The following is a 144,179-nucleotide window of genomic DNA, read 5'->3' on the forward strand; positions in this document are numbered from 1 at the left end:
GCCAGCGGGAACTGAGGCTGAGGGAGCCCCAGGCAGCTCCTCTTAAAGGGCCCGCACACACACTTACTTGGACTCGCTCCTTCTGGGCTCCAGCATTGGGGTGGCAGTTTGAAAGGCACCAGAGACATACGGGGAATAACTGAGCTGTTTGGCATCGGGGCCTAAGGATATTTTTCCACTGATTATTTAGAGAGAGCGGAAGGGTAGGAGGGAGAGGGAGAAAGAGAGAGAGACCAAAGTGAGAAAGACACATCAATTGGTTGCCTCCAACACATTCTCGACCAGAGCTGGAGAATGAACCTGCAACCTAGGTACATGATCTTGACCGGGAATCAAACCTATGACCCTTTGGTGCACTGGCTGACATTCTAAACACTGAGTCACACCAGCCAGGGCTACAGTTATTTTTAATAAAATGGTGTGTTAATGTAAAATTTTTTTTTTACATAAAGAGATATTTTAATGTTCTCACTTTTAACATCTAATATTGTAAGTATCAATAAATATAACCCATGTAAACAAATACTCTTTGGGTGTCTTAAAAAATTTTTAAGAGTGTAAAAATGTCCTGAAACCAAAGAAAACTAAGAACTGTTGTTTTATGGGAATTGTTTTGTTTAACTCTTCTATCTTTACAATGGACAATTTTGTGAAATTGTAAATTAAGGATTTTATGTTTATCTTCAAGTCTGTTCACCAAGAGTTGTGCAAAATAGTCTTATTTTAAAATGTTTATTGTTTCCAGTAGTTATTTGGCTCCTGTCATTTAATGTATGCATTTTGCATTCCTCTCTTTTCTTCACTAGGTGAACTAGTGGTGTGTATATTTTGTTTATTTTTTTTCAGAGAGTCAGTGTTTGGATATGTTTACTCTCTCTTCTGTTTTCCTATTTCTTTGACACATTAACTTCTGCTTTAATAGCTCCACTTTCAGCATGTCAGACTAAGCCCATTGCAGCCTGTTTGGACTATTAAAAGTAGTTTTCAATCACATGAGTCTGTCAGTAGTACACAGCTATGGTCTTAGCCCAGAGCTATGTGTCCTCCCCCATCTTCTGTTATAAAAGAATCCAAAGGGACCTGGATAAGCTGGACATCCTTCAGGAGATCACTCTAGTCCTTTATTTATTTATTTACTTATTTATTTATTTTAAATCCTCACCCAAGGATATTTTTCCATTTATCTTCAGATAGAGTGGGAGGGAGAGAGAGAGAGAGAGAAACATTGATGTGAGAGAGACACATCGATTGGTTTCCTCCTGTATGACCCTAACCAGGGCTGGGGACCAAACTGTAACCGAGGTACATGCCCTTGACCAGAATCGAACCCGCGACTCTTTGGTCCATAGGCCAACACTCTAACAACTGAGCCAAACCAGCCAGGGCTCTAGTCCTTTATTTTTATAACATTATGCTAATAAGACTAGATGAGAAATAACTGTGTTGGAGGTGAGAGATTACACTTAATAGAGTTTCAGGGGCTGCCACATTCATGAATTGATAAGGATCCAGTGGTCTGGGGCCTGCCAGGACTTTCTCTCCAAAGTAACAGACACATCATTGTACTTTGTATCACCCACCACCAAAAAGGAAGCAGAACACTTGCTTGCCCTCTTTGGGTTCTGGAGGCAGCATATTGATTTACCCTTGGGATGCTGCTCTGACCCATCTATTAAGTGATACAGAAGGCTGCCAGCCCTGAGCGAGGTACACTGGAAAAGACTCTACTGGAGGTCCAGGCTGTGGTGCAAGCAACCAGCTGCTTGGGCCATGGGACGCAGAAGACCCTGTGGTCCTAGAGCGGTTTATGGAAGGAGAAGATGCTGTGGAAGACTTCTTACTAAAAACACAAGTTCTGGAACAAGCCATGATGAACTGTATGCCACATGAAAAATAGCCAGGTCCTGGCAGAGACAAAAACTCTGATCTTGCTGACTGACCATGGACTGTCAAGTGACTATATGGCCAGAGATGCTGTATTATATTTCTATTGCTCTGTAACAAATTACCACAAATGTAACGGCTTAAAGAAACAAATTTTCTAGCCAGCAGTTATAGGTCAGAAGTCCGGAATGGCTCAACAGGTTCTCTGCTAGGGTCTCACACGGCCAACATCAAAGTGTTGGATCCGGCCGAGTTCTCGTCTGGAAGCTCTAGGTAGGAGTCTACCTACAACCTCATTCAGGTCATTGGCAAATTCAGTTCCTTGTAGTTGTAGAACTGAATTCTCTGTTTCCTTTTTGGCTGTCAACTGAGGGCCTTCCTCAGCAACTCCAGGCTGTGCATTCCTTTTCACGTGGCCCCACCATCCTCAAGCCAACAGCAGTCTCGAATCCCCTCACACGTCATATCTCTCTGATTTCCTCTTTTGCTACCAACCAGAGACAACTCTTCACTTTGAGAGTCTCTCATGATTAGATCAGGTCCACCTGAGTAATCTTATCTTAAGGTCAAATGTGCCATATAACATAACAGAATCACAGGAGGGGGCGATCTCAGTATAATCACAAGTTCTGGGGAGTAAGATAGAGCATTTTGAGGGCCACTTTGGAAATGGCCCCTACCACAGCTGCTCATCATGGACTGTTGTGTATCAGGAAGGCCCATCAGCAATCCATTGCAAGATGAAAGTTGTACATTGGGTTTAGGCATGAGCAAGTCCAGAGCATACAAGCAAGCTGCGCTAGCAGGTGGCTGAGAACCCACTGTCATCCATCATGGTTGCGCCAGGGCCTCTCCTTCAGCTCGTGTCTATGTTCACGAGGGCAGCTCCTTCGTGACCAGCTGATGGAGGTGGGAAAGGCCTCATGTGGGTCATGTGGTGCAGGGAGCCCAAATGCACTGCTGCTGCATGCTCCTCCTCGCTGGTGGAGCATGAGAGTGGTGACAGGAAGTCCTCCCGGTGGGAGAACTTCGAGGGCTACACTTGGTCATCACTTTGTGTGGAAAAAGGAGCCCAAGATAAGAATATGCAATGACTCATGGGCACCAGTGAGTGACGTAGCTGATTGGACGGGGCCTGGGGAAGAGAAAGATTGGAATATCGGGCACAGGAAGTCTCAGGTAGAGGCACGTGGGTGGACCTGCGGAAGTGAAGATCATTTCTCACACATAAGTGCTCACCAGAAAGCATTCACCGTGGAAAAGACACTGAACAGCCAAGCATGCAGTCACCTGGCCAGTTGACATCAGTAACTTCTGGCATCAGCCACCCCTGTACTGTCACAGTGAGCATGTCAATGAAATATCTAAACTACCAAGAATGGAGGCCATTTATGAAGTCAACAGCACAGGCTCCCGACCATTAAGGCTGAACTAGCCTCTGCACTGCTGAATATCCAATCTGCCAACAACAGAGACCAAAGCTGAGTCCCCGAAAGAGCAGCATCCCTCAAAGAGAACAATCACTTGTAGGCAAGTCTCAGCTGCAGCTTTAAAACAAGTTCCAGCTGCGGGGGCTGTAATCTGTCTCACTAACCTTTCTCTTGTAAGTTGCCTCCAGAAGAAACCACCAGCATCTTGGAGGAGCTATTTCATAAAGGGATAAGTTTATTATACTTATTCTTATATTGGAACTGACCGATGCAAGGGAACTTAAGGTTGCTGTGGTAACCACCCAGGTCTCCCTTTCAGGACCAAAGCATGCATTCCTTCCGGCACCAGAGGTGTTGGCTCTGAACACTCACAACTGATTTTCTTTCTGGAAATTGCCCTCAACTAAGAGAGTGTCCTCCCCTGGAGAATCCCTATCAATCCACGAGTATAGAGTCCTGGCCCCCTGGACTGAGGGTGGGACATCTCTGAAGGGCTACCCAAGGGCCATCCGGAGCTTCCAATGGCTCAGGAGGATGAGGCTTCTGGGGCAACAACACTACAACCCAACTGTCCCTGTGCACAACCCTGCACCCCTCTCACAGGCCTTCCCGGGAGGGCTCCTCCTAACTCTCCTGCGCGCGGATCTGTCTTAGTCTGCTCCCTGGGAAACCCAACGGGAGGCGTCTGCCTCTGGTTTTCGTAGGAGGTACATAGAAAAACACAGCCATGAGAAATCATCTTCTGCTGTTCCAAAAAAGTTACTGAGGATATTATTCTTCACATAAATTAGTGCCATCATAAAATTACTACTTTTCTAAATTAATTCCAGTAGCAGAAAAATTATGCACTGTATCTCCATAAGAATAGCTTTGCAACGGACATGCCTCCGTTTTACCACGGCTGCCAGGAAGCTGAGCCTATATACTGAGCAATCACTACGATAGTTAGCGCGCTGGCTTTACTTCCCACTCAACTGGACCTATTTTCAAGCCACATGGTAACCCTTTTACTGTAACCGACCTCAAGTCACTTATCAAGAGGGGCAGGGTATATATAAATTAAACACAATAACTGACCACCAGCACTTTTAAGGTAAAACCAGTTCGTAATTCACACTGCTCTTAACAGTCTAAAACGGTATAGCACTTTTGGCTATGGTTCCTTCTGTTTTTTAGGGGGCTGAGCTTGAGCAAGTTACCTAACCTCTCTGGTTTGTCTCTGACCTGAGAAAATGAAGATGACAATACCTTCGAGGGCTGTTGTGAAGATCAATGAAATAAGATTTATAAAGTGAGCATGGAACCCTGGCTGGTTTGGCTCAGCAGTTAGAGCATCGGCCTGCGGACCAAAGAGTTGTGGGTTTGATTCCCGTCAAGGGCACATACCTTGGTTGCGATTCATCCCCGGCCCTGGTTGGAGTTATGCGGGAGGCAGCCAGTTAATGTGTCCCTCTCACATCGATATTTCTCTCTCTCTCCTTCCCTCCCACTCTATCTGAAGATAAATAGAAAAATATGCTCAAGTGAGGATTAACAAAATAAATAAATAAAGTGAGCATAGAAATGCTCAGTTAGTGGAAGCTGTCAAAACCAGCACCAGCATCATTGTCATTATCATCATTTCCACAAGGACAATAGAGGCATGAACACTGAATAGAGCATGAGCATGACTGTCTTAGGCCCTTTGACAAGGTTACCATGGAATGAAAATAGTTTGGACTCCAAATCTTAAAGTAGCTGAGCCCTGGAGCCCTGAATTCCCAAGTTCCATCACAGGGCCATGGGGGACTCATGTTTGACGGCCATCATTGATTTTGCAGATGGGAAACTGGTGGCCATTCAACGGATTCTAGTCTTCTGGGAGTGACGGTCCTTGGCCTTAATTAGCAGCTGTTCTGACATTGCTGGGCGGTTTGGGCTCCCTGCTCTGTGCTCCCACAGCGTCAAGGACCCCCACCCCCACCCCATCACTGCCTAGTAATTGCTTCTTCTTCTAGGAGGTCGTGAGCTGCTCAGTGAGGACAAAGTGCTATTGCCTTATGCACCATTGTATCCCCTAACGCACCACCTGACAACTGAGGCACTATGAAAAATTTGTTCAATAAATGAATGAACAATGCCCCCAGCTCTTCCAAACATCATATTTAACAAGAGAAAAGGAATTAAGTGAATTAGACATCTTTAGCATGTAGCAATTAAAAATGAAGACCATGAATGTTATGTGGAAATAGAAAAATAATTTTGTGAGGATGTTAAGTGATGGACAAGTTAAAGTTCTCTTGACCACACCTAGAAAATGAGGCTATTAACACTACTGTGTTGATTTGTTGTGATGATTAAATGGGTAAAATGTTTAGCCTAGTGCCTGCTATGAATGGTAATCATTTTGCTGTTATCAATATTATTTAGACTAATAGTAAATAAAAATAAAAAACAGAATCAAAATAATTCCTTAGGCTGAGTATGACTAATAAAACAATAGACTTTAACCATTTCTTTTATTATGGCTAAGTAATGTTAGTTTATCTATAATTTCAAAATTTTTGTGATGAACTGACCTGGGTTTTTTACCCGCTCTCTGGACCTCATTAATAAAGTTGGAAAAAAGTATTATGCCCTACTTTCTTTATAGGGTTTCAGTGAATTAAATGAATTTCCAATGTGACAGAGACTTGAACGTAGTCACCTACCTTTTCCAGTTCTCTTTCTCTCTTGCCTTAATTTCCCCCTCTGGTGTCCTTGTGCAAGGTGTACTGGCCACGAGGGAGACCCTGGACAACAAGGGAGAGTCAGTAACTCAAGTGAAAATCTGGGGGTCTGGCCATGACTTCAGGAGGCGCCAGGGCTGGAGGGGAACCCATGGAAAAGGACCTTGGAATGACTGGGAAATGGAGACAAATCCACAGCTCCAGCTCCCCACCTCTTGCACCTGAGCCTCCAATGCCTGCCCCGCCCCACTATTACTCCTGGCTGTTTGGATCTGAATGACAGGAGCCTGTGAGTCCGCCTCCCCCGCAGGCTGAGAGACATAGTCCTTTGGAAAACTGTTGCAGGGTAGAGACCCCAGCAGCTGATGGGCACCAGGAAGGTTGGTCCTGCTACTGAGTTTGTCACTTTCTGCCTCCAGAAATACACCCATTCCAGCCTCTGTGTGTTCTGCTCACTCCCTCGGAGAACACAGGGATAGAAATTGGATTAAGACCACTCACACTTAATGTAAACAGTCTCATGTATTTGGAGTCCTTTTCTTTTAAAAGTCCAGCAGCCTCCTTTGCACCTGTTGACAGAATATCAACTTTCTCTGTTTCATTCATGCTACATGGAGGGGGTAGTCAATTATAGTTTCAATTACAAAGTCAACAACATTTGGGAAGCCCCACCGGGCACTTTCACTTAATCTTCACAAAAACTCTGCAAGGTAGGTGTCACTATGCCCATTTTTTGGACAAGAGAACTGGGACTCAGAGGAGTTCGGAAACCTGAACAAGATCGCACAGCAGAGCTAGGATTCAAGACGAAGCCTCTGGCCTGCAGGGAGGCTGGTGTTTCGAGTACAGACAGAGTGCTAGACTTCAAAGATTCTCTGTAAATTCACGCCTTGGCCGGTTTGGCTCAGCGGTTAGAGCAACAGCCTGCGGTCCAGAGAGACCCGGGTTCGGTTCCCACTAAGGTCTTGTACCTCGGTTGCAGTTTGTCTCCGGCCCTGGTTGGTCGTGCGGGTGGCAGCCACTCGATGTGTCCCTTTCATGTCGATGTTACTCTCTCTCTCTGTTCCTCTCCCTCCCTTCCACTCTATCTGAACAAAAAATGGAAAAATGTCCTCAGGGGAGGAAAAAAAAAATAGATTCTCTGTAAATTCATACTTTAAGGCACTACTGCTGCTCCAAGCACAGAAGAACAATAAATCAAATACTTAAAAAATTAATCTTGGCTCTAAAGCACAATGAACATTTCCATAGACTACTCAGAATGAGCCAGAAAACCAAAATTCTTAAGCACATGAAGAAATCTAACCCTAAGAGGGGAAGCTAATAAAATCAAACAACAGGAAGGAAAATGTCATACACATTAAGTTAAACCAATAGGGTGGTCTAACCACAGATTTTAAGTGATAGGTTTAGATTCCATGTTTCCCATTGCATCTTATTAAGGGGTGCACGGTTTCAGTGTGTCCCGTTAACAACGATGTTCATTTTGGCCACTTGATTAAGATGGCACCTGCCGGGCTTCTCCACTGTAGAGTCACCCTTCCCCTTTGTAACTAAGAAGAATGGGGGTGGGGAGGGAGGCATGAGAATGCTCTCGCATTGTGCAAACTGCAGTCAACGGTATGTTCAACTGGGGTCATGGCAAAGGAGGGGGCGTATTTCATAAGACTCAGGAAATAAGAGCCACAAGCGGTGGTAGCTGTTTGGATGTGAGGAGCGAGAGGCGGGTGGAAAGCTCGTGATGACGTCAAGCGTTCTGGCGGTGGAAGTGAGCTATGGCGCCCCGGAGTGAGCAGTCAGGGGAGGTGGAAGATTCAGTCTGTGGGTAGGTTCTCACGCCCACACTGAGAGCCATCAGTACTTTTATCTTGAATTTATTTACAATTCAATATTTAGATAGGGAACATGTTTATGTGGCATGACAATATTAAAAGTATATGGGATATTTCATTTGGAAATTAAACAATATACTTCTAAATAATCCATGGGTCAGAGTAGAAATCACAAGGGAAATTAGAACATATTTGGAGCTGAATGAAAATAAAAGCACCACATATTCTCATTTGTGGGATGCAGTTAACGTGGTGGTTAGAGGAATTTATAGCTTTAAATGCTCACACTAGGAAAAAAGAAAGATCTAAAATCAATGATCTAAGCTTTCATCTTAGGAACCTACTAAAAGAAGAGCAGATGAAATTTAAGGCAAATAAAGAGAAGAAAAGAAATAACTAGAAGGCAGAAATCCAAGAAATAAGAAATGGACAGCCCAGCCTGTGTGGCTCAGTGGTTGAGTGCTGACCCATGCACCAAGAGGTCACGGGTTCCATTCCCAGTCAGGGCACATGCCCAGGTTGTGGGCCAAATCCCTAGTGGGGGGCATGCAAGAGGTGGCCAATCAATGTTCTCTCTCATCCATGTTTCTATCTCTCTCTCCCTCTCGCTTCCTCTCTCTCTAAAATCAATAAAGAAAATAAAAATTAAGAATAAAAACCTTTTATTTAAAGACAGAAAGAAAGAAGAAATGGACAAATGGATAAAAATCAATTAAATCAAAAGCTACTACTTCAAAAGAATCAATAAAATTGATAAAAATCTAGCAGGAATAATAAATTAGATAGCTAGATAATAGATACATATATACATACATACATACATACATACATACATACATACATAGAACACATAATGAAGGCACAGGTGAATTCCAGAAACATTGCGTTGAATAATTGAAGCCAGACACAGAAGAATGCATGAAGTATCATTCTGTTTATTTGAAATTCTAGAAAAGGCAAATCTAGTTTATAGTGACAGAAAGGTGATTATTGGTTTCCTGGGACCAGGGTTTGGAGGATTGGCTACAAGGGATATGAGAGAACTCCGGGGATGATAAAATGTACTCATTTTGCTGAGGTTTATAGCTTTGAGTAGAATGGCTAATCATAGGATGGTTTATGTTTAGTTTTATGAGACCATCAGACCTTTTCCAGAGTGATTATACCAGTTACATTCTCATCAGCAATATAAGAGAATCTCAGGTGCTCTCCATCCTCACCAACACTGGGTATGGTGAATCTTTTCCATCTTAGTTGTAGGGGTAGGGGGTGTAGTGATAACTCCTTAACCAATTTTAATTTACATTCTCTGAAGACTTTTCAGTGTGTATTGGCTTTTGTGAAGTGCCTGTTAAAGTCTTTTGCTCATTTTTTTTTTTTTTTTATCCTCACCCGAGGAAATTTTTCCATTTTTTGTTCAGATAGAGCGGGAGGGAGAGAGAGGAAGAGAGAGAGAGAGAGAAACATCGATGTGAAGGGACATATCGAGTGGCTGCCACCCGCACGACCAACCAGGGCCGGGGACAAACTGCAACGAGGTACGTGCCCTTAGCGGGAACCGAACCCGGGTCTCTCTGTACCGCAGGCTGACTCTCCAACCGCTGAGCCAAACCGGCCAGGGCTCTTTTGCTCATATTTAAATGAAAACTGGCTTGTCTTTTTCTGATTATTTTGTAGGATTTCTCTGTATATTGAAATTGAGTTATTGTACATAAATGTCAGCATATCTTAAATTTGGTTTATTCTTTTTGTAAGTGAGGTTGAGCATCTTCTCATATGCTTACGATCTATTTATGCTTCCTTTTCTGAGAACAGTTTTCATCTTTTGCCCATTTTAAAATTAGATGTTGGTCTTTTTCTTATAAATGACTAGGAACTCTTTATATACTATGGAGATTAACCTTTGCCCTTAATATTAGTAGCATTTTCCCCCCTAGCTTGTCATGTATCTGGCTTTGTTTAGGGTATATATTTTTTTGATCATGTGGGGTTTTTGGTTATTGTTGGTGGTGGGGTGTGTGTGTGAGAATGCAATTGGATTTACCAATCTTTTATTTATCATATATGGTCATTTTTAAGTCCAATTTCCCCCATTAGACGCCAGAAAGAGATGATTTCAGACAAGATCCAGCAGCACTGGACTGAGCCAGGGAAGGGATGGCGATCTAGGTCTTTTCTCTGCTACTCACCATCCCTGGGTCCTTGGGCAAGTTACCTCACCTGGCCTGGGCTCAGTCAATGTCCTTCCAGCAAAATAGGGACGAGGCCCGGCATAGAACTGTTGTCAGAATTAAGTGCCTGACATATGCTTGGCCCAGAGTACAGACCCTCCATACAAGGCACTCTTCCTAGCCCTCCACACGATGTATGTACAGGTGTGTGTAACAGGTGTGAATGTGTGTGTGAGTGGGAGGAGACAGGGCCAGCTGTGGGGTACAGCGCACAGTTGGCTCAGTTACTCATGGCCTCAAAATAAAAAGTTGCCCCAAGCATTACAGGCTCCAGGATGATGATAAATCCCACAGCCCTGGCCCCAGGCCAGACCACTCTTTGCCCACCCTCCCCCACCTCCTCCGCTGGTGGCCAGGGCCCTGCTGTCTCACTCTCGCCCTGGCTGGTCTGGCCCATGAATGCCTAGGTCCCGGGAGGCCATCAGAGGAGAACATCAGAGGGTCCAGGGTGGTGCTGAAGGGTCCTGAGCACAGGCCAGGCCCCCAGTAGTCTGCCGGGCTTTTTGGACACCTCGACTAGACTGTTTGCCTGCTCTGAGACCTCTCCAAGCCACACCGATCAGTCCAGAACCAGTGAGTGGGGAGATGCACACCTGTCCCAGCTACGGGAGCCAATCCCCAGTCCCTCCCACCCTGCAGCTCACAGAGCAGGTGGGTAGAGCAGGTGGTGCACTTGAGGCCTCAGCTTTTCTGTACACCCTTTCCTGTTGTGCTCTGGGAGACCTGGCAATTTAAAGGACACCTGCTGTGAATCTGTCTCTAAATAGACCAGCCACCTCCTCCCTGCTGAGCTTCGTAAAGCTGTTGTCCTGCGACTTTGCTAAAGGCGAGAGGCCCACTGACACCTCTGGAGAGTCAGTGTGAATCCAGGAGGCTTCTCAGTTTCCCCAGAGTCCCAGTTAGCCTCAAGGGTTGGGGGCTGGGGGTTGATCCTGGGGCAAGAGTCCCTAGGCAGCAAGTCCAACCTCCTCCTAATCCCACTGACCAGGAAAGTGGGGTGCTGCCCAGGGACAGGACTTTCCTGAGGTCACCCACATTAGAAACAGGTCCAGGCTGAGGTCTTGTCTCTCTGTGTTCCCAGCACCAGATCTAAGGCCTCGAGAGATGCCTTAACAGAGGCTCAAAGTGAGGCTGAGCTGGACTCAAACCCACGTCTCTTTCAACTCCCGCAAGATGCACTGAAGAAGTTCTGAACAAAAACATACTTTGGCCCTGGCTGGGTAGCTCAGATGGTTGGAGCACTGTCCCAAAGCACCAGGTTGTGGGTTTGATCCCCAGTTGGGCCCATACGAGAATCAACCAATGGGTACACGAATGAGTGGGACAGCAGGTCAATGTCTCTCTCTCTCTCTCTTTCTCAAATCAATGAATACATTTTTTTTAAAAAGAAACAGTTCGTAAGATTCTACTTGAGGGTGACTGTCATAGATTAAAGATGGCTACAAACTCTTAGCTCTTCCTCCCATTGAGAGGTGGGGCCCCGTTCTTGTCGATTTGGAAGAATGGGCTTTGTGACTTGCTTGACAAATGGAATAATGTGAAACTGATGCCTGGGACCCTCACAGTGGTTTCCGCTAATGTCATACCAGGTGTGGGAATGACTCGATCCGCCCTCCAGTCAGCCCTGCTGCCGGAACCCCACTTACCTGACCACCCTCAATGCCACGTGGAGCAGCTCACCATCCGTCTGAGCCCTGCCCAAATTCTTGACCCACAAAGTCATGAGATATAATACACTGGTAGTGGTTGTCTTAGTCTACTGAGTTTTGGTGTTATTTGTTACATGATAATAGATAACTGTACAGTAACTGTTCATCTTGAACACACCAGAGAACTGTTGAGTCCGTTCCAAAGCGAGTGCACACACTCCTGAATTTTATACACCTTGTTTGCGTGAATTCCTTTCAAACTTCTCTTAAATCTATTCCTGGCCCCAAATATTACAAATGTGACGTGGATGCCAACTGGCACACTAACCCTAATTCTTATGGAGCAACCACGGTACACAAACCACTCTGTTTTCATTTCATTCTAGGACCACCTTTTAAGATAGTTGCATGTGGTGTCTCCACTTTACAGAAGAAATAAAAACAGAGGTTAACAAACTTGCCCCAAACCACACCACTAGTGAAAGGAAGGGCTGGGATTCCAAACCCCGGCTTTTCTCTCCATGCACCACCCCCTCGGTGGATGGAGCGTCCCTGCAGCCCTCCCCACATACGAGAAAACACACTGGGCAGGATGTGTTGGTATCACCAGGGACTCTGGGGTAGGCACTGGGTGAGGGTCTCAACGTCCCAGGAGAGCTGCCTCCAGGATGATGAATGAGCACAAACCCCAGGCCCAGCCTTCCTCCACCTGCCCAAGCCCCTTCCTCAGGCCCCTGCCACAGCTGTCACCATCACAGCCTCTGATCCGGTTACAGACCCCAGAGCCCCGACTGCCTCCTCCTCCTCCTCCTCGGGCACAGGAAGGCAGAGACCCATCCTGCCTGGGAACAACGCTGAAGCTAGAGGACAAATCTATCAAAGGCACTGCCAGCTGCCATCATCCCTGTGGCCCCCACCTTCTGAGCTCATTCCCTAGGGTCTCAGGCGGCTGGTGCTGAAGAGGGACAGGAATGAGGGCCCTGCGGTGGGGCTGTGTGGAATCTTGCAGTTGGCTCTGTTTAGATGTGGAATACCGCACAGGCCTGGGCTCTGCACCTGCTGCAGGAGGAAGTCACCTCCTCCTCCCACCCAGAGCACATGCATGTGCACATGGACTCGTGCACACACATGCACACACTGGGGGAAGTCAACTCTACCTCCCACCCAGCGGCTTCCCAACACACTATTGGCTCAGGATACCTAGGCCTGGATTAACTCTGGACTTCACCGTTTATTAATCTGGTGACTCTGGACCTGCTCCTAATTTAACCTTCAGTTTCCTCATCTGTACACTGGGTTCATCATAGCACCTGACTCATGGGTCTTTATATCTCAAATCCTCACCAAATGCTTGTTGAATAAAACCAGAGTCACCCCCAATCTATCCATTCATCCTCTATGGTACAGGTCCCTGACCCCCACTCTCCCCCACACCTCCCCTTCTTCCCTCCACCCCCACACCTACCCAGCTGAGCTTGACCTGAGTTGCTCATTAGGCCTCCCCCTCCCAACCCTGAGAGCTCCTGTCTCCATGCGTCTAGGGCTGGAGTGGGTGGTCAGAACGCTTAGGTGTTTAGAAAATGAATCCAATACTTGGAAATAAGGCAACAAGCCTACTGGATGCTCCTTTAAAACCACACTAGAGCACTGTCCACAGGCCCCTACAGGTCATCTGAGTCTCTAAGGAAAGGCCATTGTGTTTGATCCACTATTTTCTACTAACTGGGGCTCAGATTCTGTAAACTTAAATGTTAACTTCAAAGAAACAGAAGATTGAGAAGTTGGAAGTGATTCATAGAGTCTAGAAAGATAACCCCAGAGGTTATGGTTTTATTGACCTGTAGAATGTTTGTCATCCTGCCGGCCCCCTCATTAATGACATAGACGAATCTCTGGTACGTGCTCACTATATTGTGTATGAGAGGCGACTGCTCAACTTTTCGGAAAGTATGCTGCAGCCCAGATGTCATGTTTTGGAATGAGGCCAGAGTTGGGGTGGGAAGACCCCTGAGGGTGGGAATCGGCAGGAAGAAGGTTGAAGCCACTATTAGTGATGACAGGCAGCAGGATGGAGAGGAAGGCTGAGCTTACGGTGGGGACGTGCACCTGCGCCCCGAGAAGACGGGGACCTTCGGAGGCTGGTGGTAATGCTTGTGTGTTGCGGGGGAATAGCTGAGGGGGTGATGGTGGTGAAGCCCAGGGCAACAGGGAGCCAGGAGCTCATTGGTCCCTCCTCCTAAACCCGAGAGGAGGCAGATGAGAAAAAGTGGTCTCCATCAAAAACGGTCTCAGGGATGAGAGAATTCACAGGAAAACCTCAGCGGGATTAAAGGGAGGTTTCAGGTGTTGAGATTGAGGCTGAAGGTTCCAGAAGGCTCAGAGATGTGAGGTTTGGGGAGGAGGTGAGGCAAGAACAGAAGACAGCAGGCTGCAAGACCCTCTCCTCTGGTCTAGGAACGAGAGCAACAGCAGGCAGGAAGCCGGCAGGAAGGGGAGCTGAGTGACGAGGCCCGTGACCAGCGAGGCAGGCCCAGGGCTTCCGGCCAGAACAGGGCCTGGTGCAGATTCGGAGTCAGGGATGCCTAAGGTCAGCCTTCCGGCCGCGGGGCAAGAGCCACTGGGGGTTTCCTGGTGGCCAGACTCACTGGCGGGGCTAGAGGAGATGACCACTGAGTTGGTCACACTCATTTTGGCTCTTGGCTTTCAACAGAGGATCCCTAGAAACCACAGGTGTACAAGGAAGGTACTGAGTGCAGGCAGCAGGCGTCAGGCCCTCCAGCTGCAGACACTGGGGGCCAGGGCTGCCTATGCCCCGAATCCCTCTCCAGAACTGCCGGCAGGCATGGGCCCTCGGCGGGGCTCCAGGTCCCTTCTGTTGAGGAAGGCTGAGAGTCAAGCTGGGAGGTTTAAAGAGACTCACCCTCAAGACAGGAATGTGTTTCAAGCCCCCACATCCTGGCGCACTTCCGTGGCCGGCCAGGATGGAGGCGACTGGTTGGTCATCTCTGTTAACCCAGCCCTCCAACTCCAAGCCCTTTCTGTCTCAAGTTCTGCCATTCCCGCCCCGGGCCCCGGGCCCCAGCCCCGGGCCGCCCCGCACCCAGCTGCTGCCCACTGTTCACCTTCGTTCAGATGGAAGTTTCACTTTCTCTTCGGATAAAAGAAAAACCCCAGAGCCTGGTGCTTTCCTTTGCGCAGATGCCTCAGAAGGGATTTCTCCCAGGTTCACCATATTTTGTTCTGTAGGTCAAAGGGTTCAGCAGACATGACCTCACTCTTTGAGGCCAGTCGATTTTCCTGGTTAATAGGTATTGTATGTGGCCCTGCTGGGCCCTGACCTGCTGATTTAGAACCTCCAGGGGGAACGGCTGGAGCAATTGTATTTCCAACAACCACTGCAAGGGAACTTGATGACGAGACGAGGCCCGGGAAATGTAGGTGTAGATGAGAACCCCCGGCTTGCTAATGAGATAGTCCGTGGGGTCCTGCATCCATTTCCAAAGTTCTGGCTAAACTATTCCAGACTTTTACTATGTTCAGTCCTGGGGTGCGACCGAGGGGGCCCCCTGCAGAGAGCAGCTTCTCTCCAGCAGCACCCGCTCCCCCTTCTCTCTGGGGAGAACCAAGTCAGAGAGAACCAAGGCCAAGGCACCAAGAATCCGTGTGGGAGGAGTCACTGAGGGGCGAGGCGGCTGGGGTGGCACCGGAGACGCCCACTAGGGGGCGGAAGGCGCACCCATGGGGAGGCGCCACGTCGCTGCGGACCTTCGGGGAGGACAGGCCTGCGCCGGAGCCTGGCAGCCACCACTCAGAGGTGCGTGGCCGTGGGTGGGTGAATAGCCTCTTTGAGACTCAGTGTCTTTCCCTGGAAAATGAGAACAGCTCCTGTCAGCGCTGCTGGGAGGCTTGTCTGCCATAGGAAACATCAACCACTCAGCACAGGCCTGGCACATGGTAAGTGTCAGCTGCCGTTATCCATCATTCATTCAACAAACACTCACTGGATAAAAACGGCAAAAACAAACAACAAAACCAAAAGTACACAGACAAGTCCCTGTGCTCCCGGTGCTGACAGGGTAGAGTGTCTTCAAGGTAAAGAAAAGAAGACAGAGGTTTTTGTTTTTAAAGTGGCAGAGGAAATACACTGCAGGAGGAACAGAGGTTGGAGGCAAAAGAGGAGAGCCCCTGCCCCGGCCCCGGCCCCGGCCCTGGCCCCGGCCCCTGCCCCTGCTTCAGTCGGCTGGAGCAACAATAGACTGTAGAGGTCTCAGGAAAGGGGGGGTGACTTACTGACACCTCAGAGACTTCAACCTGTAGGATAGATAAAATTGTCACCCCTCCCTCTGAACTCTAATAGCATGGTGACCTGGAACTATTCTTAGTTCTATCAACTACCATATCCTTCTCTACCTCAAATGTCTCAAGTTACTACTTAAAAACCCTCCTACACCTGCAAACTACAAAGTGGAGAAGAGTGAAATGAGTTTGAGGGCCCAAGGAGGAAAGGGACAGTGGGGGATGGGCACAGAATCACAGCCCCGCTCTCAGCTGGGGGGGGGGGGGGGTGAGAACCGAGCCCAGGCTCTCCTCTGGGAAAGCTGAGCTCTGTCCGCTGGTGCACCATGTGCAACCTTTGCCCTTTTAAAAATAGGGAGCAGGGAATAGGGCTGGGGGAGGTGAGAGGAGCTGAAGGTTAACCGCTAGAAAATTCCAGACCCAAAAGCACTCAGCCAGCACCCTGCTCCGCAAGGATGCATGTGGTTCATACAAGGAGGGAACAAGGGGCTCCTGGGTCTGGATTTGCAACTTCTTCTCGGGCACCCTCCGAGAGAGGCTGCATAATCCAGGATCTGGTTACGACAGAGCCTTCTGCTCTGGTGGCCTGGCATCCCTGGGGCTGGCGTGGGGTGATGAGGCTGCAGGACAGAACACAGCTCCACACACACCTCCGGTTTCTAGACAGCTCTGGAGCCAGTTGGGCAGAGGTGCCTTCACCCTGCATTGTGGCTGGTGGATCTGCAAGTGTTGGCACCAACTTCGTTTGACTGCAAAAGGCAGCCAGAGAGGTCTGGCGAAGCCGGAGAGACCAGGGTTCTCTCTGCCTCCACCACTTTCTCACAAAGTTGTAGGCAAGTTACTTCCCCCTCATGGAGGCTGGAGATTTCCTCTTTTGCAGACTGGGGTTAACACCACCCACCTCCAACGTGTTGCCTTGAAGTGAGTGAGATGATTAAAAGGCCTGTTGGGTACTTGGTAGGTAATGAATAGCTATTAAGTCGCTTACACGAGGTTGAGCTGTTTAAATCAGGCGCATGCAATAAAAGCTACTGCTCTGAAGAGAAGCAAGCAGTGCGGTTGCAGGAAAGGGCTGCCGTTTCCTTAACAAGATGCCTTTAAACAGCTGCTGCAAGTACTGGGCACCTTGGCTAACAGCATCCGGTGTCCAGCTGAGCTGCGAGGAGTTAACACTTCACTCATGAACTTCTGCAGCAGAGAAATCTCGACTATCACACGGCCAATGCTCCTGGAACTCCACTAAGTGAGGACCTAGAGAGGAAACTACTTGGAAAACTAGACTGAAAAAAATGAAGGGTTGGCATGTGTCAAGGGCCCCCTCTAGCGGCGCCGGAAATAAAGTGCTGGAATGAGATCTAGGATATTGGAGAAAAAATAGCGGCATAGACAAAGCTGAAGAAAGCGTCGACCTTACCAACCTTTGCAGTCATCATTTCTAATTCTGAGGTGGTATGATAGACTTCTGTTTGAAAACCTCTTCTAGCAAAGGTCTGTGCCTTAGAAGTGGCATGGTTCTTGACTGTGTTACCCATTAACTGCCTCTGGGGCCTTAGTTCCAAATGATTTGTCTTTATACCCATGTCCTTCAAGTTCAATTTTCTACTGTGGTGTTTTTTCTGTCTCACATATATATACTTTCACGTTTCCAGTCTTTATAACCATTGTTATTTTATTATTATTATTGATCTTAGAGGAAGAAAGAGAAAGAGATGAAAGAAACATCAGCTAGCCTCCCACACACGTCCCGACTAGAGATCAAACCCACAACCTGGGTATATGCCCGGACTGGGAATTGAACACACCTTCCAGTGCATGGGACGACGCTCCAAGCAACTGAGCCAGGACTTTATAACCATTATTATTATTATTATTTTTATTCTCACCTGAGGACATTTTTGCATTTATCTTCAGATAGAGCAGGATGAAGAGAGGGTGGAAGAGAGAGAGAGAGAGAGAGAGAGAGAGAGAGAGAGAGAGAGACATCGACGTGAGAGACACATCGATTGGTTGCCACCCACACGACTCCAGTCGGGGCCGGGGACAAACTGCAACCAAGGTACATGCCCTTAGCGGGAACCGAACCCAGCCTCTCTGGTCCGCAGGCCAATGCTCTAACCACGGAGCCAAACCGGCCAGGGTATAACCATTATTTTTAATGGCTAAATAACTTCAGACTTAGTTCATGAGGCTAGAGCAGGACTTGGTATCACTGTACACTTGAATGTTTTATATAATGTACATGCCAGGCACTGGTCTGAACCACACAGAATCCATAAAAGATAGCATTCAAATGCTGATGTTCTTTGCAGTGGCCTTATCTCCACTGATGCAATGACTTGAGAGAGTAAATATATCCATGTTCTCCCTGAAAACCTAATCTCTATGCTGCCTCATCCCCCTGTGCAGTTACTGGCTGCCACAAGGGCTCTTACACCCAGGAGACTCTCTGTCTCTAGGAAGGGGAGACCGAGTGTCACACGGTGGCAGATTTATGGAGCAACCCTGGCATCTTCCAGGCAGAAGACTGGCAGCCAGTCCCCCTAGGACATTGAGACAAGTGATCAGGGTGTACCGAAATAGGTGAGGTCTAAAGAAAAGGGGGGGGAGGGTGTGGAGGGGAAAGGTAAAGAAAACGAAAGATGGTGACTCCCCCATAAAATCTGTTTCTCTAGCAGATGCTTGACCAACACGGTACAAACCTAACACAGCACCCTTCCCATTGTCATAGTTAACCAGGGAGAATAAAGAGCTAATACGTTGGGAAGTCAGCTCTATGGAGGCAGGAAAGCCCAGGTTGGTTTGTTTGTTTGTTTTTGGTACGTGCCCCTAGCGGGAACCGAACCCGGGCCTCTCTGGTCCGCAGGCCAACACTCCAACCGCTGAGCCAAACCAGCCAGGGCTGGAATGCCCAGGTTTCAAACGTTCTGGTTTTGCTGGTTACTAAGCTGTGTGTGCTCACTTAGTCATTTTGGGTCGATTAGCTGGTCAATAACCTGGGTTTCAAATTTCCTCAACTATAAAAGTATGAAACTAAAAATATCTTCTATCTCTGGGTCCTATGTGTAATTTAGCTTAGAGTGTGTTGACCAAAGTTGCATTTAAAAAGAGGAAATGCTTTACAAAATCTGAGTTCCTGCCAAACTATGATGCCTTCTAGAACTGTAACCGAAATCAGCCCACTTTGTCAAGAATTACTTAAATGAGATCACAATAAAAGCCATACCACACCTCTAGGCAATGGACCACTGAAATAGATTCTATCATTCTTTGCAGAGGAAAAGAAAGGGCTACCTGTTTCTACCAAAAGAAGTATAAAACTTAGGGAACAAAGGTATCACTATTGTTTAATCTTCACACAAAAGTAGAGGGTAATTTCTACCTAATCACATATGATTTAAAAAGAAAAAACTCTCAAGTAAGGAAGAAAAGACATTCCTAGGCTCTTGGTAGTAGCTTAATACCTTGCCATCACCAGTTTTAATGGCATCCAACGTGCATCTGTTTTCCAGTTACCCTTCCCCTGCTGAATATGCAAACTTGGATTACTGCTTCATGTTCCAGGTAAGGAGATACGCCTGAGTGAAAGGTGGAGAGGATGAAGAATGAATACCATTGCTACTATAAAAAATCTGTGACAGTGAATGCTTTCTGCATCTCTCTGGCAAGCACCCCAAGCAGCATGATACTGCTCCCAGTGTAAGGTGACCATTTGCTGGGTGACAGTGAAATCTCAATCTGTTTTCTCCCTTTGTGGGAAACTGCATGAAAGTGCTAGTCAGAAGTGATGGGGACTTCTCTTCCTGGTACTGGAACCCAGAACTGGGGGGCCTGGTGTGGGACAGGGACTCCTCACTCCTCGGGGAGGCCCTTCAGAGCCGAGGTATCCCTCCTGATTTTTATCCGCCACACGTGGGTGTGGGATGAGCGGTCCGCACCTCTGCCCTTCCTACCAGTATCGATGTGGCCGCTCCTTTAATTTCTTAGTTGTAGGACTCCCATTCAGCTCGATTTCAGGCAGTTCTGAGTGATAGTTGTTCTGTAGTTTAGTTGTAATTTTGATGTAGTTGTGGGAGGGAGTACCACATTTACCTACCCTGCCATCTGGACTGGAAGTCTTAGAACATTTCGCCAACTGTCTCTTTGGGAAGATCAGTTATATTATGAAAAAACTGTAAATAATATTCTGAACACTAGAGATTCAGCTAAAGGAAAACTCAATTCAAAGTCACAATATTCTATCCTATTTTTTTTTTATCCTCACTCAAGGACATTTTCCCAGTTTTTGTTCAGATAGAGTGGAAGGGGGAGAGAGAGGGAGAGAGAGAAACATCGACGTGAAAGGTACACATCAAGTGGCTGCCACCCGCATGACCCAAGCAGGGCCGGGGACAAACTGCAACAGAGGTATGCGCCCTTAGCGGGAACCGAACCCGGGTCTCTCTGGACTGAAGGTTGACGCTCTAACCACTGAACCAAACTGGCCAAGGCTCTATCCTCATTTTAAAAGTGCCTCTTGAGGAATTTCTGGCTTCCACTCATGAAGGAGTAGTAGTTCCTAAGAAACTAACTCTCCTGTAGATGACTACAAACTCCAGGGGTAGGGGTGGGGAATCAACCAGAAAAATAAAAGGTCTATATGTTGGAAAAGAAGAAATAAAATGTCTCTGTTTGCCTATGACATGATTGCCCATGGGGAAAATCCCAAAGAATCTACAAACAAATGTCTACTAGAATAAAGTTTTTGAGTCACCGGAGAATCCCCGTGGTGGCTGTACTTAGTCACTTGCTTCCAAAGAACAGAGTCAAAGGGGAAAAAAGTGTAACTTGACAGTAAGGATACTTGGCAAACAATCTTTGGCAGCCAACCAATGTAAACAATGCATGTTAATAACATATCATTTAATATGATGTGATAAGGACACATCACCCCTGTGTTTTATTTCACTCCAGGAACCATGCAAAAAATATTAGACAAACCCAAATAGGACCTTCTACATAACATTTGAAAAGTACTCCTCAAAACTGTCAAGGTATGAAAGATAGACTGAGAAACTGTCACAAACCAGAGAAGACATGACAACTAGTGTCTTCTGTGGGACCTGAGAAAAAAGGACATTAGTGGAAAAACTGGCAAGATCTGAATAATATCTGAAGTTCAGTTGATAAGCTACTAAATGTACCCATGTTGGGTGACAAATACACCATGGTAATTGCTAAGCAAATTGTGTCCCCCCCAAAAATTGTTTAAACCCCAAATCCCAATACCTCTAAATGTGACTGAACATAAGGCCTTTAAAGAGGTGATTAGTTAAAATGAGGCTGCAGACTGGGCCCTAATCCAATCTGACTGGTATCTTTATTAGGAGGAAATTGGACATGTAAGTTTATATTTTTTTAATGTTATGCTTCAAAAGATACCATTAAGTAAAAAAGAGCCCTGGCCAGTTTTGCTCAGTGGTTAGAGCGTCATCCTGTGGTCCAGAGAGACTCGGGTTCAGTTCCCGCTAAGGGTGTGTACCTCGGTTGCAGTTTGTCCCCAGCCCTGGTAAGGTTGTGCGGGTGGCAGCCACTCAATGTGTCCCTTTCACGTCGATGTTTCTCTCTCTCTCTTTACCTTTCTCTCCCTCCCACTCTATCTGAACAAAAAATGTAAAAATGTCCTCGGGTAAGGATAAAAGGAAAAAAAAGAAAGTAAAAAGGAGACTCACTGGCTGGGGGAAAGTATTAGCAAGTCATATACCTAACAAGGGACTTATCTCTTGAACATACAAAAAATGCTAACAACTTCTGTTATCTGTATTCTGTAAGAATACAAATAATAGCCCTGGAAGGTGGCTCAGTTGGTTGGAGCACTGTCCTATAAACTGAAAGGTTGTGGCTTTGATTCCGGGTCAGGGCACATGCCTGAGTTTCAGGTTCCATTCCAGGCTGGGGCGCACATGGGAGGCAGCAGATTGATGTTTCTTATGCGGCTGTTTCTCTCTTTCTCTTTCTTCCTTCCTCTCTGTCTAAAATCAATTTTTTAAAAAACATAAAAATACAAATAATAGAATTTAAACATGGGTAAAAGATATGAACAGCCATCTCACCAAATAAGATATACATATGACCAATAAGCACATAAAAAGATGCCTCAAATACATATTAAAACCACAATGAGATACCACTCAGAATGGCTATAATAATTTTAAAAAGACAACCAGTGTTGGTGAGAATGTGGAAAAATCATAAGCCTCATATATTACTGGTGGAAATGTAAAATGATGCAGCTTCTTTGGGAAAGTTTGACAGTTCCTCAAAATGTTAAACAGTTACCAAAGAACCAAACTATTCTAATCCTAGGTATGTGCCCCCACCAAATGAAAACATGTATCCACACAAAAACCTATTCATATTCATAGCAGCATTTTAAAGCATGTGCAACAAAAATTCAGCACTCTTTTTGGGTCACCAACCCTGTGTCCAGCCCCATTCTTTGGCCTGGGCACACCTACCAACTCCTCCAATGTAACAACAGAATGGCACAATTGCTTCTGTAAAGTGACATTTTTCAGATACTTGGGGGCTTTTTGGATATGCATTCCTTTGATGGCCTGGGCAGTTTCATGAGTGTTCTTAAAAGTGAACATGAAGATTGAACCTCCAATAATTTGCAGGATTTTTCAGGTTTGAATAGTGAACCATTTTTCAGAGGTCACTTCAGGCCACTTAGGGAAGAGAGCTCAATAGAGCAATTTTAAAACACAATAAACAAACAACAAAGACCTCATCTGACAAAAAAAGCAAAGCAAAACAAACAAAAAAATATTTCAATAACAATGTTTTCCCAAACTACTTATATATCCAGGAAAAAAAGGACATTTTATGGCTCAATTTTTTGGCTCTAGTGTTCCCAGTTACTCTTAAAACCACCTTCCCAAATTCTATGAACTACAATGTCATCTTAAATAAAAAATAATTTTTAAAGAACTGTTATACTTCCCTGGCCGGTTTGGCTCAGCAGTTAAGAGCATCGGCCCGCGGACCAGAAAGTCCCACTAGGTAGGGGTCATGTGGGTGGCAACCAGTCGTTGTGTCTCTCTTGTGTCAATGTTTTTCTCTCTTCCTCCCTCTCCTCCTCCTGCTCTATCTGAAGATAAATGCAAAAAAACAAAAACAAACACACAAAAACACTGTTATACTGAGTTTAAAGCAGAGGTTCTAACCCTCACTAAGAGGCAGAATCACCTGGGGAGAACTTTAGAATTAACAACGACCAGGATGCCACACCCCGATAGATTTTGGTCCAATTGGTATAGGGATAGACTCTGGCAGTGTTACATTTTTGAAAGTTTGACCCATGGATTTAAGTATACAGCCAAGATTGGGAACCACTGATGTAATTCAATAAAACATGAAACCATATTTTAAATAGCTTTTAGATCAGTGGTTCTCAACCTGTGGGTTGCGAGCCCTTTGGGGATCAAACAACCCTTTCACAGGGGTTGCCTAAGACATAACAGTAGCAAAATTACAGTTCTGAAGTAGTAATAAAAATAATTTTATGGTTGGGGGTCACCACAACATGAGGAACTGTATTAAAGGGTCGCGGCATTAGGAAGGTTGAGAGCCACTGTTTTAGATAAAGGCAGACCATTTTTTAGGCAAAATGAAATAGATATTTAAGAAAAATTGGTTTCTAATTATACAACTAGACAAGAACACAAAATTAGTCATAAAACTGATTATTTAATTGAAGCTATAAAAAAGAGGCAATATAATTGATAAAATAATTAGGAAACGATATTTAGCATGTTCCAAAAGATTTCAAACAGGAACAGGGACACTTTACAAAAAGTTGTGTGGGAAATAAAATTCTTAAACTATACATAAAAATGTAACATTACAGAGTATCTTATAAAATACAATGACAGAAATATAAAAAGACTGTGTGTGCTCTAAATCTGAAAACTATTCATAATGACCAGATATTTAGGTTTAAATTTACAGTGGCTGGGTATGAGAATCATAATACTATACACATCTTCCAAACCAGTGGGCAATAGCTTCCAATCAACCATGAGTGGTATCATCTTCTACAAAGTCTTTGGCCATCTCTGCTGTGATCACGTCGATATGACTAACCTAAAGAATAAATGTAAAAATAAAATCTGTTAAAATCTTTTTTTTTTTTTTTTTCCCTCACCCGAGGAACATTTTTCCATTTTTTGTATAGATAGAGTGGGAGGAAGAGAGAGGAAGAGAGAAAGAGAGAAAAACATCGATGTGAAAGGGACACATCGAGTGGCTGCCACCCGCACAACCAACCAGGGCCGGGGACAAACTGCAACCGAGGTACATGCCCTTAGCGGGAACCGAACCCGGGTCTCTCTGGACCGCAGGCCAACGCTCTAACCGCTGAGCCAAACTGGCCAGGGCAAAATCTGTTAAATCTTAAACATATCCGTCTTTCTACTGTATAGGGCAATAGGTAAAATATATAGCCTATCACCTATAAATTTTACAATATAATTGATATATCAAGTCAAATGATTCTAAAACACTGACTGATAAACCTTTATTTATGATGGTGTTTGTTCAATGTGTAAGTTTAAAAATATTCTGCCTTTTAAAACTCTGATGATATGGACAAGTACTTATACCTAAATATTATTTTGCTATTTCAAAGAACCTTGAAGCTTAAAACACCAGGAAAATCTGTGTGGGCCAGCCAAATATAAATCAATGTATGTAACTGTTAAAGACTTCATTAAATAAGCACTAAATACACTAAGGAAGATATTGTCTTGATGCCAATGAAAATAAAATCAGTACAATGAATGCCATAAAAAAACTGCTAAATCTCAGGCATTGGAAATCAAAGTTTTTTCTTTACAAAGGCATCATCGAATAAGCAACAACTTTCTAAATTTTCTTTCATGACTTAAGTAACATGAACTTAAATTTCATGTAAAAAAAAATTACCTTATTTCTGAACTTTACACCATAGAATTTGTCAGCTGATTCAAGCAGTTCAGGCCTAAAAGTAGTTGTAATAAATTGAGCATGCACAGCAAGTTCCATAATCATATCTGTAAAAAAAAAAATAGTAGTAAGATCCTTTTCTCAGTAGGTCTTACAATTTGAAAAGCTACTATCTTTACTCTAATTTAAAATTCAAAACAGCCTGTTACTATTTTTCATGCATACACCTTCAAAAATGATCACCTTAATTTATTAAATTAGAAATAAATCTTTAACCCCAATATCTTAAAGTTACAGAATATAAAGAAGTAGCAAGATAAGTTTTGTCACACAAAAACAAAAACACCTTTTCTCTGCTACCCAGTGCCAAAGATCTTTTTTTTAATTGATCTTAATGGTGTTTTTTTTAAATTTATTGATTTTTTTTAGAGAGAGAAGAAAGGAGAGAGGGTAAGAGAGAGCGCGCGAGAGAGAAACATTACTTTGTTGTTCCACTCATTCATGCATTCAGTGGTTGTCTCTTGTATGTGCCCTGACCAGTAATAGAGCCTGCAACCCTGAAGCATCAGGCTAACGCTCTAACCAGTAAGCTACCCAGTCAGGGCTTCCCCAGAGATCTTTTGAACTTACTAAAGATAAAATACAGATTCTTTAAAAACAGAATCAACACTGTTTATGACAGGAACTACTCAAACATTGAAATACAAGTTTTAAAATAAACTTCTACATAAAAGTTTAAAGGAGGATTTCATTCTTTTTCTTTTTACTGATTTTTACAGAGAGGGAGAGGAAGAGAGAGAGAGGGGGAAAGAGAAATATCAATCGGCTGCCTCCCACACAGCCTGGAGACGGGATCAAACCCACAACCTTTTGGTGTACAAGACCATGATCCAACCACTGAGCCACAGCGGCCAGGGTAATAGAATTTTCAACTGAGTTGAAGAATTACATCTTTCTCACAGAACTAAACTTTGCAAAGTAGTCTAATACTAATTTTTTAAAAACCTGTTAAAAGAGAACTTTTATTTACTAAATATACATCCTGTCTCGTAACTCCAAATGTCTTAGGCAACAAGAAATCACCATAAAAGAGGTAAACTATCATTTTAAAGCACATTCTCATTCTTAATATAAAAGCAAAACTGTACCTGACACAGCCTTTCTGTGCTGAGCATCCAGAGCTTGGTCAATCTCATCAAACAAGTAAAAAGGAGCTGGGTCACATTTCTGAATGGCAAAGATCAGAGCAAGAGCTACCAAGGATTTCTGTCCACCTGAAAGCTGCTGCATTTCTCTCATCTCACCTTGTTTCCCTGTAAATGATACCTAAGAAAACATGTGAGTCAATATCCTATAGGAGTAGTCACAATCCCCTCCTCAAATTAAACAGCATACACTGCATCAATTTAGATCTGTACAATATTCTACAAATTCTACTACGATAATCACTGAGGAAAACTGGATGTAAAGGTATTTACCCTAATTCCAACTCCAGTGAACTGGTCCACTGAGGGGACACTACTTTGTGACCCAGAACCCCTCTCACTTTCGCCACTGCCTTCTCCTTCATCCTGAGACTGACTGCCCTCCACATCTCCTTTCTTCATCACCAGAGTAGCTTTGCCACCAGGCACCAGCTTCTGGAATACTTCACTGAAGTTCTTGGAAACCTTTAAATAAATAAATAAATAAATAAACAAACAAACAAACAAACAAACAAATAAGGCTAGGTAGGTGTTCATTTGAATGTAAGTTTTGCTTAGACGGAATTATACATATTAATGCTCAAAACAAAGCCAAATATTTAAAAGCAATCAGAATTATGTTTAATATGTATTTTTAAATTAATTTTTTTGAGGTGGGGACAAAGATAGGGAGAGTAGGGGAGGGAGGGAGAGGGAAAGAGAAAGAGAGACATTGACCTGTCATTCTAACATGTTTCTGCATTCATTGGTTGATAACCTGGCATATCAGGATGATGATCTAACCAACTGAGCTACCTGGCCAGGGCCAAAAGTTTTTTTTTTTAAGAACAAGAATAACAGATTGGATCTTTTTTTTGGTACGTGCCCCTAGTGGGAACCGAACCCAAGACTCTCTGGTCCGAAGGCTGACGACGCTCCAACCACTGAGCCAAACCAGCCAGAGCAGATTGGACCCTTTTAATAACTGTGTAAAACATTCTAGTTACTATGTTAGCAACTTACACACTGGATTTATTCACATGTATTCGATCCAACTATCAGTGAGAAAAAAAAATCTTTAAAATCGTCATGAAGTGAATGATAGCTGAAGCTTTTGTCTCATGTGTGTATTACTACAAAAAGAAACATACCTGTTTGAAAGTTAACTGAATAGCTTCATATTTTCGAAGTTCAAGTACATTCATCAGTTCCATGATTGATTTGTACCCCCTATCCAATTCTTCTTGTCGCTTTATTAACTTTTCTTTTTGCTCAGAGAAATTTACAAACTGATCTAAAGCTTTTTTGTTAACATGGCTGTACTTCTTCAATTCTGTGTTGCACTGTTCAAGTTTTCGAAACAACTATAAGGAGGAAAAGATTGTATACATAAATAAATTCATATACAGAAAAATTTGCAGAGATTTCAAATTTAAAACCAACAAGATTTACCTGTTTGAGGCTCAGTGTTTGGTATTTTTCAAAAGCTTCTTGGGGAAGTGATCCAAGCTCTCGAATTTTCTTCATACACTCTTCCTTCTTCTTCAGTAGCATGCCTTGTCGATTTGTCATCTTTTCTAGTTCTTTAGTATCATGATTTATAGCATCCATGTGTTCTTTTTCCATATTTTTCCAGCGCTCCATACTCTTTTGAAGCTCCTTAATTCCAGCTTCTGTTTTATCGATGGAATTGTCCAAATCTAAAATGGGGTGAAAAACCAAATCAGACTATAATACCTATTTTACAGCCAGAGTGTTATTTGACCAAAGATTTTATTTTGATCGTTAAATCTATCAAAATAAATAGGCTTTTTCAAAGTTTGTTTAAATTTTACTGTGAAGATTAATAAAACTCTTAATTCAAGACAAAATTAGGGGTTTACATGAGAATCACAAGCATAGTTTTATTATTATTTAATGTTTATGTTTATAAAAAACTAAAATAGTTTTTTCTCAGTACCTAGGTGATAAGAAAGTTGATTCAGCTATTTCATACTTTTTTCAACAAAATTAGTAATTTACAGTCTCAAAATTGTCACACACATTTCAATAAGATAAAATTACTATTTATAAACAATACCCTAAATTCTGTTCAGTATATAGACTGTTTATGATGATGGAAAACACAAAATCATTACTTGATGCTTTTGTCTATTTGGATATTTCACTTTGTAGTAAACAATGTTATCAAATGAATAAGCTAAATTTAACTAAATACCTAAAAAATTTTACTAAATAATAATTCACCTTCTGATCGTGCCATAGTATCTTTCACTCTTTTATTGATGGCTTCAAGTTCTGAGGTTGTAGCAGTGAGAACAGTACCCCCTTCTGTCTCTCTCAGTTCATTCAGTTCCTACAACACAAAAGGAACGAACATTAAAACCAAAAAATATGAATTGTGTTAGTTTCAAAATGTTATGACTACTGACAGTTTCTATAGCAGTTATGTTTGAACAAATATTCAAGAAAACAAAAAATATACACACTTCACACAAATGCAAATACTTAAGTACCACTACAGGGGGGGAAAAGTAATGATATAATTACTAAATAATTTCTCAGTAAGCATCGGCCTACTACTAATAAAATATTAACTTTTACTGAGTACCTAGATTGTGCCAGGATAATCATACAAAACAGTATTACTGTTATGCTTTACTTTTACAAAGGAGGAAACTGAAATATTAAACGATTTATCCAAGATCATGCACCTGGTAGAAGTGCTAGGACTCACAACTCAAGACAGGTGGTCAGACTCCTACTCTTAGGGTCCCCAAAGTCCATGTTCTCAATCAGAGCACTTTCAAATGGTTATGGTTATCAAGGAACTGCCAAAAAAGAACATACCTGTTCTACTTGGTCCAGGCGTTTTCTCAAATTCTCATTGAGATAAGTCTCTACTCGAGTAATAATACCTTCTAATTTAATTCTTTCATTCAGCAACTGTCTGTTTTCCTAAAAGAAAAGAAAATGTGTCTACATAGGCATGTCAATTTCACACACAGGAATGCTATTGATTTGCTGTCACCTCCATTACTTGTGTTCAAATGAGGTGAAATGGAGTTTCATATCTTTTCAAAAAGCCTTGTATTTTCTTCATTTTCTCTCTTCAGAATGCTAAATTTTTGTGCCCGGTTTTTTTCATAAGCATGCTATCAAAAAAAATTATTTTTTTACCCCTGCTTTTCATTTTTTGGACTTAATGTTGTTTACATCTCTGTTTCAATAATAAAATGTTTCTAAAATATTTAATCAAAATAATATTAAATAGGTAAAAGTGGTCAGATCAATAACTATGGCAAAGCTAATAAGCCCAACCTTACTAATGATAAATGTGCACTAAATAAGATCAATTGTACTTGCCTGCTGAAGTTGACGAATTTCATCATTCAGTGCATCTACTCTCTTCTGATCTTCCAGACTAAGTTGAGAAAGCAAATCAGTTCCTAGTTCTGCTTTCAATGACTCTCTGGTGGACTCCATTGCATGCAAACTTGCCTCCAAACTTTGTAAGCTACGTTGCTATAACACAGATTATTCATTTATTAATAAAGGTATTAGTCACTGTACTGGTGACAATCTATATTTGATTTTAAAGTGAGCTAAACAATCATATCATTAACTATTAGGTATCCATTAAACTTGATAATCAGAACTATGTAACAATATTCATGATGCAATACTATGGGGTTGTGTGAATACCATACTCTACGATCAAACTATATAAAAACCTTTATACATATTCATAAGAACTAAAAATAGTTGCTAGGATGTGTTGGTGGAATAATTGTGGGCAATTTTTAGGAAAGTAACTTCGTTGTTCTAGTACTACTGATATTCCAAATTAATAGTTTTTGTCAAATGGCTTCACGTTTGTAAGACCAATATGTATTATCACTTGTAAAAGCAGTAAGTTTGCTTTCTACTCCTTTTAATACTCTGAACAAAATGCAATCAAATATTCAAATAACTCCATCAATAGTACTTTACAGACAAAAATGGTTACTGACAAATTAATTACTATCAGACAGTACTATTATGCCATAGTTCAAAATGTCTATTTGTTTAATGAAATTGGAAAGTCTGAATGTGGGCTACGAAAGGAGACGTTGGGTACCCTTAGGTATAATAAATGAAGATATCCAAAAAAGCATGGGACTAAACAAAAATGGAACACATGAAATCCAAGGATAACCTATATAACATGGTCCACCCAATTCTATATAATTAAAACACCTATAAGAAAAGGCATACTTACGAACCTTCGGCATAAAGGTTTTTTCTGACTGCTGCCTCTTCTCTTTTAGCATCTTCATTTCTGATAATATACTATCTCGAGATGCTTTAAATTTCCTTTGCTGGGTCTCTATCTGCTGCATTTGGTTCATCAACTGGTCAATTTCATTATTAATCCATATACAAGGCTAAGGAAAATTGTCTCCAAGTTGTAAATACATCTTATGTTTTACATTCTCTTCACTTTTTATAAACACATTTTATATCACCTTTCTTTTCTTTACCCTTAAGTAAAAGTTGTTTCCTCAAATATATGGACCTTAACAATGTTGAATTAAATGGTGCTCACCCCACCATTTCTCTTTCCAAATAACATGTATTATTTTACCTATAGCTATACCAATCAATTAATTAATATTCGTGAGAAACCAAGAAATATAACAGTATAACAATATTATTTGTTGAATGAAAGGATGTAAAAAAAAATATTTGTGTAATCTATTATGCTTAAAGCATTAATTAATGGAAGTTACGTATGAGGCCTTGCCCAATGTGGAAGAATAATTCTACCACACTGGATTATCAAAGAAGGTAGTTGGTGTCAATTTCCTCCTTTTTCTTAGTAGTATTTCACCATATTTTCTAAGTGCTAACACCTTACCAAATTCAGGCAGTTCTCAAAGTGAGCTATGCAGACCTCTGCAAAATCAAAACTAAGATATTTATTTATCTTTTTCTCTGAGCTGTTGCTTTCACTAATGGCATAGAAGCTATAAACTCAAATTTTTTTTTAAATGCCAGTTTCAATGAAAAATATCCTAATGAAGTAGTAAAAATGAACTATTTTCGCTGCTTGAGTACCTGTATTTTTAGTATTGTGTGACATAATGCAAAACACACATAAAGCACTTTTGCCTAATACTATGGCTGTTTTAAGAAAATGAAAAGGCACAACTACTCAGTTGTAAGCTGAACTAGTAGCTACCCTTTGTGTGTGTGTGTCTGATTTTGAGAATATGTTTATTAAAGCTGAGGGCAGTGAAACAAGGAAGGGCTTAAGATAGAAGCAACAGGAGAGAGCCTGGGCAGGGCTGCTTTGACTCTCTAGAAACGTTATAGGAAAGAGACACAGGCGGGACTGTATGGACTCACTGAGAAGTAAAAGTCACAGCGACAGGACTGAGCCAAGGTGGGGCTGCTGTTAGCTCATTGAAAAGTCAGAGAAAAGGGGGCCTTGGAGACAGGTTCAGGGGGTTAACCTGAAACAAGCTGCTGCTACCCACTGCTCCTCTGGTTTTTAGTCTCGTGGGGACCCTTAGACTTTAGGAGATGCACACCTGGCAGGTGTGGCTCAGTTGGTTGGGTGTCCTCCTGTGCACTGAAGGGTTGCCGATTTGATTCCCAATTAGGCCATGTGGCCACGTTTTGGGTTCAATCCTTGGTCAGGGTGCATACAGGAGACAATGAGTTGGTCGATGTTTCTCTCTTCCCCTTCCTCTCTAAAAATCAATAAAAATATATTAAAAAAACAAACAAAAAACAGCCCTGGCTGGTTTGGCTCAGCAGTTAGAGCATCAGCCTGTGGAAAGAGAGTCCCGGGTTCAGTTCCCACTAAGGGCACGTACCTCGGTTGCAGTTTGGCCCTGGCCCCGGTTGGGGTCATGTGGGTGGCAGCCAGACGATGTGTCTCTCACTTCGAGGTTTCTCTCTCTCTTCCTCCCTCTTTCCCCTCCCATTCTATCTGAAGATAAATGCACAAATGTCTTCAGGTGAGGATAAAAAAACAACAAAAAAACAGGAGAGGGAAGAAAGATGTGGGCGTGCTGGGGGGTGGGGAAAGAGAGCTGAACTGTCCACTCTTAATGAACCACCATTTTTATGGATTTTGACAGCCATTTTTCCCACTAATACTAAATTTGAATCAAATGACCTTGAGATACTGGTTTTCCTTCTATAATTTTCTGACTAATCCTCCTCAGTTCCCTTTCAACCTTAAATTTTAGTGTTCCTTGAGTTATTTTCTTTCACAAGTTGATTCACTACTAGCTACTCAACAGCAGATCAATGCTAAAATAGTTGTTAGTTTTTCCCTGTCTTCAGAAGTTAAATAGACAAAAAATATAAGCTTCTGGCTTAAATTAACAAAGTAGAACACATGGAATTTCCCCCCACTTTATATATGAGAAGACACACCTAACATGCAAAAGATTATATATTCTAACCAAGATGCAGTTATCTCTCCACAGTAGCACAAGACAAAAAGATATTTTCAATATTTCTACGCAGGTTTTCATTGAGCTTTGCTTCCAGCTCACCTAGTTCTTCTTCCGCTTTTCTAACATCTTTTTGTAATTCAAGTCTAGACTTCCTTGTATCATAGTAACCTCCAGTTAGAGCACCCCGATGACTAACTTGATCACCTATAAACAAAACATAAGAAAGGTAGTAATTCTTTATAACAACTTTACTCAATTCTATATTGACTTATAATCAAACAACTAATCTAAAGGCTTTACCTATTTAATAAGAATTAAAAAGAATTTAAGCGACTCTGAAAAAAAATTTGTTTTCCAATATTAAAAAATGTACCTTCTAGGTGAGCCCGAACCTTTGCCAAAAAAAGAAGTGCTAAAGACTAATGGAGACATGTGAACAGAACACAGAACTAGCTTGGAATTCCCACTGGCCATGTTTGGGAAAATTTAATAAAAAATAATAGTGACACTGTAGTAAAACACTGAATAAAAAAATAAATCCAAGAATCGAGTGATACTTTAAAAATAATAATGAAAGAAGAGGACTTTCTTTACGGATGAGTGACAGCTAATAAATAGAGAAGCAATACCAGTGTCACCATTTTGAACCCCCCAGTGTATTAACTGAGTCAGGCAAGGATCAACAAAGGATGGTAAATCATTGGTAAAAAAGCGGTGGGGGGACATGATATTCAGTATTCTTAACGGACAATCCCACATATAATTTATTGATTACAAAAGGGAAAAGGCACTTTTACAACTGAGGGATTTGCTAGTGGTGAAATTTACGTCACTAACAGTGGGACACCTTGTAATACAATATGTACATATCACTTACACCACGAATTTTTAACCTGAATCTAATGATGAGAAATCAAGAAGACAAATCCAGAGAATGGAACATTCTTTGAGAATGTCAATTTCTGGGGGTAGAAAGATACAGGAGAAATTGTCCTATATTGAAAGAATCTAAAGACAAGACTTTGCCTGCATTCTTGATTTGGTTTCTGGATAGAAAAATATTTTGAATGTGGTAATTACTTCATAAGGTCTATAAAATGTCAAATCACTATATTGTGCTCCTGAAACTATACTATATGTCAACTATAATTTAATTTAAAATTTTTTTTTAATATTTTGGGGCAATTGAGAGAATGTTAATGTAGATGCTATTTAGACTTTATTAGGTTAATATGAAATTTCTTAGGTGTAACAATAGTATGGTTATAAAGAAGAATGTCTTGTTCTTAGGAAATACATACTTAACTTTTAGAGATCCAGTGTCAATATTTTAAAACTCAGATGGCTCAAAACAACAAAAAATTGTACGTAGACAGAGACAAAGCTGGAGGGTGGTTTACCTTCTTTCATTAACACATAAATTATAAAGAGAAGGAAAAAACAAAAAAAAATGAAGGCAGGTAAACCTATGTATCAGAGGTTCTTAACCTGGAGTCCACAGATAAAATTCAGATCCCTGAGTTGAGTGGAAAAATATTTACATCTTTATTTTTATGCTAACCTCAAATAAAATTTAGTAATTTTTTCTTATAATGAATGAGACAAGAATCACAGTACTATTATTAGTACTTGTGACTTTGTTACTGAGAAATAACAGATGTTTTCTATCAGATAACAATTGTCACAAATCTCAAAATATTGTTTACATGCAGCAGTGCTTCAAAATTATGACATATCAGACCCACTGCTAAATCTGTTTTTTTAATACCTTAATTACTGTGTCATATTTTTTTAAAATGTTGCGATAACCATGCCGATATGCCAATATAATTGGTTACTTTTATGATCCACAGTATTTTAGTTTATGCATTTAAAAACACTGAATAAGGATCCACAGGTTTCATTCACCAAAGAGCCAAAGGAGTCCATGGTGCAAAAAAGGTTAAGAACCCCTACTAAAGGCTAAATGAGGGGCCTCGTTAGCACAGTAGGTAGCGCATCAGTCTCATAAAGGCTAAATGATTATACTTAAGAGATACCAACTAAAGTGTGGACCCTGTTTGGATTCCAACTTGAATAAACCAACTATTAGAAATAATTGGAGCCCTGGCCGGTTTGGCTCAGCAGTTACAGCCTCAGCCAGCGGACCAGAGAGACCCAGGGTCGGTTTCTGCTAAGGGAGTGTACCTCAGTTGCAGTTTGTCCCCGGCCCCAGTTGGGGTCCTGTGGGTGGCAACCACTCGATGTGTCTCTCTCACATGGATGTTTCTCTCTCTCTCTTTCTCCCTCTCTATCTGAAGATAAAATGCAAAAATGTCCTTGGGAGAGGATTGAAAAAAAAAAAAAATTGGATATACATTTTCAAATACTCTTAACACTAAAATGGCAAAAAAAATTCCATTACGAACCTTCCAGGGTAATACAGTCCATAGTGAAAGCACGGGCCAGCTGGGTTGAAACTTCCATGCTACGACAAATTAGTGTTTTTCCAAACACATGTTTGAAGGCTTTGTCAAATCTGGGATTGTACCTCAATTTACTTATCATAGGAATAGCATCCTAAAAATGAGTATTTTGTAAGCAAGCAAAGAGACCACAAGTTAATTAAAACATGTTTGCAGAATTATGAAACAAATAAACACAAATGCCTTTATATTTTAAAACTGTTGGTTTCTATACTGAAGCTAGAAAAATCATTCTACTGAAACATCCTGGAAATGGTACTCATGTAATCATCTAGGTTTTCAATAGTAGAGTGCAGTGATAGAGTTTAGTGAACAAGCTGCCTAACCTCTCTATATAACTTTCTTCATTTACAAAATTACATTAATAACAGTATATATCTCATAAAGTTATTAAGACTAGATGAATTAATATATGTGAAACACTTAGGACAGCATCTGTCACACAGAACGGCAAAATAAATGTAAACTAATAGTATTTCCTCAAAATGTTTTTATTTTATATCAGAAAAATATTTTTTTCAGATAAAATCTATTTTCCCCCCTTTTTTCTCCTAAACTGTTAAAGCAGAATTTTTTAAAGTTTTAAATTAGGAAATAGTCTACATACAGAAAAATGCAGTATGTTAAGCTTAAATCAATAAAGAAAACACCAACATAACCAGCATGCGGGACAAGAAACAGACACTGCTGAAATCCAGACGCCAAGGGTGTGCCCCTTCCTAATCACACAGTGGTTACCTCCAGGAGGTGACTACTATTAAAACTTTTACGATAATCACTTCCTTAAACTTCTTTCTAGTTCTATTATCTAAATTTAGTTTTGTTTAGATAGTGTAAAGGGAACCACACTACATGCATTCTTTTGTGTTTTGTTTCATTCACACATCACATTTGTGACTCAATTTCTCCTCCCCAAAACTTTAAAGATAATTGGTAGATTCAAAAGAAGAAAAAGCTGGGCCCTTTGAGTAGCTTATAAGATTCTCACTGCTGCTCTGAAATTGTTAATCTGTACCATAAGGTTTCAGTTCTAACCCTAGAGGATAGTAAAATAGTTGCTACTACCATGAACATTCTGAAACCAAATATCTCAAAGCAATTTGTTTTAAAAAATGGTGTGAAAAATATTTTTAATCAACTCAAAAGTATACCAGCTTGTAACCAAAGCAACATTATACTTGCAAGCCTATCTTGTTAGATGTTTTAATTTTAATTTATAAGCCATTTAAAAAAGAATATTCAGAAAACTTAAAAATACTCATTTTAAAAGACAGTTAGTTCCTCAGGGAATTCTCCAACTACCTAACCTTAATTTTGTCACCCTAGAACACATTCTCAAAGTATCCTGCACTTCTGTATTTTAACACTTTACATATTTTCAATGATTTGTTTCATGTTGTGGCTGTGGCCTGTCATCCCCACCCAGCACCAACTGTGCTCTATGGGAAAAAGGCATACTTATCTCAGACCAGGTGAATCCTAATATGCAGTGCTTGTGCACTAAGCATATGTTAAATATGAGAAAAAGTAACTTATTAAAAGAAAGAAAAACCTTAATAGACCAACTCACATTGGTTTCAGGATAGGCAGTATCCCTTACATCTAACTTGTTAAGAGGCAAAAAAGTGACCTCTCCAGGAAGATTCATTTTATTAAACTCCATCAAAATCTTCGTGCTGACTTCGTCTGAATCAACAATATGATAAAATAACCTACATGTAAACAGAACAAAACACATTTTTATTGCTAGACTTTAAAAAAAATCAACAGACTTTAAAGTGTTGTAAACATTTAAACAATTTGCTTCCTTTCTATGCAACCTAATTTATATGGGGGTGGGGACAACCACTCAGAAAAATTCAAATGGAGGGAGAAAGAAAAAGCTCCAAAAGGGGAAAGTTCTAGCTTCTATATTTAGAAACAAATTCTTGGCACCTACACATTTAACTAAAAATTAAGTAAGGAATTGAAGATACAAGAAGATAATGGGAGACATATTGTACTAAAGCTACAAAAAGTTGTTTCTTAGGGTTACTCTTATTCCCTCTTTCCTTTAAAAACAAGATAGCAAGCAAATAATCTCACCTGTTTCCAGCAGTGACTTCCACGCACGTGTAGAAAGCAGGCTCACATTCAAAGTTATTCATCACTATGCCATGATAGCCATTTTGAACATGCTGGTTTATTCCTTTTCGACGAAAGTGGTCTAGTACTTTGTTTATGCTGTCTATTCCATTTAAAATGGCCTGTTTAGAAGTGAAAAATATTTAAATAATTTACCAATGGCACTCTTGTTGGTAAAAAATAAACCTGTTATTCTATATATTAAAAAATATGCCAGAGATTACACTAAAAACACCCTCCCCAACAACACAATGCCCCCCTTGAAATATGCCAACTACATGCAACATCTTATATTATGGGTTCTATTCTATGACACTAGCATTAAAAATGGGGTCTTTCCTCGGGTAAGGATTAAAAAAAAAGGGGTCTTCATCTAAAAATGAAAAGTACTATCACTAATAGCATGCTTAAACAATATTTCCTATTTATAGGACAAGTGACTGTGTACACTACTCTTATTTATTCCCTGGAACCAATGACCTACAGCTTGAAAACTAATAAATTTTTGTGTGATGGCAACTAACTCAATGTAAACTGAGGTAATGAAAAGAATCCACCCACCTTTCCTGTTGCCGCTCTAAGAAGTTGCTGTTTCTTTTCAAGATCTTCTCTTTTAGCAGCAAGTGCTTGCTGTTCTGCATTCTCCTCTCTCCACAAGTAACTAACCAATAAAAATTAGATTGTCTTTAATTTCAAAAGCATTAAGGAGGTGTACTAACAATACACAATTTAGAGTAAAATAATGAAATCAAATTTATCTGAATAATTTATAACTTAAAATAATTTATAACTTAAATGCAGTAACTAGCATTCAAAAAAATTAAGGCATATTTTAGTCTATACTAACTTTCTTTCACTTTGTAATTCATCTTTCTTATTTTTTACTTCATAGTATTTTCTGTCCAGTTCTTCTACCCGAGCTTTGACTTCATTAAGGTCCTGATCCAGTTTCTATGGAAATAAAAATAATTCAAATTTAAAATCCAGTATCATGCAAGCTAATCCAAAGCAACAGAAAGCAGTTCAGTTGTTACCAGGGAATGGGTGAGGGGGGCAGTAGGAGAAGGAGGGAGGAATCAGTACAGGCTATGGGAAACATTTTAGGATGATGAACAGACTTGTTATCTTAACTGTGATTATGGTTTCACAGGCATATATCTATATCTGTGTATATATATATTCGAAACTTATCAAATGATACATTTTATTTAATCCTCACCCAAGGACTGTTTTTGTTGTTGATTTTTAGAGAAAGAGGACAGAGAGAGAGAGAGAGAGAAAAACATTGATTGGTTACTTCCCATATGTGCCCTGACTGGGGATGGATCCCCGCAACCTAGGTATGTGCCCTGACCAGGAATCAAACCTGCAACCTTTTGGTGTACAGGACGATGGTGTACAGGGATTAAATAATACATTAAAAAAAAATACATATATCATTATTGATTTTCACTGAGAGAGAAAGGGAGAGGGAGAGAGAGAGGAAAAACATCAATGGGAGAGGGGAATATCAACTGGATGCCTCCTATAAGCCTCCCACCAGGGATCGAGCCTGCAACCCAGGCATGTGCCCCGACCAGGAACTGAATTGGCAACCCCTCCATGCACAGGGTGATGCCCAACCGAGCCACACAAGCCATGGCAGCAAATGATACTTTTTTTTTGGTACGTGTCCCTAGCAGGACTCGAACCTGGGACTCTCTGGTCCGCAGGCTGACGCTCCAACCACTGAGCCAAATCAGCCAGGGCAAATGATATATTTTTAATATGTGCAATTTATTGTATGTCAACTATACTTCAATGAAGCTATTTAATGTTAAAGAATCAAATTTCAATTTTTAAAAATTGTCTTTAGACAAGAGCACATCATCAGAAAACAGAAATCATAAAATTACTCTAGAAAATATTGCTAAAATTAAATTTGTTCACTAATGATCTAAACCTTACTACTTCTATAATACATTCTCCAGAATTTTAGAAAATACATTCATAAAATCTCAAAACACTGCAATGCATACTGTTCATATTGCCTCCTCCATACACATACACTAGAATACAAGAGCTTTAAGATTATAATGAGAAGCTAAAGGTTATTTTACATAATGTAATCAGCACTGTGAAATCCTAGCTACCCAGTATAAAGGAGGGACTTCACTTTCACGAGTGGTCATTTTGATACCCCTAAGGTGTAACTGAAATATTGGGGAAAAAAACTTCAAGCTTGAGAAAGAATAAATAAAATCTCTCATTGAAAAATGTTGGTTTAGCACCAGCCTCTTTCAAAAAGGAAGAGTTTGATGTTTCCATGAACTCAAGATGAAATGCATTTTCTTTAAGAAAGGATGTAAAGGTATCACAGTTTAAACTACACTGTCTGCCTGAATAAACCTGTTCCCTCCAGAAAATATCCTAACCAAAGCCCAAAGCACTTTGGACTCTCAAGGTCAGTAGGCTACTGTCTATTACTCCTGGTCACTGTTGCTACCAGTTGAGTATTTTATGGTTAACTGTGATTACATTAAATATTAAACTGAGAATATGAGTACAAAGAGTTGTTTCTTTAAAAACCTGAGTTAGCTGTGGCAGGTTTGGCTCAGTGGTTGAGCGTCAACCCATGCACTAAGAGGCCGCTGGGATCAATTCCCAGTCAAGGCACATGACCAGGCTGTGGGCCAAATCCCCAGTGAGAGGCATTCAGGAGGTGGCCAATAGATGTTCTCTCTCATTGATGTTTCTATCTCCCTTTCTTCCTCTCTCCCTAAAATCAATAAAGAAAAAAAAAAAAAAACACCGTGGCCCATGGACCAAAGGGTCTCGGGTTCGATTCCCAGTCAAGGCATATACCTGAGTTGCAGGTTCAATCCCTGGCCCCAGTCGGGGTCATGTGGGATGCAAACAATCGCTGTGTCTCTCTCACATCCATGTTTCTCTCTTCCTCCCTCCCTTCCACTCTTTCTAAAATTCAATGGAAAAATATCCTCAAGTCAGGTTTAACAAAACAAAAAACAAAATAACTTGACTTAGTTTTGGATACAAAGGTGAGTCACTAAAAATTAAATGAGCTAATCAACTTTAAAAGAGTAAGGGAAAATAATTATATAATATATAATACATACATGTATATATCAATATACAACATGTACTATACCAAATTAATTCAAAACATCAAGTCACAAAAGTCATTTATACACCTCACTCTGTAAGGTATGTAATGTAATATTGTATGTCAACTATAATTGGAAAAAAAGTAACAAAAAATTAAGAAACTGGTCCAGACTAGAAGGTAACAGAAACATAACTAAATGCAATACATGATCCTAGACTGAATCCTGAATTGAACTGTTTTCATTCAACTTTAAGAACTGTATTTATATACAGTGGTTGACAAAAGTAGGTTTACAGTTGTTCTTATGGAAATAATATAAATAATACAATAAGCATAAATAATAATACAATAAACTGTTTCGTATACTCACAACTGTAAACCTACTTTGCCCACCCCTGTATGTGGCTCAGAACAACTAAGACCCTGGGAACTCCAATTACTATTCATATTAAACAAACAAACAGAAACAACATCTTGGGCTTGACTTCAAAAGACTGGTACACACTCTGGTGGAGGATGTTGATAATGGGGGCAGCCATGCATAGATGGGAGCAGCGGGAATATAAGAAGTCTCCATGCTCTTCTCTCAATTTTGCCATGAACCCAGATCTGTTCAGAAAAAAATCAAGTCTAAAGAAAAAAGACTGGCACGTAAGTATATTTATCTGTTTAAAATAAAATACTTAAAGATATATTTGTGTATGCTTTTATTTATTTTTTTATTTTTTATTTTTTATCCTCACCGGAGGACATTTTTCCATTTTTTGTTCAGGTAGAGTGGAAGGGAGAGAGAGGAACAGAGAGAGAGAGAGAGAGAAGCATCGATGTGAAAGGAACACATCGAGTGGCTGCCACCCGCACAACCGACCAGGGCCGGGGACAAACTGCAACCGAGGTACGCGCCCTTAGCGGGAACCAAACCCGGGTCTCTCAGGACCACAGGCCGACGCTCTAACCGCTGAGCCAAACCGGCCAGGGCTGTGTATGCTTTTATGTGTAAATAGTACACATATTATATGTATATATAAATATATGCATTTTTAAGATTATGTTTTTAGTGGTTTTGATAAACCAAGTGTACTAACTGGTACAGTTCTTATGTGGTATGAGGGTTCCTTCTCTACACACCACCCTCAGCCTACACTTATCCTACAGACTACCTTATCATTACTTCCATCATCCTCTAATCACCTATTCTAAAGAGCCACACATATCACTTCAGAAAGCATTTCTTTCGCATTTTAAATAATGTGAGATCTTTCTTACTCTGGTTATTTTTTTTTTTTATCCTCACCGGAGGACATTTTTCTATTTTTTGTTCAGGTAGAGTTGGGGGGAGAGAGAGGAACAGAGAGAGAGAGAAACATCGATGTGAAAGGGACACATCGAGTGGCTGCCACCCGCACAACCGACCAGGGCCGGGGACAAACTGCAACCGAGGTACGCGCCCTTAGCGGGAACCGAACCCGGGTCTCTCAGGACCGCAGGCCGACGCTCTAACCGCTGAGCCAAACCGGCCAGGGCACTCTGGTTATTTTTATCTTCTACTTCAATTTTTAAGAAAGTGCTAGTTAAACACACATAGTAAATGTTTAATTCATTTAGAAAATGTTATAAAGTCACCATTGCTTTAACCAACAAAAAATACATTCTACAGTAAGTTATTAAATTGACAGAAAATCACTATAAAGTTATTTTTAGATTTGTATATGTTAAAAATTGTTAGAAATTAATTAAGGACAGTTCAGATACATACTACCAATTCATAAAAGTATATTTCAAAATATACTCAATCTTCATGGACACTCACTGGTATTAAAAAAAAAAAAAAAATCTTTAAAAAAGAGAACCACCACCCTGACCAGTGTGGCTCAGTTGGTTGGAGCATCGTCCCATACACTGAAAGATGGCAGGTTTAATTCCCAGTTAGGGCACATACCCAGGTTGCTGATTCAATCCCTGACTGGGGTGAGTGTGGGAGGCAACTAATGATGTTTCTCTTTCACATCAACGTTTCCCTCTCTCCCTCTCAGAAAAAACAAAAAACTACCATATGTACATTAAACTGTGCTGGTCTTTTCTAAATTAGTGCGTGTCTTATATATTTTAAGAATAGAGTGAAACTGTAAACTGTTAAAAATAAAACTTAAGTAGGTAAAACTATATATTTCTTTGAAAAGATTTTTACAAAACAGCTGTAAAAGTTCTTACATTATACTGCTCCAAATTTTTCTCTTTATTTGCCTCAGTGTCCTCCAAATCCTTATGTATAGCAGCAATCTGTCTTTTCTTATCATTAATAGCTTGATCTAAAGACTTGAGTTCCTTTTTAATCCACTTATCCCTTTCTTCTTTTGATGTAAACTGACTTCCTCGACCCTGCTTTGCATAAAGATCCGTTCTTTCCTGGGTAGCTTGGGCCAATCTACACAAGATAGAAGAAAAATTGAAAAATAAAACAGGAAATAACTAAGTTTAATTGCAGTCAATACATCAAGAGTACATAGAGAAAACAGTCATTTAAACAATTCCATTAAAAAAGGTATTAAGTATAAGCAACTTCTACCTAATAGAGAGCTCCTTGGGCTAGTACTATAGAATATTCATTTTACTTCAAAACCACAGTTTAAGTCACAGTCAAGTAAAATAATCCATACCCTAAGAATTTCAGACAGAAAATGTCTTTATTCTAGAAATGTCTTTATTGCATTAGTCGGTAAATCTAGACAGTTCTAGTAATCCATTCTCAGGAATTTTCAAAAATGCTCCAACTACATTTATCTATATAACCATTTAAACTCCTTACAATAAATGACACTATAAAGGTTAAAAGGCAAGAGAAAATATTCAAAACAAATAGAACAAATATTATTGCCTATATTACATAAAACCCTATACAAAAGAAAGAAAAACATTTTTTAAAGGGCAAAGATATAAACAGGCAATTCAACTAAAATTAATATAAGTGGCATATAAATATGATAATGCACTAAATCGTAAAATCAAACACTGGCAAGTCCAATCTACAGATAGATGCTAAAATATTCATCTGTTAAAACAGCACTGAGGTAAAAAAAAAAAAATGGCAGAATAAAACATCAAGTAAGATGTCATTTGGGTAAAAACAAACATTATGAATGTTTTACAAAGAGCCAACAACATCTGGCTATGTTATCTTAGGCAAGTTATTTAACCTGCGAGAGCCTCAAGTTTGTTGAATTTAAAGTGGGGAAAATGTGGATCTTTTAGGGCCTTTGAGCAGAAAGAATGTAGGTAATATGTATACAATAATGCTTGGCCCACAGTATTTGTTTAACATTGGCTATTACTCTGTAAGGGGTGTTTAACTTTTGCCCTTAATACTGTGCCTTCTTAACCCATGACTATTTAGGTCCTAAAGAAAAACTATGTAGAAACTTGAAAATATTGGTGAAAAAAATCCCAGACCTAGCAATTCCTCGTTCTTCTTTTTCTTTTACACTGTTGAATTTAGGTTCTGTTTCTGCCAGTTCTTTCTGCTTTTCTTCTATTTTTTCAAGCAGCTTCTGCCTCTCTTTTAATAAGCGTTTCTGTAAATAAAGCAAGATAAGTAAAAATACAAACTGCTTAAAAAATTTTGTGTATGTCTAGCATAAAATGTTTTCTTATGAGAAAATTGATCCTACAACACAAAACTAATTTTTAAATGTGAGAAACAAAAAGATAGTACTGAGTTGCTATGTGAGTGCAAATTATTTTAATGTGCCAAATCTTTACAAAAATTCAAGCATGCATCTGTCACAGAAAGGACTTATTTCTGCAATTCTTACTTACCTGAACATTTATGTCTTTCATTTTTAGCATTTTAACTTACCCTTTGTTCACTATTGCCTGCCAATTCATCCTGTAAATCCTTGGCTTTAAGCTCCAACTTAGTCCTCTGTTTAATTTGTTCTTGTCTTTCAGCACTGAGCTGCTCCTTTTCCTCTTTCATAGCTGAAATTTTTGTTTTCAGTTCTCTAACTTGGCGCTCAATATCCTATTCAAAAGTTTCAAACAGAAATTAGTCAGGCAATTAAAAGTACAGAAGCAGAAATTATGACACCATTAGTTTTGTCCCTTTTCTTTCATTTATACTTTCAGTACTATGTGTTTCCAATATTCAATCCGAGGGACACCCCACTTAAAAGTTACCATTCCTAATGATACCCAAAAAATTGAGCTTAGGTGTAGTTTGTAATCTTACCTCCATTTTATCTCTTGCATCCTGCTGGGCATCTCTTAATTGTCTTGATTTTTCTCCACTAGTTTCTCGCTTAGCAGAAAGCTGAAGGAAAAAAAAAAAAAAAAGCCACCCCACACAAACCAAGTTATGATTTCTAACTCATTTATTTAATATTTCAAAACATCTAATAAAATTTTTTGATATCTGCTAAAATAATCATTCACTTTAAAAATGTTTACAAAAAATGATTGTGGTTTTCTTTAAATAGAAAATTCCCTAAGACAAATTTTTATACAAAATGTGAGCAATAATAATTACAAAATACATTTTAAAAAGCTAAGGGTCCTGGCCAGTTTGGCTCAGCAGCTGAAGCGTCCGACCGCGGACCAGAGAGGCCCAGGTTCAGTTCCCACTAAGGGCACGTACCTCGGTTGCAGTTTGTCCCCAGCCCCAGTTGGGGTCGTGTGGGTGGCAACCACTCGATGTGTCTCTCTCACATGGATGTTTCTCTCTCTCTCTTTCTCCCTCTCTCCCTCCCACTCTATCTGAAGATAAATGCAAAAAAAAGCAAAAAACTAAGGAAAATACTCATGAAGCTTTTCTTTAAAGGTGGTTTTCTCTTATCTTGGTCTGTCTGACACCACCACCTGGTTGTATTTCAGATACGTCTACAGCAAGGCCAACATGGGCCTATATTTCTTGGAATAAACTGAAAGAACAAATTTGTTAACTAATAAATTCATTATGGGGTTTTCAAATTCAGCTTTCTACTTAAAAATCACTGAAAAGTATAAATATATTCATAATAATAAAATTAATCTGAATTTAAGTGGCAAAGGTATTTTACCTCATCAAGTTTAGCACGAGTCTCGTTAAGCTCCTGATTGTAAATGGTATATTCCAGGGCTCGTCTCATTTTATCCCACTTCTGATACTGAGCTAGTTCTTCCTTTTCTTCCTCTAAGGTATGTAATCTCTCTTCAATGTATTTTAACAACTCATTGATTTTTTCCCGTTTGCCCTCTTAAAAAAAATGGGAGAGGGATGAAGGAGTTGAATAAATTTTTATGTAATATCACTTCTCAAATATACCATGAGTTAAATTTAATCTTAAAAAGTATAGTTAAACTTGTCTTAAAAACTATTTCTCTGATATTATGAAGTAAGCAAATCTAAGATAATAAAATGGCAATTAAGATGGTTTATTATGCAAAGCAACAGAGAACAAACTTACACAGTGACACTTATTCACACATGTATGTGTTAAGGGCCTCAGTTTAAGCTTCATTTAAAAGCCAGTGTACCTTCCCACATTAAACAAACAAACAAAACCTATTAATATCATTGGTGTCACTGATTCTCAATTTTACAGTAATAGCATTATCTATAACTGCTATATATTGAATGCCTACTATATTCCAATTATGGTGCTATTTTGCTCCTCTACTCATCACTACAAAATATGAGAAACAATTTCATAAATGGGGTAACTCTGGATCAGAGAGATCAAGTCTAAAGTCACAATGTCAATAAATTATCAGATTTTGAATTCAGGACTGTCTGACTCTAAGCTATGACAGTACACAGCACTTAAAAAGCAAAGTAGGGTTTCCAAAATAAATGTACTAATGATGAGTCTACGAAGTTTTATATTTACATGCTCCTGAACAACTTTTTTCTTTTTAGGAATACATCCAAATTTTTTATCCTCACACACAATGATGAGGACACTAGAGACTCAAAGTAGTTGACCTAAATAGGCATTATTACTTCACAGTAACAATTCTTTATTCAAAGAAATAAAGTATTGGAAATCTCCAACCTTAGATTGCTTAAAATTAACTTTCTCTCCATTCACCACATAGGCAAATCATCATACAATATACTCCTGAGAATAGACATAACTCTTTTCCACTATAACTCAATGAAAAGCAATTCACAACAAACAGAAATAAGGTAGAATCACATTGATTTTACCTGTTTCTTTCATTAAAGAGATGCTTTCTTCTTTTCGTTCATCATATACTCTAGTACCAGCTACTTCTCTTAATAGCTTTAGTCTCTGAGAATCTGGTGCTGTCGCCATCTGGTTGATCTAAAAATTTTAGAAAAATTATTACAGCACTACAGATTGCACTTTAAGAACTCTACCTTGAAAGAGTATCACATGATAAGTTGAGTATGAGTTCACTAATATAATAATCTATATAGTATATACATATACCACACACCTATATTTCTTTTTACTTAAGTGAAATTTACCAAACAAAAATCTAAACAGAATCAGTACATTCATTTGTCTAATTTATGGATAAAACTCTCCAAGTTATAATGACAGAGGAATATCCCACCACCATTTCTCTTAGTCAATTTGATAAAGTATAAGAGATGAGATTCATTTTAAAAGAACAAAGTATTTTTAAAAGGGGAAACCATCACTCACTATACACTTTTAAAAAGCTATTAATGATACTGTTAAAAGTATAACAAATACGGTATGCTTATAATATAGATAAAAATAATTGTCTTAGGGGTAGTGTGCATTAAATAAAATAAGCAAAATCACCTTAAAATCTCATTTACAAATATATGGCAAACAAAAGACATGACAAAAAATGGTAAAATCGAATTGCCATGCAACTTCATATAACAAGCATAAATTTCACATATTCTTAAAAATAAAATTAAGCACTAAAGGTAAAAAAAAAAAATGCTATCACCGCATTAAAACTTTTAAGTGACAGCTTTAACACATTAAAAGTGTCAAAATGACAGTTACTTTAACACTTTTACATTAAAGAGAACCAGCTCTGAGCTAAGAAAAAATGGTCTGTGTCAAAAGTATACACAACAACAAAAAAGTCACCCTTCACAAGTCCTTATCATTGGGTACACTCATTAAATTAACTCACTTAAAAAAATATTTAATGATTACAACATATAGGCCACCCTACTGGGCACTAGGAAAAGAACAGTGAACAAAACAGAAAAGGCCTTGCCCTCATGGAACTTACTTTCTAGGGGGAAAAATAAAACAGAAAATAAGTATATCATCACAGCATAATACAACTGCTATGAAGAAAAACAAAACAGAATAAAAAAATAAAGCAGAAAGAATAGGGGTGAAGGCAATGCTATTGCAGATGAGGTAGTCATGAATGGGTTATATGAAATCTTACATGAGCAGAAATTAAAATGATGTAAAGGGGCCCATGCTATATATATGCAGAAAAGACTAAGATAATTGCTGTTTTAAACCAGCCTTTAAAAAAAATTTATCTTATATAAATGATTTTCTCAAAAACCTGTTTTTCTGGATTCACATTTCCAAAGATGAAATACCATACTCTTCTTAATCACTTCTGAACGTTAACTTTCTGACACATATCTAAAAAGTCTCCAATATGATATAAGAAGTGGATATTTGTAAAGAATTTCCTCCTAGTCCAAACAAACACTAAAGAAAAGGTTAGGACATTATAGATATGTCTAAGAAAAATTAATTATCTTAGATATAGTTTAAAGTATGTGAGGAAATAGAAAAATCAGCTAAAGTATATAGAAACTAAAAATATAAAGAATCTCTATAAGGAAAACAATACATAGCATTATGGTCAATTTCTGTTAATGTATGCTTTTTAGCATTTTAATTCTGCGGATACTGAGTAATGTGGAGTATTAATTTTAGAAAATAATTTTTTCTAATGTGACTGTTATAGAATTTCTACAATATTATAATTTATGATGATCATGACTTCCACAAACCAAAAATGTCTTCTACTACAATGCATCTTAGTAAATGATACAGGTCACTAAGGAAAGATGATCCACTTAAATAACTCTGCTGAAATACTTTCATCCCCTTATGCAATGGATCTACTTTGTATTTTATGGTCACATGAAAGGTAATACTAACTTCAAAACAAAATAAATACTTGAAAATAAGACATAAGGTATATTTTTGCTTCAACTTAACCACAGAATAAACAACCCAATTCATTATTCAATGAATATACTCAGAAAGAAAATTCTATTAAAAAAGGACATACAATTTTTTACCTTTCCTTGTTTAACAATATAATAAGGATTACTTCGAGAAAAACCAGCACTTTCAAGGAGATTCATCACATCATTTTTCCTGTTGATCAAGATTGAAAAATTCAGATAACACTCCAAAAATAACCCCCCAAAAATGAGTACATTAACTTTTGGGTTAAGGAGCATGAGGTACAACAGAAGAGTCATTAAACCATCTGTTTTATCAGCCTCAGAGAATCTTCCGATTCTTGTGTTTATGCTCTAGGTACTGATTTGTTGAACACAGGCAAATATACTTCATATATGAGGCAAGTAAAATAATACTTTTACTCTTTTGTAAAGAAATTACAAATGTAAAGAAAAATACTTACGTGACCATTTTCTTGTCTAAGAAATATTGATCCTTTTTGGCACCGATAACTCTTCGAAGTGAAACTTCCTCTTTATCAATCTAAGGAAAAAAAAGTAAAAGCCCAAAGTTAATTTAATAGTAAAAGTGAAAAACTTCTTAGTAAATAAGGGCATTTTAGAGTCCCTAATCATAATTATTTTGAAATTTCAATCTCACTAAAAGGTATGCTATGAACACTCAATTCTAATGATAGACATTTTTTCACAACAGCTTGCACATTCTCATTTATTTATAAGAATGTTCATTATAATTTTAAGACAAAATCAGTATGTACACTGTATAGTTATTTTTTGCATAAACTAAATTATACGTAATAGCTTACATATAGCTATAAATAAATATTTTAAAACATGAAAAAAATCAGCTGCAACCATAAAATTCTCAACATTACTGAAAAGATAAAGCAGTTACTCACTGGCAATCGGTTGTCCGAATTGTCAAAAATAATCTCCACAAAAGCAGAAATAACACGAGGACCAGTACCCTCCTAAAACATAAGACAAATTTTAATTTAAGTGGTATTTTCAAATTCTTTAAACACATTTCCAGTTCAGTGCATGGCAATAAGCCTGATTCAATGGAGAAAAATTTCTACCAGATTAGTACATATCTCTCTTACCAAAACAGCAAAGACACTAGATTAGGATACTACTACTTTTCAACCAAAAGGTTTTTAATTCTGAATGAGAATAATAGAAGAGATGTTCAAGTTAGGTCCTTATTAGAGCACAAAACCCCATAGATACTAAATTCTACCTATTTGCTAATATCTAAAATACTTTGAGGCTTTTCTTCTTCTTTTTTTATCCTCACCCGAGGACATTGTTCCATTTTTTGTTCAGATAGAGTGGGAGGGAGAGAGAGAGAAACATCGATGTGAAAGGGACATATCGAGTGGCTGCCCCGACCAACCAGGGCCGGGGACAAACTGCAACTGAGGCACGTGCCCTTAGTGGGAACCGAACTTGGGTCTCTCTGGACCATAGGCCGACATTCTAACCACTGAGCCAAACCGGCCAGGGCTGAGGCTTTTTTTTATAGACTCATCTTAACACTGGATATGAAGCCTAACAAATCACGTAACTATTGGAACTGTTTTTTAAAACATTTAATTTGAGATAGCCAATGTAGTTTTAAATCTGCTAAGAAAACACATTTAACATATGTCACATTTAGCCCTGGCCGGTTTGGCTCAGCGGTTAGAGCGTCGGCCTGCGGTCCTGAGAGACCCGGGTTCGGTTCCCGCTAAGGGCATGTACCTTGGTTGCAGTTTGTCCCCAGCCCTGGTCGGTTGTGCGGGTGGCAGCCACTCGATGTGTCCCTTTCGCATCGATGTTTCTCTCTCTCTCTCTGTTCCTCTCTCTCCCCCCCACTCTACCTGAACAAAAAATGGAAAGAATGTCCTCGGGTGAGGATAAAAAAACAAACAAAACATATGTCACATTTAGACCAGTTTATGATCCAAACACTTACATATCAAGTCCAGGTAATTTCCAGATTCTGGACACTGGTGTTATGTAGTGGTTGAAAACAATGGAGAAAATCTAAAAATATATTCTTTTAATGCCAACCTGAGAAACCTAAACAGACATATTTTTCTATGAGGAATTAGTCCTGATTACTGAGCTAAAAATTCAAATGGGGGCAGGGGGTGAGGAGATAATGGTTACAAACACACACACTCCCTACGTGTGAGACATTGTTGAGATATATGGAGGAATCTTGTTTTCTGGTCTTTGAATTAATTATAAGCTATATTCAAACCAGAAAGATAAATTATACTGCTTTATTATATAGTCTTTTTATAATTTTTATCCTGATAGTACTTTAGGTTCATTATTCATAATAACCTAATTAAAAATTAAAATAATTTTCTTTACATATATTTTTCATATTGGAAAATAATGTTACCATTTTTTCTTTCTTTTTGCTGTTTTTAGAAAGTGAGAGAAACTTTGACATGAGGGGGACACATCAACTGGTTGCCTCCCGCAAGACCCTGACCAGGGCCAGGGACGAACTACAACCGAGGTACGTGCCCTTTACAAGAATCAAACCCGCGATCCATTGATATGCAGGCTGATGCTCTACGCTGAGCCAAACCAGTCAGGGCTAATGTTACCATTTAAGTAAAAATATGGCTAAAAATAATAACAATTTGTATGTTGCTTAGTTTGCAACGGTTGCTTCTCTATGTTCCCACTTAATTTCTGGTTCTGAGTCTAATGGTTGCTAATCCCCAAACTCTTCTTTCTCCTTGGCAAATTTTCTTCTAGAGCCTTACCAGACAATACCCCTAATAAAGAATTTATATTTAGCCCTGGCTAGTGTGGCTCAGTTGGTTGAGTGTCATCCTGTACACCAGAAGTTCGATGGTTAGATTCCTGGTCAGGGCATATACCCAGGTTGCAGGTTCCATCCCCAGTTGGGGTATGTTTGGGAGGCAACTGATCGATGTATCTCTCTCCCTCTCTAAAATAAAAAAAAATAAAAATTTTAAAAATCAATTTATGCCCAGCCAGTGTGGCTCAGTGGATTGAGTGTCGTTCCTATGGACTGAGAGGTCCTGGTTCAATTCCTGGTCAGGGCACATGCCCGGGTTTCGGGCTTGATCCCCAGTAGGGCATGCAGGAGGCAGCAGATCGATATTTCTCTCTCACATCGATGTTTCTCTCTCTCTCTCCTTTCCTCTATAAAAAAATCAACAAAAACATATTTAAAAAAATTAATTTATATTTATATGAAAGACATATCCATCTATAGGTAAATCCTACAATTTTCTTATCATTGTATAAAAATTAGGGCTTTATCCTGCATTAATATAGCAGACTAGGTATTACAGCAGAATAACACACTTAAGAGACTATTTCATATTCACAAACGATCTGAAACTTGAATAAATAGTTTATTTATCAGGATTGACAATGTATTTTTAAAAATAAATACAGCTACCCTGGCTGGTGTGCCTCAGTTGGTTGGAGCATCGTCCTGTACAATGCAAGGTTGCAAGTCTGATCCCAGTTAGGGCACATTCATTTGGGAGGCAGCTGATCGATGTTTCTTTCACAATGTTTCTCCCCCTCTCTCTAATAATCAGTAGAAACATATCCTCAGGGGAGGGTTAAAATAAATAAATAAGTACAGCTGACCCTTGGACAACATGGGTTTGAACCACTTATACACCGGTTTTTTAAATTGACCTACACAGTTCAAACCCATGCTGTTCAGTGATCCGCATATTAGGAGGGTCCACTGTAGTTACATGCAGATTTTCTACTGAAGGCAGTGGATGCTATCATCCCTTGAATTGTTCAAGGGTCAACGTAATATCAATGATGTCTTAAAGCAGTCTCACTCACATGCAATAAAGCCAATCGCTGTTCCGGACGAAGATGACTAAACTCATCACTGAGGACAAACTGAATTGCTAGAAATATAAAAACATAACTATTAGTACAGTCTAAAAAGGAATTTATGACTTAGTAATAATTCCTCATATCTTCATAGAATACAGTGTATCAGATAATGAACAATACAGATAAAGTGGATTACCTGCTTCATATAAACAAAAGCAATGCAGAAAATTTGTCTGTACTTTATACTAATCAGCTAGAAAATAATGATATAAAAAAAATTAAGAAGTTTTCACTTAAACATTAAGGTAAGAAAACAAAAGGTACAGGAAGAGACAAGTAGAACTAAGGTCTACCTCTTAATCAAAATATTCACTGACTTGTTAGGTTAACACTATATTTGCTTTTACTCACTAGATATAAATAATATAAATTATTTATTAACAAAATAGGATATATTCTTAATTGGATACTTTGTCAAAAAAATAGAACTAAGTAAAAATATAGGGAAATGCCTTGGCCAGTGTGACTCAGTTAGTTAGATGTCATTTGTGCACTGAGAGGCTGCTGGTTTGACTCCTGGTCAGGGTACATTCCTGGGTTTCGGGTTCCATCCCAGGTCAGGGGGATGCAGGAGGCAGCTAACTGATGTTTCACTTTTACATCAATGTTTCTCTCTCCCTCTCCCTCTAAAAATCAATAAAAAGCCTGGCCGGTGTGGCTCAGTGGTTGAGTGTCAAGCCCATGCACCAAGAGGTTGCTGATTCGATTCCTAGTCAGGGCACATGCCCAGGTTGTGGGCCAAATCCCCAGTGCAGGGTGTGCAGGAGGTGGCCAATCGATGTTCTCTCTCATCGATGTTTCTATCTCTCTCCTTTCCTCTATCAAAAATCAATTTTAAAAATTAAAAAATATATATATTTATATAGGGAAATGTTTCAGATTCTCACCTTCTACTCAAATGCTTGCAATGCCCTTATCTTCGTTAAGAAGGAGCCACTCCTACTTCCAAGAAGAGCACTTAACTGGACCACCCTGACCTAGAAACTGAACTCTACCCAGCTGTTCTGTTCCCAGTCCATCCAAGAGACCTTTGCCATTCTGTGAGTGAGTGTATGTGTATGAACAGGGGTGAAGGTGAGGATTGGTTGTCTTTTATAATCATCTTGGGGAATGGGAGGGAAATGATTTTAAACTGCCCTCGTGCCCCAGGAAATTATGAAATATTCACTTCCACTCCAAGCCACTTTCTCACCATCCCAATAACAACCCCTGATAGGATATAGAGTACCCTTTAGATTTACAAGCACAGCCAGGACAGAACCAACCACCTTTGTTCTTTTAAGCCCCACCCCTTCCTCAAACACTACTCAACTAAGAGGTTCAAAAAATTTTCAACTCACTCCTTGTACAGTCCAATTCTGTTAACATGATTTTTTCTCCCCAGAGAATTTGTTAAGAGGCATTCCTATACTTAAGTGCATTTTATCTTTACAGATAATTTTCAAAGCTCTATTTACTATCTTCAAACTGACAATAGTCTTTGTTGAGTCTAAAGTTTTTATACTCCTTCATCCTTTATAAAAATAATTGGTTTAAAAACATTTTTTAAAACCACAGAACTTATATGCATGTACACATAACCAATGAACATGGACAACAAAGCTGGGGACGGGATCGGGGGGGAGAGGAAGGTTGTCAATGGGGAAAAAAGGAGAAACATCTGTTAACAAAAATAAATTTAAAAGAAGAAAACATTTTTTAAAAAATGAAAGAGTTAAGCCATTTCCCAAAAACAATACTAACTATTCTATTGTATTTATATATTTCCATATATGTGTCTGTGTATATATGTATATATGTGTATATATTCACTCAAATTTAAACAGCACTTCTATACATATTATCTCATATGATTCTCACAACCCACCTAAAGTAGGCAGGGCAAACATCTCTGTTCTTAAAGTGAAAGGAGTAATCTGTGTTTTGCCTAGTCTCACACAGATCCTTACTCTTAATCCTCTAAACTACAACCCTGTATGAAGAAGTATTTCTTGGTTTTCATGCAGACAGTTTATTTTAAAAATCTGTCTTCTGAGATTATGTCTGCAACTATCTTAAGATACGTAGGTCTTAATATTTAGAATTCAAAAAACAATACCTACCATAAAAAAAGTTACTTTTTCCAGAACCATTTCTGCCCACTGTAAAATTTCAAAAAGTACATGTTATTTTGTATAAAAACCAATAAAATTAAAACTTTACTAAAAGTATTAGAAAACTTATAAATCCAAGTTTCCAGCATAACATCTTAATATTTGATATTAAATACAACACTGAACAAAAGGAATCAATAAACAAAACAGTTTTAATCTCCAGATGAGTGTAATTTTTTAACAGACTTCAGATATTTTTTTCCTTAAAGAAATTCATTTCAGGGAGGCCTAAGAGTAGGTGTTTCTGGCATTTCATACTCTGGTCCGGTGGCCCTTGGTTGTTGGCTTTTGTGCACTCTCGGACTGAAAACTCTGTTAAGATGAAGCTCATGAGATTTTTGATGAAACTGAGTCTCGAAACTGTAACCATCAAATTAAAGAATGGAACACAGGTCCATGGAACAATCACAGGTGTAGATGTCAGCATGAATACTCATCTTAAAGCTGTGAAAAATGACTCTGAAGAACCGAGAACCTGTACAACTGGAAACACTGAGTATTCGAGAAAATAACATTCGGTATGTTATTCTGCCAGATAGCTTACCTCTGGATACACTACTTGTGGATGTTGAACCGAAGGTGAAATCTAAGAAAAGGGAAGCTGTTGCAGGAAGAGGCCGAGGAAGAGGAAGTGGCCGGGGCAGAGGAAGAGGGGGTCCTAGACGATAATGTCTCTCAAGATTACTGTTTCAAAGTGATATGCAATTTGGGATATTTTTTGTACAGGTTTTGTTTATGTCCGTTTTTAATAAACATAAATGTAGGCCAGCAAAAAAAAAGAAATTCATTTCATTGTTGATTCTTTTGCTCTTTCTCAATAGTTTAAAATTAATAAACATAACTAAATGCACTACTTGGCTTTCATAATTGAAAATCATTACAATGGACAGTAGTTTATTTTAATTGTATATAATGAATTATTTTTAACAATTTTAAGATTCACATATTGCAAACATTTAAAAAATACTTAAAGAATCATTTTAAATTCTCAAACTATTCGCATGTTAAACTATTTATGATTAGTCCTATATATAATGTAGTTTCATAGACTCACAAAAGTACAGACAACTGTAGGGCACTGTTTTTATTTTTTATTTATTTATTTATTTATTTATTTTTTTTAGTCCTCACCCGAGGACATTTTTTGATATTTTGTTCAGATGGAGTGGGAGGGGGGGAGAGAGAGGAACAGAGAGAGAGAGAGAGAAACATCGACGTGAAGGAACACATCGAGTGGCTGCCACCCACACGACCCAACCAGGGCCGGGGACAAACTGCAACCGAGGTACATGCCCTTAGCGGGAACCGAACGTGGGTCTCTCCGGACCACAGGCCAACGCTCTAACCGCTGAGCCAAACTGGCCAGGGCTAGGGCACTGTTTTTACGACCTGAATTCAGAAATAAACAATCCTATACATAAAAGAGTATCAAATGTTTCGAATTTAATGAATGCATTTGTTTTTCTGTTTAGCAAAATTTTTATTAAGAGTCTTAATCTTGCCTTGGCCGGTTTGGTTCAACGGTGAGAGCGTCAGCTCACGGACCAGAGTCCCGGGTTCGGTTCCCACTAAGGGCACGTACCTGGGTTGCAGTTTGTCCCCGGCCCTGGTTGAGGTTGTGTGGATGGCAACCAGTCAATGTGTCTCTCTCACATCAATGTTTCTCTCTTTCTCCCTCCTGCCCTATCTAAAGATAAATGCAAAAATATCCTTGGGTAAGGATAAAAAAAAGAGTCTTAATCTTGACCAAAATATGCTGAACAATTTGGCCCCAAATTTATCACCTTTAATGCAAAGTAAATCCTAAAGAGATAATTTTATGTTATGTCAGAAAGTAATGAAGTGCTTTTAAAAAGAGGCATATAGCCCTGGCCAACTTGGCTCAGCGGTTAGAACGTTAGCCTGTGGTCTGGAGAGACCCAGGTTCGGTTCCCTCTAAGGGCACGTACCTCGGTTGCAGTTTGTCCCCGCCCCTGGTTGGGTCATGTGGGTGGCAACCACTCGATGTGTTTCTTTCAAGTCGATGTTTCTCTCTCTCTCTCCCACTCTTTCTGAACAAAATATCAAAAAATGTCCTCCGGTGAGGATTTAAAAATAAAAATAAAAAATAAGTAAAATAAAATAAAATAAAGAGGCATATAACAGACACAGGCCAGCTTGAAGCGGGTTTCTTACTGGCTAAATTTAGGACAAAATGAGTACCAAAATAATTAGATGAACTGGAAATTAGTGCTGGGGAGAATAATCCATGAGTCCATACTGGTAATAAAAGGATAAATAAACACCTAAGGAAGAAGGGCTCTTAGCTGCTCATGATAAATGTGAAAAGAGTGCTGGAAACGGGGGAAAAAAACATCATTTTGTAACCATCAGAATAAAGGCAAGAATTATGAATCCTAAATTAGATCCTTTACTAGAGGGGAAAACATGCTATAAGGAACATTTCTGGGTGAGTCAACATAACTGGAAAATGAATGGCAGATTACTACATTGATGTTAAATTTACTGAAATTGATAAATATACTGTGATTATCTAAAAGAAATCCCTATTCTTAGAAAGTACACATTGAAGTCCAAAGTAAAGTTCCATGATATACATAACTTACTTTAAAAAAAAAAAAAGGAGTGCAAGTAATAAAGCAAGTGGGGAAAATGTTAACAGTAAGTAGTTTATGAGTATTCTCTGTACTGCTCTTATTTGTGAAACATTGTTATAAATTTAAAATGATCTCTAAACCAAAGTTTGAAAAGGTAACATTAAAAGAATTACATAGTTTGAACCATAAACCACTCATAAATAACTAAAATTTTTTTAATTTCCCTTTAAGATTACTCCTATTTATAGACTGCTGAATATATTTGGAAAGAAATAATATTCAAGTTTATTGTGAAAAGTAGCAAATTACCAACATATTACACTACAAATCCTTTATTTTAAAAAGTGCACTTATATAGATGTACACAGAGACTGAAGAGGTACTGAGGTAGACCCAGTTCATATGTGCCCCAAGATTCACTTGCCCCAACCCAGGCCTTAGCTGACTGTCAATGGTTAGGCTCAAAAATTTTCCAGCTTGTTTTGCCCTATCCCGGGGGTACATTCAGGTCAGATCTGTGAAATGTAAAGTAGGCCACAGTTCCCCAACTACTTCAGGGAGGTTAGTCCCCAGAGTAACACAATCTAAAAGCATGGGGAAATGAATGTGCTACGTGGTAAACTCTGATCAATAAGAAACGAGCCAGCAGACAAAACCCTCTCCATTCCTTTCTTATCTGACCTTTCCAAGGCACGGTGGGTTCATAAAGTCTGTCTGGAAGTTGTTCAATGTGACCACAAACCAACTGTGTCTTCTTTACAAAGCTATAACCGGCTTTTCCCCTCACTCTTGTCCTTAGACTGCACCCTCCCATTAAAGCCTTAGTAGCTAAGCAGGCCTTGGGTTATTTTCTAGAAAACCAGGGCAAATACAATTATAAATCATTAAAATTAAGAATGGCTTTCTCTGCCCTGGCCGGAATGGCTCAGTTGGTTGAGCGTCATCCTGTGCACTGGTCAAGGCACATGCCATGGTGGAGGGCGCAATCCCCAGTAGGGGGAATGCAGGAAGCAGCGATAGATGTTTCTCTCTCTTTCTCTCTCCTTCTTCCTTCCTCTGTCTCTAGAACCAATTAAAACATATCTTTTTTAAAAAATGGCTATCTTGCCCTGGCTGGTTTGGGTCAGCGGTTAGAGCATCAGCCTGTGGTCCACAGAGACCCGGGTTCCGCTAAGGGCATATACCTCGGCTGCAGTTTGTCCCTGGCCCTGGTTGGGTCGTGGGGTGGTGGCCACTAGATGTGTCCCTTTCACGTCGATATTTCTCTCTCTCTCTCCCCCTCCTGCTCTATCTGAATAAAAAGTGGAAAAATGTCCTCGGGTAAGGATAAAAACAAAAAAAATAGCTATCTCTGGGTAGAGGGGTTATAATTTTAATTTTTTTCCTTTTATGTTCTTCCATAATATTCTATAATTAACATATATTTCTTTATTTAAAAGGCTGGAAAAAAGGTAACCTTAAAAAAGTATGTTTGGTACATTTAAAACATCATTCAAACATCAACAAAAAGATATTTGCCTTCAAATCTTGTTTTTAAAAGGTTCAAAATCCTTAAACAGTCAAAGTGGAATGCATTCACAGGATATTTTTTGAGTCAATCTCAGGCTATAATATTTTTGATCTTTCTGACATTGTTAAAATATTAAAACACGTTAAACCAATGAAAAACCATATTATGTTTTCTTTTTCAGTTAAAACAAAAAAACATTTAGATAATTTCCTTTGTAACCATAACTATTAACAATGATAATGTTGCAACCAAAGTATAGCAGTAAAACAGCTGTCTCATAATAGCTAAAGCAAAAACCCTTGACAGGCCCTACAGATATAATCATCCTAGGCAATAATGGTTTTCATTTTAAATCTCATTTATAAAATTATACAATGATATATTAAGATATTTATCTACTTGTAACTGTAAGTTAAAGAAATAATATAAATTTAGTAAGTATTCATTTTCCTCTAAAGATTTTATGATTGATGAAAATCAGATAACACTTCTAATCAAAATGTAAGTAAAACGCAGTATGATTAAGCTACCTTTATTGCATACCAAAACAACAAAATGTTTTCTTTATTCCATTCTATAAGGTTGTAATTGGTATGTTAAAGGCAGGTTTTTTTCTTGCTCTCGATTTTTAAATTTTATTATTTATTTCAAAATAAAGAATGATTAATTCTCCAAGGTCCTCTAGAAACACCAGCATTCAGTTTCACCCTTTACTTGTTTCTTTATGAATCTCACTTTACCCCATGCTGTTGACTGATTATGCCTCCCTCCCATGTTGAAATCCTAACCCAACATGATGCATTTTGGAGATGGGGGCCCTTCCAGGGGTAATTAGGATTAGACAGTCATGAGGGTGGGGCTTTCATGATAGGATTAGTACTTTCACATGAAGGGAGAGGGAGGGAAAAGGAGGAGGAAGAAAAAGAGAACAGAGGAAGGAGGTACAAGGGGAAGAGGGCACAAAAGAGGCTTAAATAAAGGTAACGTGAGCATGACAGAGATTGACAAAGATGGAGGCCTCCAGAATCTGACCATGCTGGCACCCCAATGATGGACTTTAGCCTCCAGAAAAGTGAGAAAATAAAAACCCTGTTGTTTACGTCTATATTTTGTTATGGTAGACCTAGCAGAATGATGTACCAATATACCCCATAAGGAGGACACTGTGTAGCAGAAGTCTATTACCAATAGCACATTCTATGCTTTGCTGGTGTCTAGAAGCACTCATTTCATCTATCCTTTAAAAATACAGAACATCAACATTAAGAAACACTTTTGCTGGCTCTATCAGCAAAATGGAACATTATCATCCGAAGAACCTAGACTAAATATTGTACTGTAAGGCAAACACCATTAGCCCCTTTTCCTCACATACAGTCAGCCGTCGTTTATCGTGGTTAATGAGTTCCAGGCTCTACCACGATAAAAGAATTTCCACGAAGTAGGATTCTTTATTTATACATTCGTCCCTCACCACTTCGTGCTTCAACTTGCGCGGCTTCACTCTAATACAGTTTTTTCAAAAAAGCCTCTAAAGTCGAAGCACAAAGTGGGCAGGGACGACTGCATCTGCTTTCTCATTTACCCTTCCCAATAGCCATATGAGGCGGGTATCATTTTTTTTTTAATCCTCACCCAAGGGCATTTTTGCATTCATCTTCAGAGGAGGGAGAGGAGGAGGGAGAGAGAAACATCGATGTGAGAGAGACACACTCACATAGACTGGTTGCCACCCACACAACCCCAACCAGGCAGGGGACAAATTGCAACCGAGGTACATGCCCTTAGCAGGATCCCAATCGGGTGTCTCTGGTCTGTGGGCTGACGCTCTAACTGCTGAGCCAAACTGGCCAGGGCGAGATGGGTAACATTATCTCCACTTTACAAATGAGAAAACTGAAGCCCCTCAGGGAGTCAAGTTGGAAAAAGAATACATGCCAGAACTGGGATTTGAATCCCATTCTGTTTTGCTCCAAAGTTTATGTTCTTCCCACCATAATATCCTTAGACATTATGACAGAAAAAAAAAAATCTGAGAAGAATGTACTTTGTGAATAAAGAACGGTCATCTTTGAAAACAGGCAATCGTGAGCATTTTAACAGAAAATGACATCTCAAGAACAGAATAGCTCAAACACTAAATTCAATATCATTCACTATAAACTTAAAGCTGTTAAAACATACACACGGGCCCTGGCTGGTTTTCTCAGTGGTTAGAGCACCGGTCTTCCGACCGAGGGGTCTCTGGTTCGATTCCCGGTCAAGGGCATGTACCTGGTTTGCAGGTTTGACCCCCACCCCAGCAGAGGCCGTCGGGGAAGCAACCAGTGATGTGCCTCTGTCACATTAATGTTTCTTTCTCTCCCTTCCACTCTAAGAAGCAATGGAAACATCCTCAGGTGAGGATTAAAAAAACAAAAACAAACACACACACACACAGGAGTCTACCCAAATAAAGTAACTTATGATTGTCTTATTCAAATATTTCAAATGTGCAAAATAAGCAATTCACCAGTGCAGAAGACAGAGAAGTTATCCCACACAGAAAAAAAATACACTTATGTATATTCAAAATCAATTCTTGTCTCCTTAAGCCTAGATACGAGCAGAATTTAAATGGCTGTACAGATATAAATCTGATCTAGCAAATCACGAACACTTACCAATAACATTATGTTTTGAACTGAAGGGATCTACAATTGTCTGATCTCTGTAACTTCGGAAACCCTGGATAATAACCTGATAAATAAATAACAGAAATACTTTTCAGAACATACACAGAGAAATAGGTTCTAAACATTTTCTCCTGCACGTCTTCCCCTTCCTGGCTTCTCATTTAATGCGGGACAGAAAACTGTCCATTTCACCTAAGAAACATTCATTTTGGAAAGTGGTGATTCAACACCGAGAACGAACAGTCCGCTTATCAGTCCCCGGGCATTGCCAATGGGTGTTTTGTTCCTGCCTGGGTTTTGGGGAGTCTTCTGGGGAGTCTCCCAGCCGGCACACCGCAGAGGCCCGCGGAGCACCGACAGGCTGCGTGGAAGCGCCCAGCCCGACGCCCAGCCCAGCAGCCTCCGAGAAACACCGCACAGCCCCAGGGGCAGACGCCCAAGAGGGCGCTCGGAACCCGCGTCTCCGGGGAAACTTGCCCAAAAGGTGGTGCGCGGGCGCATCCGTGCGGACTCCAGCGCGGGAAGGCGTTTGACAGCAGTAAACAATAAGGAGGCGCTACACGTTCCGCCCGGAGCGGGTTCCTCGACGTCTCCGGGCCGTCGGGGAGGAGACATGCCCCGGGGCAGGCTGACACCCCAGCCTGGGCGCCCCCCGGGGGCGGAGGGCACATGCCCACACCCCCCTCGCGAATGCCCGCGCGGGCTCTCCCCGCAGGACAGCACGGCTCTCGGCCTCCTCGCCCCCGGCCCACTCGGGAAGGCCCGACGTCTCCACCGGGCCCGCCCCGCCGGCCCCTCCACACCTCTCGGAGGTCCTTCCTCCTTCAAACCAGCGCCCTGCAGAGGCCCGGGCAGCAGAGGGGCGCCCCAATTCTCCGCGATCCCCATGCTCCCGGGGCGGGGCCTCGCCCTCCCCCAGGCCCCGTCCTGCCCGGGTCCACTCAGCAGCGAGAGGTGGGTGAGGCCGCAGGTCGTGCCGCGACACCCCCGCCTCAAGGAGCAGTCCTCACGGGCCCGCGAGGGGTGGGAGGAACGCACAGGTCTTACCTGCTTTATGTACATGGTTCCGCGTCCCTAGCCGGGGACAAGGGCCGTCCCTCGAGAAACAACAGTGCGGCCTCGGGGTCAGGTGAGGCACCTACGGGACCCCTCCCCCCAAGCGCCGCTCACTCCCGCCAGCCAAACAAAATGGCGTCGCCCGTGGAGGCGGAGTCCGCGCCTCGGGCCGAACCACTCTCGTTTCCCAACAAAGCGTAGGGGGAGTCAGGGTCAGGTCTCCTTTTTGTTGAAAAAGGAGGCTTCTGCGGCATCCTTAGGTAGATTATTTGACCCTTCGATTTATATTTGTAACTTAAATTTTCCCGACACTTAGTCGGAAGCTTCATTCAGAAAAGCCTTGATTGTGTGGTTGGCCCGGGTTCCCTCTGAGAGCGGAGCCAATGGTTACGTCCACAAGGGGGGAAAGCTTCGGCGCCAAAGCCAAGTGTGAGAGTCGAAGGACCAGTAGCGGTGCAGGCCGGCAGTCACGTGGTCTGGGGCTGTTTAAAAATGCGGACCCCGTGCGGGCGGCGTCCTGGAGCCCACGGGATTCCTAGTGGGGTTGCCCCCGGGAGTTCAATGTGTGGAGTCCGTGCTGCTCCATTCTCCCTCCCTCTCCGTCTCTGTCTCACCTCTCATCTCTCTTGGAACTTTTATAAACTTAGAACGGCGTTCACTGGCTCCGGACCGGCCACTCTCAGGACAACCTCGAGAGGACTTGACGTTGGAAACTTTGTTTTAATAACATGATAATTAATACCGCCGGAGCTGTTACTGCTCTGCCATTTGCTGTAAATCTAGACAGACTTGAACAATTGCACAAATAGGTGTATCTGATCGGTATCTGCCTTGTGGGAAAAAACCCCACATTATTTGTTTAGAAATTAGATCTCTGGGCCACATAAATCCTTGCTGCCTCTTCCTCTCCCGCTCCTAGGGGCAGTTTCAGCCCTAATTATTTCTAGATTGAATTTTTTAATAGCCTCCTAACTTTATCCCTGTCAGCACCCTTTGTGCGGGCAGAATCCTTTATTAAGCCCTCATCAAATCCTATCCAGACTTCCTCCGCTTGGGAAAAAAAAAAATCGCTAAACATTTTTTCGGAATTAGGGTCTATACTCAATTTCTAACTGGGATTGCAGGCATATTGTTATTTAAAGTTTTAAGCCCTCCATCTCCTAGTCTATAAAATCAGGATGACAAAACCTCTCCATGTTTAGAATTTAAAAAATAGGATGGATAGCCCTGGTCCGGTAGCTCAGTTGGTAAGAGCGTTGTCCCCATACGCCAAGGTTGCGGGTTCAATCACGGGTCAGGGCACATACAAGAGTCAACCAATGAATGCAGAGGTGGTGGAACAACACATTGACTGCTCTCTCTGTGTCTCTGTCTCTCTCTCCCTCCCTTCCTCTCTTCCTAAGATCAATAAATACATTTTTGGAAAAAAAAATAGGATGTATAAAATAAACCCATTATTAAATTATACATATAATATATAGATGAAACGATAGTCACCAAAATATTTGATAGTCTTAATAGTGATGACTTTTTTTTTTACTTCCTTAGACTTTTACATATCAAATTAATCTTACACAATTAGTTTATATAATTTATACAGGCAGAAAAAATAAAGATCAGTAAAAACTTAAGACAGAGAAAGGTGCGCTAGCCAGCTTGTCTCAGGGGTTGGAGTTTGGGTCCTGGGACTGAAGGGTCCTGGGTTCCATTCCTAGTCAAGGTCACTACCTGGATTGCAGGTCCTATCCAGGCCAGGCCTCAGTGGGAGTCCTGCGAGAGGCAGCCAATCAGTGTGTCTCTGTCACATTGATGTTTCTCTTCCTCTCCCTCTCTTCCACTCTATGAAAAAAATCAATGGAAAAAATATCCTTGGATGAGGATCAACAAACAATAATAAATAGATAAAAAATAAAATGTAGAAAGGTGATTTTGAGAAGTTAACAAACTTGTCTTATATTTATTGTCTCTCTACCATAATATAAATTCAAGAGAGAGAGGACATTATCTTGTTCCTGCTGTTTCCTTAGTAACCTGTTTCTAGAAAGTAATCAATATGTATGAATGAAAAATGCAGACAGCAAAGTACCACAATTCCTGGCTCATTTATGCCAGCTGGTGATTTTTTTTTTTTTTTTATCCTCACCTGAGGACACTTTTCCATTTTTTGTACAGATAGAGTGGGAGGGAGAGGAAGAGAGAGAGAGAGAGACATCGACGTGAGAGGGACACATCGAGTGGCTGCCACCCGCATGACCAACCAGGGCCGGGGACAAACTGCAACCGAGGTACGTGCCCTTAGTGGGAACCGAACCCGGGTCTCTCTGGACCGCAGGCCGATGCTCTAACCGCTGAGCCAAACCGGCCAGGGCCCAGCTGGTGATTTTAAAGATTCCCTATGACCCCATCCCACCCACATCCCATCCCATACTTTTCTGGAAAGCATTTAACAGTAGAACACGTGGATCTCCTTTAGCAGGGAGGAATAGAACATTTCAAACCTGTGCACTACCTGGTGGTGAAAGGACTTTGGCAAATGAAATTGACACCATATGGCAGACAACTACAGCAATACCTACATGCTCATAGTCAAGCAAATGAGTACTGCAGGCTTTGCACATCAAACCTTCCTATTAACGACACAGCATCATTTCCTTCAGTGTTTTTACTTTTGTCCTTCGACCCCACCTCATTGATTCAAAATAATTCTCAGACACACTGGAGTTCAGGTAGGGGTGGAGAAAGAGGCACTAACTATAAAGTCTCTTTAAGAACAGAATCTACTCAATACTCAAAACATAGACACACAACAATCATAGTTCCTTATATTCATGTAGCTCTTTATCCTCTTCAGTTCTGTTGTTTCTATGACCTCATTTTTCTCACTATGATGTTGTGAGAAACAAAGATGTTTATTATTCCTCACGAACTGGAAACCCAGGGGTCTTATGCTGACTCCATCTTGCAGATTCCATGACATGGGGATACACTGTTTTCCTGTAATTAAAATTACATTCATAGGGTTTCTCTTCAGTGTGATTTCTTTCATGTCCTTTAAAACTTATATAACATCTCAAGGTTCTTCCACAGTGTTTACACTGATAGGGTTTCTCTCCAGTGTGGGTTCTCTCACATGTTTGAAGAGAGGTTGAAGAACTAAAGGTTTTCTCACGCACCTTACATTTATGAGGGGCATCTGCAGTATGCGTGATCATGTATCTTTGAAGGAATTTGAGCCCCATGAAGACTTTTCCACATTTCTTACATTTATGGGTTTTCTCTTCATTTTGAGTTCCTTCATGTTTTTAATACACTGAAGAGAACTGAAGTCTTGCCTACATGTTACATTTATGTGGTTTTTCTCTATATTTCTGATTCTCAGAGAGCTTATGTCCAGTGTGACATCTGGTGTGTCTATTATGAGATGAATGATCCATGAAGACTTTCCCACACACTCTGCATTTATCTGGTTTTACTCCAGGAAGAGATTTCTTGTTCAGGCTGAGATTTGAAATAAGGCTGACATTTTCTCCACATTGACCAACTTTTTCCCTTCACAGATTCTCTTTAACATAAGAATGTTTCATTTTCTCCCCTGGCTTTTGTGCTGATCTTCAATGTCATGATCTTTCCATCTTTTACCTGTTGAAACCAGGTTCCTGGAGGTTTCCTGCAACACATCTCTGTTGAGTTTCTTCCGTGAAGGATCCAGTAAAGCCCACTCCTCCAGTAGGTCACATCTTCAAGGACAAATGAGTTCATTTCTACGTTTCCTGGGTCTCTCTGAGTCCTGCCTGTGTCTCCAACCACCTGAGCAGATCACAGCCCTATCTTAACTATGAATTTTTAAACCATGCCTAAATTTAGACCATGTGCATTGCAGATTTATATCGTGTACAGACTGTCTGGGTCATCCTAGAACCATTTCATAAGAGACACAGTGGTGTGTATAATTTAAATACATCATAATTGCAAATATGCTATTGAAATCTTAGGCTTACATCATATTTACACAAAGCTTTAGCTAGTGTAAAGTGAAGAAATTAAAATGCTGGCATAGATCAAATATGTCATGTTCCAAATTCCTAATTTTGCATTTTGAGGTAATTGTATCATTATGAAGTTAGACACAAAATTACATTCTTTAACAAGTTGAGATGATGCTTTTTAAAATTTAATTGATGTTTTAAAATTATCTTTTATAATTTAAAATGTATTTAATATAAAATCTCCAAACTATAATAAGTATTTTTTGGGGGGAAAGGTAACCTTTTCTAGAACCAGAGTTTTTCTTTCTTTTAGTTTTTTCTTTATTTATCTTAGGGAGAGAGGAAGGGAGAGGGAGAGAGAGATAGAAACATCGATGAGAGAGAACATCGATTGGCCGCCTCCTGCATGCCCCCCTCTGGGGATTTGGCCCACAACCTGGGCATGTGCCCTGACCAGGAATCAAACCAGCGACCTCTTGGTGCATAGGTTGACGTTCAACCACTGAGCCACACTGGCCAGGCTAGAACCAGAGTTTTTCTTATAGGCAAGATTTGAAGACCCTAACCTCAAGCCCATGATTCTTCCAATTCCTTGGCCTTCAGTCCAAAGTTAAATTTCTTTTTCAGGTTGAAACTCAGCTAGAAAGAAGTAATTATTGATTTAAAATCCATTTAAGACAGACATTGTATCATCTGATTTTGGGGGGAGAGGTGCTAAAAAACAAACATGCAAAGTAATACCTCATTCAATCACTTTTGTCAAAAGCAACTTCACATTTTATACTTTTACCATATATATCTTTTTAGCTCTTTGTTTGGTGCCTTTCCAAAGAGACAATTCTAAAGACCCTGAAATCTCTGAACATTTTAAAATTCAGCACACTTAAGATTTGCTTTGCCTGGCTGGTGTCGCTCAGTGATTGAGTGTTGACCCATGCACCAAAAGGTCGCCGGTTCAATTCCTGGTCAGGGCACATGCCCAGGTTGTGGGCCAAATACTTAATGGGGGGCGTGCAGGAGGCAGCCAATCGATGTTCTCTCTCATCAATGTTTCTACCTCTCCCTCTCTAAAAGCAATAAAGAAAAAACAAATGTTTTTTAAATTAGCGTTTACACCACTAAATGACTGACATTAAAAATACTGACAAGCTAAATCTTGGCAAGGTCTTGGAGCAACTAAAACTCTTATATATTTATGATAGAAATGTAATGTGATACAACCACTTTGCCAAGAGTTTTACTTTCTCGTAAACTAAATGTATATTTACCCTATGACCTAAGCCCAAGATAAACACAATATCCCCAATGACTTGTATAAGAAGGTTCATAGCAGCTTTATTTACAATGGTCCCAAATAGAAACAACACAAATATCTATCAACAGATAACTCAATCAATAAATTGAGGTATATCTTAACATTGACAATAAAAAGAAATGAACTACTGATACATGCAATGACATAGATGAATCTCAAAAATATTATACTGACGAATCTTACAGATACACTCATATATATTATATGTATTCCAAATGAATACACACTGAATATTTCTGTGTATATGAGTTTCTACGACAGATAAAACAAATCTATGATGGAAAAAATCAAAAAAGTGATTGTTTCAGGGAGGATAGAAGGGAACAGGGAAGGAACATAAAGGAATGTTCTGGGAGGTAATGGTAGTGTTCTTTATCTTTATAGGGATTTGGGTTTTATGCATTTATCAAAACTCAGTGACTATTCACTTAAGAATTTTACAGTTCATTATATCTGAATTTTACATCAAAAGAAAGAACATAAAGAAATATAGAATTTTAGTTAGTAAGAGCTAAGTGTCAGCCAGGCTGTGATTTCATGTCAGTTTCAGGGGTTGTTGAACGCACATATACTGTTCACATGACCATTACCTTGGTATAATATGCAATTTGAACGATCTGGAGATATGAGGAAAAATTTGTTTCAGCTTCGTTGCTGACAAATGCAACTAGCTCTGAACTGTTTAAAACTGTGAAGGATCATACTACCAAGTAATAGGTCTGAGTTTAAGTTTGGTGTAGCAACATGCTCTAATGGTGCAGCTCCATTGACAGAAGACCATTCTGAAGTTACGACCCAAATTAAAGATGTTGCAGGAGAATGTAAATCAACACACTGCTTCCTTCATTAAGAAAATTCTGCAATGAAAAAGTTTTAGCTGAACTAAACAGTTTCTAGTTACATAGTACAAAATTGTGAACTATGCAAAAGGTAATGTATTAAATTTGAGATGATGCTGTTTATTATTTGATAACACAAAATCTGATGGTAAACAACTGTTGTTGTATGCTGAGATATGATGCTTACTGAAGGACAAAGTTCTATTAGGAATGTTTGAATCTGAAAGGAACTTTACAAAGTCTGAACATTTAACAATATGGTTTGGACAAAAGACTTGTTTAGTTGTGTGATATTTTTGGCATTTTTGATGATCTTTCTACTTCTAAGAAAGGAAAGAATGCAATATGATTTTCAATGGCAGATAAGATCGAAGAGCAAAAATGGAAGTTAGAAGCTTAGAATAACAGTTTCCATAGATTGTGATAACATGCTTCATAATTTAACAACAATATCAATAAAGTAGTTGATGATCTTGGTATTGCACATCAGTGAGATGTTATGGCCAAACACCTTACATAAAGAAATGTAGAATTATAGTTAATAATTCCTGTATGTTCCTTCCCAGTTCCCTCCTATCCTCCCTGACAGAATCATTTACATTTTATTTCCAGCAAAAGAAGATCTATGCATGGGAAATTCACAGATCCAGAAACCATTGCTTTAATTGAAAAATGATTTGATTTATATAACCTTACAGGATAAATTGGTGGGACAGGCAATACTGATAGAGAATTGAAGATGAATTTTGAAAATTAGAATCATTTGCTTCATTTTGAATACAAGTAAAACATGAAAATCTGGAGCTTCCTAAAATTGCATTAAAATTTCTTCTTCCATTCCATTAATCTATGAGGCTGGCTTCTCCACTAGAGCTCTTATTAAAACAAGACATACAAATAGTTTCTACAGGCACTGTGCCTTCTGAGTAGCATTCTATTCTATGCTGCCTGGATTAGATAGGCTAACAAGACATAAACATGTGCATTTGTCTATTAAAAACCCCTAATGTTAATACACATGTTGTTCATTCGAAGTAAAGAAACACTACATTTTACTTAGAATTTTTTGTTTAGTTATGATTGCAGAACAACAAAGAGTTATTAGCATAGTAGCAATTCTCTGTATTAATCACCTATAATATGTACATCCAAGGAACAACACATACAGATTTTGCAGTTATGTTATTTTTTTCTGTTATGTTTATTCTGATTATATTTATTGGAATGTAATTTTTTTTTTTTTATCCTCACCCGAGGACATTTTTCCATTTTTTGTACAGCTAGAGTGAGAGGGAGAGAGAGGAAGAGAGAGAGAGGGAAACATTGATGTGAAAGGGACACATCGAGTGGCTGCCACCCGCACGACCAACCAGGGCCGGGGACAAACTGCAACCGAGGTACATGCCCTCAGCGGGAACCGAACCCGGGTCTCTCCGGACCGCAGGTGGACGCTCTAACCGCTGAGTCAAACTGGCCAGGGCTAATTTTTTTTTTTATCCTCATCAGAGGATATTTTTCCATTTTTGTACAGATAGAGTGGGAGGGAGAGAGAGGAAGAGAGAGAGAGAGAGAAACATCGACGTGAAGGGACACATCGAGTGGCTGCCACCCGCACGACCAACCAGGGCCGGGGACAAACTGCAACCGAAGTTCGTGCCCTTAGCGGGAACCGAACCCGGGTCTCTCCGGACCGCAGGCCGACGCTCTAACCGCTGAGCAAAACTGGTCAGGGCTGTAATTTTGTCTGTTGAATCTGATAATAAATTTAGATTTTTATTTTGAATGTTTTATTTTATGTCTGTTTTTTAATGTAATTTATCTATGGATTCATTTTTATCATATTTTACAAATGGATTGGTTTGCAACAGATCAAAAAAAAATTAAACTGGGTGTTCACCACTGTTTTATGTACCAACTTCATCTATAAAATGAGGACAAATTGCCAATTTTGGATTGATCATAATTTGGGGTGGTGTGAAGCCCAGTGAGTTAGGGAAAAAAGGGCTACTTTATTCCAGCAGAAAAGATGAACATTGTTCTGAGTTTCACTTCTTCATCTCTCCCACGAGAGGGCAGTCAAGAAGTACTTATAATTGTCAGTTGCTTGGTAAAGACAAACCTGCTCTTAAATGGAGAGATTGAAGCATGCAGGAAAAAATAAAACAGAGCAAGATCAATTACCCAGTGGACATTTATTGAAACCCACTATGTTTTGTAGCTAAAATACAAGATAGTCTATGAAAATGACACAACACAAGCTCAAGAGTCAGTTTTGCAAGATAGAGTTGTGGAGATTGGTTGCATGGCTGTGAATATACATAACATTACCAAACTGTACATTATAAATGGTTAATATGGTGAGTTTTATATTGTATGTATTTGAGAGAGGGGGGGTAGGGGGATGGGGTGGGGGGAGAGAGAGAGAGAGAGAGAGAGAGAGAGAGAATGAGATGGGGAAAGGGAGACAAAGAAGCAAAGAAGATACTCTCCAAGCCAGAACTCCTGGGCGGGCTGTGCAGGAACTATGTACATAACAGCTCCAGGTCACAAGATGTCGAGAGAAGTGTAGACACAGGCTAGCACATCATAAGGGTTGTTGAGCCTTTACTTTGGGGCACATGGCACACACACACACATGTACTTTTGGGGAGGGGGCTACTACAAATCTGAGCCCATCACTCTACCCCCGTTTTCCCCCTGATTACTTTAAGAAGCCCCTTTTCATAATTAGTTTGTCCATTCAACATTTACTGAGTACCCGCTTTATTCCAGGCACCTTGTAAGGTTCTGGGACACAGCTGTGAATAAGACAGACAGCTTCTGCTCTCAAAGTGTTTAGAGAATATAATTCTTCTGTTTGAGACCCTGAAGATCCTGGAAACTTTTGATTTCAGGTCAGCATTGTCTTTGAACAGTGACAAGTGGGCCACTTGGACCTGCTATCTCTTATGTGTTGTCTTGAAAAGGTAAGAAGACAAAGAAATAAGAGGGAAAATAACTACAGAGCCTCAGAGCCATCCAGGGTTGCCTTGACAACAAGATCAGAGAAAAGAGCCAAGCCCTTGAGGTGCCAGGGCTGGACTCTGAGCCTTGGCCAATTGTCCACAGAAGGATGTCACCTTTTGACTCTAACAGAACTTCACTGAAGTGAATCTTTGAAATCCAAAGGAAGAGGGGCCCACGCATTGAGGAACTCATCCCACGTCTACTCCAGCCTTGTTCCGATCCTGTAGGAACACAGGATGTTCTCACTCCAAAGGCTGTCTGAGACCGCTGGAGGCAGCGTAGGGTATGGGCAAGAATTTGGCTTAAGAATCAAACAAGCCTGTTAAAACTCCGGCTGGGCCTCAAGGTAGTTGTGTAACCTTGGACAATATCTGTATGTCTGAGCCTCAGGTTTCCCCATTTCTAAAGTGAAAATAATATGAGCACCTCAGAGGGTATTAGGATGAAATTACATAACGTATGTGAAGTTCTTAGCACTGTGCCTGGCATACAGTAAGCACATAATTAAGGTGGCTTTTAAAAAATAAGCTGAATTGGAGGTCAGAGATCACCTTCATTGTATGGATGGCAGACTGAGGCCCAGTAGCCTAGTGATAGTGCAAAGAAAGATCGTGAATTTTGAAGTTAGACCTGGTTTTGAATCCTGGATCTACTAGTAGGCTTTAGAAACTTCATGTAATCTCTCTAAACCTTACTTTCCTCATTTGTGAAATGGGACATTAAGATTGTTCTGAGGCCCCAAGGTCCTGGCAGGTAGTAGCTGCCCAATATAATGTCCCTTTGTTTCCTTTCTTCTCTTTGGTTGCCCAGAGTCATACTTGGTTCCAACTTGATTGATTGATTGATTGATTGATTGATTTTAGAGAGAGTAAGGGAGATATATATGTAGAGAAATATGGACTGTTGTTCCACTTATTTATGCATTCATTGATTGATTCTTGTATGTGCTGTGACTGGGACGTGAACTCAAAACCTTGGTGTACTGGGAGGAAGCTCTAACCAACCAAGCTACCTGGCTAGGGCAGTCCCAACTTTAATGTGTTTTTTTTTTAGAGAGAGAGAGAGAAACATCAATGTGAGAGAGATACATCAATCGACTGCCTCCTGCGCGCCCCCTACTGGGGATTGAGCCCAAAACCTTGTCATGTGCCCCGACCAGGAATTGAACAAGGACCTTTTAGTCCATGGGACGACACTCTATCCACTGAGCCACACTGGCCAGGCAGCAATGCCAACTTTAAACATGCAGGCCTCAGGGAGTCCATGCTGACCTTCATGATAGAAATGTAAAAGTCAAACAGATCTCAACTCAAATCCAGTTCTTGACCTTCGGCAAGTTACTTATCCTTTTTCTGCTGCAGTTTACTTGTCTGTAAAATGAGAATAATAGAAGCACCTGCCTTACAGTGCTGGCATGAGGATCACACTCTCTTTTGAAGTGTCCCATCAATGTTTATTATTATGTCCTGCAATCTTGGCTCTGATCTACAAGAGATTCTCAGATACATAAGTAGTAATGCCCATATTCATCCATCCATCCATCCATCCATCCATCCATCCATCCATCCATTCATTTATTTTTTATGTGTGATAGGCTGATATCAAAGCGAGGATTCACAGAATTAGACAAGGCTCCTGCTCTTGGATTATTCATAGCCTAGAAGAGACTTAAGCAATGGCGATATGACTATTAATAAAGGGTTTTGAGGAGAGGCTGGGCCACTGGTGGTTAAGAGTACAGGCTTTAGCCCTGCCGGTTTGGCTCAGCGGTTAGAGTGTCGGCCTGCGGTCCAGAGAGACCTGGGTTGGGTTCTCGCTAAGGGCGCGTACCTCGGTTGCTGTTTGTCCCCGGCCCTGGTTGGGTCGTATAGGTGGCAACCACTCGATGTGTCCCTTTCACATCGATGTTTCTCTCTCTCTCTTCTTCCCACTCTATCTGAACAAAAAATAGAAAAATGTCCTTGGGTGAGGATAAAAAAAATTTTTTTTAAATACAGGCTTTACAGTTAGACAGCCGAGGCTTGACCTCAGCCCTGCTGCTCTGTGATCTTGTGCAAGTTACTCAGCCTCTCTGTGTCTCTATAAAATAGGGGTTACCACTGTATGTAGTAAGCACTCTGTGCGGATTTGTCCAAACAATAGAAATGTAAGTACAAATGACCTCAGTAGCATTCAGGGGAGAGGGTGGAGTCCCAGAGGAAGAATTAGGAAAACTCAGAAGAAATTCAGTGCAGTTTCTATGCCTGAGTCCTCCTACATTTTAAAATATTCCCACCAGCCAAACCTAGAAGAGCTCTCCAAACCTGGAGAGCTTCTTGCCAAAGACTCAGAGTTTGCAGGTGAGAGAATCGGGCCAGAGAGGGGAAGTGTCTTTTCCAGGGGAGGTGAACAGAATAATGACCCCAAATATGTCCAAGTCCTAATCCCCAGAATCTATGATTATGTGACCTTACGTGGCAAAAGAGATTTTGCTACTGTGATTAAGCTAAGCATTTTGAGATGGAGAAATTACCCTGAGTTATTCGGGTGGGCCCAATGTCATCACAAGGGTCCTTGTAAGGGCCAAGAGGCAGGAGAGTCAGAGAAGCAGGTGTGATGATAAAAGCAGAGACTGGAGTGATGTGGGGCCAGAGGCAAGGAATGCACATGTGAACAGGGGCCTCTGCCTTCTCCATTCCCCTTCCCCACAAGGTGCCCTTCCTTTGATCTGAACCCTCATTTCCTGCTATTTGTCCCAGGAACCCAATTTGCTCCTTTCCGCTTTGATAAAATGCCCTCCTCCCCACCCCGGCCTTTAGAGACAAAGCCAGAGCCTGGCGCTCAGGTGGAAACCCAGAGCGTCAACAGAAAGCGGATGGTATTAACTACCTGTGACAATCTTCTCAGGAAAGAACTCGCCCTAGATAAGATTTGTGAACAAGGCTGATGAGATTTGGGACATGTAACCAATAGCAGATAAACAGTCATCTGACTAATTATCATGGTTTCTCTGTGAGACAAGACTGGGTGGCTCTGAAAAATTGGCAGGAGATAATAGAGCTTGTTTCCAGAACAAGACAAGGCAGAAGAGGCCTTGTGAGGCCAGGACACCAAGTTTATGTGTTTGGACAGAAATCTTTCTAGAGTAGAGGAAAGAAAGTGATCAGGTTACAACTGCTGGAGGAAAAAAAAATGATGAAACCCGAGGGTTCGCCTGCCATCAAGATAATTAACATTGCTCGACTTGGTAGATGGACACATACACTATAAAGAAAGTTTGGGAAGGCTGTTTGTCAGTATGGACCAACAATTCTCCTGCAGGAAATTCAACATAGGGGACTAATAAAAGATGTTCACTTCAGCATGGTTTATAGTGGTGAAAATGCTCAACAATCTAAGATTTGTTACATAAATGATGGTCTGGCCATAAGGTAGGGTACTCTGCCACACGTTATTTTTAATGATGCTGTAGAAGACCATTTAAAGAAATGAGATGGTGTTAATACTCACTCGTAAGTGAAAAGAGCAGGTGTAAGACCACATGGGAGTAGGATTCCACTTTTTTGCTTTAAAAAGTAATAATACATGAAAAGCCCGGAAGGACAAATATTATAGTGCTACTGACAACTCCCTCTGGATAATAGAATTAGGACAGGTTTTAATTTTTTCATTTGGGTTTATTAATATTTTCCATAGTCAACAATTAACATGCATTATCTTTGCAAATGGAAGTTATGTATAAAACGATAGTTTAAAGGAAGTGACCACTTGGTTACCAATTTGTGCCTGGATCTTCCCATCTATTATCTCATTTATATTTTAAAACACTATGAGTTAGGTGTTGTGTCCATTATACTTACAGGGAAACTGACACAGAGACTGTAAGTAACTTGCCCAAGGTCGCACAGTTAATAAGTGCTGGAATCACAATTTCAAGCCACAAAGCCTTCTGATTTTAAGGTCACCCTGTTTCTACTACATCACTTGCCTCCCTTTAAAGAATCCCAGGTCCTTCTGTGCTCCTTCTGTGTTCTGAGCAAACTTCTGCTTATGTAGCAGCCTTGGCTAGCCTTATCCTCAGGAGGCAGAACAAGACTGCTACTGTTAGACTCGAGGAATTGCCATATAAACTAATACTTCATTTCCTGTTTCATTATTCCCACTCTTGGTGATTACTCAGAATAAATTGGTCTCTCCAGACATGATTAGGGGTGGGGGAAATGGAGGATCAAGGCCCAGGATCCATGCTGGCATGCTCTGCCTACCTACCCTGTCTGGTTTCCTGCCAGCCTCCTTCACTCTAGCTCCCAGAGGGGCATTTAAAATAAGCTGTGGCTTCTGTAAATACCAGAAGCTGGGTGATCCTTCAGCATGTGTTCACCCAGGTAGGGCTTTGAGATAAATGCTCAGTTTCTATCCTGCAAATTGAAAGGACAGGAACGGGTCTAAATGGACTCGGTTTCCGTACCACTTAGTATGGTGCATGGCTGGAGAAGACAGTCAGTCAATATAGAATGTATCCATGGTTACAGAATATCAGCCAGGTCGGTCTCTCTGCCAGGAGCTGCCTTTACTCTCCTCTTAGGTCAAACACTGCCCAGGTGGCAGAGAACTGAGTGAAGTGTTAGTATTTTCTGAAGACCAGCACTATGTCCTGTTATCGAAAATGACTAAAGGGAAGGGGACAGAAAGAACAACTATTGAGTGCCTCCCTGGGATCTGTTTTTTCTGATAGTCATTCGTTCATTCATTTATTCATTTAACAAACATATAACTTGTTGAATGTCTGCTGTGAGCTAGATCTTGTACTGAATGCCAGAGAGAATAAACAGGTAAAAAAGATGCCATGAAAGGAGCTTCTTACTAAAAGCATAGGAATTTGTTTTCTGTGTCTATGAGTTTTGCACCCCCATAATCCCTTCACCTTTTATACTCAGCCCCCCAAGTTCCCTTCCCTCTGACAGCTGTCAATCTGTTCTCTGTGTCTATGAGTCTGTTTCTATTTTGTTAGTTAATTTTGTTCATTAGAGTCCACAAATAAGTGAAATCATATGGTACTTGTCTATCTCTGACAGACTTATTTCACTTAGCCTAATACTCTCCAGGTCCATCCATGCTGTCCCAGAAGGTAAGATTTCCTTCTTTTTTACGACTGAGTAGTATTCCATTGTGTAAATGCATCACAGCTTTTTTATCCACATACCTACTGATGGGTACTTGGGCTACTTTCAAATCTTGGCTATTGTAAATAAGGCTGCCATGAGCACAAGGGTGCATATATCTTTTCAAATCAATGTTTTGAGTTTCTTCTGATATATTCCCAGACATGGAATCACTGCATCATTTTTTGAGAAAACTCCATGCTGCTTTCCATAGTGGCTGCACCAGTCTGCATCCTCAACAACAGTGCACAAGGGTTCCCTTTCCTCCACATCCTTGCCAACACTTGTTTGTTAACTTACTGATGATGGCCGTTCTGACAGATGTGAGGTAGTATCTCATTGTGGTCTTAATTAGCATTTATCTCATGATTAGTGATGTTGAGCATCTTTTCATTTATCTATTGGCCATCTGTATGTCTTCTTTGGGGAATTGTCTATTTAGGTCCTTTGCCCATTTTTTAAATTGGATTGTTTGTTCTTTTAGCGTTGAATTTTATAAATTCTTTATAAATATTGGTTATTAACCCCTTATAAGATGTATCATTGGCAAATATGTTCTCCCGTTTAGTGGATTGTCTTTTCATTTTTGTTGATCGTTTCCTTTGCTGTGCAAAATTTTTTAGTTTGATGTAGTTCCATTTATTAATTTTTTTTTGTTTGCCTTGCCCAAAGAGATATATCAGAAAAAATATTGCTACGAGAAATGTCCAAACATGATAGGATTTAAAAGAAAATTTGTTTTTAAATTATTATACCATAAAATGGACTTTCTTCTTTTTTTTTTTAAAGTGTATTGTACTTAAAAATTTTTTCCCCCCTTTATTAGTTTTTTAGAGAGAGAGGAAATGAGAGGGAGAGAGAGAGAGAGAAACATTGATGAGAGAGAACATCAATTGGCGGCCTCCTCCTGCAGGCCCACAACCTGGGCATGTGTCCTGACTGGGAATCAAACCAGCAACCTCTTGATGCATGAGTCGATGCTCAACCACTGAGCCACATCAGCCAGACGAACTTTTTTTCTTCTTTGCATTTTAACATGTGTAGATTCATGCAACAGCATCAAAATCAGAATACAGGACAAAGTGTAGGCATTTTAATTTCTAATTGACTTGAGGAAATTGAGGTCCAGAAGCTTCGGTGATTGCCCTGGGGTTAACACAGAAGGAAATGTGGGCTTTTTGTGGAGTCAAGGAGAGGCTTAATGGCCCAACGTTGGTCCTTGAAGTGGAAATCCCCTCTCTTTTGTGAACGGTTGCAGATTTCTTGGTGCCAGCGAAGACTACTCTGTAGACCTTGAGAAACCTGCTGGGAACTTAGAATTTACCTGGGTCCAGCAGTTTACCTTCTCTCTGATTACCTGCCCAATCTCAAGGTGTAAGACTTATCCGAAATAGCTAATTTTAACTAATAAATATTTTTTTTTTTTTTTTTTTTTTTTTTTTTTATCCTCACCAGAGGATATTTTTCCATTTTTTGTACAGATAGAATGGGAGGGAGAGAGAGGAAGGGAGAGAGAGAGTGAGAAACATCGATGTGAAGGGACACATCGAGTGGCTGCCACCCGCACGACCAACCAGGGCCGGGGACAAACTGCAACGGAAGTACGTGCCTTTAGCGGGAACCGAACCCGGGTCTCTTCGGACCGCAGGCCGACGCTCTAACCGCTGAGCCAAACTGGCCAGGGCACTAATAAATATTTTGACTTGCTCTCGTTTTTGAAGAAATGTGAATATATGATCATCTTTTGCCAGTAACTCCTGGTCATCTTGGTGACTGTCAAGTGATGCACCCAAAATGAAACATACATTTTTGTGACTCCCCTGTTGGGGAAAGTATGCTTGCTGCCCTTATCACAGCCCACCTTTAACTTGATGTGTTTGATGGAAAATATACAGCTCTAACTGGAAAATAAACACTTTAGTACTGTGTAACTGAAAGACAATAAAGTTTAATGAAAGGTCAAGGGCCTCTTTTAAGGAGTGTCACACACTGGTAACATCCCATACTCATGATTGCACCTGTTAAATCACCTACTGTGGTGGTTGAAAGCACTTTGGAAACTTTTTAACCCAGCATTTTTAAAAAATATGTTTTTATTGATTTTTTTAGAGAGACAGGAAGGTCAAGGGAGAGAGAGATAGAAATATTGACGAGAGAGAAACATCAATCGGCTGCCTCTGAGCCCACAACCCCAACCAGGAATTGAACAGGTGACTTCTTGTCAACGCCCAACCAACTGAGCCTCACCCACTGGGCTTAACCCAGTATTTTTATTTTAGTTAATATAACTAATAAATGCACATGATAAAAATAACATCAAGTGACTAATATCCTTCCTTCATCCCTAGATCTGAGTCCTTTGGTCTCCCTTTTCAGAGGTCAACACCATGGTCAGTTTCCTATGTATCCTTTTAGAAAGTCACTAAACAATCAGAAGGCATTTATTTATTTATTGTTTATAGAATGTGCAGTTATATACTACCTAAAAGAAATATGCCACCCCTTTTCTCCTGACTCTATTCATTCAATTAATTCTACTGGGGCCCGGCAGCAGGAATATAAGGACCAATAAAGCAGTTGGCTTTCAAGGGGCTTCTACTAGAGTAGAGGAGAGACCATGTAAGCAGGACTGCACACAGGGTGCTCGGATTGGTGGCCCCCATAACCCTTGGTTCTGTCCATTTGGTCCTGGCCTGTCCACCACTGGTACCGTCTTGTGACAGTGGCTGGTTTTCTAGATGTAGTTGCAGCATAGGCCAATGCCTCCAAGGCAGGACTAAACTTGCCTTCCTGGTGGAAAAGGAAATTCTTCTCCTGGAAGTCCCCAACAGGACCCCAGAAGCCACCCCCACAACTGGTGACCCCTAGGCTGGAACATGCCCCATGACCATTTTCCTTCCAAAGTGTTTGAAATTCCCATGCTAGCATTACTGAACTGGAAGGGACTTTAGAGGGTGACCCACTTGTTTTCCAGACTCCCTCTCCCACATATCCTGTCCCCATCATAGGGACTTCTGGCCTTGTTGGGGGTGGGAACACACCAGTGACCAGGAACTCCCTCCCTGGGGCAGCCTACTCAGTGGTCACACAACACAAGTGGTTAGAAGGATGTTCCCTATATTAGCTGGCATGTGTGGCTCAGTGACACTATCCACTATTCCCAGTGCAGGATTATCCAACAGGCTGACCTAACAGAGCTGGTAAGATCCGCAAATTGGAGGCACTTGAAAGCATAAAGATGTTTTTCAAAGGACATTGATAATTGATAGTATAAAATTTAAAAAGAGATAGCCCGGCCCGTGTGGCTCAGAGGTTGAGTGTTGACCCATGGACCAAGACAAGAGGTCGCTGGTTCGATTTCCAGTCAGGGCACATGCCCAGGTTGTGGGCCAAATCCTCAGTGGGGAGCATGCAGGAGGCAGGCAATCGATGTTCTCTCTCATCGATGTTTCTTTCTCTCTCTCTCTCCTTCTCCCTTCCTCTCTCTCCAAAATCAATAAAAATAAAAAAAAGATAAAAGCACTGAAGTGGTTTTCATGGGAAAAATCAGAACTTTGTTGGATTTCCTTATACTTGTTTTTAGGATTTAGATTTTACTTTGTGTTGTCTATGGGGGTGGGGGTGGGGAAAGAAATACCATAATCTTCAGAGGCTTAAGACTTCTAAAGACCTTAAATGGTCCAGATGGTCCCAGATTCCGCTCTCTGCGTTTACCCAGAATAAATCTCCTCCTCCAGACAGCCCCTCAAATATCTGATGACTTCCTCTATTCTCACACTCAACATTCATTTCAGTGCATCAACCTCCAGGTTTCTGAGCAGCTGGGAGAGAATCGGGGTTTCCCCCAAGACACAGAGCCCTGTCTCTATTTGTCTTTCCACTGGATGTGCTGACCCATGTACATTGAGACAACAATATTCCCTGAGTGGGTGGCCACGAGGCACCTACAGGGTCAGTGACTACTACTTTGCTTCATGGCTGATGTTTGAACATCCACCTACCTTCCCCATCAGCCTTACATCACCAGTCTGAAGGGATGGGGATTATCCTTTTGTCTCCCTACACAGGACTTGGACATCCAGCATCTTCCCCAGGCTCTCCCTAGCAGGGTTGTGGGATGGGGCTGAAGCTAAGAACTGGAGCCCCTCAGCCTGGTAGGATGAGGGCATAGGAGTGGGTGACCAAGGATTCCCAGCAGCCCAGGGGTCATAAATACCACGGCTCTTATTACTAAACAGGGCATGGCAGAGCGAGGGCCAGAAAGAACAGGGGACCGTGAATGGAATAGGAAGTGGTCACTGTGATTCAACCACAGAGCTTTTCCCTGTCATCTGTTAAGAGTGACACAGCTTTTGGGGAAAGTCACTATGCTGAGGTGAGGGCGTGGGTGGGGGGGGAGGATATTCAAGTTACAGGCTAGTGTCACCACAGAAACTGGGCAGTGAAACCAGGAAGGAGAGCAGCCTCCTGCAGCATCGGAGCCACGGCCAGCAGCGATTCCAGCCATGTGGGAAAATGCTTACTAGAGCTACCATTTACACAGGTTACTTCTCTGCGCCTCTATTTCCTTATCAATACAATGGGAATAACAACAGAGTTTATTTACAAGATTATTGTGAAAATCAAATGACATGTTATATGTTTAACACTTAGGAGAGAGATTGGTGTAAGGTAGGAATTAAGAAACAATAGCTATTATTATTTTATATTTATTATGATAGGGATCCTCAGAGGTGTAAATCTGAGCCTGAATAATCTATAGGTGTCGAGAGGGGTAGTGATGTTTCCAAAATCTCACATAACTAACCAGAGCCACAGCTGTGCCAAGAACCAAGGTCTCCTGCTTTTCAGTCTCTTTCTCTTCCCCATCAGCCTCTTCCTTCTTTATCATGTACTTTTCACTAGGGCCTTGTTATGTGCCAACCACTTTATGTATGTGATTGCAGTCAATTCTCATAGAAGGTAGGTAAAACTGTTCCATCCTTCAGAAACCATGTCATTCAGAATGCTTCCATTCATCTTCTCATCAATTCCTTTAAAATTCTGCTCTCAACCTCTCCCACTCCAGGAAGTCCCCCTGGATTAAACCTCCCCCAGGACTCTGATCCCTCCCAAACACTGAGTCCTTTCAGCTATTAGCCCTCTAATAATCCTATCAGTTCTCTCAGGCTGACTTAGCAAATGCTCCTGCACGTATGAACAATTAACACAAACATAAAGGGAATGAAACAATGTCCTTCAAACATGGGTCTTCACAGCATCAAATTTGTAAAAAATATATATACTAAAAATAATTTATAATAAAAATAAAGTAGTAACAGCCATCTTTATTCGAGTATTTATTTTAGGCCAGGTTCTTTTCTGAGCGATTTGGATGAAATATCTTTCTTTCTTTTTTTCATCCTCACCTGAGGACATTTTTTGCATTTATCTTCAGATAAAGGGAGAGAGGGAGGAAGAGGGAGAGAAACAATGATGTGAGAGAGACACATCAAGTGGTTGCCACCCGCATGACCCAACCAGGGCCGGGGACAAACTGCAACCGAGGTATGTGCCCTTAGCGGGAACTGAACCCAGGACTCTCTGGTCCCCGGGCCAACACTCTAACCGCTGAGCCAAACTGGCTAGGGCTGAAATATTTTTCTTTTTTTCAATCCCCACCCGAGGACATTTTTTTTTTTTTCTATTTATCTTTAGATAAAGTGGGTGGGGGGAGAGAGAGAGAAACATCCACGTGAGAGGGACACATAGACTGATTGCCTCCCGCACGACCCTGACCAGGGCCAGGGATGAACCACAACTGAGGTACGTGCCCTTGACTGGAATAGAACCCCTAACTCATTGGTCCTCGGGCCGATGCTCTAAACATGGAGCCAAACCAGCCGGGGCTGGATGAAATATCTTTATTTATTTTTAATAAAAATTTTTTTATTGATTTTAGAGAGAGACGAAGGGAGAGGGAGAGAGAGATAGAAACATCGATGAGAGAGAACATCGATTGGCTGCCTCCTGCATGCCCCCCAATGGGGATCGGGCCCACAACCTGGACATGTGCCCTGACTGGGAATTGAACCCATGACCTCTTGGTGCATGGGTCAATGCTCAACCAGTGAGCCACGCTGGCCAGGCTGGATGAAATATCTTTAAATATGCATTTATAATATCCTCAGCAAGTGAGGAGAACTCCCCAATCGCTTTTGTTCTTCCAAGGTTTTCCCTGGTTTCCAGCAGCTTACTCAAGGCAGTAGCAGCTGTGGGCAGCTCTGACCATGGAGGAGGTTCAGTCACAGATGAGGCCACAGAGCACCAGGATGGGGAACCAGGACTTGAGTGGGGCAAAGACCTGAGGTACATCTGTGGACAACCAGCCAAACACATTCGTTGTGGTTTTAAACATATTTCTGAAGGAAGACCTGTCCCCTCTGGTTTCTGTCTGATTACCCCAGTTCAGTGGCAGCCTGAGGGTAGGTCACCAGGTCTATGGTGTAAAGTCCAAAATTTTTAGAGGACATTCTTGGCTTGATGGGCTCTATATTCCCTCCCCCAACTCTCCCACCCATGATCTCTGTGACCTGCCTCCTGACCCCGGCTCCTGACCCCGAGCCTCCTAAATCAATAAACTTTGTTGCTATTTCCCCCAATAAACTGGTGGTGTCATTCAGCTGGATTTCTTCCAATTTCCTTCCCTGTCTCGAACACTCCCCCTCACCCTCTGCTTGCAGCCTAAGGATACTCATGGAGAATTTTTTAAAATACTCCATTTGGGCCTCTCTCCTCCAGTAAGACTGTGGGGTCCTCAAAACAGAGACTGAGATTTAGTCTTAATAAAACTTTGTTTACAAAAACAGGCTGCGGGCCTATGGTCCATAGTTCGCTGATTTGATTTTTTTAAAATTTTGCATTAAAATATTATTTATCTTGGTCACTGAGATGTTTAGCACCCTCCTCCTGAGGTTTCTGTACTCAAAGCAAGTGCCCCATCCCCCTCACACTATTCCCTGTCCTGTTTGTTTGTATTCCCAGAGCCCAGCATACTTCCTGGAGGTGTGTGGGCTCAGTTCTCACAGTTGGAAAAATGAATGGAGGAATAAATGAAGTGGAAAGGACACCAGACTGGGCATCGAGAGCTCTGAGGTCCAAACTGCCACTGTGTGATCCAGGCAAATTCCTTAACCCTGCAGACCTCAGTTTTCTCATCTGTGAAATGCGCAGAGCATGCTGGATAATCTCACAGGATTCTTTCCGCAAATACTCAATGAACATTCATAGATAAAGTTACGAATCCACCATGAAAAGATGGACATGACTCAGTTCCCTGCCCTGGAGGTGCTCACAGTTCAGCGGACTTAGTAGATCTCTGAGCCTCAGGTCTTTCCTCTGGAAAATGGGGATATGGGGTGATAGTTACATGGGGCGATAGTGAGGCTCTAATGAGAGAAGGCAAACATTCTGCAATGCACTACTCCAAGACCTCTCACTCCTGAACTCCAGGACTTGCTTTCATATTTTTCTGTAAACCAGTTGACAAAAATACTAACATCAGACCCTTGTACTGGGCTATGGGGAGCAGCTGAGTGCCATGATTTAAATTTGCCTGGGCACGGAACATATGTCCTTGGGCAAGTTGCTAAATGAGTGGGAATGACAGTTAAGGGTTCTCCCACCTCACAGCATTGTGGAAAGGTGACTGGAGTTTGCCACCGCAAGTGCATTGACAACTGAATATGCCGCACTCTGGAAGCCAGATGAGGACTCCTCCTGCTATGGGAGTTTTCTGTCCTCCTTCACTCCCTCCATCCCATCTGCTCTCAGAAAAGGAACCGAAACTACTTCTTACTGACCTGGGAAGTGATCCCTGCCAGAGGAAGCTTCATTTTAGTTGGCATCAAAACCTTAAAGTAGCCCTGGCCAGTTTGGCTCAGCGGTTAGAGCATCGCCGGGGGACCCAAGGCTCTCAGGTTCAATTCCAGTCAAGGGCACGTACCTCGGTTGCAGGTTCGGTCCCTGGCCCTGGTTGTGAGGGAGGCAATCGGTCGATGTGTCTCTCTCATGTTGATGTTTTTCTCTCTCTCTCCCTCACATGCTGTCTAAAAATAAATGGAAAAATATCCTCCTGTGAGGATTTACAAAAACAACAACAAGGTAAAGTAAAGGTAGTGAGGTGGAATTTCAGGTGCTGGGAAGTAGGAGCAGGATTTGGGGTCAGAGTCTTTCTCAGTCATTGAAACAAGCAATGCTGTGGATAGGACTTTCAAAAGCTCCAGCCCCTCTCCTCATTTGGTCTTTTCTTATAGAAACTTGAAGTAGAGGAATTCATCTCTCCTTGGGTCTCAGTTTCCTGCTGCATGAAACGAGAAAGTTGGATGGGAAGACCTCTGAGCCCCTTGCTTCTTTCAGGTTCTAATGGTGATTTGGCAGGGCCGGGGTGGGGTGGGAGGAGCAGGGGAAAGGATGATTTCATTTCCCCGTACCCTCCTCAGACACTCTGTCTGGTTACTTCACTCCCACACCGTGGTTAGGGCAGAGCATGGCCACTGATGGGGACCCTGGGCAGGCCCACGAAGGATTCAGGACCACGTGGGTTTCCTGATCCAGGGCACTGCGGGATAAAGGTTAGCTCCGCCCCTCCAGCCTATCCAAGCTGGTCAGGCTGGGGCACACCCTCCGCTGGCCCGCCCCACCCCGCCCTCGGGGCCTGTGGGTGCCCATTGCACAACCCTTGCTGGGGGAATGCAGCCAGGGCAGTTCCCACGGGGCTCCCAGATCAGGGTGGGACCCTCTTCTTGGCAGGGCGATCAGAATCACACTCGGCAAAATATTAATTATTGTTGCTTCCAAAGCCCCACCACCGGAGGGTGCCTGGCCCTTCCCAGGAAGTCCAAATAATCAGCATCACTGGCATTTTACTCACCCCCAGTGGGGAGCTTGGTCACGTGAGCCACATCCTGGAACCCAGCCTAGGACCTGCAGGTGCCACAGGCTGGTGGGGGTGGGGTGGGGTGGGGTCGGTGGGGTGGGGGTGGCAGGGGCGGAGGAGAGTAAGGGAAAGAGAGAGGAGAATATGAAACTCTCCAAGAAAAAAGAAAGAAGAAAAACTTACCAAGAGAATTTTTACGTGATTCTTTTTCTTTCCTAGAAGAGGTTGAGAGGCTTAAGAAAACCGCCCCAAGCCCTGGCCAGTTTTGCTCCCACTAAGGGCACGTACCTGTGTTGCAGTTTGTCCCCTGACCTGGTTGGGGTCGTGTGGGTGGCAACCACTCAATGTGTCTCTCTCACATCAATGTTTCTCTCTCTCCCCCTCTCACCCTCCTGCTCTATCTGAACATAAATGCAAAAATGCCCTCAGGTGAGGATAAAAAAAAAAGAAAACCACCCCAAGTCCCAAATTGGCAAGAAGCAGACCTAGGGGATGGGGCACTCTCCACTACGCTAATGGCAGGAAATTTCCCAGGCAGGATAAACCACCCCAGTCTAATCCACCCCAGTCTAATCCACAGTTGAGCATATTGGGCATGTGAGAAAACAGTGGGCAGCCAGCGGTGTCAGGGTGATGGTGGCACTATGGGACTCTCAGAACTTGGTAGCAGTCCAGATGTCCCATCAAAACACTGTGAGGCCCAGCCAGTGTGGCTCAGTGGTTGAGCGTCGACCCATGCACCAAGAGGTCATGGGTTCATTTCCCAGTCAGGGCACATGCCCAGGTTGTGGGCCAAATCCCTAGTGGGGGGCATGCAGGAGGCAGCCAATCGATGTTCTCTCTCATCGATGTTTCTATCTCTCTCCCTCTCCCCTCCTCTCTTTAAAATCAATAAAGAAAAACAAAACAAAACAAAAACATTGTGAGTAGGTGTGCATCCAGAAGGGTTATGCCCCCAACCTGCATCAGGTATGTGAGAATTTTAGGACACAGCCCCTTGAAGGAACATCCCTTGGAATAAAGTGCTTAATTGATGTCAGTTCAGCATCAATTGGGATTCCGAAGACTCCTTCCAGAATCAGAAGTATTTTGCTCTTCTGCCCCATTCCCAGACAGTGGAAACAATCCCGGGGCGGGGGAGGGTGATTCTGTCCCCACCACAGGTTATTCTGCAGCTCTTGGAAATGATTACAAAGAGTCTTTAATAACAAAAGGAAGTACAAATGCTATAAGGTAGGATACACAACTGTACACACAGGATGGTCATAGCTGCCTAGAAGAAAAAAAGAGGAAGAATGAAAGAACCAAAACCAATGTATAGTAAACAGATCGGCAGGAAACACCAAAATGTTGACGGTGGTTTTCTGTGGGTGGGAGGTGATTTCTTTTTCTTCTTTCAAGTTTTCAGTCTTTTTCAACTTTTCTGTGACATCCGTCACTTTATATGTATGCCATATGGCCAATATACAAAAATATTTTTTATATTCAAAATACAATTTGTATTTTACTTTAAAAGAAAGTGGCTAATAATAGTAATAATAAGGACAACAACAATCATGGTAAACTAATGTTTACTGAGCATTTACTGGGTGTCGGGCACTGTGCTAAGTACTTTACTTGCTTTTTAAAACAATTCCTCATGGCAATCCTGTGAGGTGGACATTATTGATGTCTCTATTTCACAACAGCTCTGAGATGTTAGGGTATGTCCTGGACCCTGAGTGTTTGGCTGTCCAGGATCCAGAGCTCCCTGGATAGTGTGCAGTACTCGCCCTGTGTGTCTGCTTGGAGGAAGGGAGCACCCGATTTCCCACCACTGAGGTCCACAGGCAAAGCCTCACCGTTTTAGCTTCCTGGTGATGGATGTGGATACGTGGTAGAGGCCCCAACGGTTGGAGAGCTGGAGGATTAGAACTCCACTGGCTGTGCCATCTGGCTGCAGTGGTATCAGTGTCCTGATTAGATGCTTCCTAGACAAGAGGTGGTTTTGTGTCTCCTGCTGCTCTAGGCCCTGAGGACTGCTACCTTCATATCTGCTCCTTTCCTAAGACTGTCCCCTTTTGAACCTCTGCCAATTCTATTGCATTCGATTCCCTTCTTGGTTTAAGGTAGTCGTGGTCCATCTCTGTGGCTTGTTACCAAGAGCTCTGACTCATATCAGTGGTTCTCCAGCAATTCCCAGAGCAAATGGGAAGCAGGACTCCTATCCAGATCTGTCCATCGAGAGTCCTCTGTATGACCTACTCTTCCCCAGAGAATGATAAACATTTCCTGACCTTCTAGAAAACAACCGGAAACAGTGTCTTGAAAATTTTCTCAGAAATTAGGGGTCTACCATCCACCCTACCACCGTGGGAGTCAGGCAAGCCATTATGTGAAGGGCAGGAGTCAGGTTGGGGAGGAGTCAGCCCCAGCCTCCAGTTATTTCGGCGCAATGGGATCTGCGGAGGACAGGAAGCAGAGGCGGTTCAGGCCTGACTGGCATTTCCTGACTGGTGCCAGAGGACTGACTCAGCACAGGGTCTCCTCCCCCTGGAAGCCTACTTTGACCTTTGAAGTCTGGGAGAGGAACCCCTGGTTTGACCACCTTGGTACTTTGTTATGGCTGCTTCTCTACATGTCCACCCCCCCCCCCATGCAAATGAACTTCTAGAGAACAGAACTGGGTCTTTTACCCCAGAATCCCTCATACCTGGCACATCAATATTGTTGGAATGAATGAGAGGATAAATGAATGAGGGGCTCTCCTCATCCCTATGCAAAGCAATGGGAAATCTTAAACCCTGGGACTTTTCTAAGGCATCTTGGTAAAATAGAACAATGGGCTTTGGAGTTGAGAGACTTTGCTTCAAACTCTGGCTCCCTCACTTACAAGCAAATTATTTCTTAACCTCTCTGAAACTCAATTTCCTCTTCTGCCCTATGGAGATTGTGTTTAACTCTCACAGTGAGCAGTTGGGAAGATAGCAGAAGTGGTTGGCACACAGTAGGTCCTCACTGTGTCTGAGCTGGCTTCTTCCTCCCAACACTTCATTCTTACTCACTTCCTTCTCCCTGCCCCTCACTGGAGTGGATGTCCAACAATAGGGAAAAGATTAAATACACTGTGGCATATCAATAATATAAAACATTAGGCAGTCAATAAAAATGTTGTCTAACCAGTAATTTTTAACCAAATAGAAAATGCTCATGTAGTCCTGTGAAGCGATGGGAAGGCTCAGTTGTTCATACAGTATGACCTCAGCCATGTGAAATGAGTATGCATATGCCTGTTTGTCCGTGTAACCATGTACAATGAGTATGCATATGCCTGTTTGTCCGTGTAACCATGTACAATGAGTATGCATATGCCTGTTTGTCCGTGTAACCATGTACAATGAGTATGCATATGCCTGCTTGTCCGTGTAACCATGTACAATGAGTATGCATATGCTTAAGTGTAAGAGGCAATTCAGAAAAGATACACAAGAAACTCTTAACAGTGTTCTTTCTCTTGGGTGGGAATAGAAGGTTGGGATAGATTTTGACTTTTCACTTTATAATCTGTCCTATTTTATGTATATAAAATATTTTAATATATAATTTTTTGTCATGATTATGTATTGATTTTTAAATACCCCCCCCCCAACAGAAACAAAAACAAAAACAGACAAATAGAGAGGAAGTATAACAAGATTTCAAATAGTGGTTATTTGGGGAATGGAGGAATGATAAGATTAACAAAATAATTCTGTTTTATCTTTTTAAAATGTTCTATAATAAGCTTATAATTCTTTTATAATCAGAAATAAGGCAAGCATCACTTCAAGTGGCTCCCCTGGGGTAGGGGGAGGAGGGCAAAGGAGCAGGTGACTGTGTCCAAAGGGCCCCAGGGAGCCCGCGGTGCAACTGGGCAGAGGCAGTTGTATTTTTGGAGCCATGTGGTTCCTGCTGAGTCAACTAACTAGTTGTTTGGCCCCAGCCTGCCTGTGGAGGCCGGAAAAGCTCCCACTCCTGCCCTGGTTCACTCTTAGTCATCCTCTGGGAAATAGGGTAGGGGTGGGGGAGGAGGTTAGTTGGGAGTCTCCATCTGCCCCTGGAGCCTTCTAGGCAGAGAAGTCCCGGGAAGCAGTCTAGATCTATGCATGCGATCACCTGGCATTGTCACCTTGGGGATGAGCGGCTGAAGAGTGAGCAGGAAGGGTTGGGGGAGGAGTACTGAGAAAATGCCCCTCTGGCCTTTGGCAGGCAGCACTCCATCCTCCTTGGAAGCTGCTGTGAAAATTAATTACCGTTTGTCCAGGGCTCTCAGATTCCCCAGATGAAAGACACAGCACAGGAGTGTCATGATGAATATGTGTTCACCGTATTGACTTTTCTCCTCAACACCCTTCATGACAATCACGTGTCCCTTCCCTAACCTCCCACTGCCTTGACATCCTGGCCTCAAAGCACAGACCTTGAGCACCAGTATCAAATGCTGCTGAAGGGGAGGAGGGAAGGCCAGGGAGCAGCTGATCCCCCATCATCCTTTATTTCAGATGGGTAAACTGAGGTGCTCCATTTCCCCACAGGTTAAAAGGAGGACATATGACAAAGCCTAGAAAACTGAGGAAGTAAGCCCTGGAGAGAGAGGCTGTGGGTTACTCTAGGCCAGAGCCCAGGGCTCTGCCCCTCCTGTGGAATGAGGGATGGGAGGAATTGCAGAACTCTCAGGCCATGCATTGCCAAGCAGATTCATCCCTAGATTCACAAGGTAGATAGCTTATTCCAACTTCTTCTTTTTTTTTTAATCCTCATCCGAGGACATTTTTGCATTTATCTTCGGATAGAGTGGGAGGGAGAGAGGGAGGAAGAGAGAGAGAGAAACGTCAATGTGAGAGAGACACATCGACTGGTTGCCACCCACACAACCCCAACCGGGGCCAGGGACAAACTGCAACTTAGCGGGAACTGAACCCAGGTCTCTCTGGTCCGCGGGCCAATGCTCTAACCTCTAATTCCCCTCGCAGACTGACTTGATAGCTTCTGAACACTTGCCCACAGCTGGGTTCTATCATCTCCTGGCTCTGAGAATTTGGGTGGGAAACTGGTTTTCTAAATTCTTCTCATTCTCTTCCCTTTTTCATTTTATATAAGAAGATAATTGATCTGCAAAGCTGCTTAATGTGTTTCTAGGCAGGTATACAGAGTAAATTCAATGGAGAGAGGATCATGTGGGGCCCAGCCCCTTCCTCAAGTAGAGTCCTTGTTCATGAGACATTTAAACAATCCTAAGGGCAGGCAGGCAGGCAGGCAGGCAGGCAGGCAGGCAGGCAGGCAGAGAAAAGGCCTGGGCTCCGAAAAGAGCAGGACAATTGTGGACTAGAGAATTCAGGAGACTTTCCTAGGACCCAAGTATGGAGGTGCAAAGGAGCAGAGCCTAAGTGGAGACAGTGAAGAGCCCTTCAAGGCCAGAATGGAAGGTTCATGTGAGGACAAGGGCAGGCAGGATGGGCAGGCTGGGTGAGAGTATGAAGGTCCTTGAATTGCAAGCTAAAGGAATTGGGATTTTGTCCAGAGGGCAATGGAAACCCACCACATGTTTCTGAACCAGAAAAAGATACAATACAGAGTTTGAAAAGTTAAACTATTTTCAACAGGAGGGGAATCTTAGCATCTCTGAGTCAGCAGCCCTACCATGAGATTCACCATCCTCCTCCTCAGTCCAGCCCCTGACTTCTATTTCAGCGAATGGCATGGAAGCACAAATGTCACCTCCCCCGGTGCTCTCTGACACACTACCCTGTGTTATTTTCTTCATAGCATTTATCGCCTCTGGAAATGATCTGGTTTACGTACTTGTTTACTTCCTTTTTCCTCTGTGTCCCATAGAATGTAAGCAAAATAAGGTAGCGGTGGGGGTTGTTATCTGTTTTGTTCTCTGTTTCATCTGTAGCACCTATGACAGTATTGAGCTGGTGGCAGATGCTCAATGTGTATTTGTGGAATGAATGAGTAGATTAATGGCCCCACTATTTTCTCAGCCACCCTGACCCCAAACCCCTTGGTGATTTTTGATTCCTTCTTCTCCCTCCTCTGCAGAATCCAGTCATTCATTCCCTGCCTATGGATATTATTTCTGCATCCCTCCATGTCCTTCCCCTCCCCCTTTGCATTTACACCTCTACTTTAGAAAACAGCTCTACGCTTTTTGAAGTCAGAGACTCTTCCTCACCATTTGCCCCCTGGGGCTCAACACAGGGCCTTGGCAATGACAGTTCCCACTAATCTGTCTTTACAGTTTTCCAAGTGTTTTTCACAGGATCCTGGTATACCTAGGGTAGATTTGGGACTCAAACCTCAGTCCTCGACCCTAAACAACACACGTATTCCATTATTGTTCTGATTTATGATGAATGAATGAATGATGGAAGTGCTCAGCATAGATTGTTATGGGAGAAACTGGAAATGGGTAAATGTCAGTCAATCTTGACACAAAAGGAGAGAAAAGAGGAGGAGAGTGGTTAAATAGGGGTGGGGATGTAGCGGATAGCCAAAAGCTGGGGCTGAAGAGGGCTGACTCTCCAGAGGTTAGATGACTTTGTCCCTTTGTCATGTACCCCCCTACCCCATTGTCTTGTTTTTAAAAACAGGACAGTTAGTAACTTAACCTGGAAGAAGACACCAGAGACAAAATTAAAGGGGCAGGGAAACTCTGAATCCAAAGGAGACGTGATTTATTGGTTTGTGAGCTATTGTGTTTTTAAACAATAAGTATGAAAAATATAAACAATTCCATTGGAAAAAATTACAAAGGACAAAAATGTATAAAGAAAAAATAAAATGAAAATCGCCAGTTATTTCTCCGTTCAGAAAAAGTCACTCTAACTTTTTGATATACATATTCTTTCAGAGTACATAAATGTAAACATTAATATAAATATAAGTCTATATCTATAGATACAAATACACACATTTTTTTTTTTAATAAACTGAAATACAGTTTTGTAACCTGCTTTTGTCCACTTAATAATATGGAGTGAACACAAAGAAGATTTTATAAGCCCAAAGGGTGGTTTGAAAAGATAACCTTTGGGATAAACAGGAAGCCAGAGAAGATAAATGAGCATAAAGTGAGCAGTTAGGCTCTGTGGTTTTGATAAATATTATTAAAGTAAATAAATCTTAGATGTCATGCCAAGTTAGGTAATTATTAGCTCTCTATCAGCAAGGTCACGAATTCATAAACTCATAGGATGTAGGTACTTGACGGAGCCTTTGAGATGATATAATTCAATCCCTCTACCTTAGGTTCTAAGAAACTACAAGCCCAGAGATATTAACTAATGTGCCTAAAGAGACATGACTGGTGAGTCACAGAGCTGTACTGAGAACACTCTCAGTCCAGTGCTCTTGCCACTAAACCACATGCATCAACAGTGTATGTGCTCTTCTACCGCAGGCTCTGACGTGCCGATGAAGCAGGGAGAGATGAGGCCCCACCCAGCGGTTCTTCAGTTGTAAAATATCAATGGAGGTGTGTGTGTTAAAAGGGCAGGTCACTGGGGAGAGGTAGAACACAGCAGTTCAGATTGTTTGGCTCTGATGTTAGACGACCGAGACCCAAATCTTGCTTTCCTTCCTGACCTTGCTGTATGACTTTGGATAATTTACTTAAACCTCTGGCCTCCATTTCTCCACCTGTAAGAAGGGTTAGTATCTACCTCCTCCGATTGCAGTGAGAATTAAGAGATCACGCACACAAAGGGTTTAGCAAGGTGTCTGGCATAAAGAAAGAGCTCAGTTATGTGAGCCATGGTGATTATTAGTGCTCTGGCATGAAAGTCAACGTTCTTGTAAAAGTTAAGAGCTTAAGGGTACATTAGAACCATTCTTGGCTTTGGACATCTGTAGGAAAAAGGGACTTAGAAAGAAGCCCAGCTATGAAGTTCTGTGAGCCCTGTTCACTGTGAGGGTAGTAACTAAAAGAGACCATTGCCCAAAGGAGGACATGTGGCCTGGAGTGGAACTGTAGGCAGCTGGGGACTCAACGACTGTCGGGTATTTATTTTATTAAATGTATTGGGGTGACATTGGTTAATAGGGTCATATAGGTTTTAAGTGTACATTTCTATGATACATGATCTGTATATTGTCTTGTGTGCCCACCACCCAAAAGTCCAATATTCTAACCCCAAGATGCAAAAGTGAGGCCATCCTCATACTTTCTGCACTAGCCAACTATTATACCAATCAAAGATCTAGAAAAAATTCTCCCTTATTTTTCAATCTATTTAGAAGAGAATCAACTGTTTAAAGGAAAAATGGTAAGTTATGGGGGTGGGAGCAGGGAGGAGGGTGTCAATGGGCAAAAAAAGAGGGCCATCTGTAATACTTTCAACAATAAAGATAAAAAATAAAATAAAATTAATAATAAGTTATTACAAGATTTATAACTTATGTAGAACTAAATTCATTACAAGAGAACAAAGATTAGAAAGGGGGACATATAAATATATTATTAAAAGTTCTTTTATGCCCTGGCCGGTTTGGCTCAGCAGTTAGAGTGTTGGCATGTGGACCAATGAGTCTCGGGTTCAATTCTGGTCAAGGGCACATGCCTCAGTGGTGGTTAGCTCTAGTCGGGGTCGTGTGGGAGATGTGTCCCTCTCACGTCAATGTTGTTCTCTCTCTCCCTTTCTCTCCCTTCCACTCTATCCAAAGATAAGTAGAAAAATGTCCTTGGGTGAGGATTAAAAAAAAAAAAAGTTATTTTACTATACACAAAGCAGCTTGCAATAATACCATTTGCAGGTAGTGGTAAGTTAAAGATGTATATTTAACCTTAGCACAACCATTAACAACAAGAATATAACTATAACCAATAAGCCAACAATGGAGAATATATGAAATTATAAGAAATACTCAATTTATACAAAAGAAGTCAGGAGAAGAGGAGAAAAGGCACAAAGAACAGAAGGGGAAAATAAAACCCAAATAGCAAAATAGTAGATTTAAAACTGAACAATATTGCCCTGGCCGGTTTGGCTCAGTGGTTAGAGCGTCGGCCTGCGGTCCTGAGAGACCCGGGTTCGGTTCCCGCTAGGGGCACGTACCTCGGTTGCAGTTTTTCCCCGGCCCTGGTCGGTTGTGCGGGTGGCAACCACTCGATGTGTCCCTTCACATCGATGTTTCTCTCTCTCTGTTCCTCTCTCTCCCTCCCACTCTACCTGAACAAAAAATGGAAAAATGTCCTCAGGTGAGGATTAAAAAAAAAACCAAAAAAAAACCTGAACAATATTAATAATTATATTACAGGTAATTTAAAAGACAGAGATAGATTGGTTAAAAAAAGCAAGACCCTACTGTATTCTGTGTACCAGAAAACAACTAGCCCGGCAGGTGTGGCTCAGTAGATTGAGCATCAGTCCCATGGATTGAGAGGTCCCAGTTCGATTCCAGTTAGGGCACATGCCTGGGTTGCAGGCTCAATCCCCAGTGGGGGGCATGCAGGAGGCAGCCGAACCATGTTTCTCTCACATCGTTGTTTCTATCTCTCCCTCCCTTCCTCTCTCTCTAAAAAAATCAATAAAAAACATATTTTTTAAAAAAGAAAAAAAAATTCTATAAATACACTGATAGGTTAAAAGTAACATAAAAATATATACCATGCAAACACTAATCAAACAGAAAGCTAGAGTAGCAATATTAATATCAGGCAATATAGACAACAGAACAAGGAATACTACCAGAGACAAAGAAGGACATTTCATAATGATGAAGGGGACAATTCATCAAGAGGAAACATCAGGTCTAAACACTGATGTCCTGACAGAATTTAGAGTACATGAAGAAAACACTGATAGAACTGAAAGGAAAGATAGGCAAATTCCAATTTTAGTTGAAGCCTTCAACACTTCTTTCTCAGTAATTGATAGAAGAGCAGACAGAAAATCAGTAAGGATATAGAAGACCTGAACAACATCATCAATCAACTTGACCTAACTGACATTTCATAACACTACACTCCAAAGCAGCAGAATACACTTTCATTTTCCAAGTGCACATAAAACATTCACCAAGATAGACCATATTTTGAGCCATACAATCAGTCTGAGTAAATTTAAGGAACTGAAACCACACGAAGTATGTGCCCTGTCTACCACAGAATTAAACTAGAAATCAATAATAGGTTGATAAATAAAAAATCCCCCAAATTTTGGAAATTAATCAAACAGATCAAAAAGAAATTACAAGGAAAATTGGAACATATTTAGAATGGAATGAAAATGAAAACACAACACATCAAAATGTGTAGGCTGCTTAGAGGAAAATTCATTGCTTTAAATGCCTGTATTAATGACAGATTTTTACCTTAAGAAACTATTTAAAAAGAGTGAATTGAACCCCAAGTAAACAGGAGGATAGAAAAACAAAGATAAGAGTGGAAATCGATGAAGAAGAAAATAGACAAATAGTACAGAAAAATCAATAAAACCAAAAGCCAGTCCTTTGAAAATATAAATAAAATTGATAAATTTCTAATCAGACTGATAAGGAAAAAACAAGAAATGACAATTGCTACTAATATCAGGAATTAGGGAGGGAATACGACCATAGATCTTGAGACCTTAAAATGATAATAAGGATGCATCTATTAACAACTTTATGCTACATAATTCAGTAACTTTGATGAAATTAACAAGTTATTTGAAAGACACTAACAAAGCTCATTCAAGAAAAAATAACTGGAATAGTTCTATCTCTACTAAAAACATGAAATTTATATTTAAAAATCTTCACAAAAAGAAAATCTCAGGCCCTAAAGACTTTGCTGGTAAGTTCTGCAAAATATTTAAGGGAGAAATAATACCAATTCTATACAATCTCTTATAGAAATTGGAAGAGGAAGAAATTCTTCCCCAATCATTTTATGAGAACAGCATTATCATGATATGAAAACCAGACAAACACATGGCAAGAAAAAAAAAAAAGACTATAGACCATAACCCTCATACACATAGATACTATCTATATATAATATATATTTTTTTTTATTGTTGACACTATTATAGATGTCCCCCATTACTCCCATTTTGCCCCCCTCTATCCAGCCCCCCCCACCCTACCCCCAGGCCTTTGCCACATTATTGTCTGTGTCCGTGGGCTATGCATATATGTTCTTTGGTTAATCTCTTCCAGTCCCCTTCATCCCCCTTCCCTCTGAGATCTGTCAGTCTGTTCCATGTATCTGTGTCTCTGGTCCTATTTGTTTGTCAATTTATTTTGTTCATTAGATTCTACATATAAGTGAGATCATGTGATATTTGTCTTTTTCTGACTGACTTATTTTGCTTAGCATGATAATCTCCAGATCCATCCATGCTGTCACAATGGGCCAATGATTTATAACAAAATATTAGCAAGTCAAACCTAGCAATATATAAGAAAGATTACAATTCACGGTAAGTGGGGTTTATCTCAGAAATATAAGGTTTGATAAAAAATCAATCCATGTAATGAAATTAAGAAAATAGGTCCATTTACAATTGCATGAAAAAATACTTAGGAATACATTTAACAACAGAAATGCAAGGCTTATACACTGAAAATTATAAAACATTGTTGAAATAAAAAAATATCTAAATAAATGAAAAGACATCCCATGTTCATGGGTCAGAAGACACATTGTTAAGATGGCAATACTCCCCAAATTGATCTACAGATTAAACACAAGCTGTATCAAAATCCCAGCTGCCTTCTTTGCAGAAATTAGCAAGTTGATACTAAAAGTCATATGAAAAATACATTTGACCCAGAAAAGCCAAAATAATCTTGGATAAGAAGAATAAACAATTGAAAGACTCACACTTTCTGGTTTCAAAACGTACTACAAAGCTACAGTAATCAAGATAGTGTGGTACTGGCATAAAGATAGAAATATAGATCAATGGAATACATAGATAACTCTTAAAACTCAATAATAAGACAAACAGCTTATCTAAAGAAAATTTTCAACAGTTGCTTTACCAAAAAGATATATGAAAGGCCAATAAGTATATGAATAATTTTCCACATCATTAGTAATTATGGAAATGCAAACTTAAAAATCCAATGAGGCCCAGCCCAGTGTGGCTCAGTGGTTGAGTGTCGACCCATGCACCAAGAGGTTGCTGGTTTGATTCCCAGTCAGGGCACATGCCCAGGTTGTGGGCCTCATCGCCAGTGGGGTGCATGCAGGAGGTGACCAATCGATATTCTCTCTCGTAGATGTTTCTATCTCTCTCTCCCCCTCCCTTCCTCTCTCTCTAAAAAAAAATCAATAAAGAAAAAAAAATTTTTTTAATAAAATAAAACAAAAATCAATCAATAAGAAAAATTATGAGCATCATTAATTTTCACTGTGATAGTGCTCTGAAGGGAAGGTATAGGTACCAGGAGAAAATTTAATATAGAATCCTGAAATCTGAGAAGGCTTTCCTGAGGAAGTGAAATCATGAGTGAGGTACAAAGGAGGCCCCTAAATGAGCAGGTGGAGAGGGATGAGGCTGAGGAAGAGGTGTGTGCAAAGGCCCTGAGGCTTGAATCCCATCCACTGCAGCCTTTCCGATAGAAACCCCATTCTGCTTGTCCAACCCTAACACCAGTGGGTAGTTCACTGCTGCAATTATTGTAATTCATAATCCTGACCGCTATTCACTGAGAACTTATTATGTCTTTAACATCATGCTAGGCAATTATTTCTCATCACGTTTACTTTTCAAAATTGTACCCACAAGGTAGATTCAATTAGTATTCCCCTTTTATGGATAATAACTTTGAGGTTTAGAGAGATGAAGTAATTTGTCCATGTCCACACTGCTAGTAAGTAGTAGAGCAGAATTCAAACTCAGTGTTTTGAAACTCCAGCCCAAGTTCCTAGACACTACTCTGTACAACTTCAGTTAGACACACCATTGGCTCTCCCCTCCAGGCCAAGCATCACTTCCTTCCCCAATTCTTCTTCATATAACATAGTCTCAATTCCTTCATTGCTCAGTATCTGTAAACACACTAGTTTGTCCACCTTGCACTTGAAATTCATCCCCCAAATCTAAACATAATAAGCTTGGAAGAGAAGGTTTTGAAAAGTTAATGGGGACTTCCGGTCAAGATGGTGGCGTAGGTAAACGCGGTATCGCGTCCTCCCACAACCACATCAAAGTTACAACTAAACTACAGAACAACCATCATTCAAAACCACCTGAAATCAAGCTGAATGGAAGTCGTACAACTACGGAACTAAGAAAAAAAAAAAAAAGCTACATCCAGACGGGTAGGAGGGGCGGCGGCGCGAGGGGGGGCGGCGGCGCAGCGGCGGAGCGCGCAGCGGCGGAGCGCGCAGCGGTGAGACGGGCTGGTCCCACACCCAAGCGTGGTGGATAAAAATCAGGAGGATCCCGCGGCTGGGAAGGTCCTTCCTGAGGACTGAGGGGTCCCCGTCCCACACCAGGTGTCCCGTTCAGGGTTCCAGTGCCAGGAAGAGAAGTCCCCATAACTTCTGGCTGGAAAAACCAGCGGAAACTGAGGCTCAGGGAAGCTGAAACGGCTGGAGCCCCAGGCAGCTCCTTAAAGGGCCCGTGCACGGACTTATCGGACTCTCTCCCTCTAAGCTCGGAGGGGAGGCAGCTCGAGGGGCACCAGAGACACACAGGGAAGAACTGAGCTGTTTGGCATTGGAGCGAGAGCTGGAGAGGGGGCTTCCTCGGGGATAAACGTGCTGTCAGAGGCCTTTGTTCCTTTGGTGAGCCCTTCCCGGGGGCGGCAGACAGAAGCCATATCTGGGACTCCAGCAACCTGGCTCACACTCGTAGCCCCACCCTGCTGACTCCCTGAGGCCCCGCCCCACCCCACACAACTTTCAAGCTGTTGCCACTAACCATAGGATTGGCCTGTCTTGGATCCTGCTTCAGGTTTTTCCTAAATTCTTTCAAACGAGCAGCACCGGGTCTCAGCGAGCCCCATACCTCTCATTAAGTAATACACAGAAACAAACACAGGGAGGCAGCCAAAATGAGGATACAAAGAAACAGGTCCCAAATGAAAGAACAGAACAAAACCCCAATAAAAGAACTAAACGAAAGGGAGATAAGCAACCTAACAGATACTGAGTTCAAAATACTGCTTATAAGGATGCTCAATGAACTTAGTGAGAACCTCAGTGAACTTAGGGAGGGCATCAAGAGCATAAAAAAGTACCAGTTAGAAATCATGGATACACAGTTAGAATTAAAGGAGGCATTAACTGAAATAAAGAATAATTTACACAGCTTCAATAATAGAGTATGTAGATCCAAGGAGCAAACCATCGATTTGGACTATAAGGAAGCAAAAAATCCCCAATCAGAAGAGCAAAAAGAAAAAAGAATCCAAAAAAATGAGGATAGAGTAAGGAGCCTCTGGGATAACTTCAAGCGTGCCAACATTCGCATCTTGGGGGTGCCCGAAGGAGAAGAGAGAGAACAAGAAATCGAAAACCTGTTTGAAACAATAATGGCAGAAAACTTTCCTAACTTGGTGAAGGAAACAGACATACAAGTCCAGGAAGCACAGAGAGTCCCAAACAAGATGAACCCCAAGAGGCCCACACCAAGACATATCATCATCAAAATGCAAAAGGTTCAAGACAAAGAGAGAATATTAAAAGCAGCAAGAGAAAGGCAGCTAGTTACCTACAAGGGAGTACCCATTAGGCTGTCAGCTGATTTCTCAAAAGAAACTTTGCAGGCCAGAAGGGAGTGGCAAGAAATATTCAGAGTGATGAAAACCAAGAACCTACAACCAAAATTACTCTATCCTGCAAAGCTGTCATTTAGAATCGATGGACATACAAAAACTTTCCCAGACAAGAAAAAGTTAAAGGAGTTCATCACCACCAAACCGTTATTATATGAAATGATCAAGGGTCTTTTTGAAGAAAAAGATAGAATGTATGAACAAACAAAATGGCAATGAATACATATCTATCAATAATGGAATCTACAAACAAAATGAACAGGAGGAACAGAAACATTCTCATAGATACAGAGAACATTTTATTGGTTGCCAGTTGGGAAGGGGGTTGGGGGAATGGGTGAAAAAGGTGAAGGGATTAAGAAGCACAAACTCATAGACTGACAAACCTCAAAGGGAAAGGGGTTGGGGGGGTGGGAAGAAATAAACCAAAGAACTTATATGCATAACCAATGGACACAGACAATAGTGTGGGAAAAGGTGAGAGGGGGGCGGGAGTGGGGAAGAGGGGGTCAATGGGGGAAAAATGGGGAACATCTGTAATACATTTTACATCCAACAATAAAGATTTGGGGAAAAAAAAAAAAAAAAAAAAAGAAAAGTTAATGAACTATGACAGTGAGATCACTGGAAACCCTGCTCTAAAAAATAGATAGATTTCATAACCACATTTTAGGTATAGAGACATGGAGACATAAATCTTAGAAGTTTTTGAATTTCCTTTTCTGGGAAACAGTGTAGTGTAGGGAAAGAGTGTGGCCTTGAGGGTCCAATGCAATTGGGTATCTTGGCCTTGACATTCATAGGCTCTAGCTGTGCAACCTTGGGGTGAGTGTGTAAACTCTGTTTTCTCACCTGTAAACAAAGCTAACAATATCCATCCTGCAGGATTTTGTGGATTTTAAATGAGGAAACAGATGCAAAGCACCCAGCATATAGCCTGCCTAGAGTAAACACTTTTTTGAAGATCTTTTTAAAGGTCCTACGCAGTTAGATTCCTGGGGTCTGGCAGCTAAGCTTCCTGACTCTAAGTCTACTGTTCTTTTCCTTGAAGGCTGGACATAATTTTTTTCATCTTCCTACCACAGGGATATATGTCTTGGAGGCTTCACTATCTGCTCCTCTTGAGCAGCACATTTTCTCCTGGCTGTTGGAAAAGACTAGAATGAAGTGTACAGATGCTTCCAGGATCTATTTTAAGCTTCCACCTAGTGGCTTCTTGATTTCTGTAAACTTTGTAAGTGGATGGAGTGTGTTTGTGCACAGGAAGGGATCTGACTTCCTACTCCAAATAAGTATTATCAGGATTTTAAATTTAGGTACCATAACTGATCACCTGAGGGTACTCACTGGAGGTTCGACAAGAATGGTAGCGTTGAGTTTTATTGTGCCCAGGCTATATATCAGTCTTTCTGGGCCTTCTTGGGGAACACTCAGCCTGATGGCGTTAATTGAACACTTTACATGGCAAGTTAGCCAAGTGTGTAGCAGGATCTCCGTCCCTTGTAGCTGAAACTGCTCCATCTATAGCCTCCCCCACCCCACCCTTCCCCGTTCAGAGAACCTGAGCTAGAAAGGTTTCTGAACTTAGAGAAAACTGAATGGTCCTACGGTGGACATCTGACCCAAGCCCACTCATAGGCTAACCAGTGACCAATGAGATGATGTGGTGACATGAACTCTGACCAATAGGATAGCAGTAATTAAATCTAGGCAACCTGTTTCCTCTAGGATTGGGGAGGAATTGGCAAATGGCATAGGGTCAAGGACTCTCACGTGCAGAGGACAGCATGGGCTTTGGGAGAGATGGGCAGCAGCTTCTGGTTTGAACAGCCTTTTATTCCTAGTTTGTCATTCAATCACGTGACCAATACTTAATGAACACCTACTATAAATCAGGCCTTGTGATGGGTCCCTCTTTAATTCAATGTAATCTCTGCTTTCCTGGTTTTTCGAGTCTGGAGAAGATGGACATGAATACAATAATCACAAATAAATGGATAATTTTTAAGCTTTGGTGAAATATGAAGAAAAGACATAGATAGGGAGCTATGAGAGCTAGAACCAGAACATCTAACCTAGTCTGGGCATCTGGGGGGCCTTCCCTGGAGAAGTGAAGTTTGAGTTGAGACATGAAGGACCAGGAGGAGTATTTAGTTAAAAAGTGAGGTGTAAGGTATAACCTTAAGGAATAAGGTCATATAAAATTGCCAGAAGTAGGCTAAAATTTTGGTTCTGAGCTGCTTAGTGGCCTGAACAAGGAGGGGAAAAAAGCAGTCATGAGCTTTCTGATATTCAGAAGATAAACCAACTCAGAGAGATACATACAGCCTGTCAGGGTATTGAGATCTGGGGGGCATTGTCCCCAGTCCTCACACAAAGAAGACCCATGGGTACACAGGGCTCTGGCCAGCGCCTGGGTGTGAGGCTGCTCATACAATTGCTTGCCCATGAGGCCCAGTTCAGGAGCAGGGGTGGACTTGAGAGGGAAACCAAATGGGGGGAACTAATATTTCTATTCTCCCAGACACATCTCTACCTGAAATGTTGCTGGAGGCCAACAGAGGTATTTCTTTAAAACCTGGGGATGAAGAAACTAGAAAACACCAACTTTAATTCCCCGTCCAGCACTGGAAGCCAGTGTAAAGTTGGTCGTGGCCAAAATGGAGCTGTAATTAATGAGCAGGCTGTTAAGGGAGTGAGGGTTACAGAGCCATCCCCAGCTGCGGGGCTTCACTTGGTTTACCCTCCAGTGACTCACTGGCTTATGAGTAATCCTCACAGGCCTGATTTAGAGGACTTACTCACCCTTCAGAGAAAGACTTTAATGCAATAACGCAAATGTCAGCAAGTGGGATTTGGCTTAGCACATCACTCCAGCCTGCACCCAGCTGCCCACTCCCTGGCTCTCCCTGCTTGAGGCCCCTGCCATCACTCAGCACCTGGACAGGCCCGAACAATGGGCAGGCTTCCCGGACATGTCCCAACGCTGAGCACAGGCTCAGAGATATGAAACCAAGGAGGGCCTTCAAGCATCAGCTAGAGCAAGCGATGGAGAACTTTGGTCCAGAGAGGTTGGAGATTAGCTCCAAAGTCCTGGAGCTAGGGGTATCTGAGGGCTAGAACCCAGGACCTCCCTCTCCCTGTCTAGTGTTCTTCAGTCCACTTTCCTCCCATGGAAGCCTTGCTTGGATTATGCAGATAAGGGGCATGGGCTCAGAGAAATAGTCTCCTCAGTCTGAATGGCATTCTTATCTGAGGGCTTTCCAAGGAAACTGGATAGGAAAGGCATGTAGAGAGCAAGGCTTCAGGCAAAGCCTTTGAGGTGGGCTGTTCAGAAAGAGCTGGGCTACCCTGGGCCCGGCTGCCATCTTGGTATTTGTTGACATGGTGCCTGCTAGGCGAGCTGGAGGCCCCTTTGGACACTCCAGAATCTAGGGGTATAGTTGGAATCCCCATGTCAGGCACCAACTCACTGGGGTGGCATAAATCCCAGCCAGTTCCTGGTTCCTTCTGATTAAGAAACAGGCCCAACAGCTAGACTCGAGAGGAGGCACATCAACACAGAGGAAATTACTCAGGAGGCAAGTCAGTGCAACCTTGGATTTATACCCACAAACTGAGGGATTGACCTAGGAACTTGAGGAAATTATCTGGAAGAATTAGTTCCAAGGGTAAAAAGGGGTAGGGGGGTGGGGAGGCAGGCACTTAAGGTGAACCTTCACCCAGTTCACTTTTCAGTCCTTTGGCCATTTTCCCAACTTTTGAGTGTCTGTCATGTGCCAGGCACTGGAAGGAGGCTGACCACAAGCATGGTGCTCAAGTTTGCTGGAATCCAGGGCCTCGAGATTTAAGAGACTTGTGGCATCATCTAGCTGTTTGGTCATTTTATAGATGAAGAGTCTGCGGTCCATCCTGGCCGGTTTGGCTTAGAGGTTAGAGCGTAGGCCTGCAGTCCAGAGTCCCGGGTTCGGTTCCCGCTAGGGGCACGTACCTCGGTTGCGGTTTGTCCCCAGCCCTAGTTGGGTTGTGTGGTTGGCAGCCACTCGATGTGTCCCTTTCACGTCAATGTTTCTTTCTCTCTCTCCCCTTCCCACTATCTGAACAAAATATTGAAAAATGTCCTCGGGTGAGGATTAAAAAAAAAAAGTAAGTTTAGGGAAGCCTCTCGGTGGGAAAGCATTCTATTCTGTATTGTTAAGAGCCCTAGCTCACGAGCAGATGCACAGCCTCATGTCTACAGCTGCAACCCTCCACCATTACCTTAAGAGTTCCTCTGGAAATAAATCCCAGTGAAGCAGGCTGGTTCCCCTAAAGGTATTTACCCCTCCCTTACCCCAATTCACCGACATGGACAAGTGCTTTATTTCTTTTTACTATTTTTATTTTACACTATAAAAAAAACAATGACAACAACAACCAGTAACATACTGCTTTTCTTCACATTCGTATGGATTTTAGGAAATTATTGCCTTTTCCCCTGGAGAAATAACCTATAGACAAAAAAAAAAAAATAGTACCACACTGCGAAATCTGCACATCCTAGAAGTCAACAGCTTGAGGACAACCTCCAGGGGTAGGAAAAAAACAAGTGTCACAAGAGACAAGACAAGCACATATAAGACAGCAAGCTGGGGAAAAGACCATGCCTGTGACACTAACCCAGACAATAGGTGCCCCTTTTCTCCTGGCACCCACTGCCACCACCTCCAACAGGTGATTTTTGGTCTATGGTCTAAAGAACTCTCTTCAAAATGATACAAGAGTTGCTTTGACAACTCTTGCAACAAGAAAGGTTCAAGTATGAGTAAGAGTCATGCCAAAGTCCAAAGTTAGGGAACAACCCACAGTGAAAAGGCAACCCAGAAGTGTCAACATCTCACGACTTCATCAAACCACTTCCATGGGACACAAGAGAGAACCTCAAAAAGATATGAGGGTTCAAATCAGCATATATATTGGGTCCCTACAAACCCAGTAGGATTACTTTCCTGACTAGATGATCAGCTTATTCCCTGAAGCAACAGAGACAGAGACAGAAACTGCTAAAGTTAAAAAAGTAAGGTGGAAATTGTGCTTCCTTCAGAAGGAGTTGGCTTCTTAACTGCCTTTTCTCACGGTCTAGCAACTGCTTTCTCCCATTTGCTGCAGGTGTTTATTGCCTTACGCTTGGAATGAAAAGGCGAACTTTGAGGTGCTAGGACTGGGCAGTCCTGAGAGGGCAGGGGCTCTGGAAGTACAGTAGTCAGCACAGGCTGTGCTCTCATAATGGCTTGGCCTTCCTTCGGTCCCAAGAACCTATCCCCGAGGTCAGTCTGAAGTTTGTTTGCAAGCCTGGTAACCCCTCACTATCCCACTGGGGCAGCAGGGACAGAGGGGGTCTTCAGTATTGCACAGATATGAAATGTCCACGAGTTTAAAAAACAAAATCACAGTTGTTCTTGAGGCTGGGTGGGTTCCCCCATCCAGTTTTAGCAGGATGTGGCTGCGGCCATGGGGCTCCTGCTGAGCTCTGAGACCGTTGAGTGGGTGGGCACTGGCGCCAGCACCGAGGTAGGAAATGTGCAGTAGGAACCCTGCATGTCAGGGCTCAGTGTCTGCAAATGGGCTATGAACGAAGAGCTGGCTGCCTCCCCTTGGCAGGAGGGAGCCTGGGGGGTGGGCGTGGAAGGCAGGATCTCAGATTCATACTGCAGGAGCTGGCCCATGAAGCCAAAGTTGGGCGAGACCACACTCCTCCTCTGCTTGACATAATCGAAGGCGTCCTTCAGGCGAAACTGCCTGGTCTTCATGAGGTAAGCCATGCAGATGGTAGGTGAACGGGAGATCCCAGCCTCACAGTGGACCAGGATCTTGCCTCCCTTTTCCCTGACACAGTCTGGAAAGAAGAGAAGACAGTGGGAGTGAGTTGGGATTAGAACCCAAAGGCAATGCCAAACACAAGAATTAAACACAGAAATGACCTAGTTCTCAAACTGTCATGCCTGCTCAAAGCTGTGGTCCTACTTCTGCCCGTCTTTAACCCCCACTGATGAGGACAGAGCTTCTGTGGTCCCACCAATGTCTTTCGCCATGTATGACCTTTGAATACCTAGAGCTGCTTCCCAGTGCTCCAGGACACTTGCACAGATTCTACTACTGAAGATTCTAGACCTGGAGAAATCCCGTCCTGGGGATGCCATCTTAACATTGATGGGTTATAAGAGGGTACTGGAAAAGCCTTGAATTTTGCATGTAAGTTTTCACCAGTTATATACATTTTTTTCTGAGAGGGTCCCAGGCTCAAGGACTGACTTAGAGAAGCAACTTCTGCCTCTCGGGGTCTGAATGTAATGGTGATGATCTCATCCCCATCGTGATAGATGCCTTCCGGCCTCCCCAGGCACCTTGTCTGGATGTACCAGAGCGGGGATGCTTGGCTCAGCTCCCAGGGTTCCCACTACCAAACATACAATACATAGTGAATAGCCACTAATTATAGCCCTGGCTAAGTGACGCTTACTAGACGGATATAAATGGCTTTTTGCAAATTCCATCTTGCACAATGGGAGTCATTGCTATAAAGCTATCACCATCAGTTAGCATTCTTTAGCTCAATATGACAAAAGGGAGGGTGCCCTCCTTTTCTATTCCATTCCTGCCCCCAAAAGAGCTACAACTGTTAAAAATAGAAAGGGGTAAAAGGTTAAACATATTATAAACACATCAAATGAAAATAAAAACCACAAAAAGTATAGTCTTTCCAAGTCCTTCTCTTGCTACTAAAGAAACAATTACATCACAGGAAGTTAGATGTACGTGGCACTATGCAAAGCCACAGTATGCAAAAACATTTAAGATTGTGAAGGGCAAATAATAAAAAATCAGTCCTTTTAACCACCTCTCACCTCACGTTCAAGGAGTTTGCAAATGAATCTGCAAGATCTAAAAGATCAAGTTTTTGAGGAGTCAGGGAGGAACCCTGAAGTTTCTCTAAGGATACCCCAGTATAGCCTATTAGAGGTACCCCAATTTCAGTCTCTGACTCAAAGAAAAAAAGGCCCTGTAAATTAGTTCGACGGGCACCCCAACTTCCTAGGATTACAGGGTCATGACTCTCATTTTCCTTTGCTCCTGTTGGCCTCCTTGTAGGCTAGCTTTTAATAGGCCCAATGTCACATCCAAAACAGCAAAAGGCCTAGAATGCATTGCTTCTGGATCCCACTCTACCCCTCAGGGCTTGTCTTCCACATGGCCCTCCTGTGGCATTCCCCTTGGAAGGGGTCAGGGCATGGCTCAGACTCAGTCCCTCCTTCCATCAGAAGGGCAAGGAGACTGGGGAAACGCATTCTGTGCTTTCAAAATGCTGTGGGTGGGTGTGTTTGTGTGTAAACGGATACAATACACATACAGGATGGGGAAGGAGCCTTCTGAGAAATAGATGGGGGTGGATTTCATGACCTCACTGAGTAGCTATCAGGCTGAGAAGGGCAAGGCATTCCCAGGGACTGGGGGAACAAGTCAAGGCTTTCCCAACCTGAACCTATCATTTAGGCTGCCTCTCTGAGACTCCAAAGGAGCCATCTCAGCGGAGAGGTTCAGGGGACAAGGAGGACAAACTTGGCCTTTTAACTCTGGTGATTTTCTGGACGGTTTCCCATGGAGCAGAAATTGTATGTGCAGAGAGGGCCATCATATGGCTGAAGGGGGCCCTTTAATTGCTAGCTGCACTAAGTAATTATTGCTGTGCCTGACACCTACCTTTTCCCCTCTAGAACGATACAGGAAAATCACATCTCAGCTACAACTATGCATGTTCAAGGGAAAGAAGGACTCTGGAAAGGAAGGCAAGACTACAAGATTGGGGAGTGGTGCTTGCAAATTTTGAGACAGAAAAAAGTCAACCCAGCCTTTAGGGAGAGGGACTGGGAGAAAGAGAAGATGTCAAATGGGAGAACAATCAAGCTCCACTGAGGAGCTGGAAACCCAAGGCCGAAGGGAACAGAGGTTACCAGGCCTACCCAACGGAGTAAATGGTAACTGACTCACGGAATAGAGAAAGGATGCCAAAGATGCCAACTTTTCTGTGCACAAAGCATGGAGCTTGAGTCAAGTGCTATCTTTAATCCAAAATTAGCTGGAAATGCAAAACAAATTGCCCCCAAAGCAGTTTGCTAAAAACTGTGGAAAGCTGCCGCGGCCCTTGGGGCTTAGTGCGTAAGTGGTGCTCTCTCAGTCCGTCTGTTTGCTTTTAAAAATATCCCAACCTACGTAGAAACAGGATGATTCTTTCTCTCCCCTGCTTCCCTTGCGTGGAGATTTCGCACGGACATGCTGTGCTTCCCGCCCAGCAAGAAACGGTAGCAAGAGCGACAGTATTACCATAAAATTGTATTAATTTATCTTGCAAATTAAAGCTGTTATTAATAGCAACTCAAATCGTCCCCTATGCCTTCTAGGTGGCTGCATCCTTTCTTGCCTCCAACTCTTGGTGGCTGAATACAGAAGACACTTTTCTTCTCCGTGAAGGTAGCCGTCATCAGTATATCAAAATCCAAGAACTTGTGTCCCTACAAGGCACCCAGGACAACTGAGGGGAAATGGCTGAACCTACCAATGAAGTCTATTGCTTCTTGAAAGTGGGAGCTAATGTCAGCCGTGTGGCTATCTTCCACGGGGATCCATTTGTAGTGCAGGTGGCTCGTACAGGCCTCGGAGGTCCGCCGCGAGACATTCAGCAGGGCCGTGATGTGCAGGTTGGCAAGGAACTCGCACTTGGATGCATGGTAGGCACTTCCAAGGTAGAGGAATGGAAGGATTTCAACTGGGCCTCCCTGGAAGCAGGGGCAAAGGACAAGCAGGATATGTTGGATTAGCCTGCTCACTTGAGAGAGGAAACAAAACAACCCTGACCTATTTGTTTTAAGGTAGGAGGTTCCCTTCCTGGTTTCCAGGTAGAGAGAGTTCACAGCCAAGGCAGCTCTCAACCAAGAGTGTGGGTGAAGCCTCCATCCTGGCAGACTCTACCCTACATCACTGCAGGTGACTCAATGACGGCAAAGCCCACACGGCAAAGATTTTCATTTTCTTACCCATCTCGAGGAGGTGGGAAATGCCAGCAGCTTCCTGTGCTGATGAGGAAGAGAAGCAGTGGGTGTGATGGGGGGGATGGTGACATGTGTGTTTAAGTTCTAGTGGACCTGAGAGCTCCGGGGAAAGCCCTTCAACTTGGAGCAGTCTTGGTTTCTTTCTAGCTAGACTGGGAAAGGGCTCAACAAGGTGAGCTCCCCCCTTACAGTCCTGATGTTTTATGTAGTGTATTTCATCAAACCCAGGACACTGTTGATCATGAGATGCATCAAATTTCAGAGATGTTAACATGTGTCCCTTCGCACTCTAAAAAGTATCCTTCTTAGAAGTGAAAATACCCGCTATCTACTCAGAATCTTCAGACAGAGAAAAGCTGTTAGGCCATGAGCTGAGGGGTTTCCCCCACCCCTGATCTTCTTCATGTGGAGCAGGTTTTGGTGAGAGATTCTTACATCCTCCTCCTTTTGGGAGACCACCTACACACCAGGTTTCTAGTTAAGGAGGAACCCACTGGAGCAAGAGACCACCTACCCTGAGGTGGGGTTCAAAAGAACTTCTAGCTGCCAGACTCTGGCAGTTATAACATTTCCAGAACTCCTACCTCCTTTCCCCCTTCTGCTGCTGTTGTCAGCTGCTGGCTCAGGGGCACCCTACCTCTGGTCCCTGGGTTCCACTGCCCTAGACAAGGGCTCCAGGACCCATTTTTGCACCCAGCCACAGCTGGGAGAGCCAAGACTCCCTGCTGGATAGTTAAGTTTAGGGGCCAACCTCCTGGGCACATAGATAAATAAACACTCTCAGTGTGAAAAAAAGAGAAAGAGAAAGAGAAAGAGAAAGAGAAAGAGAAAGAGAAAGAGAAAGAGAAAGAGGAAGAGGAAGAGGAAGAGGAAGAGGAAGAGAAGAGAAGAGAAGAGAAGAGAAGAGAAGAGAAGAGAAAAGAGAAGAGAAGAAGCCAAGCCAGTGATAGTTGGATAATGGGAGCCCTAGAGATTTAGAGGGAAACAATGAGCTGGAGGGACAGTGGCTGTGTCTTTGGGAGCCTTTTCCATATCATCCATCCGCTTCCTGTGTTTTCATTTCCTGTCCTGGAATAAGAGTAGAATGGAAATGCTGCCAGACCCATAATAGGAAAAGGAGCATGGGACAAGGGCCAGCAAGCAGGCAACTCTCACATTACTCTGCATGTGGTGTTTGCTTTTTCTTTCCTGAGAAGTCAAGTGTTTAAGCAAAGACCAGTTTGGTCACTTGGAAGAAAGTTATAGAGCAGTGATTTTCAACAGATGTGGTGCAAGAATTTTTAAAACATGCAATACCTGAATATTTAGTCAGGGCACTGACCTCTTTTCCCTTAGACTGTCAAATTAAAAAATGACAACAGCCAACGCAACAACAGTCGTCTGGTGTGAATGCCCTGTCTTGAACCATAAATATACAGGTCACGTAATAGAGATGCATCTTATTGGTAACATTGCATAATAAGGTTGCATCTGTTTGGTTAATTCTTGGTACCAGAAATCCTTATATACAAGTACAGGCACCTGATTTTTTTTATTTTAAAGAATAGTTTATTGATTTTTAGAGAAAGGAAGGGAGAGGGCGAGAGAAACATTGATGTGAGAGTGATACTAAACATTGATACTAATCAACAGGCTGCCTCCTGCACACTCCTTATCGGGGATCAAGCCTAACCCCGGGCATGTACCCCTGACCAGGAATTGAACCAGCAATGTTTTGGTGCATAGGATGATGCCGAACCAACTGAGCCATATTGGCCAGGGTGGCACCTAATTTTTTTAAGAGTCACTTTGAAGTAAAAAGGGTAGATAATTATTATTATTATTTTTGTTGTTGTTGTTAAATCAATCAAAATTATACCTGCTTTTTTGTCAGATCAGCAAAAATATAATTTTTGGTGTGCCATAAAATTTCAGTAATTAGTTTATGTGTGCCATGAGATGAAAAGGTTGACAACTGCAGTTATTGAGAATTTTGCAAATGGTAGTAATAGTACCAACCACTATTTTTATTAGGATTTACTGTGGCTGGCCCCTGGGCTTAACAGTTTAGTTAGATGTACCTATGGAGATCTCATCCTCACTTCAGTGCTTGGAAAACGCTGACACACCAGGCTTGGGATCCCATCCAATTTCTTCTGGCGCTCAGCCCAACACACCCCTGAAACCATGTTTCTTTCCTTTTCTGAATCTTCTGTTTAGACTTAAGAGGAAGAGACCAAGGGACTACAGAAACCCCAAAGGTTAACACGACCTCGCCTGGCTGCTAAAAAGCTGCGCTAGGGGGTTCCCCAGATGAACCCTGAGACATAGCAGGGCCTCCCAGGTTGTCCCTTGGCCAAAGGTTTGTAGCGTTTTTACAACATCTTGCCAATTCTTGTTTCTCTTTCATTTTCTGAGAAACAAGGGGGAAAACACAACCCAAACAACAAACAAAAATAGAAATCTAGCTGAAATCTAGCTAAGCCGGATGCCCATGGCTTGTAAGCTGAGGGTTCATCATAGAATATATTTTTAATAAAGGAAAACAAACAAAATAAAAATCCTGGCACCTCGCCAAGCAAATAGGCTTCCTAACCAACAATCCCATTCAAAGAAAAGGTCACCTGGCTTTACTTGGAATTTATCCTCAGGGCACAGCTCTGCTCATGGCAGGCAGTGGGCATGTTAGGCAGCATCTAGAAATCCTCCTTCCTATGATTTTGGACATGTTCTTACTTGGGTGGGTGGGTGGGGGCGGGGATTTGAAAAGATCCTCCCACCAAGTCAGGTGCCTAGTAGAGAATAGCCCTTTTCCAAAAGAAGGTACGTGGGGCCCAGCTGGTGTGGCTCAGTGGATTGAGTGTAGTCCCATGGACTGAGAAGTCCTGGTTTGATTCCTGGTCAGGGCTCATGCCTGGGTTTCGGGCTCGATCCCCAGTGCAGGGGAGCAGCCAATTGATGTTTCTCTCTCACATGGATGTTTCGATCTCTCTCCCTTCTTCTCTCTCTATAAAAAATCAATAATAAAAAAAAAAAGGTGTGTGGGAAACGGAATAAGGTCCTGAAAAGAACCAGAAAGGGGAGTTAAGAGAAGGGGCTCTGGGCCTGGTGCTGCCATGGACCCAAGCTGCAGGATTCTTGGCAAATCCATCATCTCACTAGCCACAAACCAGTTCCTCCCTCTGTAAAGTGAGAAGTTGGGTTTTGATTTCTGGTTTCTGCCAGATTTGGGTCCTTGCCTCCCTTTTTCTCACCCTTCTTTATGCTTACTTTATTGAGTTGTCACGAAGTACAATTGTTAAAATTTTTTTTTTCCTTATTGATTTTAGAGAGAGAGGAAGGGAGAAGGAGAGAGATAGACACATCGATGAGAGAGAACATTGATTGGCCGCCTCCTGCATGCCCCCCACTGGGGATTTGGCCCACAACCTGGGCATGTGCCCTGACTGGGAATCGAACCGGCAACTTCTTGGTGCATGGGCCGATGCTCAACCACTAGACCACACCAGCCGAGCTCAAAGTACATTTCTGAAGAAAAAGAAAAACTCCATACTTTTGCAGAAACATGTAATCATCTATTATCTCTTGATCTCCTCTGGTTCCAGAATTTATGGAATTATAAGCATCAGAAACCCTTAGACGAGCCTGCTTGGCTATCCTAGGTGTAGTCTCTATAACTCTCCTTCTACCCCCATATCATTTCAGTTAAAAATACCAGTAAGACACACTTTGGCAGGTACTGGGTTTGTGTGCAGAGACTGCAGAGCATGAACAATTACAAAGAAGATCAACACAGGAAGCCTGAAAGTCAACTCTGAAACATCTTCAGGGAAACCTAAATCAGTATATCGAAGCTTTTCTGCACCTTGCAGTCCAGCTAATAATAATACATTGTTCACTTCCTCTTTTCTCCAGAAACTGTCAAGTATCCTGTGGCTCGTTTGCTCTTGTCAGCTTGTTTGCGGGAAGGAAGCCCATTTACTCTTGGATGGAAACTCAAGTTGGCAAGCAACTGAAGCTCTCTAAAGCTAGGGGGCTCTGCCAAAACCCTGATCCACAAAACAAGCAGCCAGGATTGCTGAGTAGAGAGAGGAAAAGTCAGGGTACCGAGGAAAGAACTGGGGCCAGGAGCCGCGACAGCACTTCCACACCACGTACCTGGTCATAAGCTGGCCTGTAGCTGATGCTGGGCACTGGTTTCCCACACTGGCTGATGAGGGCTCTCTCAGTTTCAATCTTCTCTTGTGAAATGGGTTTTATGTCCACACAACAATCAGGATATTCGGAATAGAAAGTCTCATATCCCCCTAAAAGCAAAAACAAGTAAGACGGACGTAAGCATTGATTTCTCAGGCTGTCAGAAAATGCCCACAATCAATACCCTGAGTGTAGAAGAGTCAAAATATTAGGCTAATATAGATTTTGGTCATATAAAAATATGAGCCAGCCCGGCCAGTGTGGTTCAGTGGCTGAGCGTCGACCCATGCACCAAGAGGTTGCCGGTTTGATTCCCGGTCAGGGCTCATGCCCGGGTTGTGGGCCAAATCCCCAGCGGGGGGCATGCAGAAGGCAGCCAATCTCATCAATGTTTCCCTCTCTCTCTCTAAAATCAATAAAAAAGGAAAAAAAAATTTGTTTTAAATGAGCCAAACCAACTAATAGCTTTAATGTTATATTTAAAATTAAATTTATTAGGATACACACACACATTCACTCTCTCTTCTAAAAAGCTACATGTCAGAAGGCAATGATTAACTTTTTGTGTCTATCAGAAGCAGCTTAAACTGTGAAAGGAAATATATCTGACATCTGGCAAATATTAACCAAATCCCTCCAGAAAACAAAAGCTATTTTCTCTCTTGTTTATCTAAAATGCAGGTGTGATTATGCAGAATTTCATTAATTTTCCAGAAGAGACTCCTAAACTGGTCTGTTTCATCAGCTCTAAACTGGATTATAGAGGAAACCCCCTCCATTCATAAAGGAATGGGGGGCTAGTATGAGGGTTAAACTCAGGGCAATAAAACATCCCTGCCCTTTCTCACTCCCAAGGTGCTAAGAACACTGCTGACAATTCCCTCCATAGGTTCAATTTAGAGTAATCAATCTAGGTTATTGCCTTCCAAACCAAACTGGAGGAATGGGGCCTTCTGAACTTAACGCTCAGTCCCCATAAATAAAAACGGTCCCCTTGATTAACACCTACCCTCCCTTTATATTTCCTTATTACCCTTCCCTCCTGACCTTTCTGTCCCCAACATGCTCTCAAACTGGTAAGTCAACTGCTGTACTAACAGGTATGATTCTGTAAAAGTTCTTAATATTACATTTAAACTTCTCCAAATAGATCGCGTAAGGCAAAAAACGTACCTCTAACCAAGTCACAGAAATGTGAGTATATGTATACAAATAAGACTTCTCAGGCTCAGTACACTCGGGGTGGAAGAAACAAGTACAACCTGGTCTCTGAAGCCTCAGAACGCTGAGGGCCGCTGGGTGAACAGGTCAGCCTTGCTGGGGGGGGGGGAACCCTTTGCTTCCCATCCAAAGAGACCTAAAGGCAATTCCTAGAGCCCCCAGAAAACCATCTTCTGCCTTCTTCTGGCCCAGAAAAATCATCAATTAAAAATATGCATTCTGAGGCCACGTATTTTCCAAAAGCCTCCCTTTTTCTTTTGTCTTTTGGTGTTCTGATAGCCCCACAGTGGAGCACATGGTGGCTTTTTAAAACCCCTGAAGTACACACATGGTTAATGGATTACATGGCAATCTCCAGCTCCCTCCCAAAAGCTACAGCCAATTCCTGGAATGAGTCATCTTGCCATTACTGCTTCTTCTCTGTTTGCTGGAACTGCCCTGGACCCCATTTAGTATATCCAAATCTCCCCTGTAGTCACTCCAACAAAGAGCCCACTGGGCCACCCCAGATGAGCTTCTGGTCCTGCACAATGACCATGTTCCTAGTCACAGTGACAAGAAGCCATGCCACAGGGTGATGGAGGTAGGTATTCATGGCTTAGTGTAGCCCTCCCCACAACCATAGCTCCTGGTCCCCTTCTCTCCTAAGAAAAAAGAGAGAAGCCAGACTTATACACAGAGCTTCCTTGGAAGAGGAAGTTAGTTTATCACTTCCTATGCCTGTGCCTCAATGTTTTGGGTTCCAGGAGACAAAATGAGTGATCTGGGATGGGAATCTGGATTAAGAGTGGCCCAGGCCCTCCCAAACTTCAGGACAAGGCTTGGGAAAGAAAAGCCTACACAGGCCACCCCATCTCTTGGCTTTAAATAGAGCACTTAAGAGTTGGCTGCCAGGAGGACAGAAAGGAGGTGCGGGCGTAGGCTGGGTCCTGACTGCCTGTTGACAAAATAAGAGAGGCAGACAATGAGTCTCAGTGTAGCTGAGGGACAGATAAACAGGGCCCTGCCTCTTCAAGCTAGGGTCAGGAGGAGTCCTCCAGATTAGATGGTCTCTGTCTTTCACCCACTCCCATCAGAGGCGTGGAGAGACAGAACATTCCTCTCTGGTGCCTCACTTGAAAGCCTTGGCAATTCTTTTGGCTGCTTCAACCCTCTTCAGAGTGATTCTGTGTTCGATCCCCATCGCATTACCAGGGAAGTAGAGGGAAGGGCACAGACACTGTATATAAATAATCACCAACAAGGCCATTCGGTAGTCAGCTCATGATGGAATGTGGAAGTCTCTTCTGGGGTAGGGAAGATTAAGAGATGCAAAAGGCATATCCATGCCCCCCCACGCCAAAATCTGAGGTGCCACTAGATTAAACCTGAACTCATATGTGGACATCAGTTAGGTAAAGAAATAAAAATTTTCTTTAGCAATAACTTAAATTTTAGTAGTGTTATAAGGGGGAGTATGAAGCAATTTTTACTGAAATTTAAAATATACATAATTTTTGACCTGGCAAGTCTCCAAATTTACTGATAGTGCCCATGCAGAAGCAAGTGGATAAAAATATATTCTACCACACTGTTTCACATAATGAGGCTGGCAGCAACCTATTGGCTATCACCAGAAGACTAGGTAAAAAGGTGAACCAGACATGTATGCTATGATACAAACAAATCTCTCAAGATCTAGTTGGGTGAAAAGAGGCAGGGGCAGGAAATACACAAAATCATTTTATTTTTAAAAATCATGAAAAATTAACTTGAAAGATGAACAAAAAATAGCTGATGGTTGTCTCTGTTGAGTGGAACTGGGTTTTAAGGGTGTCAGAAGACCCACTGTTCATTGCACAGCCTTTGTGCTGTTCAGTTTTTACTTATGTATGTTACTCTCATTAAAAATAAATTTAAACATTAATTTTCCTGAGATGTAAGTCTACAGAGCTGCCTACTTCCTGCGGCAATAACCTCTAAACTGTCAGTATGGCCTTCATTGAGGGGGGGGGGGGCAGAGGAAGGACCAGGAGGGGTTTCTTGGAATGTATCTTTCATGCTACTGGGGAGGCGGAAGCTTTTCCTGCACTCACTGCTAACAGGAGACAAAAATCACATCAGGAAGAGAAATCAGGAGCCGTGTGTGAAACCTTTGCATGTTTGGAGGGCATCCATCCATAGCCTGGGGGCTGAGGCTGGGTGGAAAAGGAAGATTATCATCATCTGCCTCTGCCATCTCCCTAACAGGAACGAAAGGGGGATGGTCTGCTAGAGGTGCTAATGGAGGTGGGAGCCGTCCCAGTGCCACAGGAATCTCCTGGCTTGGAGTTGTGTGAAATTCCCCAAACCGCAAGGTTGGAAAACAGGGCCCTCACCCTTAGCTCCCTGCATGAGAGTTCTGAACCACATCACGTTACATCTCCAGGTCTGGCATCAGGGTCGGCAGGGCTTTGGGGCGTGGCCTGGACTGAGACCTCAACTGTGTACTTAGGGCTAGGTCTTCCACACATTTGAGGCCAAAAAGGACTCAAATAGAAAGCGGGAGGGAGCAGTTATAGGAAATGACCCAGAAATCGATGCTCTGTCGTTTAATCACCCACCCACCACCGGAAGTCGAAGTCATCTCCCCAGCAGGTGTAACGGGCTGACTGGTGGCACAGCTTCTGGTGTCTCAAACCAAATGCAACAGAATCCCCTCCACCACCACCCTGTGGCACCTCTCCTAGGTCCTGGCTCGCCAGCCGCCCGACCTGGCTCAGGCCCCAGGATGATCCCAGGCGAGGGAGAGAGGAGGTGAAAGGGTGGGAAGGCTGTTAGCTCCAAATTAAGCTAGAGAAAAGCCTGGGAGGGGCAAAAGGGAGGCCGGAGGTAAACAATAAAAAGCAATAAAATGAAAAGAAAAGGAAAGGGAGGGACTGGCCAGGGTCAAAAAGGCAAGAGGGGTCGGTGAAGACACAGCCTAAAGTATGTTAATTGCCCAGGAGGGAGGAATGAGGACACCACGGCGCCAGGCTCCTGGGGGTGTCCGAGCTGCTGATTCCGCCAGATATGTCTATCAGGAAGGCTCAGAGCCCAGGTCCCGGCGAGACCAGCGAAGCTCGCACCAGGAACCGGGGCCCGCGCCCCGTCCATTGCCCCCACGCTACTGAGAAGCAGCGCCCCCGGCTGCGTAACCACCTCACCCACCACGGCGGACAAGCTGTCAAGCGCTTTCGAGGAACGAGAGTGGGGAGAGGGAAGCGCTAACACCGGCAGTGCCCACCCCGGCTCGCGTCAAGCCCCAGCGTGCAGACTCTGGCAGGTGGAGACTTCCCGGGCTGCAGGGCTGATCAGGGCGCCCTGCGTGAGGAGGGGACCCCAGGGCCCCGGGCCGTCCCCCCGACGCGCTCACCTTTGAGGAAGTAGACCCGCGGGCCGGCGGGCAGGCAGGCGAGCAGCGAGGTGAGCACGACGCGCGCAGCGCTCTCCTCTCGCAGCTTCTGCCAGTGGCGGCTGCCCTGGTCCAGCACGACCACGGCCGCCACGCCGCCGCCGCCCTCCTGCAGCAGCCGCGCGCGCGCCGCCTCGTCGGGCAGCACGTAACGCGCCGACACCGCGCCGCCACGGGCCCGCCGCAGCACCACCGAGTTGAGGTTGACGTTGAGCGAGCCGCGCACGCTGGAGGCGGCGAAGGCCAGGTAGGGCCGACAGTCCAGCACCACGCAGCGCGCCGCCGCCTCCTTGCGGAGCATCTTGCGCAGCTGGCGCCCGTCGAGCGACGTGACCTTCATGCCGCCGCCCAGCGGCCCCGCGCCGCGCAGGTGCCCACGGCCAGGGTGCCCGCTGGCGAGGTACAGGAGGGCGGCCCGCGGGGCTGCGGCCGGCCGACTGAGCTCGAAGCCGGAGCGGTTGCTCAACTCTTCTTCCTCGCCCTGCACGCTCGGCGCCCGGCCCTGCCACTCGCCGCCCCAGAAGCCGGGGATTCCGCCGGCTGCGCCGCGTCTTAAGTGGAGTGTGAGACCTGTGACGTGACTGCCCATATAAGGCCGAATATGGGCGTGGCCCCGCCCCTTGGGCTGTGGCCCCGCCCCCGGGAGCCGGACGCGCGGGGAGGGCGCCGGGGGTTAGTCAGCGGTAGAAAGAGGAAGTGGAAGGCTCCTCCCTGGTGCTCTCTGCGGCTTGGCGCTGAGAGACTCACTCGCGCATCACCCGGGACTGCCGGTGGGGTGTCAGGAACGCCACGAGGCCGAAGTGACCCACGCTGTACGGGAAGAGGAGGAAGCGGAGGAGGCCGGGCCGGTGCCGCGCAATCGTATTTTGAGTTTCATAGACGTAGGTTCGGAACCTGCTGGGGGCCGTGCCAGGCACCGCTCTGGGCAGCGCAAGGGGGGGCCTTTGGCCGGTGCCCCCCGAGGAATCAGAAATGAATTCTGAGCCTTACTAGTCTTGACGCGTGAAACGAGGTGCTGTTGGGATTTGCTTCGAGGGGTGGGGTTTACAGATGGGTTGAGGTCGGGCTCGTGGGGGTATCATCGAAGCTCTGTTATGGGTACCTGGTGTTTATGACACTGTTTCTCCACTTTTCTGTATGTCTGTAATTTTCCATAATAAAGCACAGACAAGTAAAAAATGGAGAGAGAAGAACCAGCAATTAATCTTTCCAAATGGATTCTGTCCTCAAAAGATTGACCGTCCTTTTCTCTGTCACACTCCAGTGATAATTAGAATAATTGTTTTTTGAGGAGCCCTTTTCTGGCCTCTGGAAAACTTGTCCTGAAATCAACTACAGCATCAGCATAATATCCGTTGACGGAGCTCAGTCCAGCCAGCTGTCCAGGTGGCTTCTGGATCCGGGGGATTATCTGTGGATCAAGTATAATCCCAGACTGTCTGCTCCCACCAGTACCCAGCAGCTTCAGGCTTCCCATTCTCAGTCTTGGGGAACTGGACACGATTCACCCATTCAAGTATTTATTGAGGGTCAGCTTTGAGCCAGGGTTCTGCTAGCTGCAGGGACACCTGTGAGAGAAACGTGTCCGACCCCATGTTCATGACCAATCAATTTACTGTTGGCTGGAGTTGGGGGGGCTGCTTAGTGGAAAACAGCCTGCATCCACTAGAGGGGCTAGTCTACTGCTGATAAAGGGGAATGAGGGTTTTAGAAGGAAGCAGAAATCAAATTCTAGATCACATGCAATCAAACTGGACACCAGCTAGCAGGCATTGCCTCTGGGTCACGGCTGCGTTCAGTCAGGGGCGCTGTCCTCACCGCCAGGGGGGTCTTAATGAAGATGTGGTGTGGGGGTTTTCTTTCTCTGGGGGGTTATCTATGCCAGCCTTCCCTGAAATCTGCTCCTCTGCAGTGTCACCAGTGCCACCCACCCCCAGACATCTGAGCTCACAGCACACGGGTGTGGAGCACCTACATGGGCAGTCTGGATTGGGTGCTGGACACCAAGGCTTGCAGGACTCTTATCTGCTCCAGCTGCCACCAGCCCAGAGAGGAGGCCTGGCCCAGCCCCAGGGCTCTTTAAGTTCCTTTAGTCAGTATGGAAGACCATCCATACTGTGTGTGGTGGGGGTAGGGTGAGGTGGGGTGCTGGAGAAAGCCTCCCAGAGCAGTGGAGAGCTGAGGCAAACTTAGAAGAATGAATTGAGGTTAGCCAGGCCACGGAGGAGGAGAGTGGAGGGCATTCCAAGTACAGGAAACTGCTTGAAGTAAAGAAAAAAACACCCAGCATGGTATGTGCTAGAGGTGTGGGGGAGAGTAAGGCACTACTGGCATTTATTAGAAAATTAAGCAGGGTCAGGTGACTGGGGGCCTTGTGTGCCATTTAAGGCATTTTTATTTTATTCTTTGGCTCAGGTGAGGGGTCTTACTTGGTGACTTAGTCAGGTGAACATTTGTGGACCTCTCTGAGGCAGCACTGTGGAGGATGGATGTTTTATTTGAGAGTGGGGGTGGGGTCCAGACCAGAGTCAGAGAGACAGAGGCTTTGTGGGTAATCCAGGCCTGAGCTGATAACGGCCTGCCGGAACTTGGCAGTGATAGCAGCAACTGCAAAGGCCACACAGATGGGAGAAACATTTAGGAAGTAAATTTCCAAAGGGATGGGATAGAGAGAGAGGAGTAGAGGGTGACCCAGAATTTTTAACTGGGGTGACTGGGTACATGGTGACACCTTTAGATAGGGACCCCCCCCCCCGGGTACATGGTGACACCTTTAGATAGGGACCCCTCCCCCGCCCCCCACAGGAACAGGCCCGGTGGGTAGCAGGAGGAGGAAAAGGCAGGGGGTGACATTTAGACATATTAGTAAGTTAGAGTTCATCATGGACCACCCAAGGGGGTGCTCAGTAAGCAGTGGGGTGGCCTGATAACCAGTACAGGAAGGTCATCTGTCAGCTGGATTGCTCCCTCACTTCCCATATCCAGTAGATTACCAGGTCCCAGGACTCTGCCCTCCAGATCTGCCTTCTGACCTGCCCTTTCCAGTCGCGTAGTTGGAGGTGCTGCTCTGTGAGTGAGTGATCTGTACAGCTGCACAGGACCTCATACTTAGAAGGACCCCAGGCTTGGCTTAATGCTCTGTCACTCTTTCCTAATCTGTCACTAATTCCTAATACTTTTTGGGACAAGGGACCCTGCATTTTCCTTATATGCTGGACCCCACAAATTATGTAGCTGGTCCTGTCCATAGTTAAAGGGCCCTATTATCCCCCACACTGGTCTCTGTTTCCCAATCTCAAAGCTCTCTCCTCACTCTCATCTTCTGCAATATGATCTTTCTAAGCATAGATCTGAGCATAGAGTCCACCTGCTCTACTGAAAAACCTTCAATGACAGCCTACGCACACACTGTCTGATAAAACGCAAATTCTTTAGTGGAACACCAAGGTCCTTGTTCTGGCCAATTAGTCATAACCTACCTCTAACCTTGTTTCTCTTCTTCCTTCCTTTGCCTGCCTCCCCTCCCCCAGCTCCTTTGGGTCACACCGAGCTGCCTGTTTCCTAAACTTGCCAGGATTTTGCTTCCTCCACCCTTTCTACAGACTTGAATGCCTCCCCCATTTCTTTACATAGGGATCCTTCTTCACCTTCACACGCCAGCTCCAGAGCTACTGCTGTACCTCCAAGAAGCCACCACTTAATCCCCGGCCTCCTGAGAGTTCCCCTCCCCCAACCTGATGCCTGAGTATGATCTGTTCTGTCATTAGCCTGCAGGCTCCCAGGTCATTCTCAGAACTTATCCCACCATCTGTGACTCCATCAAAGCACCTAGCATATGGTAGAAGCTTAATGTTGGTGGAATGCGATTCAGTGCTTGCTAAGACTTGAGAGTGGCTGACTCTTTAGGAAGTGCCTGGGAAGAGAGGTGGCTGTGGCATAAATCAGGGCCTTAGACCCCGGATAAGGAGGCCATAGGACCCTCTGTATGCATAGACCCCAGGATCAGGAACTACAGTTCATTGGCCACAGGCCTAGGAGAAACAAGAGGGTGTCTGAGGCTGGAATTGTGTAAATAATCATGCCTGTCTCCCTACTGCTTTAGAATGGGGGTGAGGGTGGGTTCAGGGAAAAAAGCAGAATTTCAATTAACACTGTGAGTCCATGAGGTAGAACCTTGATCTCTGTCATTATGTCCCCCCTGCCAGTTATCCCCAGAGAGAGACAAGAAGATTATTAACCCTCAGGCCCTGGTTCATTATTGTGAGTGGGAGCTCTTACCCTTTGGAGGGTCATGAATGCTCCCTTTTAAAAAGTTGTGGGTCTGCTCCTTCAAAAACTGCACACACAGCATTCAGCTTCCAATGTCAAAGAGTTTCACAGACCTGGGAACTCCTGTGTCTATCTCTGCTCATCACAACCTCAGTGGGAGCCACTGGGTTTCCTCCCTAAACCTGCTTCTCACATATGACCAAAAGGGAGGGCTAGGTGGCCTGTGAGGATGGTCCAGAGGCTACCCCAAGGACCTTCTGCCAGTTGCAACTCTCTCAGAGGATACATTTTGCTTCCTCTCTTTATTGGCTTGCGTGTTTCTGACTATGAAAATAGCATGTGCTCATTGTTGAAAATGTAGAAAATACAGAGAAGTGAAAATGATGCTTTTGTCAAAAAGAATGCTGCTTGCTCTGGTTTAATATCTCAGATCAGTCTGGCCAGTTTGGCTCAGCAGTTGGAGCGTCAGCCTGCGGACCAGAGAGTCCTGGGTTCGATTCCTGCTAGGGGCACGTACCAAAAAAACAAAAAGATCTCAAATCAAGGTCTGGATTCAAGATTTGCTTCCCATCATCTTGGGTAAAGGAACTGAACTAGGAGTCAAAGATTTGGATTCCTGACCAGTCTCTGCTATTTTCAGAGTTTATTCATTTCCCTAATACTTATAGTATGCCTTTTGTGTATATCTGTGTTTTTGTCCCTACTGATCTCCCATCTCCCTTGCCCCCAGGGTCTTAGAATAGAGCTAATACAGTGTTCACTCGGGTACAGACAGCACTTGCTGTGTGACTGTGAGAATCATGCAGCCTCCTAGAGCCGTGGTTGCCTCTTCTATAACATGGGGACATCAGGGCCTGTCTGCTGGTGGTGAGTGACAATGACATCATGTACATAAAGCCGTATTGCATGATGCAAACAGTAGGTATTTGTGTGGTTGTTATTGTTAACAGTATTATTCATCAGCAAAGCATTTGCTCATTTACTCATCAAACCATTCAGTTTCCTCTTCTGCAAAGTGGGAGTGAAAATAGAACTTAGCTCCTAGGTACTGTCAGGATTCCTTGAGTCAATGCACATAAAGTACTTAGAACAGTTCCTGGTCCGTACTAGAATTCAGTAAATGTTAGCTAGTTGAATTCGCTGTAGTATTTGTTCCAGTCAAGAAAAGACTGCTTTCTAATGGCACAGGAAAGCAAGATGGGGGTAGACAGGCAGGGGAGAGGCAGTGACTTACTGTCTAGTCCAGCTGGCAGTCAAAGGAAAAATTATTAAAAGCCTATGAATTGTTCTTCTGAAAGCCTGCTGAGTATAAGGGGATATTTAAAGAGCAAAAATCCCCAGACCCACTTACAGTAAGGTAAGTGAGACAAGAAGTGTTCTCACAATAAGTGCTACATCTGATGGTTTTGATATTGAGAGCTGAAGGGATTTTAAAGAAGAGAGATCGATACGGCTGACGTATTAGAAAAGGCGAGCCTGGGAGAGGCATTTAGATTTCATAAATAACCCCTCCAGTGCTAAGGGTAAGGACTTTGGAGGGTGACATCCTGAGGTTTAAGTCCCTGGTCTGCCATTACTGATTGTGTGACCTTGGGCAAATGACTTCAGTTCTCTAAGCCACAATTCTCTCATCTGAACAAAAGAGGGGTGGGTAATAGTAGTACCTACCTGGCTGATGAGAAGATTAATGAAGTACCTCTGAGAAACCCTAGTCTGGCCCAGCTGGTGTGGCTCACTGGTTGAGCATCAACCCATGCACCAAGAGGTCGCCAGTTCAATTCCTGGTCAGGGCACATGCCCAGGTTGTGGGCCAAATCCCCAGTGGGGGCATGCAGGAGGCGGCCAATCGATGTTCTCTCTCATTGATGTTTCTATCTCTCTCCCTCTCACTCTCAATTAATAAAGAAAAAAAATTTTTTTTTTAATTTTCTTTATTGATTTTTAGGGAGAGGAAAAGAGAGAAACATAATTGGCTTCCTCTTGCATGCCCCCAACTGGGGATTGGGCCCACAACCTGGGCATGTGCCCTGACCAGGAATGGAACTGGCGACCTCTTGGTGCATGGGTCGATGCTCAACCACTGAGCCACACCGGCCGGGCAAGAAGAAATATTATTTTTATAAAGCCCTAGTCTGCATGCCTGGAGCATGGTGAGTACTCCGTATGGGCCAATATTTTTCTTTATGAAAAGTTACGGTGTCAACGAAGCAGTCTTGGCAGTGAGGAACTATAATTCGATCTTGAAATGTTCCAGAGAAGGAGCTTCCTGCCTCATGAGACATTTCTGAATGAGGCCAAAAAAGGCAACAAGCATATCCTGAGGTTTTTATGACAGGTCAGGTATTTCTTGAGCCCTTCACTTAATCCTCACAACCAGCCTATGTTGTCAGTCCTGTTGCCCCCATTTTTACCAGGTCACATAGCTGAAGCCGACTTCTTTGTATTTTCTACCCTTTTCTCCAAGTCTGGAGAAACACCGTATAAATCTAGACCTTCTTAAGATTTGAAGGTACTCATCTTGTCCTTCTCCCACCTTCTCTTTGCTGAGATAACAGTCCTGGTTCCTTGCCTCCCTGTTTTCTAGACTCCTAGAAAACTTTTTTTTAACCTCACCCGAGGACATTTTTTGCATTTATCTTGAGGAAGAGAGAGAAAGAGAGAGAGAGAGAGAGACATCGAGTGGTTGCCACCCACATGACCCCAACCAGGGAGGGTCGGGGACAAACTGCAACCGAGGCACATGCCCTTAGCAGGAACCAAACCCGGGCCTCTCTGGTTCGCGGGCCAACACTGTAACCGCTGAGCCAAACCAGCCAGGGCCTAGAAAACTTTTTATTTGCCAAAATTCTTTACTTGTGGTCCCTGGATGAAAGTGGGGTACAGGAAAGAATGTCCATTTACTCAAAGTGCAAAGGTCCTACAAAAAAGAGTGGCCATTAAGGGCCCTTGCACAGGTCGGAGAAAGGAAGAGAAAGAAGAGACCAAACACTTGAAAGCAAAGAGATGCCACTCTTTCCTCTTCATCGAGGAGCCACAGGCTACCCCTGAAGAATGGGAGGGGGATTTTATCTCCAGTTCCAGCCTCCCCCATGCAGCACTTCATGTCTGGTCTGGATGGTGGGGGCATCCTTGAAATCTACAGGAAGTGGGCTGGGGATGACAGGAGTTTAGAAGGGGCAAGCTTGTCACCTCTCCAGCCTCAGAGATTCTGCCCAGAAAGATAAGCAGCTTGATCCCCCCCTCTTTATTGATTTTAGAGAGAGAGGAAGGGAGAGGGAGAAATAGAAACATGAGAGAGAACATTAACTGGCCACCTCCTGCCCCCCGCTAGGGATTGGGCCCACAACCTGTGCATGTGCCCTGACCGGGAATTGAACCAGCGACCCCTTGTTGCATGGGTCTATGCTTAACCACTGAGCAACACTGGGCCCAGCTGGATGCTCTTTTTTTTAAATGGGAAGTGTGTGCCCTTGAGTGAGCATTGTATTTGCTCCTACTAAGGCCCTGGGGGCAAGGAGGATGGGAGGGCCTTGGGAAGAAAACCACCAATATTTGAAATGTCAACAGCCTCTGGGTAGAGCCCTTTCTGTTTACTGTATCTCTGTGTGTAGTGTGGTGTGTGGAGATGTTTCCTAGACTTCAGTTTTTTTATCATCTTCATGGATTTTGCAATATATGAGTGCTACCTCCTCTATCATTCCTGAAATTGACTTTATGAAAACTCATTAACAAGACAAAAGAAAACACCTTTATTCTATCTTAGACAAGTGTCTGGGGTTTGATAATCTAATTCTATTTTTAGTAGTTAAAATCCAAATACATGACTGTTCAAAAAAAATAAATCTTAAAAGTTCTCATTGAAGGCCTGGCCGGTGTGGCTTAGTGGTTGAGGTTCGACCCATGCACCAAGAGGTCATGGGTTCGATTCCCAGGCAGGGCACATGCCCAGGTTGTGGGCCCAAATCTCCTATGGGGGGCATGCAGGAGGCAGCCAATCGATATTCTCTCTCATTGATGTTTCTATCCCTCTCCCTTCCTCTCTCTCTAAAATCAATAAAGAAAAAAAATTAAAAATAAAATTTTCTCGCCCTGGCTGGTTTGGCTCAGCGGTTGGAGTGTCGGCCTGTGGACCAGAGAGTCCCGGATTCGGTTCCCACTAGGGGCACGTAACAAAATAAAATAAAATAAAATAAAATAAAATAAAATAAAATAAAAGGTTCTCATTGCTGAAAAAAAGGTTTGTAACTTTGTATGATGAAGGATGGTAACTAAACTTAATGTGGTGATCATTTTGCAGTATATATAAATATTGAATAATTACATTATATGTCCATCATACCTCAATACAAAACAAAACAATAAATAAATAATATATGACAATTCAGTGGGAGGCTTTCCTCTGTGTGCCACCTACAGTCGTCTTTCCTGACACCAGGCTGCCATCCTGTACTTGGGAAAACAGTAATGACTTCTGGAGTGAAGGAGACGAGACCCAGTCTCAAAAGCCAGCATGTAGCCTTGGACACATGGCTTAACTCTTCGGAGCTATAGTATCCTCTTGAGAAAAGTTGGCATGATTAATAAGATGTCAAGTAGAAACAAAAGAATACACATGAAAATACCTTGCGAAGTGCTTGGGATATTTTTTTCATCAGTAATTTCCTTGCCTCTCAGGCAGGGGTTGGGTTGGTTGGAGGGAGGTGTCCAGAATCCTTTCTCCCCTGGACTAGAACTAGTGGAGAAACATTGCGAAACCCCAGGAGTTCAGAGCAAGAGCTTTGCCCAGGATTTCACCAGAGCCCTGCCGCCCAACCTGCTGAGGGGCACTGCAAGAGTCACTTCCGCTCTCTGGGTCTGTTTCCTTACCCTTAAAGTGGACATAAAGTCTGAGGAGCTGGTAGAAATGCAAATTCCCATTCTGGGGCCTGAGGCTCTGCGTTTCCAACCAGCTTTCAGGTAATACTGATACTTCTGGTCCACAGACCACGCTCTGAGTAGCAGAACACTCCCACGGGTGTTTTTGAGAGGCTTAAATTAGAGAATACATCCTAAACATTTAGCCTGGTGCTTACTCAGGGACTTAGCCAATAGACAGCGGCTCTATTGTCAATATTATAGTGCCTGGTGTATATGGTGGGTAGAGGTGGGTTGAGAGGTAACCCCAGATAAGACTTATTGCACCTGTGGAGTTTAGCAAGAACAGTGTCCCAGGAATCAGAAGACCCATATTCTAATCTTCCTAACAAATTCACACGGCTAGCTTTTAACTCATGCACAGCTCTGTGAATTTGGGCAAATATCCTGATCTTTCTGTGCCTCGTTTCCCCTCTACAAAAGGGGAAGGGAGTTGAATTAGACGGTGTCCAAGGATTCACTCAGCTCTAAATCAAAACTTGATGCTAGCAACCCCTGCTCCACCCCCGAGCACCAAAAGATACCTAACAGGCCCGGAAATTGGCCATAACCTTGGCCATAACCTTGTGCCGCTTCTCTTGTAGGGATGGGCCCGCTCTGAGCCTGCCTTGACTGCAGGGGTGACGAATAACTGGAGAGCCCAGCCAGGTGCCCTTGGCGTTCCTTGAGCCGTGGGTGACATCACCCCCGGAAGCCTCCATTCCTGGCCTTGTGCACAGTTCTCCCTGTTAGGGCAGGATGATTTGCAGCCTGAACCGAGTGAGTTTGCAGCATGCCCAGAGAAAGGATGTAAAAGGAGGCATTTTCAACATTCCATCCCACTGCTTCACTGCACTGGGAGCGAATGTGATTCACGAGTAGACTCCTTGTGAGCATGTATCACACCCAGTAGATTCCAGCCCTTCTGCATAGCCTTCCAGACTCTGGACTCGAGGCCCTGCAAGCTGCTCCTTGGTGGAAGAAATGGGCACCCAGCAACCTAGCCCCCAAACGATCTGAACAGGCCCGCTGAAGTGCATGGATTCTGTGGCTGCCAACACACTGCCAGCACTGCCCTAGACAATTTATTACAAGCCTGGACTGAGCCTTCTCCATGAGCAAACATTTATTGAACACCTGCTGCATGCCCCTGGTTAGGCAAGTTTACTGAATAACTGATTTGACCTTATTACATCCCAGTGAAGAGAGCCTAGTACAGATGGGGGCCCCCACGTTCAGAGAGGTTTAAGTGACTTTTTTAGGGTCACACAGCAAGACAATCAACAAGTATCACCCCTTGAGCGCAGCCTACCAGTTTGAGCTGACCCCTCCCTTTTCTCTCCTCTGTTACCAACATAGCCCCTGTACAAGGTTACACTTGATTATTTATATTTTCCTCTCATTTCTTGACCAAGAAACCGTCTCCTAAGGTCCCTATAGCCATAGCTCCTAGCCTGGCTGACAGCTGGCTCTAGTATGACGTTTTGTCCAGTGAATACGACAAGTGGGGACTCAGGTCCTGGCACCATGCCGCTCAGCCCTGGGATGAGTGGGGAGGCAAGAGAAGCCCAAGACTTCATCCCTGGCCTCAGGGGCTTACTGACTGCTTGTTACAGACCCGAATCTGAATCATGAAATCATGAAAGGGAAGAAAGTCTGCAAATCCGGCTGTTTGGGTTATTGATTCAATGAGCTGGGTCATATCCGGGGAAGGGGAGATGGTCCAGGGCCCAACAGTCAGGATGGACTGGTAAAAAGTATAAGAACCGAAAGCCAGGGAGGATTTACTCAGGCTGAAAGAAGGGCTCTGCAGCTGAAGGAGACAGGATAGAAGGAAGTACAGAAGAGGGAGGAAAGAGGAAGCCAGGTGTCTCTCCCGGGAGGAGAAGTTCATCTGGGTGGGGGGCAGGGAGGTCCTGGGAACAGCTAGAAGGTTCAGGTCAGGTCTAGGAAGTAACACCTGCTTCGTGCAATCAGGCAGTATGTATATGAAGTCTAAAAATGTTTATTACCCTTTGACTTCGTAATTCCACTTCTGGGAAATGATCTTAAAGAAAATCTCCCAAATCCGGGGGAGGTAGAACTATATTCACAACAGTGTTCATCACAGAGCTATTTATAAGAAGGTAAAAATGGAAGCAGCCAAGACATTTCTCATAAGAGAATGGCAAAGAAATTGGTGTATCCAGCAGCCGTTAAAGGGGATGTTTTCAAAAGCTGTGTGAATAACATTCTAAATCAATTATGTTAAAATGTAAAGGGAAATGACAAGTTACAAATAATAATAGCTGCACTTATTGAGTGGAATTTCCTGGGCACTCAGTGCTTTCCATATTGGCCTTATTGTATCATTAGGATCCTGAGAGTTTGGAACTGATTTGGAGACTGAGACTACTTCCCCAGGTGGGGCTGGAAGAGCTGAGATTCAACCCTAGTCACTCTCCTGTGTTCTGACCACCACCTTCTGTAAAATGACCACATCATCCAGGCGACCTGAGAGACACATCAAATATCAACAATGGTTCTTTTTCAGGTTGGGAGGTGGTAGAGGGATGCTCCCCCTAATTTTCAGTATTTTCCAAATTTTTTCTTATGACATTGTGATACTCCGTTTGCGTCCTTCCCTAATTTTCAGTTATTTGTTCTGCTTATTATTCTGCAATTTTTCCGCCAACTTGCCAGTAAGTCTTGATGATCTTATCATCTTTTGGATGTTCTTTATTCTTTCGGATAAAGCCCCAGATGATTCCATGGGACCGGTTGGGCATAAGTTATTTCCCGGGGTTCCCTATTGATGCACACCCTTGACTACACCCCTTTGGGCAGAGAGTTTTGTTTGTTTTTAACAGAAAAGACAGTGCTCCTAGGTGTCTCTCCATGTGGCTTTGGCAGACTGGGGGTGGAAAGATTTAATGAGGGGCCCCAGGCACGGTCCCCATTGTAAAAGGGCTGGCTGCAGTGAGTGGGTCTATTTGAAGGATTAGTTCTTCTGGTGTCTTAGGTTTCCAGTAATAATATCCACACACCCCGCAGTTCCCTCAGGGCAGCTCTATTGGCTGACCCTCCTTGGCAGGTGTAGGGCTCTTCTCTTTGGGGAAAGTTACAGATGAAGGTCCTTTGCCCTTGATTCATATTGACAAGAAGCCTAATTCTGTTCACTGTGGGCAAATCCTCTTCAGGAAGTTGGTTATTTCAATGCGTCTGGGCCTTCAGCATGCCGACCTGACTCCACTGCATTCTGACCATCAGTTTCTCATCTCTAAGATACGGGTAGGGAGACCTACCTGATAGGGTGTGTGGGTTAAATGGACTACTGCCACTAGTTTGATAACTAGCACAGAGCTACCCCTGGAGCTGAGTGATGAGCCATGGGCCTAATCCTTACGGATCCTAAGAATGGAAGCCCCTCTGCCCCCTTGAGCCCAGTCTCCAAAAGGTTACCCTGGGGCTGCCCAGGAGAGCTTGTCTTTCTTGGAGCTTGTCTTTCTGATCCAGGCAGGGAAGACTATTCATTTTTCAGCCAATGGGATGGCACCCTGAAGCCACTTTAGCCAAAGAACAAACAAACACCCACTGCTTCTCCAGGCAGCTCCTGAACTTGGAAGAGTCTAAACCCCACCAGCTGCTGTCTGGCCAGCACATTGTGTCTCTCGTCTGGCTTCATCCTTAGCGTTGTCTTCGTCACTTCATCCTTAGCCCTGTAACCAGAACATCAACCTAAAACGTATCAGAGGGGAGGCATCAATGTAGTGACCTTTAAAGATCTGGGCCAGAATGTATTATTAGAGAGTGAAAAAACCTAAGTGGAACAAAGAGTCTGGCACTATTCTTTTGGAAAAGAAAAAAACCACTTAACACAATGGGTGTCTGGTTTCATATACATATAAACCTTTTAATATATTTATATATGTTCTGTTGGCATAAGAAATTCTCTAGGATAAAAGTGTTATCAGCTAACAGCAGCTTCTTTGGGGGAGTGCAGTGGGCTTTCCCTGTTTACTTTCTTTATTGTTTGACTCTCTGCTAATGAACCCATCTTTCGGGAGAGGCAGTTACTTTTTAGCAGCTAGGAATGACGAAGACATTGGCGTCAGACCGGCTGGTTTGGCTTCAAACTCAGATACATGTCTCTGGATGAGATACTGCAGCTCTTGCCGCTCATCTGTAAAAGAGGATTGACAATAGCAAAACCAACCTCACACGGTTGTTTAGAGGGTTAAACACGGAGGCGCATATGCTTAGCGCAATGCCGGGCATTCAGAAGCACTCAGAAAAGGTCCAGCTGGCATTATTACTTTTATACCCCCAAACAACATATATGCGTAAATCCCCTGCAAACTGCCCCATGGGTTAGAACTGGAGAAGTGATTGGGTTTGTGCAGTCTCCTAACCCAGGAGCTTGTGAGACAGGAATGAATGAGGGCTATCCAACTTGTTCACTCATTCAATGAATATTTATTGAGTGCCTGTTGTGTGACAGTCATAGCTCAAAACCCGAGGATATAGCGGTGGACAGAGAAGACCAAAGCAAAACACCAAACAAACCAAATCTCATCATCAGAGCATTTACAGTCTACTGCAGGCAGATAGACGCTAAAAAACATGGGTAAGACTCGAAGTAGGCAGGAGCGTGATAAATGCCAGGGAGAAAATTTAAGCAAAAGGAAGGGTTTTAGAGCATTATTGAGATGGGTTGTAATTTTAAATAGAAAGGATTTTGATAAGCTGATGACCTTTGAATAAAGGCCTGGAAGACAATAGGGAGCCCTGCGGCTCAGGCAGAAGGCAAAGACCTTGGGGTAAGGAGAGAACAGTGAGGAGGGCAGTCGAGAAGAATGGGGTGGTCCAGATCCGTGGTTCTCAATGGGCTGGGAGTGGAGGGATTTGCCTCTTCCCCCAAGAGACTGCTGGCAGTGTTCGGAGACATTTTTTGTTGTCAAAATTGGGTAGAGAGGCCAGAGATGTTCAACATCGTACAAGGCACAAGACAGCACCCCTCCGGCCCCCAAGAATTATCCACCCCAAATGTTCACAGCTCCAAGGTACAGAAACCCTGCTCCAGACTTAGGAAGTGTTGGCTGCAGACATGGAAGAAAAAGGGGTTCTATGGAAAGTAACCTCACAGGGTGATCTGATCACAAATTCCTAACTGGGCAGGCCATGGTGGGTGGTCACACCCCAGGCACATCACTTTTTAGTAAAAGGTTTGTCTTTGCCTTAAGCAAGTTCTGTCCATTGTTCTGTGAATCTAAATTAACACACTTTTGAAACAAACAGTACCACCCTTAAGAGAGAGGGTAATCTTAACTACCTATAATCCAGTCTGCACATGACCACCCCCAAGAGAGCACGTAATCTTTTTTTAAAATATGTTTTTATTTATTTATTTTTTTTAAAGGAAGAGGAATAGGTAGAAACATCAATGGCCCTGGCCTGTTTGGCTCAGCGGTTAGAGCGTCCGCCTGCGGTCCGGAGAGACCCGGGTTTGGTTCCCGCTAAGGGCATGTACCTTGGTTGCAGTTTGTCCCCGGCCCTGGTTGGTCGTGCGGGTGGCAGCCACTCGATGTGTCCCTTTCACATCGATGTTTCCCTCTCTCTCTCTTCCTCTCTCTCCCTCCCACTCTGTCTGTACAAAAAATGGAAAAATGTCCTCGGGTGAGGATAAAAAAAATATATATATATATGTTTTTATTTATTTATTTTTTTTAAAGGAAGAGGAATAGGTAGAAACATCAATGAGAGAGAGAAAGAAACATTGATCAGCTGTCTCCTTCATGCCCCTTATTGGGGATGGAGCCTGAAACCCAGGCACGTGCCCTGACTGGGAATTGACCCAGGACCTCTCCGTCCATAGGTCCGATACTCAATCCACTGAGCCACACCAGCCGGGCAAGAGCACATAATCTTGACTATCATTTAATTCCATCCTTGAGTTGCTTCCTCCCACCTTCATGTAATCTTCCTTATGTCCCTTCCTTCATTTCAAATGCATAAAAGATGCTGCAAAACTCTTGTCCTCAGGAGCATTTGCGAAATCTTGCTCCACGGCATATGTCATCAGTGTGGCTCACATGAACTCATATACATTCTCTACAGGTTTGGACATTTCTTATGTTGACCCTGATGATGTCTGAGAAAAAAACAAGATGTGGGGCAATAGGGGATGGGGGGTGGTGAGGGAGATCACCAAGATCCTTACAGGCATGTAAGGACTTACTCTAGGCCAGATGAGAAGCTCCTGGTCATAGATGTAAAAATAACTACAGTGTAAACCAGCTACAGTGTATAGAGCTAGCTGGTGGTCCTTGAGCTTGGTTCTGGGCACTGGCTCCCTTTGACTTCCTCAGGGTGGCCACATCTCAAGGACTGGAAAGTGGAAGACAGGTAATTTCCAGTCATTAAGTAAGAGCGATCAGCCCATAAAACCCTGCTAGGAAGTTGTTAATCTTGATTATGTGAGAATAGCTCAGCCTTCCTCAATTACAAGGAGCCATGGGAAGTCCTGACTTCAACAAGGAGGTCAGCCTTTCATTTCACCAAGTATTTACTGAAGGCTGGTTGTACTGCTAGGCTGGTCTTTGGATGTAAACCTTGCCTTCTAGAAAGTTGTAATGTAATGCGGGATGAGGGGAAGGGAGAAAGATTAACCCCCAAATGTATACCCGGAACATTCATGCAGCACTTGCTGAGTGTGTACTGCTTGCTGAGAGCTGAGGTTAGAAGGATGAATGGATGCTAAGTGTGTGAGGGAAGGAGCTTGGGGGGGAGATGACATGCCCACAGATCCCGCAGTATTGTGAGATTCGTGCAGCTACAGATGAGGGCTGGGCTGTGGGTAAGAGGACCTAGCTCGGCCTTGGGATTGAGTGGGACCAGGGAGGTGGCATTTAGGTCTTGGAAGACAAAGGAGCTCGGAAGTGGAATGATGGGCACCCCAAGCAGAGGGCAGAGCGAGCCACTGAGCAGCAGTTAGGAGCACAGGCTCTGGAGCGTGCCTGCCTGGGGTACCAGCAGTGCAATTATAATCTTGAGGAAAAGGCAGATTCCACAACCTGCTGCAGAGAGTCTGATCTAGCAGGTCCAGGCCGGCTAGGAGCCCGCATTTTGTGTGTGTGTGTGTCTCATGGTTTATTACGAGTGGTCCACAGACTACATCTTGAAAAAATGCAGGCTCTCAAGGAGGGAAGGTCATGTTGACCAGCAAACTGGAACATCTGACTTGTGGCTCAGTGATATTTTTCAATGTGAAGTCATAAACTGTCTTTCAGGGTTAGTCATTATATTACCCAGTAGATGCCGTGGAGAAGGCTTCAGGACAGCTGGCCAAAGAAGACACCATCGGGCCTTGTCTCCCCAGATCATCCCAAGATGCTCCCCAAGATGCATCCCACTCTGCTCTCACCTCAGGCCTGAGAAGGACCTACAGGACCTCAGCAGATGTTCATGGATAGCTTGATGAATTTTCTAGTCAAGCCCCCAGCTAGCTAGCCTCAGCCCCACACAGAGGCTCTGGGTGGACCAATGAACCCCAGGGAGGGCCAGGTTGGTGTGGGGGTCCAGGAGTTGGTAGTCACTTTGGTGTGTCCATGGCTTGAGTTGGATCAGAATTGCACAGCTAGGACCCCTGAGAAGCCAGATGCAAATAAGGCCATGGGAGATGTGGGTGAACCTCTCTGAGCTTTGGTTGACATGGAATGCCCGAGCATTACCGGGCATTCTTCATGTATTCATTCCATAAATATTTAAGCATCTGTCATGCACCATGCTAGGCTAGGGATACATGGAGAAGCAGGTTTCTGTGCGCAGTGAGCTTATATTACAGAGGGGAATAATATAATAAGCAAATAAAACATATAAATCAGTATCAGAGGGTAATAATGATAGGAAAATTATAAAAGAAAGTAAAGAGATGGAGGGGAATGGGTTACTTTTTAAATTAGGGTGATCAGAGTAGGCTGCTTTGAGGAGGTGACATTTATCCAGTAAAGTTGAAGAGAAGCATATTCCAAGTGTGCAAAGGCCCTGAGGTGTAATGCACAGTACCTCTACAGTGTCCCCAACAAGAAGTCATTTAGCCTCTGTGTGGGTGTCCTAACTGTCTGGGGGGCTCACCACTCTCATCTCAGGAACACTCTAAGTTGTGAAATCATGGTATAGCTTTAACTATGGCTATAACATTGATGGAGAACCGCATGCCAACCATAACCTTTGCTCATCTGAGCCGCACAATCATTCCTCAGGTAGGTACTACTACTACTGTGTTTGAGCATTTTACTGATTAGAATGTTGAGACTCAGAGAGTGAAGCAAGTTGCCCAGGCCACTTGTTTGTCAAATGGCAGAACAAGGATTCGAATCCAGGGCAAACTCTTGAGCCCTGGACTCGTAATGGATACATGGCATTGTTCATCTGATGTGACTTGGCACCACTTGTCCCCACTCCCAACCCCCACCCCCTTCCTACTTCACTGTAAAGCAGAAACTCTTGAGCCTGGAGGTCCCTGCCTCTCTTTAGGCCATTAAAATGGCCTCCAGGCCTGCTGTGCCTTGGTCCCCACACTGAGGGCCACCCCTCTGACACACAGCAGGGTGGATTGCTGAGGGCTATGTTCTGGGGCTGGTGAGCCAAATCAGCCTCTCTGGAAACCATCCCCCTAGGCAACTCCTTCTAGAAGGAAAAGTTCTCGGTCCAGATCTGTGTTCTGTTCCCAGCCGGCTTCTAGCCTGCCCCGTCTGTGGCCCCAGACCTCATTGAGTCAGCCCAGGCCTGCATGGGCGTGGCCTCTGGGCTTCTGCAATATCCTGTGTCTGCCTTCTGTGTACCTATTTTCCATTCTCAGGGAATCCCTCCCATCAGGGTTTGTTTTTACTCCCTGGAGCCAACCAGCCCACAGAACAATTAACATGGTGCCCCCAGAAGCATCCCGGAGCCACTCCTGCAGGACACTGTCTTCACCTCCCTGGTCTAGTGGGAGCCGCCCCTCCCCCCTCCCCAAGGCCTCAAATTCTTCCCCTCCTTCAGCCTTCATGGTAGGATATTTTCTTCCAAAGGGCCTCACTGTTGTCCCCATAGCCCTGAGCTCCTATTCCCATGTTGTCTGAGCCCCGGGAGTAGACATCTGTTGTGTTGTTTGTCCAACATCCTTCAACTCCTTCTTCTAATGACAGTACTGCCTTTCCTCCAGGGAACAGCCCCTCCTCCACTCCCTGAGATTAGATGGGGCCTCCAATCACATAATCCCCTCTCTCCTGACCACTGTGATTGTCCAGGGCTGGGCATGTGACCCCAACCAGGCCAGTTGGAATCCTTGCTTGGGATGTTGTATATGAAACACAGGAAGAGACACCTCTCTCTTTCCTTTGGATTTGCGAAACGGTGTGATGCAAGCCAGGCTGGCACCATCTGCATCCCTTCTTCTCCTCCCCGTACAAGATGGAAGGTCCTCATCTGCCATGGGAGGAAATGAGGCCAACACACATAGAGCAGGGAGTGAGGAAGTGAGTTGCTCATTATTTGAGTTTTTAACGTCCCTGGTCCCAGGCCCACCTCAGTTAATGGGCCAGATTTACTTTCTTACTTATTATTTACTTTTACTTGAACAAGTTTGAATTTGCTTTAGGTCACTTGCAATCAAGAGCCCAAGCAAGTATGGTCACTCATAAGTTTCTTTCCTGTACTGTGCCATACAAAATGCCCTTTATGGGGGTCTGTAATTCTGTCATCTCATATAGATGACAATCTCCTTTAGAGCAAGAGTTATTTCTACAAAAAAAGTTTATTCTGTATTTTTGATAGAAACAAATATATGCAATGAATAAAATAAAATAAAATGAACACTTCTAACTTGCTATGTGGCCCAAGAACTAGAACATGACTGAGACCACTAGCCCTACCTGTGGGCTTCTCCCTCGTCCCATAACCTGTCTGTCCCCAGGGGTAATAACTACCCTAAATTTTATGCTTAGTATTCCCTTGCTCTAAAAAAATTTTAAGATACATTTGTATGATTAACTTAGAAAATATTGTTTAGCTTTGCTTGTTTTTAAGCTTTAGAAAGATGGTATAGCATATGTATCCTCTGAAACTCACTTTTTGTTGTTGTTAATCCTCACCTGAGGATATTTTTCCATTGATTTTTAATTTTTTTCTTTATTGATTTTTAGAGAGAGAAGGGAGAGGGAGAGAGAGAGAGAAACATTGATGAGAGAGAACATCAGTTGTCTGCCTCCTGCATGTCCCCCCTGGGGATTGGGCTCACAACCCAGGCTTGCTTGGAATTTTGTATATGAAACACAGGAAGAGACACCTCTCTCTCTTTCCTTTGGATTTGCGAAACGGTGTGATGCAAGCCAGGCTGGCACCATCTGCATCCCTTCTTCTCCTCCCCGTACAAGATGGAAGGTCCTCATCTGCCATGGAAGGAAATGAGGCCAACACACAGACAGCAGGGAGTGAGGAAGTGAGGCATGTGCCCTGACAACCTCTTGGTGCATGGGTTGATGCTAAACCACTGAGCCACACCGGCTGGGCAAAAACTCACTTTTTCAATGCATCATTTATTTCTAAGAGTCATCACCTTATTGCACATAACTATAGTTCATTCGTTTTCACTGACCCATAATGTTTATTGCATTGTGGGAATAGACCACAATTCACAATTCCTTCTCCTGGTTACAGACTTTTGGGCTTTTCATTAGTTTACTATTACAAACAATGCTTCTTTGACCATCCTTGTACACATCTTTCACCCAAGTGCAAGAGTTTCCATGGTATAGACCTAGGAGAAAACGTCATTGTTGCTTTTTGGTGTGTGCAGGTGCCTAATTGTTTTCGAAGCAATTGTACCTACTTATACTCCCCACCACCTTGTGTAAGAGTCACCACTGCCAACATCCCACCACTTGTGCCCTACTTCTGAATCCCCCATGGTGCCTAGCATGGTCTCTGATTTGTCATAGGCTCAAAAATGGCTTATTTACTGATTGCCTGAGACAGTGACATGGTTGGGTAGGCGGCATAGAAGGTGGACTATCAGAAAATTGAAAAAGGAGTAGAGACCATCTTCACCCAGAAAGGTGAGCACTGGAACCCCAGTATCTCTGATGGTCCATGCTGGCCACGCTGCACCCTGGCCTTCTCTGGGCTGATACCTGGGATCCCCTGGGAGGCCTTGTGATTGCCTGATTTCGACCTCAGTGCTCGGCAAGTCCTCTCCTTACTGACAAAAGCTTCTAGTCCGAGCCGGTTTGGGGGCCTCCTGCCTGGGCCTGCCCACCGTACAGCATTCCAGAGTGGGCTTTTCACATTTCTGCTCTCCCTGTGCCGCCAGCCAGGAAGGGAGGCTTTAAACACCCTCTCTTTGGGGAATCCTATCTGTAAATAATACCCCTTACACCCAGATGGGCCTTAATGTCAGTTTCAAAACTGTCAGGTTTTCCTGCCCTTCTTACTCTAACTTTTTTCTTAAAACTTTTTTTTTTTTTTAAACAGTCTTAGTAACATGGTAGAACTCTCTCACCGTGGTTAGCCTCACCTGAAATCCATAATCTACACACACACACACACCCTCTCAGAGCATACATTCCTCACTTCAAGTTTGAGGCCCAGAAGAGCTTTCTGTCGAAGGTCAGCAGCTCTGATTGCATTTCTTTATTTAGAACATTGTTTTTGCTGAAGCTGATTCCATTACCTTTGAGTTCACGGAAGTGAATCCATTAGAAAAATCAAGAGGCTCCCAAACAGGTTTAGAGAGTGATGCTAAACTTAGTTTCACTCGGCTACTGTGGTTTATTGACAGGAATCTCTCTCTCTCTCTCTCTCTCTCTCTCTCTCTCTCTCTCTCTCCCTCTCCCTTCCTCCCTCCCTCCCTCCCACTCCCACCTCCAATTTTAATGGAGTCTGCGTTTTCCTGATTTGCAACCACCTACCAGATTATGATGGGAAGAAAGAAAACTTGGTTGGGGCTTTAGTCCCAGATGTCAACAAGCACTCTTATCTCTGCTCCTAAATTCTCTACTCCTCCAGCAAGTGACCTACTTCCTGTGGCTCTAACAGGCTCATGGCTGCCCAGACCCGGGCCTCCGGCTGGCCCAGGGAGGAGTGTCGGAGAGGCAGCCCTGTGCCCTGGTCCTGGTGGAGTAGTTATAGACCTGACCACTGACTGGTGTCTTCTGACCTGTTTGCTCCCTTCTCCCATCTTGATGGCCAGAGCCTGAGTGTCTGTGGAGGTCCCACTCCCTTGCCGGGCCCCTGCGCCCCACAGCTTTGCCTATCTGCTCCTGGCTATGGTTTCACATTAGTACTGAGACACTGGCTTTGTCCTGGGGCGGGGGAACTGAGCTCTCCAGTCTGCACACGAGGGGTGATCACACTCACGACACCACAGCGAAGGTAAGCTTACACTTAACATGATCACGTTGTCAGGTGTCATGAGATCAGCAAAATGAAACATTTGGTAAATGCCTTGTATTGACATTGTGAAGGGGATGCTGTCAAGGTCAGCTGGGACCGGGCGCAGGAAATGAATTGGTCCAACGGCTCCAACCAAGAATTTGTCGAGTTTTCTCTTCTGGAAATTTATCCAACAGAAATACCAAGGACCTACATATGGAGATGTTTGTTGTGACATTGTTTATAGTAGCCAAAACCTGGAAACCACCTAAATACCTAATTTCCTATGTGATATAGCTGTGCAGTGGTATACTATACTATGCAGCTATAAAAGGATGAAATTGCGATGCATGAACTAATATGAAACGATCTTTAAGAAATATTGTTTGGTGAAAAAAGGTACAAAACAGTACTCTATGCTATCTCCATATTTAAAAATAGGATATGTGCCCTGGCCAGTTTGGCTCAGCGGTTAGATCAGCCTGCGAACCTTAGCGGGTTCAGTTCCCGCTAAGGGCACATACCTCGGTTACAGTTTATCCCAGGCCCTGGCTGGTCGTGCAGGTGGCAGCCACTTGATGTGTCCCTTTCACGTCGATGTTTCTCTCTCTCTCTCTTCCCCTCTCTCCCTCCCACTCTATCTGAACAGAAAATGGAAAAATGTCTTCGGGTGAGGATAAAAAAATAAATAAATAAATAAATAAATAAAAATAGGATATGTAATATGTGTGTATATGCTGAGACTATTTCTGAAAACATTCAAAGTGAGCAGATAACAGAATATTTTCTAGGGACGAGGACAGGGCGCAGGGAGAGCTCTGTTGCTGTGTGTTCTTACTCTGAACTTTTTATCACTTGTTTGTACACGTTCGACAAAATCTTAAAATATAAAAATAACTATAAGCTGTTTCAATTCTAATTACTTCCAGATTTTTATTTCTGGAACACGTATTTGTCACAGATAGTGGCTCTGACAGTGACCTTTGAAGAATGAAAAGATACCATACACATTAGGGAACCGAAAGAAGGATGTGGTAACCCCAGAGCTGGCCTCTGCCTGCTCCCATCCGGGGGCTGCTGGCCTCCTGCGGCCTGAAGCCCAGGAAAGACAGCCTTCTCCACTCCCTGCCACTGCCACCCAGTCGCCTAACCCTGGCCACACATCCAGTCCCCAACCCTGTGCTGAGTGTCACTTGGTGCAGGCCAGGCCCAGTGCGGAGACATGTGCTTGCGTCAAGGTGTCTGCCTGCCTGCCACTTCCCTGCGTCCCCGCAGCTGACACTGTGGTCCAGGCCACTGTAGCTGCCTCACAGCTGCTTGTACTCCTTAAATCTATTCTCCTCACAGCTGCCTGAGTGATTTTTCTAAGTGATAAGTCATGACAATCATCGCCCTGCTTAAAAACCTTCCTATGACTTCCTGTTGCTATTAGAATAAAATCCAAACTGGTTACCATGGCTACGAGGCCAGGCATGGTCTGGCCTCGAGTCCCTCTCCTCCTTGCCTTCTCCCTGACTCCTTACTCTCCCTGCTCCAGCCACACTGGCCGACTTCCTGTTCCTTGAAGAGCCTAAACTCCTTCCCGCCCCAGGGCCTTTGCATTTGCTGTTTTCTCTAGCTGGATGCCTCTTACCTCCAGCTCCTCGGTTCTCAGCTACCTTTCAGAGGCCTCCCTGACTGATCTAGGTAAAAAACATGCCCCCTCACTTAAATCCACCCCACACGGATATTTATTTTCTTCATAGTATTTATTAGTCTCAGCATCGATTTTCTTTGACTTGTTTGGGGTTGGATGCCTCTCCATAAAATGTTAGTGCCATTCCCCACCCCTATGTCCCCAGTGCTCCGGCCAGCACCTGGAGCATGGCGTGGGCACCACGGGTGTTTACTCAGTGGACGGTGGTGCAGTAGAAACCGCTGCTTCCTCGTTGTGTGGCCTGGGGACAAGCACGGTTTCTGCAGCTGTAAAATGGGAAAGTCTGGGAGTCCCCCGGACGAAACTGAGCCATTCACTGAGTGGGGCTTTCTGTTTGTTTGTTTTTCCCCCTACAAGTCTATTATTCTAAAGAAGTGCAGAAACATGAACGCTGATTTTCCAGCTGGGGCCATTTTCTGCCCACCTTCCTGTTCTGGGAAGCAACACATGTGCCTGGGAGACTCCCCAGAGAGCATCAGCCTGGAAAATATCCTAATGCCACGGGGAGGGGCACCTCTGGGGACACTGAACTGTCTCTTGGAAAAGAGTGTGGGAAGAGAGGGATAGAAGAACTCAGATGTAAGGTAGGTAGTGCAGGCGAACCCTCAGACAATGTCCAAAACTCTGGGTCAATGCAGAAAGTGCTAAATGAATAGTGAGCGTGACTGTTCAGTATTACTATCACTAGACTAGGTACGACTCCAGAAGGGAAGGAACTGGACAGACTATCTCAAATTGTGCATTTTCACAATTCTCTGCCCTATTCAATCTTCACAACAGCCCTTGGGGGCAGGCACTCTTGGTATCCCCCTCTTGGAGTTGAGGAAACTGAGGCACAGAGAGGGTGTCTTGCTCAAGTTCACACCTAGCTGCAGAGCCGGGAGTCGAACACATTCAGATACCTCCTGCTACAATTTTAACGTTTCCTGGAGAGTCCCAGGAGTCTTTACTTTTACTAGGCCTGATCTGTTTTCTTGTGGTACCAGTGAAAACAACCACCACAAAATGACAAGAGGCTGTGGGCTTGTTTTGGAGGGAACAGGGCTGGGAAGAAGGAGGGCACCCCTGCTGGGCTCTGCTGGAGAATCCTGAGATGGGCCCCAGGGGCCACCAGGCAAGGGAGAGAACGGGGCCAGGTCCTGAGGGCCCCTTTTGACTTCAAGGCCATGTAGCTAAATCTCCATGCAGCTTGCAAAGGCCTTGGAAGAGGCTGGACCTTCTGGAAGGGGCTCAGCAGTAGTGAGTCAGACCGTTGCCGGAAGCAGGCTCCCTCAGGCTAGATACTCAGAGGCGTTTCTGGGGTTGGATCTCCAGCCCTATCCTCACCCCAGGTAAGGCCAGGCTGCAAATCCTAATCATTCCAGCTGCGAGACAGGCCCAGCCTGCAGGTTGTTCCTCCAGAGCCAAGTGTAGGGGTCAAGCCCCCTTGAGTCAAAGCAACACCTGTAAAGAGTGCCTGGCTCAGAACCACACCTAGAGCACCTGCCCGTGATTGGCAGGACAAGGACCAATCCCGTGTCCTGCTGCTGGTGGGGGTGACATTCTGTCTTCACTCGCTCCTTTCCCTAGAGTGGCACCTCCAGTCTTACCGTGACTGCCTTTTCTGGGCTGAGGAGTTGGGGCCAAGCCCGTTGTTCAAACTCCAGGGAATGACATGAAATCACGAATACCTTCCTGGAAGTGTATCCGTTCAAGGGCGTGGGGGGTGAACACACTGTTCTGGGACCTGCATATTCTCAGGCCGGCCCAGGAAGAGGGAAGGTGGAATCCACCAGGAGAAACGGCCCGGTTTAGCCAAGTCAGAGCCTAGAGAACAGGTGGTAGAACCTGGAGGGGGAAAAGGAACTGAATTAGGTGCGTTTTAATGAGACCATTCCATTTTAGGCAACACCTCTGCTGGAGAGTTGGTCTTTAAAAACTGGATGAAGGCAGCGCTGTCAGGGTTTGGTGCTCTGGGAAAGGCCACCTGGGGTCTGCAGGTGTCTTCTCCCCCCACCTCGCTGGGAGCTCAGGCCCCCTTCCCAGCACCTCCCTTCCACCAAGGTTCCGGAGCGGCCACCCACAGAGCAGCCTCAGGGCTGGGCGCTGAGTCATGAGGCCGTGGTGCCTGCCAGGGGGGAGGGTGGCAGATGGCTTTCCGTGGGTGTGAGTGAGTGGGGAGGGGCAGTGAGAGAGGGCAGTGACCCTGGGCCCAGTAGGGAGGGATTCAAGAGTCACCTGGGAGATGCCCTGAGCCCCGTGACAAGCCCGACTCCTCCTTTCTGGTGTCTTCCCTCCCATTCTCCAAGAATGCCACTGCTCCCAGGGCAGCCACGGGCCAGGTGGTGGTGGAAATTGCCCCTGGGGGCCTGAGACCTGAGGTCCAGGGCTTCCGCTCCGTCCGCCTGGCCCGGCTGGCCTGGCCGTGGGTGGCAGAGCCTGGCTGTGTTTATCCAGGCCGGGTGTTTCCGGAGCAGATGGGCGCCCATCAGTGCTACCAGCCAGGAACTGGGCTGACGTCCTCTCGGTGCCAAGTGGCAGGTGACTCGGGGGCCTGGAGGGGAACATGTGTTTGGTTTGGCTGTTTACAGGAGAAATTTCTCCAGGCTGAAAACTGCCTGCACACGGAGTGAGCACAACCCCAGCGAGTGTGGGACACAGTGCTACTCGGACCCAAAGAGGCCCGGTCATCTCGGTTACTGGGGACTCTGTGGGGTCTCCCCAAAGCCAT

At 43.1% G+C, this 144,179-nt stretch overlaps 2 protein-coding genes and 1 pseudogene across 4 annotated transcripts; 1 reads left to right on the plus strand and 2 right to left on the minus strand.

Annotated features, from left to right (window-relative positions):
* Positions 1 to 23,829: 23,829 nt before the first annotated feature.
* SMC3 (structural maintenance of chromosomes 3) lies at positions 23,830 to 62,511 on the minus strand. 3 transcript variants are annotated; one of them, XM_036265026.1, is made up of 29 exons: positions 62,381 to 62,511; positions 61,322 to 61,397; positions 54,501 to 54,539; positions 52,342 to 52,409; positions 49,398 to 49,469; positions 48,942 to 49,021; positions 48,592 to 48,670; positions 46,510 to 46,627; positions 45,380 to 45,555; positions 44,554 to 44,634; positions 44,182 to 44,346; positions 43,776 to 43,897; positions 42,540 to 42,753; positions 38,070 to 38,173; positions 37,784 to 37,883; positions 37,184 to 37,344; positions 36,669 to 36,810; positions 35,042 to 35,192; positions 32,685 to 32,837; positions 30,444 to 30,595; positions 29,545 to 29,703; positions 29,029 to 29,136; positions 28,426 to 28,534; positions 27,631 to 27,878; positions 27,330 to 27,542; positions 26,473 to 26,664; positions 26,143 to 26,320; positions 24,995 to 25,101; positions 23,830 to 24,154 (listed from the first exon to the last, which is right to left on the minus strand). In XM_036265026.1, the coding sequence occupies exons 1-29, from the start codon at positions 62,393 to 62,395 to the stop codon at positions 24,083 to 24,085; spliced, it is 3,654 nt and encodes a 1,217-aa protein (XP_036120919.1). In that variant the 5' UTR covers positions 62,396 to 62,511; the 3' UTR covers positions 23,830 to 24,082. The 3 variants fall into 3 exon arrangements, with proteins under 3 accessions (XP_036120919.1, XP_036120920.1, XP_036120921.1); XM_036265027.1 differs by lacking the exons at positions 48,592 to 48,670; positions 49,398 to 49,469; positions 52,342 to 52,409; ... (1 more) ...; positions 61,322 to 61,397; positions 62,381 to 62,511 and having other exon boundaries at positions 23,833 to 24,154; XM_036265028.1 differs by lacking the exons at positions 48,942 to 49,021; positions 49,398 to 49,469; positions 52,342 to 52,409; ... (1 more) ...; positions 61,322 to 61,397; positions 62,381 to 62,511 and having other exon boundaries at positions 23,833 to 24,154; positions 48,582 to 48,673.
* On the plus strand, positions 54,872 to 55,220 carry LOC118632187 (annotated as a pseudogene).
* A 42,174-nt stretch (positions 62,512 to 104,685) lies between the features above and the next one.
* On the minus strand, positions 104,686 to 118,741 carry DUSP5 (dual specificity phosphatase 5). The gene is made up of 4 exons (XM_036265786.1): positions 118,183 to 118,741; positions 113,550 to 113,698; positions 108,920 to 109,139; positions 104,686 to 106,204 (listed from the first exon to the last, which is right to left on the minus strand). The coding sequence occupies exons 1-4, from the start codon at positions 118,559 to 118,561 to the stop codon at positions 105,798 to 105,800; spliced, it is 1,155 nt and encodes a 384-aa protein (XP_036121679.1). The 5' UTR covers positions 118,562 to 118,741; the 3' UTR covers positions 104,686 to 105,797.
* Positions 118,742 to 144,179: the final 25,438 nt, after the last annotated feature.

Source organism: Molossus molossus, unplaced genomic scaffold (genome assembly GCF_014108415.1).
Source record: "Molossus molossus isolate mMolMol1 unplaced genomic scaffold, mMolMol1.p scaffold_m16_p_17, whole genome shotgun sequence".
NCBI classification, from domain to species: Eukaryota; Metazoa; Chordata; class Mammalia; order Chiroptera; family Molossidae; genus Molossus; species Molossus molossus.

Excerpts from the sequence above, each read along its gene's own strand:
- DUSP5 (XM_036265786.1), bottom strand. The coding sequence starts at position 118,561 with ATGAAGGTCACGTCGCTCGACGGGCGCCAGCTGCGCAAGATGCTCCGC. Across the intron at positions 113,699-118,182 it reads GCGGGTCTACTTCCTCAAAG|GGGGATATGAGACTTTCTAT; the intron begins GTGAGCGCGTCG and ends TTTTGCTTTTAG. Across the intron at positions 106,205-108,919 it reads AGAAGCAATAGACTTCATTG|ACTGTGTCAGGGAAAAGGGA; the intron begins GTAGGTTCAGCC and ends TCTTCTTTCCAG.
- SMC3 (XM_036265026.1), bottom strand. Across the intron at positions 42,754-43,775 it reads GAAGAACGAGGAATTGCTAG|ATTGGCCCAAGCTACCCAGG; the intron begins GTCTGGGATTTT and ends TATCTTGTGTAG. Across the intron at positions 30,596-32,684 it reads CCTGCGTAGAAATATTGAAA|GGATTAATAATGAAATTGAC; the intron begins ATATCTTTTTGT and ends AGCCTTGTATAT.